This window comes from Amblyomma maculatum, chromosome 2 (genome assembly GCF_055883805.1).
Source record: "Amblyomma maculatum isolate TAMU_Amacu chromosome 2, ASM5588380v1, whole genome shotgun sequence".
NCBI classification, from domain to species: Eukaryota; Metazoa; Arthropoda; class Arachnida; order Ixodida; family Ixodidae; genus Amblyomma; species Amblyomma maculatum.
This window is the reverse complement of record NC_139345.1, coordinates 168,813,193-168,955,985: the sequence shown is the minus strand read 5'-3', so window position 1 is coordinate 168,955,985 and position 142,793 is coordinate 168,813,193. Positions and strand designations below refer to the sequence as shown.

Genomic DNA, 142,793 nt, shown 5'->3' with positions numbered 1-142,793 from the left:
ACTCTAGGTTTCGAGCCTTAAGCGTGGCGCGGCCGCACCCACGTGATGTTGTGACGTCACACCCCACGTGACACAAGGGTGAGAGCTGGGCTACCAACTCAAGCGGTCGGCGTAGCGCGGCCGCACCCACGTGACGCTGTGACGTCACACCCCGCGTGACGCTAGGGTGAGAGCTAGGCGACCAACTCAAGCGGTCGGCGTAGCGTAGTCGCCGCCACGGCGCAGTGCGTGACGTCACAACTCACGTGACACAAAAACACGTGGGACGGTTATGTCAGAATCAGCCTGCTAGGACCCCGGCATTCACGTTACCCCTATAGGCCACTAAGGCACGTTCATAGGGCTTGGTTAAAGCGGGACTTTATATGTGGACTGAGGAAGGAGAAAAGGAGAACGCTCGGTACCCCGCAGCTAATGCCCTCGCTCAATATTTGGTTCAGCAGCGTTGAACCCTTGTAATTTTATCGACGTAAGTGGGAAACAAACCTCGACGAAAATATTTATATTAGCAGCGATCACTTAACAAGCAACGTTAATCGGCTTTAGAAAAAGTGTGCTTCGCCCCTCAGAAAATATAATAATAATAAAGCGCGCCGCAAATGGCGTCGACCGATTTTCATGATGTCGTTTTTAATACGATTCAGCCGTGGTGAATCGTGCTGGTACCTGCTACGGATGTGACCTCTCGGTAAAGTTCAGTGCACACTAAGAATTCACTGAGCATCCCGTGCTCGTACGCCGCCGTATTCTAATTACACGCGCGCCTAGCCTTGAGTGACAGGCGTGAAGCTTGCCTCCTCCGATCAGCCCTGTCGCGGTGACTGTCACCCGCGCATGAACAAAAGGCGAGACTCGGCAAGCGGAGGACTGTCCCAAAGTGCAAGGCTGCACCTCGAAACGCAGCAGCCGCGCAGCTGGATCCATTGATTGCCACCACCGCCCACGCGCCGGTGGCTGCACGCGTCGCAGGGCGAGTCTCTGCCGAGGCGGTGTGTGCGGTTGATTGTAGCAGCAGGCGCCGCACAGGCGCATGCTCGCACACGCGCGCGCGTCGTTACCAGTGCGTGCTTGCCCCGCCTGTGCAGACGCAAGACACGGCAGGCGGGAGAGTGGAGGGGCTTCCGCCGGGAAATAGAAGAGAAAAAAAAAAGGCGGGTCCGCATCCGAAAACTGCTTTTCCAACGCCTCACTCTACTCCCACGTGACAAGGATTTCGTGAACTGCTTGTTGTATATATACGATACAGCTATGGACGACTCCAAAAAGGAGCGCGCGCTGCAGACAGGCAAATGCTCCGTGACCCTGGCCTATGTGCTACCGTCCTCGGCGCAAAGACGGGGCTTCACAGACAGACAGACTAGTGCAAAAGGCGTGCAAAAAGGCAATGGTCTTCGCATTTATGCGGAATTCAGTTCTGGATGAGCTCGCGCATACGCACTTCAAAAGTCCACAAGATACGTTAAGACCAGGGAGTGGTCACCCGGACGAAGGCGGTGGCGCGGTTGTGAAAAACGAAAAAGCGCAGGAAGGAGAGAAAAGAAGGAGAGTGTCGCCACAGTGGAAAGCCCCGTAGTACGGGGCTTTCCACTGTGGCGACACTCTTCCGACCACCACAGAGTCGGTGGTCGAAAGTTTCGACCACCGACTCTGAGGTATACGTTCTTATTCACGAACGCTGACATCGCACTGCACGCACCCGCGCATAAGTTGCATCTCGATCACATCCATCGAAATGTGACATGACATCTACCATCGCAATTCTATCCCACGATCCATGCTAAGCTTCACTGTACAAGCGGCAGCTAGATAAGGCCGATCTGGGCGAATCAGGATGATGGCGCGCCCTCCGTGCTGGCCATTGGTGCAAAAAACGTGGCAGGAAGGACCATACTAATACAACGCTCGTCATACTCATTTGGCCCAGATCGACCTTATAACCTTCTCAGCGCTGCAAACAACCTCTGAAACAGAAGATATGCAGTACTCATGATAACGAAACAACACCGTGGTTTTTGTCGCCCCGCGGCAGCGCTTCAGATTGGACGTGGTCTCGAACTACGCGCATTTGTTATGGAGTGAAAAGACCTCTGTCCTATGTGGCGAATGATAGTGTCATCCAGATGATCGCACAGTACAGCAGAATAATTATATACTTTACAAACAAAACCAAGCAAGAAATAAGTCTTTACGGCTGACAGCTACCTAAGAAAACTACCGCTATCGTCCTCTGAAAAGCTCGAAGTCAACTGTGGATCACTCTATCTGTAGACTGCAAACCGCACACGGGTATCACAGCCTGATTTACGAGCCGAGAGTCAAACATAGCGGTCCAGTCGAAACCAGAACCAATGTTGCCGACAGTTGCGACATTCGTGTATTGTTCGCCTTTGATGTATACGTTCATGTCATATGTGGTGAAAGTGCAGGTTGTTGTTGAGTTCGCTTCGGAAAGTGCAGTGGGGCAGAAGGAGACCTTTGTACGTATCCGTTCGACTTCCTGGTCGATCTGAACGAAGGGTTGTCTAGCATGATTCAAACATAAAAGTAGAGTAGCAAGGAATTAAAATGGAAAAGAATCTGTTGTGTTCGATAAGCCTTGCATAACCCTCCGCTGCATAAGTAGCTAGGAAAGGTACAAATTTATATTTCAGTAGGATTTCTGGTGACCTCGACTTGAAGAAATAAAACGTGTAGTCATTCCTCGTTTGCACCGAGATTGGATTGCGATCCGAGGTCAAGCAGAAGTAACATTCCTTGATGTACCTACGACGAGTTTCTCCACTGGCTGTAACCTTTGTCCTGCCCTTTCATCCCACTGTAGCTGCATTCCTCGGACGCTTCAATTGTTACGTCTCCACTGTAGACACAAGTTTACGTTCATCACATGCTAAAAATTAAAGTATAATGAATGCGATTCATGATGCAGCACTGTACCTTTTCGCGAGTAGGTATAGAAACTTCTAACACTCGTAGGACGAATATGAGGAGAAATATATATTTATAAAAATATTTTTTTTTCCTATGTTTCGTTAATCTCAACTCAAGGCCACTATTCAAAGGCGCGGGAAGAATGCCGTCTCTCATTCTTAACACTAGGGAAACAGCTTAGTGACGGATTTTTACTTTAACAATGCTCCGGGCTATATCAAAACGTTGTGTAATCGCACGTATGTACAGCACTGCTTCCTCAAAACAATGCGGATAACGTAATCCGTTCTATTCCAGGAAAAGCAAAGTGAGAGAGATAACAAGCGACGCAATTTCCGCGGGCACAGAGAGTGAAGACGAACCGTACGGGGTCCAGGAGGGCGGAAACAAAAGAGAGGAGGACCCAAACAGGAGCGAGACTGAGGCAAAGAAATGAAGGTGCGAGTGGTCGAGCGAGGCACATGCATAAAGAAAAAAAAAAACGTGGTTATGAAATGAAAAGCAGATGAGGCAGAACGGAGAGGGCATCCCTCTCGGCTTTTTTTCACCTGTTTTTCATTTCATAATCATGTCTTTTGAAGCTTCCAGCGGAGGCGCGATGCTGGAGCGTCGCGGAAGCCCCTTCAAAGGCGGAAAAAAAGCTGTGCAAAAAAAAAGTAATAATAGAAACTCAAGCGAGCGGCGCTCGGTTCGATATAGAGGCTCAAGTCTCAAGAGGGCTGCTGCGAAGCATGAGAAAAAAAAGGGCTGCCATCGTAAGAGAAGGCGTCTGGCAAGCGCGCCGTCGGCGAAAAAAAAAGGAGACGTCGCCGCGCGAGTTGGCGCGATCTCGATAGAGGCAGCGTTCGCAGCAGAGGAAGCAAGACAAGTACACGAGGGGAGAAGCGGCGACGAAGAGCTATTGCAGAGAAGGGCGCTTCACGCTGGCTCGGAGGCGTAGGCACGCTGCAACAGCAGCAACAACGCCAGCAGCGCGCGCTCGGTATTGCTAATCGATTCCAGCGCGTTTTCTGCGCGCGTAGATTTGCGCGTACGCTCGCTCGCTCGCCCGACGCCCTTGTTCTCGCCCCGGCTGTCCGCGGCGTCGAACGACCCCGCCGCAGTTTGTGATTAGCCCAGAGGCCGCTGCCGTTTGGCGTCCTTCTTTTGTTCTTTATTTCCTTGCAAAACTCTTCGTCGTGAGCAACCGCTGTCGTAGAATTTCTCCTCCTTTCCACGGACGGCCCCCTCTGTCTTCATATCTGGGAGTCTTTTTCGAATCCAATAAAGGCCGTCCTGCGGGACTCGCAGGGGCGCGCCGGGGAGCCGGGCCGGTCTGCGCCGCCGCTGCTGAGCCTCTCGCCGAGTCGGCCGGCCCGAGAGCACGCGCGCGCGTGCAATTTGTCGCGCTAATCTGAGCCGGCGGCAGCTGCAGGCATGCGGGGCGGCGCGCTGCCTAATTTCCCTCGAGCGAAGCGCGCGCTCGTGGGGCGGTGCGGGAAAGCGGAGGGAGCGAAAGAAGGGGGAGGCGAGAAAGAAAAGTTTCGAGCGGGCCGCGTCGTGGAACCGGCGAAAAGCGCGCAACTGCGCTGGGCCGCCGCTTCGGCGACCGAGGGCTCGCCGCGCTCTGAATAGCGCGCGAAGAAAGGCGTGCGCGGAAGCTCCGGGCGCTGTGCGCGTCTAGCGTGTTCTTTGTCACTGTGGACCGGCGGCGCTTAACAGCGCTGCCGTTTTGAAGCAGTTGGGAGAGAAATGAGCGGCGATGCAGAGATAAAGCGCGCATTCGAGCGCCGGAGGCTTGGTTGAACTACAGTGTTTAGTTAAACTGACTGGAGCGAGAGGGTGGAGCAGGGAGAATGCGATTCCATTGACCGCGGATTGTTTAGTTCGAAAAGTTTGCCACCAGCAAACGTTATCCGTTAGTGCCTAGGTGCTGGAGACGCCGGATAAACGTTACGAAATTCGAGCATTTCGCCGTCACTTGCCCGCACAGAGAAGAAAAAAAAAAAAAACTTACGCATTAAAAATCAGTAATGCTAAATTGGGCCGATCATATCATGACAAGTTCTGAACATTTAACAATGGTCACGCTAATTTTAGTTCATTTAAACGGCATATAATGAAACAATGCCAAATAATGATATAATTCTACCTAATGCTTGTACACCAGTAACGGTAGGAGACTTTTTTGAGCCGAGCAATTTGTTTCACCATGGCCCTTAATCTCTGACAGCTGATACACCCCTTTTGTAGAATAAATGCGCAAGGAAGGAAATCCTCTGCACTGCAGTAAGCTTCTGGTGACGCTTCTTGCTTTATTTTACATGCTAGATATGCAAAAAAAATATGGCGCGTGCAAGTCTACAGACTAGCTTCAGAAAAATACGAGAGTGAAGCCGAACTTCACAGAGCATATAAGGGTCTTATCTTGTTAATATTGACACAATGCTTCCAGAACAATTGTTCACAATGCGAGTCGTTCGTAATTGCGTATCGCGAAAAAACTTGCAAAAAGAAAACTCAGTTTGATCACGCTTTATACTTTGTTTCACAGTGCTGGGCAGTGAAGTTTAAATCAGAAGTCACTTGGGGCCAACAACACTGTTATCTCAAGTCACCTTATGCTCAAAATAATGTGAAGAAAATGACAAGTAGAATCGACTGGGGCAGCTCCTCACTGTTAGGCCTAGGAACACAAGAGTGGTCATCCCACAGTCATTCGCACTTTTTAATTGCTGCACTCTGACGTGAAAAATTGAATAGTTGGTTAAGGCAGTAGAGATTTGGTGCTCCATATTAAAGCTACAGAGCACACGGGTACCAGTATGCTCTGTCCATTTTCCCTTTGCCTGGCAACAAGTTTCTATATTAACGCGGGGTAAATACATTGAAAGCGTTTGGTCCGCAGAAAAAGTCTCCATAATTCGAGCCATCAAAGTATATTAACAGGGGTTATTGACGAGTCATGACTACAAATAAGACTAATTGAGCAGCTTTCTGCAAACACAGAACAGGAAGATAACTGGAGTAGAAAGGTACAGAAAAACTGTAATGTCTGAAAAAGATAAAAAATATTACGCTTAGAAAGCCGCTCCACGTAATAACTATTCCTCCTTGCTTTTGTGCAAAAAAAAAAAAAAAAAAACGACTTCACTATTTGAACTGTATAATTATGCGCACGAAAGACGTCACACGGTACCGTTGCCCCTCTTAGCCGATCAGTAAAATAATGCTACGAAATTTCCTATACGTTGTGCGAAGGCTGCAAGGGTCGCACAGGGCACCGCCACCCACGAGAAACGGACTCGGAGAGACAGCGGCAGCAGTAAAGCACCTCGCCCGATAAAACTCGCCGCTCGTACAGAGACGACCCGGCACAGCAACCGCAGCGGCTGCTGCAACCGGCCCGGCATTTCCGCTGACCTGTCGCAACACAAAAGGCGGCACGAAGCCGGCCAAGAGGAGCCGCTGCAGGAAAAGCAAGAAAACGGCATTGGAGCGGCCGACGCTGCGGGGCCCAGAGTGACGGCGGCAGCATGGGAGGGATATAAGGGTTCCGCGGGGAGCCCAGAAGAGACGACGCCGCCGCTGCCGGGCGTAAAAGGGCGGCAGCAAGAAGAGCAGCAGCAAGAAGCCCAGTCTCCTCGACCGGCCGTTGGGTCGGTCGCTCGGTCTTGGTTGGATCGCTCGGGATCTCCTCGATGAGGCAAAGGGAGGACGGGTGAGGGCCTGCAAATACTCGGCGGATGGGCACCGCTGGAGGCATCGGCCAAGAGGAAGGAGTGGAGCCATCGAAGGAAGCAAAAAGAATGATAAAAGGAGAAATGCCCTTTTCTGGGAAAGCCATGCCGCCGAGTCGCGGGCAGCAGTAACAGCAGCAGTCGAGCCGATGGCGGCAGCATCGACCGGCTCGCCTTTTCTTGCCTCTCGGACGGCGCGCGGCCGGAATTAAAAAGAGGGCCCCAGCGGGGCCGCGAGCCGCCTCTTCTTGCGTGCACGCGTCAGCCTCCCTCCGTACTTTTCTGCGTGCTACCACCTCCCCTACCCGCCACTCATCCGACCGCCACCGATTCCACGTCTCGCCGCTCCACTGTTGGCACGATGAGGCGGTCGACGTCGGAGACCCACTACATTGCACTAGCGACGAAGCAGTGTGGTTCGCGCAGGCGACGCTGGTCATGCGCGCACGGAGCCTTGTTTGAATGGGCTTTCCTTTAATTAGCTCAAGATTGACATTTAGGCTCCTTCCAGCACTGATTATGCGCAGCTTAAGAAAAAAAAAAGCGGTTCTCTGAAGCGGAGGATAAAAGAAGCAGCCAAAGAAAAATAAAAAAGAATGGACACTACATTGCCCATTTTCATAAAACTGTTGTGGGACACCCATGGGGCAGCCCTCGTGTAGGCTGGTAAAAGAAAGGAAGAGTGTTTGGTTTCAAGAGAGAAATGAAATCCCTCAGGAGAAGGTAAGTGGGTGGCCGGGAAGCGTGGAACGAAAGGAGGTGGAAGAAAAATAACGAGCTGAAGTGGAGGAAACTTGAGGGAAGGAAGGCATGCACAAAAAAGACGACAATATAAATTTATGGCACTATTTTACAAATAAGTAAATACGCAAATAAAAACCTGAGATGCGTGTTGAGTCCCTCGTATCGGGTGCTCAGGCATGCTCTCGTGACAGTGACTACTTTGGCCAGTATAAATTAAACCCCGGGCTTAAAAGTGTTATGCAATTTATTTCGCTCGTTCTAGCAGAATGCAGTGCTCTGCGGAAAAACTACAATACATAAGATTGCACTCTAGCAGGTACAAACCATTGGACATCGACATAATCATGAACTGACACTCGATTCCTCAGACGGACAAAATGAGAGTACTAGGGCTGTGGTTACAAGAAGGAGGCAAGCGTGATCACACGATAAAATCTCTTACCACTGTGACCAACCAAATCTCTAGAATGATAAGCAGGGTATCAAACAAAAGAAGGGGGTCAAGGAACAAGACACAATACGGATAGTGACAGCCCTCGTCATCCCACGCCTCACCTACAGTCTCCCATATCTTAAAACAACCAAGACGGAAAGGTAAACGTGCTAATCAGGAAAGCATACAAACTGACTCTGGGATTACCGCATGCGCCTCTAACAGCAAGTTTGACGATCTGGGCATGCACTGTGCCTTCGAAGAACATAGCGAAGCTATGCTCGTCTCCCAACTACTGCTCTTTTCTAACCCATTACCCTTAACCCCAATTTCCCCAATAAAGTTTATCAATCAATCAACAGCACAGGCGCACACGCCACCGCACGCGCTCAGTGGGCCTGCTTTCTGTGGATATACTTTTCTGTCGGACATGCTAAATGAGAACAGGTAATGCAGGAGCGTCACTGGTGAGATTGCTCAGTACTTTTTTCTCGTGTTGAGAATAATTCAGAACATGGGCTGATGAATGCAGAATATGTGCTGCCAAAATGTGTGTGTGTGTGTGTGTGTGTGTGTGTGTGTGTGTGTGTGTGTGTGTGTGTGTGTGTGTGTGTGTGTGTGTGTGTGTGTGTGTGTGTGTGTGTGTGTGTGTGTGTGTGTGTGTGTGTGTGTGTGTGTGTGTGTGTGTGTGTGTGTGTGTGTGTGTGTGTGTGTGTGTGTGTGTGTGTGTGTGTGTGTGTGTGTGTGTGTGTGTGTGTGTGTGTGTGTGTGTGTGTGTGTGTGTGTGTGTGTGTGTGTGTGTGTGTGTGTGTGTGTGTGTGTGTGTGTGTGTGTGTGTGTGTGTGCAGCAACAACGTCTTTCGGCAAATCCGGACAGGCCTGCCAGCTCAGTGATCGCCGGCACGCCGCGAACCAACGTTCGTGTCGCTTTGCTTTGCACAACCTGTTACGGGGCGTGACATATAGAGTATCTGAAGAGTGCTGAAGAGTGAAGATGTGTGCGATTGCAGATTCAACGCAGTAATCCGCTGCCTGGGCGAACATTCGCCTGTTGCCTTGCTGGTGAGTCAGACGACCTGTATTATTAGCTAGCTTTATTGCCAGCTGGTGTTGTTGTTACTGCAGCATTAAATGCCTGTTTACTGTGTCAGCACGTGTTGTTGTTCTGTTCCCAAGAGCACGGCCCGCAGTGGTCGGCGTGCGCTCGGTAGCGCACGCGATCACTGGGTGGGGTCGGCGGTTTTGATTGTCAACCGCGATTAAGCGGGGAAAACGCATTTAACCCCTAATTAAAACCGCACAACACAAAGAACGAAGCACGAATACGACCCATGCCCCAACAGCATCTTAGCAGCATTCGTGCAGTGCGGGCTGCCGCGCGTCCCGTGCCCGATTTGCCTTTTCCGTCGAGAGAAGCGTGCGTATCGCGAACATAGTTACTACTCTCGATAATAAACTTGTTTATTCCTCCTCCTCTTCTACGACGCCTAATATTGCGGCGGCCAGCTAGCTGGAGATGTTTGAAAAATTATGATTTTCTTTTCTCTCCTTATAGCTGTCTCAACTGCCCATTCGGGCCGGTAGTTCGAAGGCCACTTACTCCTTGCTACAAATGTGCATTTGAAAAGCCCAGGCATTTCAGATGTGGGACAGTATAAACGGAACAGCGGAAGCTATGCCTGGACTGCAGTACAACTGCGCTAACTGTGACGTCACTGAAGGTACTTAAATCTGTACTTAAATAAATAGGCTTACAAGTGCCAACACAAGCCTGTAATTATTGACACCTCTGCGTAAATATTCGGTCCCTGTTTTCCTCTCAGCTTACGTAACTCGAGGGCGGACGCTGATCACTTAAAGCGATTGTAAGGGATCGGCCGATATGCGAGGCGCCATTAGGACCGTCCGCTATTTTTGGGTCACCCTCGGGCAGGAGTCGGGAAGAAGCGCACAGAGAGGCAGCTACAGCAGGGTCCGGCCTAACGGATCGTAGGGAGAGAGGGAAAGCAGTCCACTCGACGCGGGGACAGGCAGTTTGTTCTCGCCGCTGCTTCGCGTAGGGGATTTTTGTTTTGTTTTTTATTTTTTTAAAAGAGCGTTATGTGTTGTGTACAAACACCGACAGCCCCATAGTACGCCGACTGCACCCATCGCCTGGAGGCAGAGCAGCTTTGAAACGAGCGCCTCGTTTGGAAGGGCGGCATATCGTTCAAAGAACTATACTCGGGGACACTTTTTCTTGGCAATGAAGCCAAAGCTACAGCCAAAACGCACCATCTTCTACGCAGCTGAAAGTTTCTGCAAAAACCAATTAAAATCATAGCGCTAGTTATTTACGCTATATATTTTTATAACAGAATCGATTTTCCGAAATGAAGCTGCTACGCCTAAAACACTTGTCTTGGTTTCACCACGTTTTCTTCTGTGATGTCTGTCGCGGGTTTTAGACAAGATGGCAACTGCCGCCTGTTCGGGTCGTTCCGGTTCTGGTTCGTTCATTCCGAAACGACTTGAAGCGTTTTCACCAGACAAGGTTAGAGTCAAGTTCAAGAGACGCTGGCTGTCGAAGCGAACGAAAGAAATGATCTGCAACGTTTATGCAGGCCGAAAGCCGCGCCGTCGGACTACATGACGGAGCGAAACGTTTAAAGGCCCCGCCTCCCTACCTTTGCGCCCATTGCCAAGAAAAAGTGTCCCCCTGATGGATCTGGTCCAGGTGGGTCACCGCCGCTTGCGGCAGGAGGCTAGCCTGGCACCGAATTTTTATCTGTTGTAGGCCGTCATTGCACACGCCACCGCTGGTGGTGGACGACGGCTGTTGTTGCGGCGCGCGTCTTTCTCTCCCTCTTCCTTTTCTTTCTTCTCTATATTCTCTTCTGTCTGTGCAAGGCAGCGGAAGTGGCTCAGCTACAGAGCCAGTAGCAGGCTTGTGCATTTTCGTTTCCTTCTTCCTACAGCCACAACAACAAAAAGTGTCCCCGAGTATAACGCTGCCAGGCTGAAGGGTGTATAAGGCCCTCGTCCTTGATGGGGAGCACAAAAAGTGACAAGTAGTCGGCGCAGGCGCGCTGAGTGGGGCTCGGTGACGATTCCAAACCTGGATGCCAACAATGGTAGGAGACGGCGGAGCTGAACGGATGTCTGGGCACGTGTAACAGTGACGGATAGGATGCGGAAGAGGAGGCAGAGAAAAACACTTTATTTAAGAGTGCACATTAAGCACTCACACGGACGCGGTTCGGCTCTTCATGGTGTGGTCCGTAATGGTGGCGTCTCGGACTCCGATTATTGTCATGTAAAAGGAGCCGCCAAGGGAGCAAGCTTTGGTCGACTGTTGCGCACGTGGGGCTCCGTTTTGAGTGTTTTACTGTGCCTTCGTTTTCTTTACCATGGGAGAGAGTTTGTGTGACGCCGTGAAAGCATGGGCCACAGCACGTAACCTAGTGGGCCGATCGTTTCGAGGTCCATATTCTAAAGTCCGGTTGTTGTGAAACGAATTTGTGGCCCTTTTTGCACTGTTTATTTTAGAAAGAGGGAGATGAACCCTATCGAAATGGGAAGACGTGACGCAATGTTTGTGAACCAAGCATGCGTGATATCCTTGTGATTGGGTGATGAAAAATGTGGACCGGGCTCTGAAGTTGGTAAAAGCAGGCCCCATTGCCTGCAGAACTCATTTTGGGCTAGATCTCAATTACGGTGACGTCAAAGATGTGACGTCACGCAACCTGAAGTCGAGTAGAAAAAGGGCATAGGAAAGGATTGGCGCGCAATTTGAAAGTACCAAAGGGTAAAGTATTTAAGGCAGTCAATTAGGGTGACGTCAAGGAGGTGACGTCACGCAACCAGAATTAAAGCCGAAAAGGGCATAGGAAGGGATTGGCGCGCAATTTAAAAATACCGAAGGCTAAAGTGCGGTAAACAAGAAAATAATTAATGTGATGTTGAAGGATTTGATGTCACGCAACTGGAAGTAGAGCCAAAAAAGGGCATAGGAGGGGATTGGTGCGCAATTTGGAAGTACCAAAGATGAAAATGAATAAACAAGAAGTGCATTAATCTGACGTAGAGGATGTGACTTCACGCTACCGGAAGTAGAGCCGAAAAAGGGCATATGAAGGGATTGGCGCGCAAGTTGAAAGTACCAAAGACTAAAATGGGTAAATAAAAAGTTAATTAAGCAACTAGAAGCAACCAGAAGCAACGAACAGCAGCATCCGTGCTTTCGCGTTGCTCCAATGCAGATTCTGCAGTGCTCTTTAATTTTTAGGCAGGATCGAAGAGCATCTTCCAGTGAGAAGTCGTTATATGGCCCAGTGTCTGCATTTTCAACTGCTACATTTAGTGCCCTTGTGTTGGGGACACCAGGAGTTATACCTGCCTGCTGTGCACGTGGTGATATCTGCTGGTTTCGATGGCTGTTCTAAGAAGGCGGAGATCGCTGGTGGGAGCTCACGTCCACTTTTCTTACTCAGCCGCGGTTGTTCCCACATTCACCCACACTGGTTAATATATATTTCGGTGTTCAACCAAAAACGTCCTTTTTACCCTCCCGACTTAATGTATTTCGCATTGCTGAAACTCGTGATCATGCAATACTCCCCACGATTTAAAATTATGTAAAATTACAAAACGAAACCCGAGCTATTTCGTGTCCGACGCAAGCCCCACCTCTCACGATCGGAAACAAGCATGTTTTGCGTTTCTTTTCATCTTCGCTCCAGCCCCACTCGAGTCAATCGTGGCGCGGGAACCGAGGGTCGTTGGGCCGAGTCAGTTTGCCTAGCGCTATATATTCTCGTTGCATGTCGGCTTCTTTCTCAATATTTCCTAGTCCTCACCGCTATGGCCCCACTCCCCGTCCTTCCGCGGCTGGCCGTCTCTGCTTGCTCTGGAGCCGGGGTCTGGTTGCCGCTGCTGCTGCGGCCGGCAGAGCGGGGCGGGCTCTCTCGAGCGGGGCGAACGAAAATATTGACAGTGCTCGCGGCGGCCTGGCTGCCCGGCTGCCACGCGGGACCGCGGCTGGCGACGGATGGCAGAGCAGGCTGGCGGGCACGCGGAGGCTTTATTGCTGTCGACACTGGCTGCGCGGCGGCAGCCCAGCTATCTCCCTTGCTGCTCCAGGTTGCACGGCGCGTGAAGTGGACGGCATACGCGATGCGATAATGGCGTCGGCCTCGTCGGCGAGCGGACGGTGTCCGCGCGAAGTTCTAGCTTGTTGCACTGGCGTTTCTTTCTAATTGTTTTGCAAAGGGATTTGCATCAAGTAACGTTTAAGTGGGTCTCACAACCAGTAAGGCAAGAGCAACATGAAGCCGCGGCCCCCGGACGCCTGACGCCACTTCACATCGAGAGTAGGAGAGCACCAGCCAGCGAGGCGCATGCAGAATTACAGATGCGTATCTTTTCGACGCCTGGCGCGGGGAAACAGTGACTCTAGGGGAAAAGAGTAAAACGAGCCTCTGCCGACCGAAACTCCCTGCGGCATTTGAGGCCTTCACCTTTTGTATAGGTCAAGATTATTACTTACACTCCGCAGAGGCCACTTGCAAAATGTTCATGCTGCACACTGGGGAGCGCTACTTGAACATACACGCTGGTTGCGAAACAAATGGAGCAGAGCAGAGATGTCGGCATAGCGCCATAGTAGCTAAGAGGCACCATGACCAGCCATAGCACTGGTGGCGATGGAAGAAAAATCAGTATGAGAAACTTCACGCCCTCCAAGACGCGATCATAACTCATACGGCTAGATTAACTTACAGAACGAAACTTGATATGGAGCACGTATATGTACTCGGTTTCATACTTGTATACTGCACATCATAATTATTTCCGTTTTTCGTGCGGGGGCTGCCACAGTGACCCTAGCTGCTATTTCACAAGGCTGTGACCTTCCTCTGCCACTACCGCTCAACATCTTCTTCCAGCTTTATATAGATAACATGGATATCCAATCAAGCTTACAATACTCGCGTTTGCAATGCAGACTTGGGAATACAAGGCTGCTGGCCTCTCAGCTAGGTTATAATATCATCAAGACAAGGTCGGCTGTTTTAGAAGCTCATGATGTCTTCGAGGGTACATCTTATCGATCTGTTACACTTTCCTGCTCTTCTTCCGAGTGCGCGAGGGAAATATGGATAAACATATATCCCACCATAGAAGGCATATTGCGCGGTTCTTAGGCGCATGGATGCTGTTGATGTTGTTGCCCGTCTTTGACCGGCAATGAGAGAAAGGCATGGGCAAGCTAGGCACAAGCCGGACGGACACCCACCGGAAGAGAGGATGCACTGAATGGTAGGAGGTAACACGAGGTATTCCATGAATTTAGACTTAGAACTTTTGAAGCACGCTCCGTTGCCCTTATAGTCTGATCTATGCGCTCGTGTCACGGTACTTTGTGCTCACATCGAAAATGCCTTCGTTGATGTGGTCATGCAGCATTAGACGACTGATGTGAGCTCATTGTGGGGTGGAATGAAGAGACGTCAAACAGCGACCAGTTGCGTAGTCACCGATAGTTAGCAAAGGCGCGATAAGACGAAGCATACGTGGCGACACGCAGTTTCTAAGCGGCTTTGTTTTCGCAGCTAGGGCAAGAACAATGTCGTCCCCGGCGTTATAATGTGTCGCGTTCTAATAGATGTCATGCTATTTCAGAGCAGGTAGTGACACGAAGGACACTGCAAGCGCATCGCTCTATATAGGGATCGTGACGCACGCGCTTGTCCTTATTCAGTTTCTTGAAAGAACAATAACCAATACTCACGCTGTTGTAGTTGGCTCGGAGCTGTTTTATTTTAACGTCGCGAACGGGCAGTGGATAGAGGTGCTCGCTGACATTCACCTGACAAGGTTCAGTGCGCCTCTGCTCAGCTGCTCAAGCGTTGGCGTTTTGCCAAATATTACGCCGCCAAATCGGGCGGCTCACTCCGCCTTGATTATGATGGGGCCCCTCTCAGTTAAGTACCTCTAGTCGATTTTCCCCCGTATTATCAGTGGCTTCGGGCGTCCCTGTTCGCCGCACCGCGCGGGGCGGGCCACGGCCGGCGACCTTCCGCTGACGGCCGAAAGAGCGCTGCGGGCGTGTGGAGGATGCCGGCGTCCGCCCTCGATTGCCTCGCCGCGACGGGTACAAGGGGCGTGCGAGCGAGCCGGCCGCCGTTGCACGGTCGAGCGCACGCGAGCTCGCGTTGTCGTCGTCGTCGATGCGTGCCACCGTGCGTGGCGTGCCTTGGTCGCTGCGCCCGGTACTCTCGCCCGCCACCATCGTCTCACTCTCCCTCACATCCTCCTCTTCATCAATGCGCAAAGAGCGCTCGCTGAATGTTTGCCGGGCGCCTATGTGCGCCTCGCCTCGCCACTGCTCGCGTTTACGATGGTTGCGGGCAGGAATTTCAACCGGTGTTTGGGGGAAAAGACATCGCCGTCATGTCGGCGTCCACAGTAGCTACTATATAGAAGATCGGAGGCCATGAAATTAAAGAATGAACAGCAGTTTGTAACAATTGTTTTCGCTATTGATTGTTCGCGTTCATTTCTGTCGGCGAAACAGTCAGCGACGTGGATTCCTTGTTACCATTCCTTGTTTGGCTAGGCCCCTAGTAACAAAATATATATCCAAGGCTTGTTCACCCAGATATGAGACAATCACAGATTATAACTTGCGCATGCGTAGCGAACCCAGCAATTGCAATGCAGAGAGGTACAGCCGTCCTTAAGGAATTTGGCCTATGTGAAAACTGAGATTAATTGTGCGACGGTTGCTGTGAGAGAGCTGAGGCGTAGTATGTACCGTGCGACGGTGAATCTTAAAAAAAAAAAAAAAACAGCCAGTGGCGAGACGCGTCGCGCGTATAAGCAAAAAACCAAAGAAACTTTAGCATTCACGTTACTAATTGAAAGGACGGTCGGACAGAGAGAGACACGATCGCGTCAGATTTTTTTTCCTGGCTCGAAGCCAATTGGTCCGCAAATAACAGGCGATGTCTGGCTGTTTGGACGGGCGAGGTCAATCCCCTTTATCTAGACGTGCAGGCAACTACAGAGCCAGCTAGCACAGACGTGAATCCCGAAGCACCGTCTGCTCCCCATCGGCTCCCCAAGCCACGCACGCACGCACGCACGCACACACACACACACACACACACACACACACACACACACACACACACACACACACACACACACACACACACACACACACACACACACACACACACACACACACACACGCACGCACACACACACACACACACGCACACACACACACACACACACACACACACACACACACACACACACACACACACACACACAGACAGACACACACACACACACACACACGCGCGCGCGCGCGGAGCGCACAGGCGACGAAAACACAGCACGCAGAGTAAGCCGGATCGAAAACCCACAACGAAGCAGTCTCCCGCACCAAAGGGAAAGGAAGCCCAACACCACATGCATTTTTTTTTTTTTTGCATCCTCAAAACAATTTTTTTAAAGCACGCAAACATGCCGTGACAATCGCGACAGCGGAGCGCCGCTGGCAGGTATCCCAATAGGCAATCCGGAGCAAGGTTTCTTGTTCCGCAGAAGCGAAGATTCTCAGTTAACTTCGATGTTATGGTTCCTGACTCCCAAATATCCGACTCTTTCGAGAATTTGGTGAAATACTACGGATCGCCGATTGTTATGTGCCATTAGCCCCAGGTGCTCGATTTGCCTCGCCCATTTCACCGATCGTAATTCCGACCAGCTCACGAAAAATTGTCTTTGTAGGGAGAAGCAAAAGTTGACCTTAACTGGCAAGGCGCAGCATTTTTATGACACAAAGACAACTGTAATCGAAAACGGAGCTTCTGCAAGTTAGAAATTACCAAAAATAGAGCTATTGCCTTCAGGGCGATTACACATGTAAAATGTCTGCGTTCATACGGATTCGTGAGGGCGGATCCCTGGGTGTGTGCCATGCCCCGCCAATCACTTTTGAAATTGTGTGAAATCGTCCTTTTCGGGTTTGATCAATTCTAACAGACTGCGAGAAGGATTTTTGGAACCAAGTTCCCCACCGATAAACGCCCTTTCTTTTTTGTTTCCGCCGGAAAAATGTCACACAGACAGTGTCAGCAAGTCAGTTTTCGCTATTTGCGGACCTGTTTACCTTCCGAGCACGAAGCTCAGGCCGACTACACAAAGCAGCCAGCGGAGGCGGCCCGGCGACGCGACTGCTGCGACCAGGGCACGTAAAAACGGGGCCGGGTCTCCTTATCTATGCGCTGGTCGAGAAGCGCTCTCGAAGGACGGGCAGCTACGGCACCATTAGGCGACGCCAGCGAGGAGCGCCTGCGAGCATGCGGTGTCGCGCCTCGGTTGCGGCGGCCCCCCTTCGTGCAGTGGCTTCGCTTGCGGCGCGAATATGCGGAGGCACGCGCTTCCGGTTCGCTCTGGGGCCGCGCGCGCACGCACGTCTCGCGTTGCGACAAAGGCGCGCGGACAGCGGCGACGTACCTCTCAGCAACAGCAGCAGTCGCAGCCTGTTGCGTCCAAGCGACCGAAATGTGCGTGTGTGTGTGTGCGGGGGGGGGGGGGGGGAAGGTAACGGAGCCAAGTCATTGCTGCAAGCGCTCTCACACGGGGTGGGGCGCAGCCGCGGTAAATCTAACGCGTAGTCGCAAGCGAAGTCGGGCTGCGCTGTTCGGTAGACGGCACACAACTTGCCGAGATTTGGCTCCACTGATGCGTGACGAACGCGAATTAGAGGCATCCAAGCTGAAATTAATGCCACGGATTGGAGTGGGCAGCACGTAATGATGGGAACAGATATACCTGGTGGTATCGTATACCGAATGGATTTCAAGCGCATGGAAACCAGAAAGGAACGTTTACGGATTCCCGTGCTGCATGGACGTTTCAAATGCAGTGCAGTCTAATGTCAGTCGACACAAATGTTGTTGTTTGGGGTTTTTGAAAGACACTCGGGTTAAACAGCAGTCGAGTGGCTGGATCGCGGTGGTACAACTATTGTACACAACGATGTTAGAAAATCTTGATCGTGTCTCTGTAGTGTACGTGCGAAAAGCAGAGATGCCACGCTGGATGTTGCAGTGGTCTGTTGAAATTTTGCAGTGTTAAGAAACACATCGAGCACGCTTCGATGGCTTTTTATACGAACATAGTAGTGTGTACTTGTAGATGTGCAAAATTCGAACACTGATGATTTTATATGAATTAATGAGTGGCTATGAAAGTGTTCTCCTGTGGTATCACCGTTGGCGACCAGGGAAGGGATGATGGAAGGAGGGGAAAGAGAGAGAGGCAAACATTTATTCGGAGCATGACGTGAAATATTCAGCCCTCGATAGGCAGCCTGCTCAGTTTTGGAAACTGTGGACCCGAGCCATCTCCCGAGTCCGGTTGACCAGACTACGCTGAATTTCGTCATTTTGATTTTGAAGACGCGCGGTATGTTCTAAATAGAAAGCATTTGACATTTAGATCTCCGACCAGCTTATTTCGTACTATAGCAAGCACTCTACAAGCCTGCATAGGTATCCAGCTGTAGTATTACCCAAACCAGCACACAGCTATTTCATTCCAACGTCGCTGCTGTACACTCGAAAAGCGTTCTGTGTATCTGTAATTGAAAGCTACGCACGAAAGGGGAGGTGGTGTACATATTGTTACGAAGCGGCAAGCCGATGAAGACAGGAGACAGACCATGACCGATGACGATGGTAGATGACGTTTAATGAATGTTCGCGGGCCTAGCGCGAGCGCTCCTGCCCGCGCCACTGCCCGCTTCTTCTTCCTTGTCGTCCGTAACAATATTGTCTCCATGCCATGGGCAAGGAGGACGTCGGAAAAAACGGTGCGTGGTCGTCTCTGTACAAGCCAATCTCCTTCCCTTCCCTTCGCAGCCTTTGCTGCAGTGCCGCGAAAGCTGTCCGTGAGCATAGTCACGCTGATAGTGCGCGGGGACGTTTTTCTCCTACATGTAGTAGTAGCATATGATCATTTATTACAGAATTCAAAAGGAAGAAAATTTCTGCAGCTGTACAGAAGGGTACGCGCACACAAAGACACCATTCCAATGTATTATTTTAAGCTGAAAGACTTTCTAGGCTATGTAGGCGGGATTCTGTGTACGGAACGTGTCCGCAGCCATTGTGTCGTTCCCAGCAGAGTTAGGATAAACCTATGGTTGTGATAATGTGAGGACGCTACAGAAAAAAAATTATATAACTAGGATGATCAACTAATTAATTATAGCCAAGAATGTAAAATTAAAATCAGACAGGCTGGCGAGTCATGAGCCATTAAATGCGTTGACTTTAATAAAAGATGCGAGCGACAAAGCGGAAGGTCATAAGTAGGACCCTACATGGTGCCTGCATGTAATATTCTCCTTGCAAAGAACGAGTTCGAGAGCGCGTTTCTCCTCTCCATGGCTGTATCGTAACGGAAACGAAAATAGAAACGCCCATGTGATCGTAACAATGCGCACCAGGCTGAATATAAATTAAGCCGTGTGCGTGACAATGTCTGGCACTTGGCTACCGGGACCAGAGAGCCGATCCTGTCCTGGTACGTAAAAGCAAACATGTTATTCGCTATTTCATTCGTAAAATAAAACGAAACTCTGTTATCATCTACGTCCCTCAGCCATCTGCGACGAAAGCTCTGACCTTTGGACGAGACTTTTAACAGGAACCCAGCAATGCGCGCTCAAGACTACACCTCGGGAAGAAACTGCAAATCGTTGCGCATGCAGGAAGCAGTCAAGCGCGCTAGCTGTTCCCAGACGTCGCTCCATGTGGACTTTGATTTCGGGTTTCCATGGTTAGATTTAGCTTCCTGGACACCTACTGGCGTACATGTATATATCGGTGTACGGGGACGCCTCCTATGGACCCGTAGTAGCCGCACCAAGCTTACCCCGCCCTTCTACTGCACGTGCACAAGAGCCGGCAGGCAAACTGCTATACGTCAACGTTAGTATGTCTCCGGTGTGTTAAATCTCTATAATATATCCTCTAACCAGCTAGCGTGAGCGCTTTCCCACCCCACACGCTGTATGCGCTTTCGTATTCGACGGGTAATTAATTAAAGCTACCATCTGCAACGACGCATGCTAACTAATGGTGAAATGTTCTCGAGTTATAATTTTTCTAATTTCTACACTCATCACGCTACCACGCTAGTAATTGTGCCAAGCAAGGCGCTTTCCCTGCCTGGTTGCGAATCAAACTCCGTCCCGGCTGCCATACGCAGGACCCTCACAGACGCGGCATTTTTTCTACGAAATATCAAGCAAGCGCGTTCTTCACGTAGCAAGCAGGGCGCATGCAATTCGACACCCACAGCGAGCTGCAATCGCCTTCACCCTGCGACCACACTGAACAAAACACGTGCTCCCGGACGCTGCATACTGCGCCGTCGCAGCCGTCGCGCGTGGCTTGCGGAGCAGCAGCAGAACTCGGGAGGCATCGCCCAGCGCACGGACGGCTGCAGGAGCCGGAGAGGGGTAGATGGAGGCGGCGGGGCGGGGAGCGTTTCGGTGGTCGCTCGTTTCACTCCCCAATGCTGTAGCGGCGGTGCTGAGAACTACCTACTGAGAACAGGCGCGCGCGGCCGCTATCTCGCGGGACGCAGCCGTCGCGCCGTGCGGCCCCGCTGCTGGACGAACTGGCAGGAGAGAGGGAAGCAGCCAAAAAAAGAGGAAAAGCGAGGCTGCGCGGTAAGAAAGCATGCACTTCCGTCCGCCGCGCCCCGGCACCCCGGCGGAACACGAGCGGGCAGGGAGGGGTCGGGGAGAAGGAGACGTGAAGAGGTGAATGCGTCCGCCGCAGGCCTGGACTCCGTTATCGAAGCCGCGGGGGTCGGTCGACCTGTGAAGCACAACCGTCGACTGTGCACGTTTTGCGCCTAGTCGGCTCGGCGCAGCCGTTCACGCCGACGGCTGCGGCAGGCTTGGCGTCCAGCCGTGTTTGTGATTACGCGGGCTCAATTGCACACACCACAGGGATAGATAGATATTAAAGAAAGAGGGAAAGGAGGATGAGGACCCAGGGGAGAAATTTTTACAAAATGAAAACCACGGTGGGCATCATTATAAGGAGGAATCTAAATACATCAACGAGATTCCTCCACATTCAAGAGTGACCCATAAATCTAGCGTTGGCACACACTCTTTTCTGAAACGCCCGAGTCATGTTTTTGTGGGCGAGAAACGGTTCATAATTAAAGGGGTTTCGCTGAAATAGAAGATTCCGCTAGAGAGTAATCGCAAGGTCGATAGCTGCGTAATTACTATGTAGAAAACGTCTCGTGACGCCATGCCCTTCAAGCATATCACAAATCTTGCCTTATGCACCAGAAGCAGTCGTCTGAAGAGAGTGCCCTTTGCCCTAGAAATAGTACGGTATACGTTTGATATTTCATTATAGCAAGGACAGAACTATGACAGACGCCGTAATCAAGGGCTCCGGATTGAGTTCGACCACCAGTAGTTCTTCAAAAACGCCCGGACATAGCACCAAAACAAGTTTGTATTTTCACCTCCGTCCACTGAGGCACCGCCCCAGTGCCACGTATTGCTCTTTCTGGGAGCAAGAGTTGTGCGCGGCCGCAGCGCACCAAGTGCCAACAGCGAGGGGAGAAGAGGGAGACCATAATTGCCTTTTTCTGGCTTGAGGAACTGTCCGCAGCATTTTCTCTTAGTTCATATATTGAATGCAGATGGGAATGCAGATATACGCATAACCGCCTTTATTCCCAGTACATCCTCACAGAGTTTGCCCCGCAGTGGTGACTAAGTGGTTAGGGCACCCAACTGCTGATCTCAACGACGCGGTTTGTCGGACGCAGTGATGTCGGCCGTGAGATGTTCCCACAGAGTAATGACTTGCCATAAAGGCGGGCACAGTACACGCAGCGTTAAGGGGAAACCTCAATACCGAGGCTATGGCTTTTGCAAAAGTTTTGGTACCTGTACAAAAGCAGAAAACGATGACATATATACTAAACTTCCGCTTCCACGAACTGGAAATGCGTGCTCAGAGCAGCAAATGATTGAACAATAAAGATTGTTATTCTTTCATTCACATTGAGTGGAAAATCAGGCATGTTGGCGGAGCGAAGCAACAGTAATTCAGGGAAAATTGGGAGCGATTTGAAAGGAAGCGAAGTTAATGTCTTTCAAATTGGACTCAATAAATTGTGCAGAGTTAATTATAGACAAGCCAATCAAATATTGCACATTCCAAGGTACATGGAACAAGCGTCCAGTAAAGGTGCCAAATCGCTCCTTTAAAGCAATGCCGCCACCTCGACCTCACGCGAATCCGCATTTCGATGCCGTTCGTCAAATGTCCATGCAAGCGCAGGTAGTACCACTACTTTTACTACAACGAAAATAAAGAAAAACGCAGACACTCGGACAGGATGGTTCCCGGCCACGACAACTTATACTGACCTAATCTACTACCTTAAGCGCCTTGTCTGCAGTCAGAGGAAATCAAACGAATAGGGGAGGAGACAGAGAGAAACGAAATAGCTCATGCACAAAAGCAGGAAAAAAAAAGGTGGAAGGAGAAGGAGAAAACATAATAACGTAATTATTTGCAGCTCACACGCGTTCGATAATTGTCGCATGGTCTGCACGAAATTTGGAGTGCGCGCGAGTAAAAAGCGAGAAAATGCGGTACTGAGAACGCTGAGCCAGGCCCCCGCACAGCGAGCGGGCTTATCGCGATTCAGCGCTCGCGCGAGCGCGGGCGGCACGCAGGCCTGCGCGGCCGCCGCGCGCGCGTTCCGGCGAGCCTTGCTTGCCATCGCGGCGCGGATCGCTCGGCGGCAACGGCGGTCGTCCGTGCGTGCCTGGCTGCGCGCGGTGAGGCGTTTTCGGGGAAGTCTGCAGCTCGGCGCTTCTTCCTATTTCTTTCTTTTCATTTTGTTTCGCTTGCACCGCTGCTCTCCGGTCGTCGCTGCATTGCCGCTGTGTCGTTTGCGCCCGCTCCGGCCGCGATGGCGTGCGGGTTTGCGAGACGGGCGCTCGCCCGCTCCTCCCCCCCCCCCCCCCCCCCCCCCACCCCCCTTTTGAACTCGCGGCTCGATCAGCGGGGGTCCCGCATCGCCGTAGCTGCTTGTTGTAGTGGGCTCCCCCGCTACTCGCCCCCCTCCTTCCGTGCACACCCCTCGATTATCCGGCGTCGTTTCCGGAACGTTCTTTCGGCGCAGCGGGCGACGCCATACCGTCGTCACGACTTGGCCGGGACCCCATCACCGTACTACTACGTCGGCGATTCTTCTGGACCGAGGCCCCAGGACAAGCACTGTTCCGTCTCGGGCACGCCTCCTCCGCGCCCCGGAGGTAGCTCAGTGAGGTGGTCGCTGGCGTTGTGAACGGACCGAGCATTATGCGTGGCCTGTGGAGAGCTGTCGGGCTCACTCGTTCAATACTCTGCAGTGGAATACGTTCGTCATATTATGGCATCAGCAGCACATTACACGTGACACACGCATTTCGTGTTTTGTCATTGTGTGTTAACGGAGCCAGTAAATGGATCGAACAGCTTTGGGGGTGGCTCCATAATGTTCGAGGCGCTGTCTTCCTGAGAATCTATAATGAAGATGTTTTGACTACTACTGCTTTCGGTGTTTTGAAGTTATCCTGCATTACGGGCTGATGCCACATTTCATAAGACTTGTAAAGCTCCCCTCTCTGTCGGCAGCTTAGCACACCCATAAGATGGGGAGGCACCAGCTATAGTAGCGCTCAGCTCTAGTACCGTGTAGCGCTAGATGTCTATGCGAAGGGTACCAGAAAATATGTAGCACTGTTCTTACCCGCGGCTAACACGAGAGGCTGAGCCTTGCGCGCCTTCTCTGCGACCGTTGGCAAGTAAAGGCATTGCCGCGCGAAGTCACGGGATTGGTTTCGAAGGAAAAAGGATGTCCAGGAGGAACGTAGACTAGTGTCGTGAAACCGGCATTTTTAGGGAAGAGGCGCTAGCAACAGTTACGGCCCCCTAATGACTGCAACCCATCGGGGAACCGCCGGTTCGTCAACAAGTGCCCTGTGACTCGAGTGATCGTCACCGCCGAACTCGTGCGTGGCACGGTGCAAAATTGTAAAATCGCTTCGCCGACTGGCAATATCAAGCCGCCTACCAGCAATGCTAGGGTCCAGATCGCGGTGCGTGGCAGAGATGTGGATGCTGCTCGACCAGCGAAGCCTACCGGATTGCTGCAGTGCGACCTCAACCTTCGGGAGACGCTGGATCTGAAATTTGTCCTGTGCTGAAGGTGGAATTCGTGATAGGGTTTGGTTGCATTTCAAGGTGGTTTCCAGATACAGATTTAACTTAAATGTATTTGCTTATATATTCCTATCTCGCGTCAAGGCGAATTTCCGGCTCTAGGAAAGCTTTAAACTTATGGCACAAGGCACATCGCAATAGCACGGATGTCGTTAAATATAAGCACGGAGTGGGAAAACGGGTGCGCTGGAATGATCCGACCACCACTATATCTGAGTCATATTCATCATTTCCAGCGTCTTCATTTTCTTTGGTCACCTGCAAGCTTGAAACACTGTAGGGCGAGATAAAAATTTAATCTCGATCAATACCCTCCAGATCGCAATCCAGCTAGCGCTGCTTAATTCGGGTTGCAAACTCGTAAACACCCTGTGTTTGTACCTCACTCGTCCGCTCTCCCACCTCTTCAGAGACGGCCGCAAAAGCTCCGGAAAGCTCCGCGGTCAGCCCGTCGGAGCGGGCTGCGGTGGCGGCGGCACCGGCAGAAGCGGCCCGTGCAGAGGACGACCGAGGCCAGCGCTTGTCTTCCCTTTTTGTTTGTTATCTCCGCGGGGCGCATTTGCATGCCGGTTGCCTGCGCGCGATCTCCAGATAAAAGGGGTTAATTACTCGCGGTCAGCAGCTGCACGTGCGTAGCGGTGGGGCGGAGGCAGCACCCGCTGATCGACGCTACTCAGTTGACGGCGCGTCAGGCGAGCTGCGCTGAACTCAAGCCGCGCGTTTCGATCGATTTGGAGGCCGCGGGAAAATGACAGAACAAAAATTTCAGCGCTGAAGGAAGCTGACATCCACGACGAAATTTTGGACAGAGGCAGCCGAGCCTGGACTTCGCCCAGGAAATTATTGCAACAGCCCGACTTTTCTTTCTTTTCTTTTCGCGGCACCCCGAGGCGTTTCTACTGAAAATAAAGTTCAGTCGAAGCTTTCAAACGGGAATTACAGCATAGTGTGTGGGGTGGCAGGTCACTTTACAGGTTTACAAGTAACGGGTAGCACGGTGGTTTGTAGCCTGTGTGGTTGGGATTGAGATGTTGTTTCAAAATGCTTTGCGGCTAACACCCGCGCGGATTACCAAGCCGTTGGGGGAACCTCAGAAGTTAGTTAAACTTTAAGCCCTGCGTTGTGGTTATGACGAACCTGCGACCAATGGTCCTCTCTAATTGCATGCATACTCATTGTCTTACAGTCCTAGGATACCACTTTATGTGGAAGGCCGCATTATCATATATATCAACCGCCAAGTGTTCCCATAGCGTTCCTTGCGCGGCCTAGAGTCTTTATAGCATGTCCACATCTGGCTGACAATACAAGGCTCTTTGGTTGTAATTTCAGCAGAAAACAATGACTTAGAAAAAAAAAAAAACCAAGGCGCAATAATTGTTGATGAAGCTAGATAATTTTAGGCATTCAGCGACTTTTAATCTACAGTACATGTCATGTTTTCATCATTTACATTGCACTTGTGACGTCACGTTTCACGTGAGCGACATGCATCAGCGCGAGGTCACGTGGCACAACGATTCTGTCCACCAATCATGATTTTCGCGCACGCAAGCGTCTAACGTTGAAAGTCAGTGGAAACGTATGCAGTGCAACTGTGTTCCCCGAATCGCGCGGCGTATTCCTACGCGCAGTTGGTGGTGGAAAGCATTCATTACAAAAGGAGAGGTTGCTTGGACAGCGCGGTTGAGCCCGCAACGCTGAAGCCGCGCTAATCCCTTTGTCTCGGCTCCTCTCTCTTACTAAGCCTGTCAGACGAGGAGCGCAGGTTCGGTCGCCCACAAGCCAGCTAGCAAGAGATAACATGCTAGCACTGGAAAACGACCGCGCGCAGCGTGTCCCGCAGACTGCCGGCCTTCGGCTATCTCCCGCCGCCGCCTCGCTTATCCGCCGCTGCGCGCTTTTCGTGTCGCCCTGTTTGCCGTTCTTCTCCGTCGCGGCGGCAGCGGTAGTTTTGTTGTAGATCGCAGTATCGTGATGCGATGACGCGTGCGAGAGACGGGCACATGTTTCGCAACTGTGGGCCGCGAACTCCGCGGCGAAGAAGAAGCCGCGCGAAAGATGCTAATATTTTATGAGGAAGGAAAAAGCCGCACCAGTTCTCCTGCCCCAGTGGATCGCGCGGAATGGAATGGAGAAAGAAGAGAATGTAAAGGAACTGCAGTGAGATCGCGCCGAATGGAATGAAGAAGAAGGGAATCTAAAGGAACTAGAGGGAGATCGCGCCGAATGCGATGGAGAAAGAAAGGGACTGTATAGGAACTAGAGTGAAAATACTAATATTTTATGAGGAAAGAAAAAGTCGCAGCAGTTCTCGCGTCCACAACGGACATATCGCGCCGAATGGAATGGATAATCGAAGGGCTGTAAAAGAACTATAGGTACATAGTCTCTTGGAACAGAGGGTTCAAAAAAAGGCTAACGTTTCAGAGATAGAGAGCGAGAAAAAAAAAGCATATTTTAGTGCGAGAACAATATACAAACATAGAAGGTATACGCGGGAGACATTACGTCCTGCTAGACAGTGAAAGTCGAGAATAGAAAGTTGGCGCTAACCACGATAACTAGATGACCGCCCGGCAAAGGCAACTCAGCAAGCACTTTGTGGGTTTGCTTCTCAAATTGGTGTCGTTAGATGGTGTGTGGCAACTTACCCACATGCTGCGGGTTAGGACCAAGCAAGCAAGCCGAGGGCACAGCCAGCATGCGCTGCGCACCTGCGCTTCCTCTCCGAAGGAAGCAAGAGCACAAGTTATGAGCAGAAGAGTTTATACACGGAAAGCCGCATTACAAACACTGCGCTGACCTCCAGACCTCGTTAGAACCTGTAGCCCAGCCGCAGTACCCGAAAACGGGGCCGCGCGCACAAGGCAAAAGCTGAGTCACGCTCATGCGGCGGAGCTATAAGAGCGCTCGCAGGCCGCACGTCTAACCAATTGGTCAAAGTGCGCGCTGTACATGACGAGGGAGTATGAGGGATGCGCGGAGCACATCTCCACTTCGCCGTCGTCTGTCGATGGCTCAACGCGCGCCGCCACCGACACTGGCCGGCGATGACTTGCAACTTTGCAAAACGTGACAAAAACAGACTTATTTGCAACACCACAACGATCAATATTAATGATCCGAAGTTCAGTCGAATATGAATGCCGTTATAAATGTCATATTGTAAAACCAACTTCTTGTTCTATTGCACCGAGAACATAAATTAGATGGCAGTGTGAGTCCATCCCTCTTGACCTCGCTTAGTGTTAATTACCAGAGTTTCTGGTGTTTCTATAGCCGTCCTACCCAATCTCTGTCGCCGAGAAGCTAGACTTTGTACTTGGCTAAAGCAGCTTACGCGCGCAGCAGGCTGTTATTTTGTGCCGCGTGCGTCGCGCTGTAGAATTTTCAAATATTTTGTTCTACTTCAGCCGTTAGTTCAAGTATTAAAGGAGTGTTTTAAGTCAAGCCTGGATCATATATGTGACCTGGCCTGAGCCCGCGTACTCGCTGCACGAACGAAGGCACCGGCGATGACAACTGCTCTCCAATCGTTCAACGATGCACGCTGTAATGGTTTTCAAAGAAAAAGCAAATCTAAACTGAAAGCAAGCAGTCATAAAACTTTGAAAGTGCAATGTGGAATTTTGTTTTTTTTCCTCTAAAAAACAAAAAAGAACGTTTTTCCCCAAATTTCAGTTTTTTTTTTTTTTTCAGGCCTTCACATCGCGCCACACATTCGGGCGCCGGACTCCTAAACGCTCTTATATTCACGTGTATACGCTACACCCATCCAATGCACCATTCCCTTTATACTTTGCGGACATTATACGGCAATAGTTGTTCGCAAAACTGTGTAGTATATTCGAATTAAAAATCCTTAACCCAGCTAGCTAGCTATGTGAGCCAGGCTCATTCCTGGACATTGCTATTTTATAAAATGGTGTTCAGCTTGATTCTCTCACGTAAAATTTCTAACCTGTGATAGGGGTCCTGTGTGCTCTCCATCCATACATCCATGACATCTCCAAGTGAATCGAAAATTACGACTCCGCATTTTCTTTCAGCCGAAGCCAGGCAAAGCATGCAGTTTGCTGTACATTCTCAAAATTGGATAATTTTTCGTACGCCTCACGGCGCGCGTCCACATTTAAATCCTGCACGACTGGGAGCGGAGCTCGTGAGCTGGCACTTCTGTTTTATGACGCACGACTGTCCCGCTCTCAAAAAAAAAAAAAAAAAAAAATTACAAGGGTTCAACGCTGCTGAACCAAATATTGAGCGAAAGCATTAGCTGCAGGTGACCGAGCGTTCTTCTTCTTCTTCTTCCTCAGCCCAACCAACCCATATGAACGTGCCTTAGTGGCTTATAGGGGTAACGTGAATGCTAGAGTCCTAGCAGGTTGATTCTAACATAACCGTCCCATGTGAAACGAGAGACCCAAGTTGGCAGCTCCTGCCAGCCCTGTGTCACGTGGGGTGTGCCGTCACAGCGTCACGTGGGTACGACGTAACTGCGGCCCGGTCACGCGAAGGCTTGAAAGTGCGAGTAGTATTGCTTTCGCAATAAAAGCCAGTGTTGGTTCCGACCCTCTCAAATGACTTATTGCTTACTACGTTGAGACAGGTTTCTGTAATTTCGCGCTGGCTCACGTAATAGACTGATTCCTTTTACGGGATTAGTTTGCTCGCTTTCTCTGACGCTGCTACGTACGCTCGCGGCATGCGTCAAGGGAGAATCGCCTGGTCATCACATGCCAGCTGCTTTTTTTTCCAAGCCAGCAGTCGGCGCTTGCCGGCTGCAGCGGCAGAAGCAGCAGCAACAGCAAAGGGTTGGCGGTGTTGCCTTGGGGCCCTCGGGGGCACCCAAGAGCCTGCATAAAAAGACCCATCCCTCCCTTACCCCGCTCTTTCTTTTGCGTCCCCAAGGCGCGCTTTCTTCCTCTTAGCGGTGGGAGGCAGAGGGGGGTGAAGCAGCTCGGCAGGAATGACAAATTGGGCTGCGCATTACGAAGAGGGCAGCCAGCCGAGCAGAGCCGCCGGCGGCGAAGACAATCGGATTGCGAACTGGCGGCCGCCGCTACCCAAGTAGAAGCAAGTGAAGCAAGAGGCACCTCCCTCCCTGCCGTTCCCTCCTTCTTCCATCTAGAAAACGCCGCTTCTTTCCCTGACTCCGGGCTGTTCATTTTCTCCCACCTTTGCCGTCTTTTCTGTTGCCGAGGCCGCGCATGCTCGCGCTCCTTTGTCCTCGGACAAGGATGCACTAAGCCCCGCCACCCCTCCGTTTATTTCTCTTCTTTCTTTTCGACACTTTCCGCGACCACGCTGGTTTTCGCGTCAACCGCCTTGCCGCTAGAGGAGGAGGATGCCGGAGGTTGGGGCGGCCGAGCGGTGGCACTCGGTAGCACAGCTGCTACACTCGAAGCCGTGGAAAGTCGCACGTGGAACGACTCCAGAAACCCCCTCTTTCAAACGCATCTCTCCCCTCCCTTTTTCTTTTTACCATCTTCGGCCTACCAGGGAGCTCACATTTCGTTCGCTTTTCGAAGTGTTGCGGTTTGGGTCTGCCCAAGCGGCCACACTTCGGAATGCTTCAGAGGCGCCGCCTTAACAAGATGCAAGTAAAAAAAAAAAAAAGTGAACGCGAAGGGAAGCTCGTAAATTGCTTGTAGGTTGTAACTAGGCGGTATCCCTCACAGTTTACACCTTCAGCTGAATCCTCTGTTGAGGTCACTGGTCGGGTACAATCGCAACAGCGACAGGCTGCCGTCACAAAGTTGTGCGTTTGGGGCAAGAGAAAGTGTGATCGCGCACTCTGCGAACGGGGCTCAGCTCGCTGAGACAGAAATTCGTAAATTCTTTTTAGTGTTTCTTCCCCCGTCTTCGTTTTTCGCGCTGTAGATAATGTTGAACGTTCACCAACTCCGCCAGCTTTCGGTTCTCCTGAAGAAATTAAGGTGAGACCACGTGTAGTGGGTGGCACTACGCATCTCTTCAAATGGAACGTTCCGCTACAATGTTTCAATTCCGAAGTTGAAGGAAGCGGATTAGGAAAATACGCTTATCGTAGATTGTTGGCCTCTAGATCAGAGGTAAGGAATGCTCCGAAGGCAGTTTCGAGGGGCGCGGGCGAAGGGGGGGGGGGGGGGGTGTTTGTGTGTGTGTGGGTAGGTGGGGGGGAGGGGGGGGGGGGCATCTGCCTTTTCGTCCGCTAAGTCGTGAGCGTCGGATTAGCGCACAATACACCGCCACTTGGCGCATCGGTTGAAGCGAGCAACCCTCGTGTTCAAATCGGTGGTGGCCCAGAGTGCGTGATCTATTCCCATGAGCGAGAACCGCGGCTGGAGGATAACCAACCGCACTGCCTCCATCGCATGCATTTCCATTCCAGTCAATGCGGAGCAGCCGCGGAGGCGAAACCTGTCGTGCAGCCCTATCTCATGCCCTGCGAGAATGAAAGCCTTTCGCGAGATCACGCGCGGATGGTGATAACGACGGCCTGGGAATAAACAACAACAAAAAGAAAGCAAGGCATGAAACAAGATAAATAATGGCGATGGGTTGTGGGGTTAGAAAGAAAAGGCCGCCTCTACGCGAGCCGACTATGAATGCTGAGATAGCAATGGGTGGAAGGATGGGAAGGGGGGACTATTATCTGCATTTTTTGCGCCGGCGACTCCGAGACAATGGGAGGAATCCCTTTTCACGAGCGCTTGAGCTCCGCCAACGTCGAATGGAGCAGGCCGCACGCCGCTGGTAGCGATAGGCATCGCCACTAGCAAGAGATCGGCCGAGGCTGTCGAATACGAGGCGCAAAGGACGCCCTGAAGACAGAAATATGACTCTCGACAGGGAAATACGCTAGCGCTAGTGCCTGTACAGCGTAGACTCTTCATAAACCACTGCCGCAGGCTGCAGAAAAGAAAAAAAAAAAAAGAAAGGAGGGGGGGGGGGGGGGAGGGGGCTAGGAAGAAGAAAATGAAAGCGCCGATCAGTAAACAGCTCGTGTGGAGACAGGGGCAGTCTCGCGCGGCCGGCTAGTGCCGGGCGGAATTCGATGCCTGCCCACTCGACGGCTCGGTGGCATTATTTGCTCTTGGCGATAGGACAGGGGACAACAGTTGGCCGCCGTCGCATGGTCTTTCAACAGTGTTCCGAGAATTGCCTTGGAGAGCACCTCACGCGGAAGCAAATAAGGATAGCAGCGCGTCGCCTCTCTTCCATTGCGGCCATCAAAGTATTTGTGGAAGTTATTTACGAAGACCGCAGTCTTTCTGTTGCGTCAAGCGGGGACAGTCAGGCGTTACGTGGTGAGACATAGAACCATAGAATCAAAGACCAAAGGGTTCTGCTCGAAAATATGATGTCATTGCTTCGCCCTTCAGCTAATGAAAGAAAATGCCCAGGGCATTTGTTGGGCTCACCAAACAAGCCCGACACAGAGAGGCGTGCATGGCATGAGTCTACCTATTTGCAGGTGTTAGTGGACGCGACATTGAGAAGCGAACGGACGCATCGGTGTGCCGCGCCGCGTTTCCGAGTGTTGTGCGGTAGACTAGCCGTGTTTCAAGTGTTTTGCTGTTGACTATATCTTGAAAACTCTTGCAACACTCAATCAATCAGTTTTACCCCATCAGTGAGTGTCCGCTAAAACAGACATATCGAGTGAATTCCGAAAGCGTGTCCTCGCGGAAATTTTGTGGCTCTACGGTGAAGGCTATAGGCAGGAAAGAGCAGATAGGCTTTTCAACCTTGTCCTGTGGGGCAGAGCCGTATAGACCTTTGCATCGGGCGAGGAGGTTGTCGAAACACCTCCTCTCTGGACTGTTGCAAACCTTTTCTGCTTCCGCCTTCACCGTGTTGACGTCAGGCGTACACAACAGCCCAACGAGCAATATGGTGGCGGCTAGGAAGCCTTCGTTGTAAAGGTCTATATCCCCTTTGGGAGAGTTCGGTGGTTCCTTGATCTCGCCGCCAGTCTGGAAACCACTGCCGTGGTGTCTGGCAAAATAGCACCGATGCATTTTGTGCCGAGACTCCTCTATGGTGGCTAGCTCCTGCCAGTGCTGTGCGTGTATATGTACTTCGCCTCACAAGATATGTGCAGAACTGCGAAAGGCAGAGGCACCCCGGTCCAAGCAGGATCCCGCGCACTACAATAGGCAATTATGCTCCTACGCGCCTCTCGCCCCCCAAATTGGCGGGGGTGACAGTAGGAGCACAATTCTCTATTACAGTGCGCAGGGGCGAGAGGCACTTAGGAGCACAATTGAAATGGCTTCTCTGCCTTTCGCAGTGCTGCAGATATCTTGTGAGAAGAAGTATAGAGTTGCATTCGGCAGTTGTGCTCTTCTTGGGACCGCGGACTTTTTGCAGCTTTGCTGCTATTCGTGCACGTTGGATATTGTTTTCCGACGTTAAATCTAAGTTGGATAATATTGTTAAGGCTTTTTTAGAAGAGCAAATAAAAAGTTGACAGATACAAATGACAACCAACACTGCTAACTGATTGCAGTATTGCCTGCACTGTTCATATTAAAGGGGTCAGACATATGAGCCTTTCAATTATTGTACACAGTTTCTAACTCGAAACTGTGTGTGCTATTTTGTTACTTCATTTTTTTTTTTTTTGAGGCAGCGATGAAACAGCCTCGTTTTTATATCTTGCAATTAGCCTACTGCATTCGGCCGTCTATGGAAAGTCGCTTTAGGTTTACTACATAAATGAATAAGCAAATAAACATGTCTATCTCATTTACGAATAAGCCATGAATGCGACAAAAATAGCCAGGTGATAGGCCGCAAAATGTAGCACGATACCTTTTACAAACTTAGTAATCATATTTCTAATCAGTACGCCAACAGTTATATAAATGTCCAACATAACAAAGCGACGTAGGTGCACGTATCTCGGCGCCGGAGAGGCGATTTTATTTGATTTATATGGTGTGGGATTCGGGCTTGCTGCGGCTGCCCTTTGCGCGGCCGCCGCCCGCTTCCCAGTTGTTCTCCTCGTTCCCTTTCTCCCGCCTGAGGCGGCGGAGAGAGGCTCGGACGACTTGTCACTGTCGTTCGGGTCACAGCTCCGCCCTGGCGTCCCAGTGGCTGTTCCCATTGGCGCCTTTTGGCGGGAATACGGCACCGCTTTGATGGCCGCGCTCGCGCGACCCTCGGAGCGGGGCCCAGGGAGAGACCCCTCCGAGACATCACAAGGTGCGTACGCAACTGTTCTTGTTTGCCGGCCTTTGTCCGCGCAGACCAGTGTGTACTCGAGTTCGTCTGCTCCGGGTCTTACCTGGGAGAGCGAAGCTCGAGCCTGTCGATCGGGATCCAACGATCCGCGACAGGCGTACCTTGCGGTGGTTGCCCACTCTCTCTCAAAGGAACCCTTTGGTCACTGCGAGAGAGAGATCACAGCACGCCCTTGCGTGCTTGTGGCGCGCACTCCGTGTCACTTCGTGCGCGCAGGGGAGCCTTGCTCCTCGCGCGCTCACTTGACACGGTGACTGAGTATGTGTGTGTATGTGCGTTTGTATATATGTGTATGTGCGCGCGCGCGCGTGCGTGCGTGTGTGTGTGTGTGTGTGTGTGTGTGTGTGTGTGTGTGTGTGTGTGTGTGTGTGTGTGTGTGTGTGTGTGTGTGTGTGTGTGTGTGTGTGTGTGTGTGTGTGTGTGTGTGTGTGTGTGTGTGTGTGTGCCGCTGGAGGATGGCGTTTCAATAAACGTCTCCTTTGTGAACTTGGAGGTTTGCGTCCTTGCAGCGCAGTGCTCTCCTCCCGGTGGAGAATGAGTGCGCGCTGCAGTGTTTCAGTGCGCGCGCGGTGACGGCTGATCGGGGCTTCGGCTCGCGCGACGCTCGAACCCGCGGTGGTTGGTGGCCTATGTCCACGTAGAAACCACAATGCCTAATGTGCAAATGTGGTATCACAGCAAAGTGCAGTGCACAGCGGCAGTTCTATTGCGAACCGCCGCGCACAGTGCATATCCACTCGCAAATGCAGACATGCCTTTGACGCAAGTAAGATTCTGTTTCTCAAAACGTGCCTTTCTGTGAACACTTTCAAATACCCACTTTATTTGCGGTTATTAGGGAGATTTAGAATAGGGGGACCCTACTGATCAGGGGTATAGAGTAATAGCGGGGCGACAATGCGCATGTGCGGAGTACTGCTATAAACAGACGAAGGGTGCGGCAATCACCCTGGACATGTGCAATAGTGTCCCGCTATTATCCTATTCCCCTAACCGGTAGGGTCCCCCTATCCTTGTTCTTCGCATTGTCTTGGATAAAAGCTAGCCAGAGACCCAGCGCTAGGTTGGTCGTCAAGGCGAGCTTCGGGCGCCTTGGCACAAAATGGAGGACAGCGCCGCCGCTAAATTTGGGTGATTGTTGGCTCCGCCCATCCGCCAAACTCTGTGGGGTATGGCGTTGACCTAGAAAGATTCCAGACGGCGCATGGGTACGGGCCACTTCTAAGGCTCCTCTATTTAGCCACTTCAGCTGTCCCAAGGCCGTGCCCGCCGACTCCCCTTGCACCCCACCTCAACTCTCCTCATAATAAGACAGAGTTTTGTCCTTGTACCGTGGGGAAGCAGCCAGCTCAGTCCAGCTGGCTTTCACCTTCCTCCTGCCCGCACTACAGCACAGTCACGAAGGCCCGTCTCCTTCCATGCCCTGGCTATCCTTTACTGACATGCCCCAGAAAGCTTTCCCCTTAGAGATACCCTCACTCTTGCTCCCGTGGCACTGCACGATAGCCACATTATTATAACGTGGGTCAACACAGGACCCATACACCTGCAACAACTGCCCAACATCGGGTGAATCGTGGCACCGTCACAAAAAGTGTAAAAGCTGTGAAAAGTTTAGCAATAACCGCTAGGCAACGTACACGACATGGTATAGTACACTGTGCGAAAAAGGGAAGGCGACCGAAATTCGGCTACCGTCAGCTCAGCGAACTACGCCTGACTACTTCGCTTATCGCATAACTGCATGACTTTCCTGTCGTTCAGCCCTTAAGCCACAGAAAAACGCAGGTAGTCCTGTCTTTGTTTGGTTGTTTGTGGGTGATTGCAAGAAGGGAGAGAAACAGGACACGTTTAAGCGGCGTAGAGTGCGTCGCGCAGGCCAGCAGCCTCCGGAGCCGCCGCGCAGCTCCGCGGAAGACAAGCGGTGGCTCCGGCCTTACTTCATTTCCCTCCCCTTTGCGCGTAGCGTTCATTTCGTCCCGGCCCCTCTCCGCTTCTCTTCTTTCTCTCTTTTTTTGTTTTTCCTTCTTCGCGGCGAGCGCGACCACGATTTACTGCTGGAAGACCGCAGATGCGCGCTCGCCGGCGCCGCGGCGGCCGATAGCGCGCCGCTATTTTATGCGCCGAGCAGCGGGCCAGTTGCGCAAGGCGCGCGTGCACGCATGCATGCGGCGGCGCGTACTGCGTGACACGGTGACGGCGGCGGTTCGTTCGCGCGCGCTCGCCCCATGAATCAACGTGTCCGCCGCGGAAAACACGGCTGCCTCAGCAAGTGCGGGCCCCAACCGAGTCGGCTTTCAGGGCAGCCTGCACTCGGTCGCCGCGCAAGACAGGCTGCCGCTGAACCGTTTCATTTAGACCCACATTTTCGTTTTGAATTCTATGTAGAGAAAGAGAAAGTAAAAAATCTATTCAGAGACCCCAAGTACGAGGTCTTTTAGTACTTTCAAATCTGTGTCCGCTTACGCGCCGATGTGTATAAATGTAAAGGCTCAGCGCGCGACAATAAAAAAGAAGTCAACGTCCTAACGCGACAACGTTCAGAAGTCCGTTGAACCGAAATTCCGACATAGTCGGCGGTGGTGTCCGTCGTAAACTATGCCGCAAGTGCTCGCTGGTAAGAGCGTAGTAAAGGGGGAGGGGAGGGAGCAAGTGATTCCGGTGTGGTGTGTGTATAGCAGAATGCGTCTGAGTAGTTCAGTAGCATAGTATGTCGCGTACTTTAATTCGTGTGGGTAGGGTGCGGTATTTTATCCGTCAGTGTCCATATTTGCGTGTGCTGTGGTGAAGCGAAGCGGCATTTTGTTCTGCGGCGGGTCAACGCCCTGTATTGTCATGATGCTCGCGAATTCTTTGAACAACTGATCCAACTATACTGTCCATAGAGGCCATTCGTGCATTTTTCTGAGCAGTTCATACGACAATTATGCTAGTTTTGTCAATAAAGTGATTTTCCTTCCATACGTGTTTTGGTTCGTATTTTCGCATTTACGAGACTCCGCGAAGGGCTTGATGGTCGAGCAGTTAATCAGTGCCTGTATTATCAACGCTACTCGCGCTTTGGAACAGAATGATTGGTTGCCTACTTTTGCTATCGCACGCAGCTCTCCGCCGCAGCGGCTTCGGAACGGTGGCATGCGCGATCTAGTCACGAACCTTTGTTCTCTCCTCGAGATAACCGCATTGATTGTTCGGCCTGTGATTTACTGGCACATGCTGTGGCTTTCACCGCAGTGGACGGGAACATACAAGAGCGTAAGCACGTCAGGTCGGGATAGAGTAACGATTCAGTGGTCAATTAAATATCTACTGTTAATCGCAACGCAGCTATGCCACGTTATTGTTGAGATTCGCTGGATACGCAGCTAAAGATACCGATGAAATGGAAGCGATCGAACAAGAATTGCCGCGTAGCAGTAGTCGTAGTGATGTGCCATAAAAGGCATCGTGTGATGAGGCATATATATCCTTCACGCAGATGCATGGAAACACGCCGTAACCTTGCTGCGTCATGATATCTCTGTTTTATCTGTTCTGTTCTGCTTTCCGTTCCAGTTCCATCATATTTTCAGTCAAGTGGTACGTAGTAAATTGTTTTACATAGTTTGAAAAACAAAAGCAAAGCATACAAGTTAGCATTAGCATAAGGGGTCAAAGAGCATTGACTAGACACGACTTGAGTTGTCAAGTGCATATCGCTGAGGGCGCGTTTCGATGCCGCAGTTTTGTTCCAGAACCTACAGCCCAAAATGCAATTTTATTATGCACAGTTATATAACGGAGCCTGCTTTTCTTTCTTGTTTGAACCTGTGCCTATCCCCGCTCAAACGCGCCGCAGGCAGGAAAACCGTGCTCCGCGTCCGGACAGGAAAAGGGGCGACGCGACTGCACGCCCGTTGCCTCTTCAAGTCCCCGCGGCATGAATCCGAAATGGCGCGACGACTCTGGAGCCGCAGCAAGTGCGCATATTCGAGCACCCTCAGAAACACCTACCCTCACGCCATCTTAGTGATTTAATTTAGCTTCAATGCAGGAAGGCAGGTGGCACAGTATACCCTACTGATCGTGTTATAACTCAAAAGGTTTAAAAGAACTTTTAGACGGGCTAGATGGTTTTCAGCTTCAGACGGCATCCTTAGCGCAAAAGAACAAACAAAACACGCCACGAGAGAAAAGGCGGGACACGGGACAAGCGCTTGTCCCGTGTCCCGCCTTTTCTCTCGTGTGCGTGTGTTGTTTTTTTTTTTTTTTTTTGCGCTAAGGATGCCGTCTGAAACTCAAGAGGGGGGGGGGGACTTTTCAGAACACACAAAGTATTTTACGGGCATATTTTACGAAGCGTGATGTCGACGGGAAGGACTCAGCGCCGCGGTTCCGATAAACCGAAGGTTCGTGTGAACCGGCTTCGAACTCTCGGTCTTATTGTTGGCGTATCACTCAGCGGTCACAGACGCTCTAGTTTGTCAATGAAGAAAGATTTCAAAACGTCGACAGCGGCAACCGTGCTGAAGAAGATGAGCTTCTACCAGAGACCCCAGAAGGACACGCCAGAATAGGCGCCGCCGCCACGCTGGCCCAGTGTTACAAGTCCGGCATATGCGGAGAAATTGAAGGCTTCGCCTGCCGCCGGCAATGACGCCCTTATTTCCCCGTTCTTATTCGTACTTTTAATCCTGCTTCTTTTCGTGGGCTGCGATTTATACCAGCTGCACGCAACTCGAAAGTCGAGCGAGAGAGACGGAGGGGCAAGCAGGAAACGCAACCGCGCGGCACCGCCGCTGCTGCCTGTGGCGTGGACAGGACGTGAGGAGGCCACTGACGCGGCGACCGAACAGCTATGTCGCCATCGCTGCGCTTGCGTGAGCCTGCGTGTGCTCGCGCTCCTTGTGAGGTCTTGGGACGGTAAACGCGCGGGCCTCTAAAGTCTTCGAACGTTCTCCTGAAACGATATGACGCAGTGAGTACTGAATGCGAACCACGTTCTAATAACTATGTGCGGACTGCTATGCTAAAGCGAGTCGTTTTAAATATATTTCAAGGCCTTAGGTCAGAGAAACCTTCTAATACACGGGAGGGACTGGGTCAGAAACTGCCCCGACAGACCCAGCGGTTTTCGTATGCAAGCGACTGGGCGAACTCAGCGGCGAGCGGCCGCGACGGAGAGAATTTCCGACGTGTTCGTCGCTCTGGCCGCTCAAGCTACTGCGACAGCTCAAAAGAGGTAACGGGTTTTATGATTAAAAACAAATATATATTTAATGCAACACCTTTTTGGTCCGTAATGTTTCCGAGGTACTCATTGCTCTTGAGGGTGATTTTAATAAAAATCGAAGATGGTGCTTTTCGAAATTTCCAAATTTGACGTGTTGTGAAGAAAACATCTAACGATCTAGAGCATCAAAGAATGCCTGAAATGAACAAGACCTCTATAATAGACACAAAAAGGTTTAGTGATCGACAACAACTTAACTGCTCGTGTCAGAACGTATAGATCTACAATTGACTTTTTTAGTGCGTTGAATTCCTGGATCAAAATTTACAATTTGTTGTAAAACAACTGCTGAAAAACGTCTTTAATAATTCTTCTAAAAGTAAAAGTTGCATATATTTAGCGAGTGAAAGGAATGAACGACCAAATTTAGTGCGCAAGCAGCAGGGCTGCAAACGTGCAACATATTGAAATGGTGGAAACGGCGTTTTCCACCTCCAGTAATATACGATCTTTTTTTTCGAGAAAACTACTGCGTATCCTGCAAAATTAAGATACATTCCTTCGTATCGAGACATTTGCCCATCACATATAAAATTTCACCATAGAACCTCGATTACAGCTCTTACCTTTACACACCCCTATATATATAGGGGCTTCCACTTAAGGCCGGCGAGGCATTGTCCATCATCCGCTTGAACGTGACGGACGCAGGCTGAAATGTAGAACGTTAAGTTTATCAAGGACAAAGGCTGTCTTCTCACGATCCCTAGCTTTCATTTAGCTCGATCTGCCAGTAGCCTCTTGTTAGGTTGATGGATGAAATATGCAAAGTTCCTCAAACGCGGTCATCCACACGCGGCAATGGATAAATGTTCTTTATGGGTAGTGTGTTTAGCTTTCTGTAATCGACGCGAGAACGTATCGTGACGTCTTTCTCTTTAAGGACGACGATTGGCAAAGTCCATGAGCAATTCGAAGAATGGATATCGCCATATATTCGAACAACGGCTGAATTTCCGACAAATGACTTTGCGTGGGCCGTAGAACTTCATGATTTCATGCTTGGCGAATGGTAGTATAACGCACTCTAGACGAGGAGGCAAAATATCTTCGGAGTAACAAAGCACACACAATTTCGCCCTAGTTGGCTGACAAAATTTCCGACAGCAATGCCAACGCTGCGCCTATTTTACTCTGAATTCGGGACACAAATAAAATTTGGTTGGGCTCAATATGTAATCGCCATATTAGAAATAAACGTTTTGCACGCACTCACTCACTCGGTGGTAGCCTAACCGGTCGCAACGCGGAACTCTGCCGATTTGCACTTGGCGTTCGTCGCACGTATCTTAAATTTTGGCCAGCTGTTTTCTTTCCTTTCGTTTTTTTGCTAGGCGAAACGATGACCAGCCACCCAAGGATGGCTCGCTGCAAGACGACGGGGCGTCGTCTGGAGCGCTGACTCAAGGCGGGCAGCAGCCACCGCCCCCGCGCGAGGAGGCCGGGGAGCTCCGTGGGGCAGCGGGGGCGATGGCGACGACTCGGCAGCGAGAGTGCGCCTCCTCTCCTATTTCTGCGGCAGAGGTGGGAGCAAGAGCTGTCGGTCGGTGTCACCGCTGCCGCAAGATGTCCGACAGCCGTCCGAGTTTGAGTACTCGTGCCTGGCAGTGCAACGCTCCCTCGCTTCGCCCGCGGCCGAACCTTCTCCGCTTCTCAACACTCCACGAGGGGTCTCGAAAGCAGCGGGAGCGGGTTTTGACCGCTTCTTGTTCTCTCTCTCTCTCTCTCTCTCTCTCTCTCTCACACACACGCACACACACACACACACACACACACACACACACACACACACACACACACACACACACACACACACACACACACTGTCGTGACGCTGGGGCTATGGCGACCCGGCCTTCACTTGGTAGCGTGCAGAGACTCCGGGTTGAAGAAGGACTGAATCTTCGAAGTTGGTAAAATATGTACAAGCAGGTTTACTGGCACTTTGAGAAAACGTATTTACAAGAATATTTACATGAAGAAGAAGGGTACATCAGCAAAATGACAAGCGTTAAGACTTCATAGCGAGAAGCGACTGGATGAGCCGTTTACCCAGGGCCCAGAGCGACATTTCGTGCTCTGCAGCGTCCTTAAAACCCCCCCTATGTCCAGCCCCTCTCTGAAGATGTTGACCAACCAAATCCAGGGCACGCCCCTCAGGTATCGGCATCCAATCGAACACATCACTGCACTGATGGTCTGAAGCACTGACTGGTCCGGCATTCATTCGTTGGGCGTGATCACTTGTTGGCGGGAAAAGCTTGGGAACGGCGAGGAGAGGAGGTACATTTCTATTCTTCAGCAAAGAAACCACAGGCTGGTTCTGACAAGGGGTTTTACTTCTCAGAAACCCGAGTGCACGTGGCGCCGCATAGGGCTCCCAACATTGTCCCTTTTCGACAATTGCAAATCTTTCCTGCATTCCCGGGAAATCACTTAATGGCCGTATGAGTCATGCTCCTTTCTTGTCCTGCACGTCAGCGGACATGTCACTCTGTCGTCTCCTTTGGATAGGAGGCATTCATCACTGGAGGATAGCACTTCTCGACTGGAAGGGTGAACAAAAGAAAGAAAGCACTTCCTGCTATTTCCCGCAGGGGGACGTTTCTTTGTGTTTTTCCAGACGTTCTCTTGACAGGGTCAGTTTGGCATTTGCAGGTTGTCCACAAAGCAAAACAGGCTTACAAAACAGGATTCCTGGAAACAAGCTCACTTAGAGCCATTGGACCATCACCACATATTCACAAAACTTATCCATGCCCACAGGCGAACAATAGAGCGCGCAAATGCGGATGCTTGGTCGTAACAGCCTCCTCCCCCGCCAGAAGAGACTCGGAGGGCAGCAGTCGCAGCTGCTGCATGAAGAGACGACTTAATGGCCTGCACGTGAACGCTTGAAGCTCGCTGTTGCTTGTCGCGTTGTCTTGATTGTTGTAGGCCAAATTGCTCGAGCTGTCTGAAACTCAACCACATGTCGAAGCAAGCACTCGGCTCCCGTCTGAAGAGACCAGGTTAAAAGAAAACTGCCATTGTTGTTCGAGAAAAGCCCACTCTCAAGACGTTCAGGACCCACGTATTCCTAGAAAACCAAACGTGCTGCTTTACATAGCCACACATATACAAGCGCACGAAAAAAAAAAAAAACCTGATTATCAATTTGGATACATGGTGAGGAACATCTCGGACCGCTTAGAAAGAGCGGCTAAGCGCGTCCGCATTCCCATTTAACTTCCCCTTTTTGTATCTTATTTCAAAATTGTACTGCTGTAAAATCAAGCTCCACCTAAGAAGGCGACTGTTCTTCGATGTCGCAGTTTGCAGCCAAGCCAGGGGACAATGGTCCGTCTCTACGGTGAATTTGGCCCCTCCAAGATAGCACTGCAATTTTTGAATGGCCCATACAATGCAAACGCATTCTTTCTCTGACGCGCAATAAGCCCTCTCTCTAGAACTCAGTTTTCTGCTCAAGTAGAGCACGGGGTGCTCATTACCGTCGTCATCTCTCTGGCAGAGAACAGCACCTAACCCTCGATCACTGGCATCACACTGGACCGTGAATTCTCGGCCATAGTCTGGAGCTCGCAATACCGGACGGCTAATCAGCACAGCCTTCAGGTTTACGAAGGAGGCTTCCTTTTGTTCGTCCCAGACTACATTTGTCGGTTCTGTCTTGCGGAGAGCGTCGGTCAGAGGGCTAGCCAAAGATGAATAGTTAGGGATGTAGTGATTGTAGTATCCCGTCAGACCTAGGAATGCTCGAATTTCCGTCTTCGTGCTCGGCCGCGGGTAGTCTGCTACCGCAGAAATCTTAATCTCGCTGGGTTTCCTGAAACCTTGACCTACATTGTGACCCAAGTAGTCCACGGTCGCCCTTGCCAGGCAACATTTCTCGGCCTTTACGGTTAGTCCAGCTTGACGCAAAAGGCTCAGTACAGCTCTTAGATGTACCATATGGTCCGCCCATGAGTCGGAAAAAACCGCAATGTCGTCTAAATAAGGCACCGCGAATGTTTCACACCCCTTTAAAACCCTATCCATGAGTCGTGAAAAACAAAATGGAGCATTTTTGAGCCCGAAACTCATCATTGTTGGCTGGTAGCTGCCCGTCGGAGTGACGAAAGCCGCGTATCTGCTGGCGCGTTCAGTGAGCGGTACTTGCCAGTATCCTCGAGTAAGGTCCAGCGTAGTCACATATGCCGCTCTACTGACCTGTTCTACTCTCTCCTCAATATTCGGAATAGGATACACTTGATCCCTGGTGAGAGAATTTAGCTTTCGGTAGTCTACCACAGGCCTAGGGTCTTTACCTGGAGCTTCTACTAAGATCATAGGCGAAGCATAATCGCTTTCCGAGGGTTTTATTACTCCCAATTCCAGCATGCGAGTTACTTCCCTATCCAGAATTTCTCTTTGCCTTGGAGAAAATCGGTAGCACCTTGATCGCACTGGCACGTCTGAAGTCAGCTCAATATCGTGCTCAGTCAAATCAGTTCTGCCTGGCCTGTCCACGAAGCAGGCCTCAAACTCTGTTATTATCTCGCCCAGATCGGACAGCTGGGATTTCTTTAGTTCTCCTCTCTGCTCCGTCTTTTTGAGAAGCTCCTGAGCGTTGCTTCCTTTTCCGCTGAGGCAAATCAAGTTGTCCCCCATCTCCTCGGGAAGGTTTAACGTTAGATTTACCACGGCTTCCCTCTGCACATAAGGCTTCATAAGATTGCAATGATAAATGCGCACTTCTTTACGCCTACCGGGAATTTTCACTGCGTAGTTAGTGTTAGAAAGCTTTGCAACGACTTCAGCCGGTCCTTCCCACTGTACTTCGAGCTTATTCTGCCTTGAACTTCTCAGCAACATCACCTGGTCCCCGATACAAAACGTCCTTTGACGGGCTGTCTTATCATAGTACACCTTGGAACGAGCCTGGGCTGACTTCATGCTGGCCTCAACGAGTTCCTTAGTGTTATGTAAGCGATTCAAGAGGTTCAGAATGAATTCTACTACTGTTGGGTCTTCTCCGCGCCCCTCCCAGGCTTCGCGCACCATTCGCAAAGGTGAGCGCAGTGACCTTCCGTACACCAACTCGGCAGGGCTAAATCCAGTGGATTCGTGCGGCACTGACCGCAAAGCGAAAAGCGCTGCAGGCAGGCAGGTATCCCATTCGCGCTTGTTTTCATAGCACAGTCCCCTCAGGACTCGTTTGAGAACAGAGTGCCATCTTTCTACGCTGTTGCTCTGCGGATGATGGATCGAGCTATGCACTACCTTAATGCCGCATCGCTCGAGAAATGAGGTGGTGAGGACACTCGTGAAAACGCTACCCTGATCACTTTGGACCTCGGAAGGGAATCCAACTCGTGCAAACACTGACAGCAGCGAATCCACTACACTCTCGGACGTCACCTCGCGCAGCGGAACAGCCTCTGGAAACTTTGTGGCTGGGCATAACATAGTGAGGATATAACGGTACCCTGACTCTGTCACAGGAAGTGGCCCAACTACATCTATTACTAACCGGTGAAACGGCTCGGTAATGATTGGTACTAACACCATCGGAGCTTTCCACTTATCTTGCGCCTTTCCAACCCGCTGGCACGTGTCGCATGACCGTACAAAATTTTCCGTGTCCTTAAAACATCCAGGCCAATAGTATTCTTGCAACAGCCTCTGCTTTGTTTTCTTTATTCCAAGGTGACATGACCACGAGCTGCCATGGGAAAGTCGCAGTAAGTCTCCGCGGTACTTTTGGGGAACGACTAATTGGTCCCGCTCTACTCCGCGCTTATCCTTGAATAAGCGATACAGCACTCCCTTTCTCATCTCGAAAGAAATATTGTTTGCTGTCTTAGTGGCGCGGTGGCGCTCCCTTATCTCCTGTATATTGGGATCATTGGCTTGCTCTATAGCTAAGTCCTCTCGGGTTCCACTTAAAAGTCTCGTGAGATTACTAGACACTGGCGGCAAGAGGTTACTCTCAAGAACGTCCTCATTCCGCGTCTCATCAAGCTCACTTTCAAGTTGACATATCTGAGATGCCTCGCTCTCAAAGTTTTCTGACCTGCTATCTTCCGCATTTACCACTGTTTTAACTGCCGTTTCCTCCGCTGTGGATTTTTCTGGAATGAGCAGTGTAGCTAGTTCTCGCGCCTTTGAACGTGTTAAGGCTTGCACAACTCTGTCTCCGAAAAGGATGCCCCTCTTTCGCAGCAGCATGTCCGATTTGTTGGAGAACAAATACGGATAGCACTTAGGAAGCTTTCCTGAAACGGCAGCCTCGGTTGTTAATTCGCCGAAAGGGCCCTCGATGACCACGTTCGCGATCGGCAAGCACACACTCTGTTCCTCAACTACCTGTCGGATCCATGCACACTGTCCTGTATAGTCGGAAGGCGATACATACGCCGGATGGACAACATCCATCGTTGCGGCCGAATCGCGCAGTACCTTGCAAGGCTTCCCGTTGACTACTAGGTCATGCAGGTAGGGTTCTAAAAGCTGCATATTTTCATCGCAGTCCCTGACATACGAGAAAGCAATCTTTTCTTTCCGGCAGTTGACGGCAATGTGACCCTGCTCATTACACCTAAAACATGTGAGCGGCTTCCTAGCCTCAAGCTTATTCTTTGTGTTCTGCACGTTGGTCACTTCCCCACTTTTCTCACTGCCGTCCTTTCTAGGGAATTTGCCTGAAGAAACCTTCATTTCTTCGTTTCCAACTCTAGCAAAGTGCCTTTCCTGACGGTTTTTCACACTGAACTTGGGATTGCGGGGCCTATCCACTGCTGGGTTGCTGAATTGTCGGCGCGAAGCATACTCCTCAATAAGTTCGGCAGCTTCAGTTGCCGACTTAATTTCGCCTCGGTCCTGTAACCAATTTCTTTCTTTTTCTGGGAGGCAGTTATAAAACTGCTCCAAAAGAATTCGCTCGACTACAGCGTCCCTATCACTGTAGGAATCTGTGCTCTTTAGCCACTCGCCCAAATTAACTCTTAAATTGTACAGGAATTCAGGGTAACTCTCGTCCCTGGACTTAGTAGCGTTCCGAAAACGTTGTCTGAACGCCTCGGCGCTAAGCCTATACTTTCTCAGAAGGCAAGCTTTGACCTTCTCGTAGTTGTCCGCGTCCTCCTTGCTTAGCCGCGCGACAACCTCCGCTGCCTCGCAGGGCAGAACCGTCAATAATCTCTGAGACCAAGTGTCTCGCTGGAAGGACAGTTTTTCGCAGGTTCGCTCAAAGTTAGCCAGATACAGACCGATATCCCCTGATATCACATATGGCTGCATGTACTTTGACATCTTGAAATCTGCCTCCTTGTTGAGAAGAGGTACCGCTAGCTGGGGACAATTGCCCGACCTCTTGCTCAACTCTAGTTCTAATTTCCGGAGCTCAATTTCTTGGTCCAGCTTTTTTGCTTCTCTTTCACGCTTCTTTTCCTCTTTTTCCCACTCACGTTCGCGCTCACGCCTCTTTTCCTCTTTTTCCCGCTCTTTCTGCTGTCTGAGCTGCTCCTTTTTTTGACCGATGAGGTTCCATGCTTCACTGAGCTCCTCATCATCGGTTCCCAGATCAGTGATTGCCTTTATAATCAAGGGTTTTCGTGCCAAACCACTTGTATCAATTCCCAATTCCTCACACAATTGCAACAGTTCCGGTTTCTGCAGCTTTTGTAGGTCCATGATCGCTCCGAGTGTCGGCTACTTCCAAAACAACAGTGCAAACTACCAAACCTAAAGGCGTTTCTACACTTTTTTTACCAGTTCTAAAATCTAACCCTGTTCTAGAACCTGGTCCACATCAGAAGAAAAGCCAAGCACTCACCCACACATGCGATCGATGTTCCGAGCTGCCCTCTTGTTGGCCGATTGTTGCGCCTGCTTGTTGCTTGAGAGGCCACCTCCGATCACCAGATGTTGTGGCTTGCAGATTCTGATCCACCTCGAATCACCAGATGTTGTGGCTTGTAGATTCAGGTCCCACCGCTGCCACCAGTTGTCGTGACGCTGGGGCTATGGCGACCCGGCCTTCACTTGGTAGCGTGCAGAGACTCCGGGTTGAAGAAGGACTGAATCTTCGAAGTTGGTAAAATATGTACAAGCAGGTTTACTGGCACTTTGAGAAAACGTATTTACAAGAATATTTACATGAAGAAGAAGGGTACATCAGCAAAATGACAAGCGTTAAGAGTTCATAGCGAGAAGCGACTGGATGAGCCGTTTACCCAGGGCCCAGAGCGACATTTCGTGCTCTGCAGCGTCCTTAAAACCCCCCCTATGTCCAGCCCCTCTCTGAAGATGTTGACCAACCAAATCCAGGGCACGCCCCTCAGGTATCGGCATCCAATCGAACACATCACTGCACTGATGGTCTGAAGCACTGACTGGTCCGGCATTCATTCGTTGGGCGTGATCACTTGTTGGCGGGAAAAGCTTGGGAACGGCGAGGAGAGGAGGTACATTTCTATTCTTCAGCAAAGAAACCACAGGCTGGTTCTGACAAGGGGTTTTACTTCTCAGAAACCCGAGTGCACGTGGCGCCGCATAGGGCTCCCAACATTGTCCCTTTTCGACAATTGCAAATCTTTCCTGCATTCCCGGGAAATCACTTAATGGCCGTATGAGTCATGCTCCTTTCTTGTCCTGCACGTCAGCGGACATGTCACTCTGTCGTCTCCTTTGGATAGGAGGCATTCATCACTGGAGGATAGCACTTCTCGACTGGAAGGGTGAACAAAAGAAAGAAAGCACTTCCTGCTATTTCCCGCAGGGGGACGTTTCTTTGTGTTTTTCCAGACGTTCTCTTGACAGGGTCAGTTTGGCATTTGCAGGTTGTCCACAAAGCAAAACAGGCTTACAAAACAGGATTCCTGGAAACAAGCTCACTTAGAGCCATTGGACCATCACCACATATTCACAAAACTTATCCATGCCCACAGGCGAACAATAGAGCGCGCAAATGCGGATGCTTGGTCGTAACAACACACACACACAAAAGGAGGGGATAAAAGTCGCTTCGGCGACAGCTGCCGTTTGCATTTCCTTTTCCAGTCCCATGACGAGACTGGTGAGGTGGCGGCGGCTCGGAACAGAACCGTCATTTCGCTTACAAGTGCGGAATACGTCAGGCAATGCAACCGAAAATGTATTCTCTATGACATTTTTCATATAAGGGGAAACTTCTTGTAGGGATGAAAAGTTGTGGATCGAGCAATAACCGGTTCATTATTCACAGCGTGTTCATTTTCAGTTTTGTAATTGCTTTCGGCGCAGGTTGATAAGAATGTGCAAAAAGTCAAGAGTCCTCCACTGCGCCGTGCCTTATAGGCTGGGTGCCGATCCTTTGGTGAGAAATTAATGATTTCCTTCGCAATAAAGACGCACAACAGGAATCTGTCTCTATCATAAAATAGCCTACACTTCCTCTCACAAGATGTTTGTAGCACTAGGAAAGGCAGAGGCACCCTGGTCCAATCGGGATCACGCGCACTACGATAGGCAATTGTGCTCCTACGCACCTCTCTTCCCACAAATTGACGGGGGTAACAGTATAGGAGCACAATTCTCCATTGCAGCGCGGAGGGGAGAGAGGCACTTAAAGGGCAACTCCGGGGGTTTTTTGACATTCGAATATTGTAATAAAAATTTTACTGTAGATTCTCCTCTCCGTCCTGACGCATTCTGCAAAATTTGGGCGCCGTACGATAATCCGTTCGCGCGCAACACGACTTTAAAATATGCTGTTTTCATGGCTTAAGTTGAGACTATTTCTGCCGGCAACACTGAGTTTCTGACGTCACAAACAGTATACCGGCGTTACTGTCCACTTCCCGCATGATTATGAAATTGTGAGGCTTATATTGAACTACCTCAGACATTTTATGCAATGCTTCATGATTTCCACACTTTATTTTCACCATCCAACGCACGTATGAGTGTTTCTCTAATACTGAGTGTGACGTCACCATTTCGTCACCTGGGACATCGTTTCTGGCCGTGAAAGCAGTTTCGGTTTCGATTTGCTGTTTTTTCTTTTTAAAAATACTTCTAATTGGAATTTCGAAAAACGGATTTTTGTGTTCTAGTCGGGACGTGCCGAGGAATGTAATTCAACCAAAAACACAGAATGATGGAAAAGCCTCCGGAGTTGACCTTTAAGAGCACCGATTCAATCCAATGGCCCTTGCGGATGATGATATCGATGAAATGCGTGTATGCCGTGCTTGCTTAACTTCTGCCTTTGCAGGCAGTGCAGTTTTAAGATTTTCCCATTTCTAGTACTGCCCCCTCCCCCCCCCCCCCCCCTTACGGTGAACAGAGGCGCGGGATTCCCTTCACGGTTACCCGTTGTCCCTGTATGAGGTTTGAGGACACAGTTAAAAGAGGCCGGTCAACCCGTGAAGCACGTGTGTCGTTGTTGATTGAGGAATAAGTCCAAGAAATTCATTTCTTTTTATAAACAATAGGATATTTATAGCTAGTAGTCCAAATTACACTGCATAATAGAACAAAAAAAGAGAAAACGTTACGACACGATAATGATAAAAGATGACTCGGTAACTGGCAAGAGGGAAAACTGATAATGAACAAACACTGCGATAAAAGAAAGCTATAAGGATAACAAAGCAAGTATTCCAGTATAGTAGGCATAAAAGTTACACAGAACACACAGCGTAAATACTAAGCGAGAGCAAGGTTTAAACAAATGCGAAAACAATATTTCACGTAACCGACAGTCTGTGGCAAAAAGGAATTCTCAGGGCTTTCTTGTTCCATGAGGCGTGTTAGTCGCGGAGTCGATCGGCGTCCGTACAAGATGGGGAGAACGACGAGTTGATCGCGGGCTCGGTGAAAGATAAGATGCTTTCCCAGAGCGGCCGCAAGAGATGCCCGGAAGACAGAATCTTTCCAGAGCGTACTGCCACGGGCGTGCTGCGGTATGTGTTTTTATATTCTCGGCTCAGCCGGGCAGATTCCGCAGCTTCTGACAAATACGGCCGGGCGCGCTGCCCGGTCGCTGCCCCGGAGAGTCATGTCGAATCATGCGCGGAGGAGCGTGCAGATAGCTTCTGACAAATACATTTTGCTTTTTTAAAAAAAAAGCTCCTCGTTTCTTTGTCGATAGATAGATAGATGGATTTATTGAAAGGAAAAGGCAGAGAAGTTGGCCGGAATAATTCAAATCTTGCCTGCTACTCTGCGCTGGGGAAGGGGAAGGAGAGAAGACAAGGTCATGATGGGTGACGATGTGGGAGAAGGCATATGAAATACATATACAGACACAGTAGCTTGTTTTACAAGCGCGAATCAAGTCCGCTTTGTCGAAGAAAGCATCTAGGCTTTCGTGAAACTAATTTATTTAAAAAGGTTTCATATTTACATTGCCTAGAGCGCAATAAACTGATCAAAAGAGAACGAAGGACCACATCAGAGCTGTTAGTGACCAAGCGGAAGAAACATTGCTCCTTTCCGTTCACGTTAAATTTGAGATTTTACGTGAAAATTGTGTACTAGCGCAGGATGAAAAATCATGGTTGTTCCGCCTTGCCTACTATTAGCGCCTAATGAAATGCGAACAGCGGAGGGCGTGGAAAACAGTCCAGAACTCTCCCCGGACGCAACACAGGAGCTATCCATCTGCGCGCTGCTAAAGCACGGCGCTCCGACAGCGTTATTGTGAAGAAGAGACGAATTAACAAGATGACGCTGGAGCAACACAACCTCGGCGGGTGCCTGCAAGTGCGTGTCTCTTTTTCTCGCGCAAGGACAGAAGCTGTAGGCTTCTGAGCAAATAAACATCGTGCAGCTAAACAGCCGTACGCGCTGATGGCTCTTCGCGACAGTTGTGGCAGTTGTAAAGAGCCCACAATAATTCTAAAGGTCGTGCTCGTGACTGCTCTACGAGGGGCTTTACCGCATTGCACGCGCCTGACATGGTCGCGGAGACCATGCGCCATGAAATTAGCGTGTACTCCGTACCAGTTTTCAAAGCCCGTAGACGTTTGCTGACGTCTCCGCCCTCCGCAACGTTGATGCTGCGTCGTTTGTGGGCGCCAATGGTGCGAAAGGATAGGGCGAAACTACGACGTTCATAAGAGTGGCGTTATCCTTTTGGCAGCAGCACGGAGAGCTGCGATTTGCACTCATCACGTAACGCCGGAGATGTATCGGCAGATTCCCAGGTCCCTTGTGCTTGTCGTCACTCGTCACACATCTTGACGAAACAGAAGGAGCGGCACGACCCGCGGTGTGCCCCATGGAACCGGTCGTATATTTATGCTGAAAACAACAATTAGCGCTTATTTCTAATTATGCTCGTATACTCATTCGCAACACAAATTTTGCAGGATTTCGCAGTTCCTGATTTTCGCAAACTGTGCACCGTCCACTTGAAGGCTTAATAAACTATTTTGCTAGTATCTCAGCCTCTTGATGTCAGATTCAAGACAAAAGAAAGAACTCTTACATTTAGCGTGATTTAGTCTATCACAAAGAGAGAGTGGCAGTTGAACCTCATCCTCCACCACGCCAAATACATGAATTTCATAGTCACGCCAGTATTCTGTCAAAAGTAATCAATGAATGCTTACTCTAGTAATCACTGCCTCCCTTCCCTCAAGAAATAAATATTCCATCGGTCCTTCGCGTGCTCCCAGGAGATGTAAATGGCTCTCACTGCGAGCTTTTCTTACTTCCCCCTTTGTGAAGTGTCCGGTGGTGCTAGTTAGTTTGCAGCGGGGACTGCCAGTGGCCACCAACCAGAGTGCAGACAAATGGGCATCTTTTTCCTCGCTGTCAGCGCCGTTCCGGCTTGGCCGCATCGCCATGACAAAGGGCAGAAATCCACAAGTTCAAAAAAGTAATAAAAAAGAAAACACCGACGAAAAGGGGAACAGTGAAAGAGAAGCGGGGGGGGGGGGGGGGGGGGAGCGGTTGGAGCGCGCCGCCGGAAAGAGTAGAGGGACCTCGAAACAAAGGGATCCAACGCGTCAAGTTCAGTCTAGGAGTCGCGACGACGCTGTGAGCCTTCCAGCAGCAAGGGAGTCTGGGCGGTTCCGTCGCCACCTGCCCGCCGCAGGCTGTGCCCACGTCGTCCCGGAGACTCGTTGCTCAGCCAACATAATGGTCCGCCGCAGAGGGCGACACGGGCGTGCGCACAGGTCGGCACGGCGCGAAGCTGCAAAGCCAGGAAGGGGGCAGCGCTCGCGACGTGCAGGCCTTCTTTTTTGAAGGGGAAGGGAGGGGAGTTGCAAGAAGCCAGGCGAGCGTTGGTGCGTGCAACCAGCGTGCGACGGGCGCAGTCGGCGGCCGAGCAACCTGCTTGCGCCTACCGCGGCGGGTGGTGCTACTTTTCTGGGCAGGCTTCGGCACCGCGGAAAGAAGCGCGTAGCGCCCGTTTCACTGCTATTCTTGTTTTCTTTTGGGGCGCCCTGGCCGCACAAAATCGCTTCTTTCTGCTAAGCTGAGTGACCCGCGGCGAGGCGGGGGATAGGGGAGAAAACCTGGGCCAGGGGGCGCTGCGCCGCTCTGTGCCTCAGCGCCCTCCATGGAGGTCCCGTCAAAACCTACGCGCAGTGCGGCCGCGTCGTCTGCTCCCCGCCGCATAGAAAAGCATGCTGTCGTCTGCTCCGCGCTGCTCTCCAGCACGTGATTGCGCGCGCGCGCTCGGTTGTTTCTCTCCTCCTCCGGCCGCATTCTGGCCGCCGTCGCGCTCCAACAAAGGGGGCAAGAAAAAAAAAAAAAACTGGAATGAAAAAGTGACGGCGCGCTTTTTCGCAAAACTCGTGAAAGTGTTTTTCTCTCTTCTCTCTTTCGTGTTGAAACGATGGTTGTCGGTTTCTTTTTAGGTATCTCGTACCGCTCGTATCTCGCACCTCTGTTTGTAACTGGCGGTGCCGCAGCAGCCATCGCAGAACCAAGTCGGCCTCAAGAAACAGATATATGTCATTAATGCCATCACTCGGCGCTTATAAAGGGAAAACACATACGTTAATCGTCCTATCCTCATACGCGATCCTGCTTCGGGAGCTCAAAACTGCGCATTCACTAGAGAAAACTGAACTAGGGATTGCACAGCGTAGCTGTGGAATTAAGAAGACAAAGGTTTACTTGGAGAGATGTCCCCGCCTGCATGAAAAGTCGTCAGGCATTTCCTCGCTCTTCGTCTCACGGAGAGAGGAAACTGCCGAAAGAATGGCATGCCTCGGCTTCTCGTTGGTGATCCAGGTCGTTAAGAAACCTCTCATCGTTAAGGGTAGACAAGTCGTTGATTTCGGATGGCAGCGCCATGGCAGCGCCACAGCAGCGAACTACCCCTGACCGCTGTCAGCGGGAACCAAAGGGTAAGGCGGCATGTTTTGTGCCTTTGTAGGGAACGCGTCCTAAACGCGCCGAAAGCAGGCACCACGGCGCCGGCAGCATCGCCTGAAACGTCGGTCCCCAAAGAGTTGCATAGGCCCCTTTCAACTGAGCAGTCACAAATGGAAAGGAAGCTCCCCAACCAGCGCCCGGAGCACTCGTCGCTGTGTACACGCGTATCAATTCTCAACAAGAAGGCTGGACCCTTCATTCTCTGAACAACATAGAAGAGACATCAAGAGGTGCCGCCTCAAGTCCTTCAAAAGACCTGTCGCTTGCCTCTGCCTTCGAGTACCGAATTCGCGTTCATGGTTTTTTTTTTTTTGTCTGAGCCTGCCAACAAGCGCTCTTTGAAAACTATGTCCGCGGCGATCAATTAATCATAATTTCTCACTTTCGAAAGCAGCGATAAAAAGCGTGCCTCCAGCCAGCCTCTATGTCAGCCGGGGCACAGAAAAAAGCAAAAATAAGAAACACCACTGGCAAAGAGCGCCGGCTTTGCGCGCACAGACACACGACCATCCCCCCTCGTCCTCACTCTCCTTCTCCCGCTCCGCTTGCACGTGCGGCTGCCTGTAGCACGCGCTCCCGAGCGAGCAGGCTGCGCAGACTCCGCAGACAGCCGCGCGCAGCGCGGGCGCGGATGCGCGTAGGTTTTGTAGTTCCTCTCCGCTCCGCTGGAAACCGAGCGCTGGCGTCGCGGAGCAAACTCCAGCTTTGGTTCCCTATAGGGCCGGAAGTCGCAGATGGTCACGTCCCCGTCATCGGCTGAGCGAGAACCTCTTCCAGTAGGCACCCCTCGGCTGCAGAGACGAAATGAGTGAAGCGAGGAAAGAGGACGCATCTTTTCTGCCTGCACGCGGAAAACGAGCGAAGAACGTGCTCCGAAGCCTCTCCTCCTCCTCCGAATCGAGCTCCGAAGGCGGTGTACGTGGTGGCGCACGTGTCGGTTTGAATTGGTGCGCTGAACTCTGGGAGTGACTGCCGCGCGCGGTGACTTTGCAGCCTGAGATGCTGGGAAGGGCAAAAGTCCACTGAAACGAAGACATTCCAGCACGAGCAGGGTGCCTCGAAATGGGTGAAAAAACTAAGCGGTGATTGCGGCCTGCGAAACAAGCTTCCGCAGTGCCAGTCCACCGCTGTGGTCATGCGCCCACAGTATTGTTCACACCACCCTGCCTCCTCATGCCCCGCGTCGCTGTCGAGTTCAGTCTCCGCGCGTGCTTTCTTGCACACGTGCAACGGGGCCGGAGGCAGAAAAATGTCACCTGGGAAGCGGGGCTGCCATTATTGACTGTGCGCTCTTTACTGGTTTGTGTAGAACAAGGAGGATATATATCCTCCTTGGTGTAGAATAGTCGGTTAGGGGCGGGAGTCGTTCGACGAAGCCAGTAACCCGAGCCGCTTGAGCAGCCTTGCCGCGCGTCAACGCATGGCTCTGAGATTTCTTCCTCTTTGTTCAGATACAGCGAAATAGGCTGTCACGTTTCCTCGTAGGAGCAAGATGTGCTGGATCGGTGATGGGACGCGCCTTGCGCACGCTAACGTAAAAAGTGAAAAGGGTTCAACGCTGCTGAAGCGAATGTCGAGCGAAAGCATTAGCTACGGGTGACCGAGCGTTCTTCTTTCTATTCTTCTTCGTCATCGTCTTCTTGGTCTTCTTCGCGGCTGTTCAAGGTCATTTGTGGCCACGGCACACGCGACGAGCTGAACCCTGGCGTAATGTTGCTTTCGCAACAAAACATGAACAGGGCGCAATATCACGCGACGCGCGGGAGACCGATACAGGTACCTACTATATGAGCCAAAACAAGAAAGGAATCGAATGGCTAGACTTGCAGCATACCTTGTATTATACGACCTGGGTTGCGAAACACGAGCGTTGCGAAATGTGTTTACCTCGATTTGAGCGCGCGCCTAGCGTAATAACGTAGGGGAGCGTTATGAGATATTTTTTACTTGTTTTGTTATTTGGCCCCGCCGTATAGCAGTTCTGACGCCGACCCGACGTGTAAGTGTCGCCGCCGCAAGCGGCCTCATAAGAGCGCGCGGACCTGCGGCCGCGCACGCTCCGCGAGGCCGGAGCTATAAACACTTCACGCAAATCAGTGAGCGCTTCTGGTCGCTTGACGCTCGCACGCGCCAGGGCGGCGCCGGGGCGGTGGCTGAGCACGAACCGACGGTACTTCATTTGTGCCGCGTTGCCTTGCGGTTTCATTCACACAGGCCTTCGGAACAACCGACGCCTGCTCTAGCGGAGCTGTGGTTTGTGGTTACGTGATGCACTCGCGGGTTCAGCTGTTCTGCAGTCGAAAGGAAACTCTCTGAACAGCGTCACTTCTTTTATATATTGCTTTCTGGAAGAGCTAAAAAAAAAAGAAAAAAAAAAAACATGCGGTTTAATCCACTTCCAAGCCTTTGCGAAACTACAGTGCGGTCCCACTGCGGAAAATAAAGTTTATTCTCTCTCTCTCCCACAGCGGACGACGGGCGTTCCTCTGTTCTTATCACCACAGTGCAGCCTGCATGTAGACAAGGCAAGTGGCATTCAGTTACAAGGAAACTGATAACTTTGTGCAAACCACCCTGGCCTCCCACCTCGAGTAATTGCCGATTCACTGATGACACTGTCCTGCTAAGTAACTTACAGAGGACGAATTGTACAAAACCTACTGACCTTAGGCATACAAAGACTAACGGTGAATGTAAATATTAATATGAATAAAACTGATGTTCTTAATTATTGCAAGAGAACAACCGCTAACGATAGGTGACGAAACAGTGGAAGTGGTTACGGAACGCGTATATAGTAACGTCAGACAGTGACCCCGGTTCAGTTGAAAGCAAGAGAAATAAGATGAAAGAATAGTATGAAGTACGCGCGTTTGACATGCGCTGTCGTAACATGAAGATAGCCGTCTCCCTAGAGAGGGCTGATGTTTGAGCGGAAGGGCCAGTCCCCCTCTTCCTACAAGAAAAAAAAAAAAAACATAGAGAGAAAAAAACAACAACATCGGACTATCCGAAAGTGGCTTTTAAATACGCCCTAGTTTTGATCTGCCTCTAAAGGGAGAAGCGTACGGCCATTCTAAGCACCTACTCACCTGTCGTGCGGACACTTGGAGCCCAACGAGGAGGCATGAAATTAAAGACAGCGCAAGGGACTAAAAAGGAGAGTGATAGGTGCAAAGTTAAAAATCAGGAAAGTGGCAAAGCGTGCAGGCCAGATAACCAACTAGAGTTAATGACATGCTCTTCGCAATCATAAGCAGTACACATAACGCGAAGGGGGTAAGTCAGTCTTGTATCTATATTTACTCGATTCTAAGAAGTAAGCATCCCATTTTTTTAGGATCACAATACAGAAAAAGAGAAGGGGTAGCCTGCATGCTTAGATTAGAAAAATCTCAAAAACCTCCCCCTGCCCTCCCCCTTAAAAAAAGAAAAGTTTTCGCGGAGATGTCTTCACAAGACGGGCGCGACAAAAAAAAAAAGAAAAAAAACAATATTCTATTAGACAAAGTTGGCAAACATCTTCGACAAAGGCAATTGCAGTTTGCCTAAACTTGAAGCATGTGTCAGCCTACTTCAAATCCTTTCCGACTCCCGTTAAGGCTGAGAAACAGCTTGCAGCAATGAAAATAAAAATATATAAAAGCACCGCGGGCCCGCGATGCCTGCGAAACCTGCCGATCCAGATCCACGCGACAATATACGCTGCAAGAGTTATCGGGGTCGCTTTCGTCCAGCCTTTCTTCTGTGCTACAATCTGTAAGGTATGCGGTTGGGATTAGGGAGTTTGCATTGATTGGAAATCGGAGATCAGGCATTTTTTTCCCCTCAGCGGATGTACTTAAGGTTACTGGTGTTGATGATGATCGTCAACTGACAATTCCTCAAGGAATGGAACAAGAGCATGCATTTTAACAGATGAAAAGGTGAAGATGGAGGAAAAAATAACCATAACTAAAGGAGCTTACACCGTTAATGATATTTTGGGAAGTTGAAAAACAATACAAGGAAATAACTGTGCGTGATGCGCAATCTTTCCCGGAAGGAAATGGGGAAACCCCCTTGGGAGCGTCTATTAATTATAGGGGAGAAAGTCGGGCAAGTTTACAGATTCATAGTGGACTAAGCTCACTAGAACACGAACAAAAAGGGAGGCGTTGTCCCATTCTGTTACGATCCTTTTATTTTTTTTTTGTCCTTTTTCCGCTGCGCTGTTATCCACCGCGAATGCATCCTTGAATTTAAGGATAAAAAAAAAAAAAGTGGCACGCTTCCAGGCATGCAGGAGGGACTGCACGTCACCGTGTAGCATCAGGAACGTACGCCATATCTCGACGTCATCTAAGTGAACGTCGTTCATTACACCGGTGGGAAATCCTCATCTAGGCAGCTACGTATAAACCTTACCGAAAATGGGTATCAGTGGTTTAGTCTGTGGGATCTATGCAATTGCATGCAGGGACTTGTACAGTTGTCGTAAGAACATTATAGTTTTCACATTTGGGGAACGCTATATCTACACGTATATATATTGACGCATATAGAAGACGACGCAAAAGATGACATCTGAGACGACAAGCGCGAGCCTGGAAGTGAAAGAAGCTTGAACGCAAGACTTGTTCTGGTCTACCATTCAAACCATCTATCGCTAGGTCCTCCTTGGTGTTCTACCGAGACGTGACACTGGTGGAGCGCGCTGGGGTATGCATAGGACTCCTTCCGGCAGTCCACAGCGGATCCCAAACGTCGACACGCCTGTCCATCGTGCTAGCCGCCGCCTTCTAGGCCTAGCGCCGGAGTACAGTCACCTACCGAACGACTCCTCAAACGCCCAAGTTCCTCAGACCTCCCAAGCCATGGCACATACCAACCCTACGCCGGTGACACTACAGAACACCAAGGTACCAGAGTGCTTTCGCGGGGAAGCGTTTGAAGATGTGGAGGACTGGCTCGACCAGTTTGAGCGAGTGGCCAAGATAAACCAGTGGAGCGCAGACCAGAAGCTTTGTAATGTTTATTTTGCCCTTCAGGATAATGCTAGAACGTGGTTTGAAAACCACGAGGCCAGCTTATCCACATGGGATGACTTCCGCTGCCAGCTGGTCGACACTTTCGCGAGAACTGACCGACGGGACAATGCGCTGCGCCTGCTTGAAGTGCGCATCCAGAAGCCAAATGAGAGCGTGGCTATGTTTGCGGAAGACATGGCTCGCCTTTTTCGCCGTGCCGACCCTGATATGAGTGAGCCAAGGAAGCTACGGCATCTCATGCATGGTGTAAAAGAACAGGTGTTTGCCGGCTTGGTACGCAACCCACCTAAAACGGTGAGAGAGTTCGTTAAGGACGCTACTGCTATAGAGCGAGCCCTACAAGACCGGTGCCGCCAGTACAACCGACCCGTTAACTGTGCTTCGACGACTGCGGCGGCGCTGAATGCAACCGATAGGACCGCTCTTCGAGACCTCATTAGAGAAATTGTCCTTGAGGAGCTCCAGCGAATTACGGCTACGAAGGCTCAGTCATCACAGGCCCTCGTGGAAACCGTCAGGAATGAAATTCGGTATGCCTTATCACCGTCTGCACCATGTAACCAGTCTCACCCCGTCGACAACGCGGCAGCTATTTCGGAGCCATACCACGCTCCACAACCGGTCAGCTTCACGGCCGACGTTCCTGCACCTTACCAGGAGCAGCAACATGAGAGCTATGCCGCAGTCCTTCGTCGCCCGCCTCCAGACTACGCCCCATCGAGCTCATCGAGCCGTCAGGAGACGCGACTCTTCCATGGACCTCAGTGGGCGCCTTCCAGGCGCTTCCAACCACGCCGAACTGACAGGTGGCGCAGTTATGATAACCGGCCACTCTGTTTCTACTGCGGACAACCTGGCCACGTGTATCGGTACTGCCGCTACCGCGAAGAGGGGCAAGCCTTTCCGCCTGCTTCTGCTCGCCAACACTTCAATGCCGACACTGCCCAAATCGAGGACGACCCTCCGGTCAGCAGGGAAAACAAGTCCCGGGGCTTCCGCCGCCGCTCCTCCCCATCACCACAGCGTTATCCTTCGCCAATGCGCCGTAGCATTGCTGACGCTAGCGGACAGCGGTCCCCGAGCCCTCACCGGGGAAACTAACAGCCGCAACCTCGCGAGGGGAGGTTGCAACCAGTCGAAAAATGCCAAACCCCTCACCACCGCCGCAACCGCCGACAACCTGTGCTTCTGACGCCGCTGTTAACATTAACATTGACATCGCCGCACTACCGCCGAAAATGCCGCCTACATTACCGCCGAAAATGCCGCACCAGATGAGCAGCCCCGACGACGAAGCTGACAGCGCCGACATTGCTGCACTTCCGCCGCAAATGCCGAAAAAGACGAACAACCTGGATGAAATTGTTAGTGCTGACCTCGCCGTTTCTATTGACGGGCTGGAGGTACATGCTCTAGTGGATACCGGAGCGGATTTTTCAATTATTAGCCAGAAACTGGCTGATACGCTGCGTAAAGTAAGAACTGAATGGACTGGGCCAGTAATTAGAAGTGCTGGGGGTCAGCTACTGGCACCGACAGGGAAGTGCACTGCCCGGATAGCAATAGGAAACGCGGTGTTTGTCGGCAGTTTCGTTATTCTCCCTGACTGTTGCAAAGACCTCATCTTGGGCATGGACTTTCTGCGCCTTCATGGGGCTGTAATCAGCATTCGAGATAGCGTCGTTGCCTTCACCAAGAATCATGGAGACCTTGGTTATGCGGAAGTACCACTGATGCCCTTACGCGTCGCCAAGGAGACGGTGACATTACCTCCGCGATCATGCTCTCTTGTTCAAGTGAAGTGCGACGTGGCGCACACCGGCGATGGAATCGCCGAAAGGGCAGTCACCCTGATACTAAGCCGAGGTGTTTCTATAGCTCGGGGGCTAGTCAACTTGACCGATGGACAGACCGAAGTGCTGCTGACAAACTTCAGCGACGAGCGTCAGCAAATTCCGAAAGGCACAACTGTGGCCTTTTTCGACAGCATCCTAAATGCGCAGCACTGCTTCTCACTGCAACAGGAAGAGCCAATGTGCAAGACACCCGTAACCATCGTCGATGTGAGTCCAAATTTGTCTTCTTCAGAACGGGACCGCCTTTTGGATCTCATAGATCAATTTCGAGACTGCTTTGCTTCCGAATCACGGGTCGGCCAAACGCCCTTGACAAAACATCGAATCATTACGGATGACTCGATTCGCCCAATTCGACAAAATCCTTACCGTGTGGCTCCGAAAGAACGCGAAGCCATTCAGCGCCAGGTGGCCGAAATGCTTAGAGACGACGTTATCCAGCCGTCACAGAGCCCCTGGGCTTCCCCCGTGGTGCTTGTTAAAAAGAAGGACGGCAGCTTACGATTTTGCATAGACTACCGCAAGCTCAACCAAGTGACTAAAAAAGACGTGTACCCTCTTCCTCGCATCGACGATTCCCTTGATCGCCTACGAAATGCACGTTACTTCTCATCAATGGACTTGAAAAGTGGATATTGGCAGATAGAAGTAGATGAGAGGGATCGGGAGAAGACAGCATTCGTCACTCCCGACGGATTGTATGAGTTCAAGGTGCTTCCGTTCGGTTTGTGCTCTGCACCAGCAACATTTCAGAGGCTGATGGACACTGTGCTCTCGGGACTTAAGTGGCAAACATGCCTGGTGTATCTTGACGACGTGATTGTGTTTTCGGCCACATTTGAAGAGCATCTACGCCGTTTGCTAGCTGTGTTTCAGGCCATACGATCTGCAGGCCTCACCCTAAAGCCCGAGAAGTGCCACTTCGGTTACGAGGAGCTGCAGTTCTTAGGCCACGTCGTTAGCCAAGAAGGTGTGCGGCCTGATCCTGAAAAGCTATCCGCAGTCGCCAAGTTCCCAACACCTACGGACAAAAAGACATTACGGCGCTTCCTGGGTCTTTGCGCCTATTATCGTCGGTTTATTGCTGGCTTCTCACGAATTGCCTGGCCATTAACTTCGTTGACGCGTGACAACGCTGTCTTTAGCTGGGGTGAAGAACAGCAACAAGCTTTTAATGAGCTGCGGAGGCGTTTACAGACACCACCTGTTCTGGCACACTTTGATGACGACGCCCCTACACTGCTTCATACGGATGCCAGCAACGTGGGCTTGGGTGCTGTGCTGGTGCAGCGCCAGGATGGTGTGGAAAAAGTAATTGCTTACGCCAGCAGGACCCTATCTAAAGCGGAAGCGAACTACTCGACAACCGAAAAAGAATGCCTTGCAGTGGTATGGGCAGTTATGAAGTTCCGCCCTTATTTGTACGCTCGCCCCTTTGAAGTCGTTAGCGACCATCACTCTCTCTGTTGGCTGACGAACCTAAAGGACCCTTCAGGGAGACTCGCGCGTTGGAGCCTTCGATTACAAGAATTTGACATGGCCATTATTTACAAATCTGGAAGGAAGCACACGGATGCTGATTGCCTTTCACGAGCGCCGGTCGAGCCTTCCACTATGACCGATGAAGGCAGTGCGTTTTTAGGTGTCATAGATGACGCAACGCTTTCCCAACAGCAGCGGGAGGACCAGCAATTGCTCCCTCTTATTGATTTCTTGGAAAAGCGAACTACGGTTGTGCCTAAGACTTTCGCCCGAGTAATGCCTTCGTTCTTTATTCGCAACAACGTACTTTACAAGAAGAACTTCCGCCCAGGGGGAAACAGTCATTTACTCGTCGTCCCATCAGCTCTCCGCAGTGAAGTTTTGCAAGCGTGTCACGACGAGCCAACCGCCGGTCACCTAGGCTACACCCGCACTTTGGCTAGAGTACAGCATGGATACTACTGGCCAAAACTGCCGGCGACAGTGAAACACTATGTACGTACGTGCATAGACTGCCAGCGCCGTAAATCACCTCCTGTAAAACCAGCTGGCCTACTCCACCCTCTTCAAGTGCCAACGACACCTTTTAAACAAATCGGCATGGACCTCCTGGGACCATTTCCGACGTCCACAGCCGGGAATAAATGGATAATTGTCGCCACCGATTATCTAACCCGCTACGCGGAGACCAAGGCTCTGCCAAGGGGTACCGCCGCTGAAGCAGCTCGGTTCTTTGTTGAGAACATTGTCCTGAGGCATGGCGCCCCGGCACTCATTATAACAGACCGAGGAACTGCATTTACGGCCGAACTTTTGGAGACCGTTCTCCGCCTCAGTGGCACCAGTCATCGTAAAACTACAGCCTATCACCCCCAAACCAATGGGTTGACGGAACGTCTCAATAAGACCATCGCAGACATGCTTTGCATGTACGTCGACGTGAACCACAAAAATTGGGACGAAATTCTTCCCTACGTCACGTTCGCCTACAATACGGCACGCCAAGACACCACTCGTATGACACCATTCAGCCTCCTTCACGGGCGACCAGTAACAACTATGCTGGATGCAATGTTGCTCCCAAATGCTGACACCGATGATCTCGATCAGGACGCCGAGGAATTCGCTCAACGTGCAGAGGAAGCTCGACAACTAGCGCGTGTGCGAATCAAAAATCAGCAAGAGCATGATGCACGACGCTACAATCAGAGACACCGACATGTCATGTACGAACCTGGCGACAAAGTGTGGGTCTGGACTCCTATTCGCCGCCGTGGACTCTCCGAAAAATTATTGCGGCGATACTTCGGGCCCTATGTTGTCCAGCGACGTTTAACCGACGTCACTTATGAGGTGGTGCCAGACAAGGTGTCGACATCAAAGCGACGCCAGCAACAAGCAGACGTCGTCCACGTTGTGCGTATGAAGCCGTACAACTCGGACTGACCTCATCGAGACGATGCTTCCTGAGGAGGGGGGCAAATGACGCATATAGAAGACGACGCAAAAGATGACATCTGAGACGACAAGCGCGAGCCTGGAAGTGAAAGAAGCTTGAACGCAAGACTTGTTCTGGTCTACCATTCAAACCATCTATCGCTAGGTCCTCCTTGGTGTTCTACCGAGACGTGACAATATATATATGTGAAAGGGAAATATCATGGAGAATAAGATTGGGATGGAGCGCATTTCGCAAGCACTCCCAGATTATGACTAGCCGCTTACCGGTATCGCTTAAGAGGAAAGTATACAACAGTTGCATCTTGCCTGTACTTACCTATGGGGCTGAAACGTGGAGGCTAACAAATAGGCTTCTATACTTAGGCTGAGGACAACGCAGAGGGCAATGGAAAGAAAAATGGTACGGATAACGTTAAGAGATAGGAAACGTGCAGGGTGGGTCAGGGAAATAATTCAAGTCACTGACATTCTAATGGAAATAAAGAAGAAGAAATGGGCATCGGCAGGACATATATGTAGCGCGAAGAGAGGATAACCGATGGTCGCTTAGGGTAACAAACTGGATTCCAAGGCAAGGAAAGCGTAGCAGGGGGCGGCAGAAAGTTAGGTGGGCGGATGAGATTCAGAAGTTCGCAGGTCTCAAGTGGATGCTGCTAGCACAGGACCGGGTTAATTGGAGGAAGATGGGAGAGGCCTTCACCCTGCAGTGGGATATAGTCAGGCTGATGATATATATATATATATATATATATATATATATATATATATATATATATATGCGCCTTCTAGCGATGACCCCAGTGATAATTTAAAGAACTCTCATCGAAAAATCTCCACCAGCACATCTGTTCAGTCCGCCTGCTGGAGAAGTAAGCAAAAAAAAATATACAAGAGACCAGGCAAAGGAGACTGACGGAACGCCGCGGCGATGAAAAATAAGAAACCGACTGAACAAGCTGCCGGACGGCGAACTAAAGAACTTGCACACAAAGCGTCGCGACGACCCCTGAGACTCGACGCTTAAGCGCTAACGGTGCGGCGCATGCAAAAGTGGAGACGGCGTCGAGAACAATCGGGGCGAACAGCGAGCGCCTGACAAAAGGCGCCGTCGAGCGAACAGAAAGAAGAAAATTGCGCGAGAAAAGGAGGAGACCACCCGTCGGGACACATGCAATGGCCGCTGTCTGGACGGAGCCACGCAGCGCCGAGGCTGCAACCCTTGCCGCGTCGAGCACGCACACGATAGGGGCGTCTCCTGCGTGGGCCTGTGTGTCAACCAGGCAGAGTATCCCAGCAGATGCAGCAGAGGCGGCCTGCCCGCATCCGAACCAAACAGAGCAGCGATGTTTTCGAAAGCAGCTGCGAGCGAGGGGGGTCTCTGCCTGAGCCGTATGCATCAGTCACACCTCGCAACAAGGGTTAGGGGCTAGCGCGCTCTCTAGGACATAAACATAGGGAGAAAGAAAGGGATAAAGCGGGATGTACGTGGCCCTTCAGCGCCATGGCTATATTTTTTTTTTCCTTTTTGGTCAGGTCGAATAGGATAAAAGATCCCATTTTCCCAAGAATTTCACCCCGTATGGCTATTCGAGCACCAGGCCAAGTCATATCTACGGCGTTCACCGGAAAGCTGGTTAATATTGGGCAGTTACCCAGCATGTGCTGCCCGCACGCGACGTGGCTTAGGCCACCGCGGGACTTCCAGATGGGGAGAATAGCATTTGAGGCAGGCTGGGCCGTTTCCTGTAATCGTTAAAATAGTTTAAATTATTTAATCACAAGCCGGAGGTAAAAGAGGTGGCTCTACCGCAGAAGCCAAATATCGCCAATCAGAAACGTAGACGCACTTCGCGCTATAAATCCTCCCCGGGGCAGAAATCATTCTGAGAAAGAGGGCAATGGGTCAGCGTAATTAGCTCGTTCAGCTCTAATCGTTATTGACATAAGGGCTCGAAAGGTATTTACTTCAAGAGGCTATTGGTGGCCAAATAAATGTCCTGCACACACACACACACACACACACACACACACACACACACACACACACACACACACACACACACACATGTATGTGTATGTGTGTTTATATATATGAGTTTATATATATATATATATATATATATATATATATATATATATATATATATATATATATATATATATATATATATATATATATATATATACACATATATATATATATATATATATATATATATATATATATATATATATATATATATATATATATATATATATATAAACTCGGTAAATTGAAACCTGCTGATACTATTCTAGTCGTTTTAAAATATGACTACGATTGTAGTTTATATATATGAGTTTATATATATATATATATATATATATATATATATATATATATATATATAAACTCGGTAAATTGAAATCTGCTGATACTATTCTAGTCGTTTTAAAATATGACTACGATTGCAGTTTGGCCTATTAATTCCTCAGGCACTGAAATAATTCATGTCTGCTGGTTCAATTCGACATTCTTCGCTAACTCTTTTGTGCAACCATTTCCAACGCAACAAACTGAATTACGGTCTCTTGTAAACGTGCAGCCAAGAACGAGTGGAATGACTTTCCCTGCGTGATATCTGACCTCACTGACGCCTTCTGATCGGAAAAGGCGAACAGCTTTCGGATGTCACGGACTCCCTAGGGGAACAAAGGTTAGCACATAATCCACATGATTGATAGCACAACCTTGAATGTGGGAACAAACACGCAACGACCTCCTCCTCCCCTCCCCTCTCCGTCACATATCGCCACATAAACATGGAATAGACAGGGAAAAGCGAACCGACAACTGAAAAAAGATCGACCGACCGAGAAGGCACGTTAGTTGGCTCACATAGCTACGTCAGTAAGTATTCTTTTTTTTATCATTATTTCACGACATTCAATTAGCGTTTGCAAACACGACATAACTCCATTTCTGATTCTGTTGTCAGGAGTTTGGAGGCAGGCCTTCTCGTCGATTTACGGCAGCGGAGAGACATACGACGCGCCTGTCGCGGCCTTTTCAGGCCCAACCTTTGCAATGATGGTTCCTGCTAGTCGCCAAGTTCTCTTCCCATTTTCCAACCGCCAGCCTGTTGTAAGCAAAGCAAAATGGGTCTCTGCAATTGTTTTGCCTCCCGCGGCCGCTTCTCGCTGATTTTCCTTTCTTTTTCTTTCATTTTTTCCTCTCGCACGCGGCATTTTCCCGCTATGCCGAGCTGTCAGGCGCACATGTTGGGACTGCGGCCTCCTTTGTTTGCAAGGGCTTGTCATTGTCTACCGCCACTGCTTCATCATCGTTCTTCAGTGCTTCACACATCTGAATGATATCGCTGTCCGCAACGTTTTTAAGACGCCGACGCTGCGGGTTTTCAGAAGCTTGGCATGAAGGCTCGACAGTTATCTTGGCGTCCGCCAAACAACTGGCATAAAGGGTCCATAAATGCGCGTGCACCATGCAGTGCGCGAATGCGTTGCTGCCCTTGATTATTAATGGCTCATGTTATCGTGGACGAAATGTGTCCCGCTTTTGCGGCGGCTCTGACGGGATGACGTCATAGAGGTGTCGACCAATCACAGAGCACCACCACAGTATGCGCGAATGCGTGCCTTATATAGCCATATGCCAATCAATGGTCAATCATTAATAATAAATATTTAATTATTAAGTAATTACTGATTAGGTAATCTAATAAGTAACTAATAGTGGCTCATTAATAAAAAATAATTACCCACCTAATGACTAATTTATAATTAAAATATATCTAATCAGTGCCAGTTGCACAGCAGAGTGCAGCACTCAGGCTTTCGCCTTTCACTACTTCAGTCGCTAAATTCCCTCTTAACTTCTTTCTTGGGCCCAATATTGAGTATGTTGGCAATGCACTGGACGTTCCAAGTACCAATACTGCGCCAATTATTGGTTTGTGCTGTATGGGTAAGCAGAGATCAATCAGTGTGGGGCGAAATGTAAATATATGTAGGGCCCTCCTTATTCGTGCATTATAGGCTATAATGACCGGGAGTGGTGCATTTCTCACTTCTGGAGATCTCCTACAGCGGCGCTCACCTTATCAAGACTAAATTCGAAGCTGAATCGGTTGCCTGCTCTGTTGTTTCTTCGTTGATAAGTTGTGGAATCAAACAGCAGTTTTATTTTGTTGTTTTCCTCTGTGTTGGGAACGTATCACTTCTGTGAAGCTAACAATGTCTTTGCCTCTGAACTTCTTTAATTTAGGGCGAAGCAGCTAAATACACATCACTGCCGCTTAACAGCGTTGTTGGCGAATACTACAGCCTATTTCACGTCAAAAGTCGGTGCGCGCTAAAGGAATGGATGGAATCTTTGCTAATGAGGCTTCTCTACGTACGTTGTCGGTTCAATATTAACAACTGATCGGGACATCTAGCCGACCTCGCTGGTTGCTTGGTAGCAAGTACAGAGTTAAGATATTAATTAGGCACTTGATTATGTCCCGTACGTAATATTCTTGGCTCCGTCCATCTATCTCATCTTAATGAAGCGGAGTGGCTCGAAGGCCCAAGAGGAAGGCGCCAACGCACAGACGCATTCGGCTAGTTTGCATACGATAGTTCGGGCATGCTTTCCACCCTTTACCATTAATCCTTTTCATTATCATCTGCTCGCACGTGGCAGTGATAATCGCCCTTCGAACGCCAGTCGACATGCCCGCGAACTTCCTTCTTGCTGCGGCCAGCCACTTCTAATCATTATCCGACCGCAGAGGTCTGTTTCGCAAATCACAAAAGCAAAAAAAAAAAAAAAAAAAGTACAGTAAGAAAGCGAAGAAGAGGCGCTTACGTCACACGTCGCGAAGTGGTCTCTGGTGATGCGCGATCGTTGTCGGCAGCTACGGAGAGTCGTCGACTTTATATGGCGCATTGTGTAATGCCGGCCCTCTGCTTTGCCGTCTTGAGTACCGTACGAAATGTGAAGAATCTAGTAATACCTTCTGGTACGACAGAATTAAGACGGCAAACGCACAGCGTCTCGGCCACTACGTAGCGACGGATTCAGCCAAACAACCAAAGAAGACATATATTATGTTCAGGCATGAAAAGGAAAGAAAAATAAAGAGCCTCTGCCCGTGACACATAGTATAACGGGCTTCAAAACAGTCGGAGCACACTGCCAAACCTCCGCATGTGCACGGGCAGGCGTTTCTCGCATAACAGAGCGTAATTATTCCGAAGCCCGCCATCGCAGCAGCGCAGTTTGCCAGCATAAAGATGTGCTTCTTCTTGTATGTACGTTTGGTGCCCCGGCTAGTGGTCATTTCCAAAAGTGCAGAGAGGGTGCATCCACCTCACTGCGAGCTGATGTATGCGGGCACCGAGCGCCAGTAGGTTCTCTGAAATCGCGCTTGGAAAACACCCTTCTCTCGTAAAATAGCTGGAGGGGAAGTTACAACTGCTTTTGTGCAATGAGCGGAAGTGCTTCGGCAGCCCCCATGCTCATCGTGCGGGCTGCCGCCGCGACTTGTCATATGGTGGCGATAAGCCGAAGGTTCTTCGGCTTGTGTTAGATGCACCGAACAGATGCATTGAACATTTTCCCGGTAACGGAAACGGTGGAATCGCTAGAGTCCGCAAGCGGACGAGCACCACGTGACCCGAAGTCATTGGCTCCGCCTCGTCCGCTGACGGCGCTGCCTTCGCAAGCCAAAAACTGACGCGCGTGTTTCCACTGTCATAATAGGGGGGGGGGGGGGGCTGTATGCTATTTTTCTAGCAGAACTACATCTTCTAAGTGGGGCAACAATGATATTTTCCCTACTTATTTAAGGCAGTGGGAGCGCTTTTGTAATGTCAAGAATAGGGTGCCTGGAAACTATCGCCTACCCGGCTATTGAGGCACCCTAGTCAGCAAAGCGGAGTAGTTAGCTTGGAATGTCGTCGCCTGTCATTTTCCTCTGCGGTGGTGGGGCCGCAAGGAGTGGTGCTGCTCCGGCATCCGGCGGTTTCGGTCCGCGACGTGGTCCGGTGCCTCGTCCGCCGCCCGTGGATGAGGCGCAGCACGCCGGCCAGTGACATCGCATGACGTGCACGCGGTGCTTCATCCGCGGACGGGTTCGTTCGTCCGTCTTGTGAATCGGCCTAGGGATCGTGAGACGCACGCGGGGGCGTTGACTGCTCCGATCACCGAAGGCCTGCAAGAAGTGGCTGAACTCCACTATTTCAGCCGGAACCGGGAATGCATTCAAAAGGTATACATAAGCAAAGCTGGACCAGCGGTGCAGCTATTATCCAGCAGCAGCAACTAGTCCTCTGTGTGATAGCGGTAATTGTTCTAACCGCGGTGGGGATAGGCAAATGCTAACATGGATGGTAGGTCGACGTTTGAACAATTAAGTTCGGGCATTGTCAGACGTACCTGCTTGCAGGGTCCGTGGCTTGTCATTTCGACAACAGTAACGCGATCGCGATGGTGAAGGTCATTGAAATGTATGTTTCCGGAGAAACGGCGAGCCAAGACGACGTCCACTTATCGAGGTGTATGGCGCGAAGTAGCAAGGGAGGAATGAACCTAAACTACAAAGCCAAATTACCAACAGCAACCTTGGCCTTGGCTACAAAACTGACCATGTACTGAATGTGGACGCGTAGGCGACACAACGAAAGGTTGCACTCTCGCCTTTGTTGGTTTCTCCCCACTCTGCAAGTGACATTTCCGGGTACAGGGGGCAGGTGCGGCAGGGACAACAGTTTGGTTCTTTTACTTTTTAATACATACTTTCTTTCCTGGTACACATGCCTCGGGAGAGAGGTAGCACTGCGAAAGGCAGAGGAGCCTTTGCAATTGTGCTCCTAAGTGCCTCTCGCCCCTGGACACTATAATAGAGAATTGTGCTCCTACTAGGCCTCCGCCAATTTGGGAGGGGAGAGGCGTGCAGGAGCACAATTTCATATTGTAGTACTCGCGATCGTGATTGGAATGGGGGACCTCTGCCTTTCACAGAGCTGCAAAAATCTTGTGAGACGAAGCATCGGCAGCAAGCCACTAATTTTGCTGATGCTCGCTGCGATTGGCTATAATTCGGGCGTGGGCTGGGCGTCGAGGGATAGAGCCCTAAGGCCCAGCCAGTGTTCTAGGCTACGAGGTCTGAAATGCAATGCATCATCGACTATGCATAAGAAGGAGTCTCCCCTGCTGATCCAAGTTTTTCTTTCTTTAAATTTTGCAGTAAATACCTTCGAAAGTGGTTAACTTGTATTTATGTAAACAGTTTGTGCTTATAAAAATTCGAGTGTAATGCCTACTGGCTGTCATCCTCGAAATCGTTTCGAAGCTGTCTCTGACAGGCCACCTCTGGTACAGTAAGCAAGCCTTCCTGTCTTCACCACCGTCATCAACTCCGGTAGCCACCAGGACTCTAGGAAATTTACTGCCTGCTTTTCGAGGAAGACGCTTGCCCGATCATAAAGGCCGATTCACACGACGAACCGTCGGTCCGCGGACCGCGTATTACGGGTTCACACGTCAGTACTATGTGAGGCACGCTGTCGGCCCGGTCCTGTCCCATTTAGGATAATGTACACGATAACTGCGCTGTTGCATGCCGGTTGCCCTGCGCACTACATTAAATAATTGTGCTCCTACTGCCCCTCTACTTGTTCGGGGTGCTAGAGGCGCGTATTATAGCACAATTGGCTATTATAGTGTGCATCATCCTGAATGGGCCGCGGCGCTCAGAAAATGTGCGAGGGAGCCTTTCTGCCTCCGTCAGCCTCGAACCCATCTCATACACGTAAATCTCAGGGGCGCCGAACCGTACTTTAGAAGCCCTCACAGGCAGACCGGTGGACATGTATGTAGAAGCAATTTAGGTGCTATTGGTGGAAGCTGTACTCAGCCTGTTTTCTGCAACTGTTTTCTGCAATACTCTGCACCTCCGACGACCAGGTACTCGACTTCACTGCTTGGCAAAAAAGAAAAAGTTGGTAACATATCTTCAAAGCTTAAATGCTTTTAAAAACTTCTGTGAATGTGTCTCCTTTCAGGAAAATGCCTGCGAATCCCTAGACGTAGCGTAGTTTCGTGAACAATGCGATTATTTTTTGTGAGAACAGCAAGCCGCCGAAATCAAGAGAATGATCGAAGTATTGAGCTGAGATGTTTTTTTTTTTCTTGCTTCAATGCTTGGGCACGGGAACTTCTCCATAGCGTCGGATGCCACGCCTCCGGTCTGCCGCAAGCAGTGAGTCAAGGACCAGCGTCTGCTCGTTCGCCGGGCTGAAGCAGCTGCGAGGGCTATTGGGGCCCTGGACTGATGGTCCCCCCTTTCCTCCACCCGCCTCCCGTACCACAACATGTAATCCCCATATCAGAAAATAAACGTCTTTTCACCCACTCACACGTGCAGCCAAGTTTTGGTAATAGAAGTGCATATATGATTTTTTGTACCTAGTCCCGCTATTCCAGAACACTGTTAAGTTCAAAAGCTACGTTCGAGAGAGGTCAGAACGGCTCCTTTCAAGGTGTATGGTGAACCCTCACGTTTTGGCGACATCGTAAAGTGACCAGGTCACTGACTGAGACCGAAATCGCAACCATCCGCGCAAGAACGTCGAGGAACGCAGGGTACCAAAACCCCTAAAACCACAAGGAACGAGCCAATGAAAAAAAAAAACGAAAAACAAAAGCGCAAGCGGTGCATCTCACGCCAACGATGGTAGCGAAAATACAGCACGCGCGCGGCACGGCAGCGGCCAATGCTCGACTGCTATCTGCCCCCGCAAAGAGAACGGACGCAGAGGCAGGAGAACTCGACGATAAAGGAAAAAAAAAGCGAACAGAAAAAGAAAAGGACGTCGACGCGTTTCATTTCGCGCGCGCGAGAAAAAGAGACGCGCCCACTCCCGAACGATGCCTCCGCGCGCTAGCGAGCGAGTAAGCACACACGCACGCGGAGCCTAGCGCGGAGAGGTGGGGAGAGTGGGGGACGGGGCAAACAGGCGAGCGGCGTCGCCGGCAGCAGCCAGCCGAGCCGAGCGCGGCGTGTGCGTGCGTGCGAGCCATCCGCCCGAAGCCCGCCGCCGCGCTCATTACCATCGCGGCGCCGCCGAAACGGGCGAGCCCCGGCGAGCGAGCGCCGTCGAAAGCGCGCGCGGTCCGCTGAGCAGAAAAAAAAAAAAAGCGAGAACGGGAAAAGGCCAGGAAAAAAAAGAGAATCGGGCGAAGAGCCGACGAGCGTCGCGCACGCAGCACCCGGCGGCGCGCCGCACGGCTCCCGAGGAGAGCCGGCCTGCCACCCCGACTAAAAACAAGGAAAAGCAACCAAACGAGCGAAGAGGCGCTGAGCGGAGCGAGAGCGGCGGCCGCACCGGGTGCCCGCGAAGCCCGACAACCCCGAGGAGCGCGCGTCGTCCGCCGGCGCGCGCGCGCGCCTCAACCTACGAACAGTCTAGGCTGCGTGCGACCCCCTCCGCTGAGACCCCCACCCCACCCTGCCTCCCGACCAACCGCCGAAGGAGCGAGCGGCTCTGAGGCGACCAAAGATAAAAACGCTTCACCCCCACCACCCCCTTCTTGCGATTCCCCGCCACTCGCTCCTGCTCAATCCGCGAACGCAAAGAAAAAAAGAGCAGAGCCGAGGGAGCGCAAAAACAAGTACTACGCGGTGCGGAGCGACGCGCGAGCAGAGAAGCGCGGAGGCCGGCAAGCGAATAGGGGGGGTCGCATCGTGGGGGAGCGAAAAAGAGCGGCGCGCGGCTGGGCGCAGAAGAAAAACAACGGAAAAGTAAAAAAACGAAAATGCACTCCCCCTTCAGGCGAGCAAGCGGGCGCGCACGGCGGCTCGTCGTCGGCGGCTGAAAGAGCGGCGGCAGCGGGGCGCGCGGCGCGCGCGCGGACACTCCTCGCAAGCAGCCCTGAGCCGCGCTCGGTGCTTCCCTCTGCCTCCGGTGTTGCCCTCCCCCTCCGGGCGCGTATCACTTTTACCGCCGCCCGTTCCCAGCTCGCCCCGCGCCGCCGCCTCGGCGCACACAAACCACCAGCGCTGCTCCTCCGGTCATTCGACAGGGTAGACCCCAGCGAGTGCGGACGTCGCGTCGAGCTGCTCCGACGCTGCGCTGCTTCTGCCGCGCGCGCGCGCGCATCTCCGTCGGCGCTTCTGGGTTTGCCGCGTTGTCTACGCGCGCTGTGTGATTTGTTTTGTGCCGCGTCGACTGGCTGTGATTTTGTTCCAGCGACCCTTGTCTTCGGTGTGTGTATTTTTTTTTCTCCATTTTGTTTCGCTCCCTTGGTTTTTGAAACAACGCCCCATACTTGGATTAATGAGAACGACCAGACCGGACGAAGCGGACCATCCGATTGGCGCGTCGTCTGCAGTTTCCAGTTCCTCTATGACAGGAGCCCAGGACAACTGAAACCCTGTGAGTGTCTACTGGTTTCATTTTTAATCATTTTTCTTTTCAGGTTGCGGCTGCTCCAGGATGTCCTAATCTCTTAGAAGTTTGTAGCGCACGTTGTTCGAGAGACGTGTTCGTAGTTCTTCTCAATAGCTATATGATTACAGGACGTTACGAATGGCCTGGGAAAAAACTAAGTTCGAACAAACTTTCCGCAGTTTCGGAAACTGCGTGCGTCTGAAACTTTCTGGCACTTTTAAACAGTGTAAACTTCGCCTAGTGACGACGTAATGAGTACTTCTGATAGAATCTGCGGATGTACGTTTATTAGTTAAGCTTTTCCATCTAAAAGCGGTAATGGTGTGTCGTCATTATCAGAAAAGAGTGAGTCTAGCGTCATTCCGCTGTGGGTACTTTGGAGCAGCACTCGCTTGACGGTAAAATCGCGATTAACAAATGGAAATCAGAACCACAAGTGACTTTTACAGGTACTGTCGTAGTTGAGGAGGTAGTAGTGCGTTTTTTTTTTCTTTACGGCGCATGTTGCGATCCATTCAACCACCATGGATGAAACACCAGTTTTACTTACTCTTGGACGCATTTCGCGCAGTCCATCTGCTCCATCTGGACGTCGGATTATTTAAAATGATAAAGGATAAAGGTCGTATCTTCATGATCTAGTTGTGTTTCAGAGGATTTTCTCAAAGAACGAAAGCCTCTTTGAAGATACCTGAAGCGCGCTTGTGGAGTTATTCATTTGGAAGACGCTCCAAATTTATTGGTTACGTTCCCTTGCGCATAAATTCTTACTGAGGTCTAGCACTCAAAACGTGCTTCAGTTCGTTTACATTTATCATTATTACAACCTTTTTTTTTTCCAGTTCGCGCATATCGAACAGGTAATGAGGTGTGAAAAAGTACCAAGTGCGCGGCAGAACGTTGTCCCACGAATCACTTTCCTTTCCGAACATGCTGGCCTCGGGCGCAGGTTACGCCTCATGAGCCACACTTACGAGAAAGGAGCTTGAACATAGCGGAAAAACTCGAAGGAATACAAGCGCCGCGCGAATTCCCGAGCGCGAAGCCGCGCCCATGGAGCCAGCGCGCACCGCGAGTACCGTGCGTACGAGAGTCGACCCGGTTGCGTAAATCGAGTCGCTCTAGATTTGTCGAGCAGTTTTCGCCGACAACAAATCGCAAATAATGTTGAAGAGACTTAGAGTGGGATTTTCGTGAAGGTCGAGCCCTTAAATGCGATGCACTTTGGAGTTTTTTAGCGTTTTACGAAACTTCGCCCCTCCTGGGAAGGTAGCTTTTCCGCGGCACACGTTGCGTATCGTCGCCGCTTGTTCGCGTTTACGTCAGGTTTTCGATCAACAGTGACGACGAATAGGACACATTTCAAATGTTGTCTTTAGTTGGCATATAAGGCATGAGTCGTCCTGAAAAATGTCGGAATGATGGTTTCAAGAGCTTTGTGCGCTAGTCGCCTCCCAAACTTGTCTGTCTACGGAACGTTACAGTCGGGTCCACCGGATACACCGTCCTTCTTTAAAAACAGTGTTTTGAACTGTGACGAGAGGTTCCAAGTTAACATTCTGCTCCGCGTGCGGCATGGATTCTAGCTGCACTGCTTACGGGTACGCTGTGTAAAAACTACCTTCTCAGTACTATGGGAGGCTACCTTTCAGTCGATCCCCTAGCTGCACACCTCGTGGCTACTCCGCATTTGGCATTGCTTTTGTGCTCTTCTCAGGCTCACGGCAATGAATTTTTTTCTGCGCTCTTCTGTGAAACTGCTGGTTTCAGCGTTTAGAAAAAACAGCACTGTTACACGAGACTTGCGCACTGCGGATGCGGCACAGGATGCTTTACAGCTTTCACTTCGGCAGCCTCTGATAACTGAGCGCAGTAATCGTATACCGAGTTAAATTGAAGCGGTTTCGGATGACTTCGCCGTTCTGTCGCAGTCTGCTGAATGCGCGCACCATTCCACTCCATAGGTGTATCATGGTATCCGCATCGTCAAAGCTGCTGTAATCTGTGGATCAGAAAAGAAACCGAATTCGCGCACAATGCAGCCCGCTGTAATGGAAGAATAAGTTCGCGGTGTGGCTTCCCGCATATCCAGGTTCCATTAGCCTTGCCCTGAAGCTGCTCCAGTGCCGCAATCAAAAGTGTCTGCTAACTGGCAGTCCTTAACAAGATAGAGGTCAGTAGTACACCGCCCTTATATAGAGTCCCGGTTTGCTCCGTAACTCCGCTTACCATGTTTGGGATTATGGTTTCTAGCTCGCCCGCGGCCTGGTTAAAATCGCCACAGTCTGTTCCATAGGCTAACGCGTTTGAAGAAGTTATGATGAGCGGCGAACTAATTAATTATACTGCCCGATAAACCTCAGTCTCTGAAGCACTGGTAGAAAAACATCTGGTGTAGCGCTTGACAGTAGCCGAAACTACACTGAATGGAGGTAACATTAACGCCATCGCACGAAGCAGAACATCGCGCTCTTAAAACAACGGTCTTGGTATAATTTGTGCTGCGAGTTTCATTTCTTCCAAATACGCGCAGATTCTACGCAGCGCGAATCAGCCGCGTGAGAGCCGCAAGCGGCGCCTTAGGGACGCGTTGGCGAAAGTGTACGGAGGTTGTGCGTATTTGCCATCCGGAATGGTTATAGAATAAGGCAAAACCTTGTGCGATCCTCTGTGAAAGGCCGCAAGTGCGGCGGCTAGACTGGCTGCGCTGACGGCGGAAGGGCGACAAAATGCTCAAAGCAGCAGTCGACCAAAAAAAGGGACCGCCGGCTGAAGAGGAGCCCCCATCGCGCCATCTTCTCCGTCGGAGATAACCACTGCCGGCAGCCTGCGGGATGGTCCGCCGATAAGGAGGCCCCTTCGTTTTCCGGAGTGTGACCCGCATCACTCGCGGCGACCGCCGCACAGATTCCGCTTATCGCGCGGGGGTCCGCCGGCGTCTTCCTTGCGTTGCCTGAGAATCTCGCGAGGCACCCGCGGTTTTGCCTTCCGCTGTTGCTTGCTTTCAAAATTCCTGCGGCAGACCGCCGTCGTCGACGGCTTCACGCTGTTTATCTCTGCTCCGAAGTTAAGGAGGCGCTTTCCGTGGTTTTGTTTCCCGAGGACGCGATGAGGCTGCTGAGCAGCCATAGCGGAAAGGGGTTCTGAGCAGTGTGTGGTACTGCCTTCTCATGCAGCTAATGCAACGGAAGATCTCGCGCGTTGCTCGAACGGCGAGTTTCAATCGCTGCCGCGTGGAGAGTTGCTCCTCCTGGGAGCGCACGAAACGGGCGACGATTGAAGGAAGCGAAAGATGAGATTGGGAAACTTCTCAGTCTGGGCAGGGCTGACCACGTACAGTGGGCGACACCTTGGCCATGTCGTATATTACCGGTTGGTTGAGATTACAATTAGCCGTGGGAGTGTGCAAACTATAAAGTTGAGCGTTTTTGCGACCGCACGAATGCGAAACTGACTAACCTGTTGGGGTTTAAAGGCTCGCGCATTGACTTTAGTGCGTAATAAAACAAAGCAGCTATTACATTACAGACGCGCTGCCAGAATAAGGAAATCATGGTATCTACCGCAGTTAGTGAAGCGGCGTACGCGCAATTGCAGGCCGCATTCTTCAGAAAATTGGCGTGGAAGATACGCAGAGAGGAGCGAATTGCGCGCTTACACAGTCGGATGCTTCGCATGGGAAGTATGTGCTCGTCGCCGAAGTCTAAAATTGCTATGAATTTAAGAGCAGGAATTTTTTGTTGTTTTGCGTAATTGCAATGGGATCATGCAAGGCGGTCTCAGTATGCAACCGGCGTTCGATGCGAACATCGCAACTGGGAGCGGTGAATTTCGGAAATACACTATATTTCAGTCAAATAAACTGCAAGAGGTATCGAACGTTTCACGCGCACGGCGAAGTGTCACGTTGTTCAAGGCGAAGTTTAACAGTGCGCGGGGCAATCATTTAACCTATAGCTACGCGCTTTACGGCACCCCACTCATAACCGTGACGTAAAACAAGCGTGTGTGCTTTAGATACGTACGAGGGACGCCACATAGGCGCGTTTTTCTTGCATATATTACGCATGCGCGATCGTTCGTAGCATATCGGCGAGTAGTGGAGCGTATTATTCCGATCTTGTTCCTTACTTCGTGCCTGTAGATTTGTCATCTTGCGCGTGCTTTTGCAATTAGTGCCTTCGAATTTCTTCTAATGCCGCAAAAAACGCAACCTGCGGTCTAGTCAGGCAGATGCGATGTTCTGTGCTTTTTTTTTTAGGTGGGCCGACAAAGTTTAGCATGTCAAGATTCGTGGGAAATATTGGTCGTGTGCTGTTTTTTAATTCATAATGCAAATACGAAGAGCGTATTCTTATATGGCGACTGGAAAGCGTCTGAAGTTTCGTGGTTTGTCCATTTTACTGCTTGGTCTCGTTACGACGATGAGACTCGCGTATGCGATCGTTGCATTATGTCTTATTGCTTGACATAAGAGCCGTGCTACATCAAGATTCGTTAACACCGGCCTTTGCGCGCTGTTTTCTGTGTGACCAAACAAGACTATAAGTACTACTTTTATAGTTGGATTTCGCAACTATGTAAGAGCTAGTACCTAAGCCACGCAGTAATAATACAAAGCGTGAACGCAGATTAAAAAAAAAAAAGAAAAATAGGCCGCACCGAAACGCGGCGTGTCTGCGTGTGCGCAGCTTTCGCGGCGTACGGCTCCGACACAGGGTTGTCAGCTTGCTCACGGCGAGAAATGGCTTGTCACCGGCTTCCTGCCCTGAGAGTATCGCCGGCTACATTTTTTCATACCAAGCTTTGACACCGCTGGCAACTCGGGAGGTCAGCTCTTGCGGAGAGCCACGCCCAGAAACGCAACAGTGAGACGTATGTGTTTGCGCCCTACGCTTTCCTCCGCCCACTTCTCTTCATTGTTTGTCAGGGGACGTGGAAGCTGTGGGCATTTTGGGCCAGACGGTTCACCTGCTGCGCTTCTTGTGCGGTGTGAAGTAAGGTTCTTTATTTGGTTGATTTTTACCTGTAGAAGAGGGCTGACGTCGGAAGGCCATGAACCGGCCGACACGTGTGGTCTCGGACCGACGGTCGCTGGTTTCGACACACGCAAAAAGAAAAACGCGGGTGCCGCGCGTTCGCTGGCGTGGCTGTCGGACGGCGCCGCGGAGATAACGAGGCCTCTGCGATAGCGGCGAGGTCCGCGGCGGCTGTGCGTGCGTGGTCGCGTCTCTTATCGCACCAGGGGTCTTGCGAGGAGGGCTGCGTCTGTTTACCGGGCTTCCGGCCTCGACGCGGCACACAGCGCGACCCGCGTCCCTGTTGTCTCGCGTCGATGGAAGCGGGCTGGCCAAAGGTCGCAGCCGTTGGCGGCGCGGAAATTGCGCCTCCTTTCTCACCACGATCGCTTCGCCGCACCCCCCTCCCCGTTTTTTCCCTCCTTCCCCCACCACACGCGCGCCCCGTCGCTGCTAGCATAGAATGCGCATTGCGTGCCGGCTTTCTCCCTGTTCATCCGCATTTCGGTATCTGTCTGTTTCTGCTTTTTCCCGCCGGATGAGCGTTCTGTTCTCTCCTGTTCCCTCCGGGCGACCGGCCGCGGCTTGATTGTGTCCTTCTCGCCTGTGGTGACGCCGCGGCGTCCGCACGTCATACTCGGGGGCGCAGTCGGTAATTACTGTGCCGCCGATTCGCCCCTGGCCTGATATATCCTCCCCACCCGCTCGCTCTTGCGCAGGGTGTGATCTATACCGACCGGGGTACGCGCACCGACTGCACCGGCGAGCCGTGCTGGATCGAAAGAGAGAGGGAGCAGCAGCAGAACGAGAGCGCGTACGCGTTACGCTGTGTTGCGTGTCTCGCGGGGCTACCAGTTGCTGAACTCTGATATTCTTTTTTTCTTTGTCACTACGCGCACCAAGTTGAATTACGCCGAGTCCGTGTCGTTCGCGTATCGCATTGCGTGGGCGGATAAAAAACGATTGCCAGTTCCGTTGCTGCAAAAGCATTTGTTGCTCGTGTGCTTACTACGTGTGCTCACTGTGATTGCTCTGGCCGATGCGCTTTTCCTTTGCATCCGCATAGCGCCTCATTCGGGAGCCGCATGGGAACACGCTTTTGACTCTTTTCTTCGCTTTCAAACACTGCTGGTAAGTGCGAACAATTCTGACAACGTCTCGGAAAACCGAACAGGGGCCCATGCCGTACGAATTCTCTGCAAGGCATTGGTCGAGTAGGTAGATCCAGCGCTGTTGCGAGGTTAGCTGATCCGATCTGCGCAGAATGAAGCCTGCTCTGCTCTTCTCGTTTTCACATCTTTTTTTTAAATGTATTTCCTTTCGTGCAATATGTGAGCAGTTCGCTATGTGCTACGTCTGCTTTTTAAGAATTACTCCGTATGCATTTCGCGCACGCTGTGTGTTCGCAACGTGCGCATAAAGCGGCGCTACTTGTCTGGGTAAACTGTGCGGGACAAGCTTCCTTTGCCTCTCCGGCATGCGTTGCTTTTACTCCTTTGCGGCTTGGCCTGGCAGTTCGCGTACCGCACTGGGTTCCCTGGCCTGTCCTGCCGGAACAATGTGTCGTTTCCTCCGGTATCTTCGCGAGAGAACAGAGCTGCGCAGCCGTGCCATTTCCTGGAGCTGATCGTTCTTTAACGGCGCACGTCACTGCAGCTTAGGCAGTTACAACTTCGGGAAACCGTCTCGCGGATATGAGCACGGCCGCGAGAAAGAGCTGCTCAGCCACGGGTGCGTTCCCTCTGCAGTGAATTCATCGAGACTTCCACTTTACTTTTCGGTCCAAGGCCAGTGTCCGATCTCCGGTGCGGGCCCCGCTGAAACAGTCTATTTTCTCCGCAGGCAGAGGAGAACCAGCCGCGAAAACCTAAATCAATCGCCAATTGGAATCGCTGCTCTAGTGGATAAGTCTAGGGGCGCCCGTTCGCGTTGCGCAAATCGGCCAGCGGTGCAATTGTTCATTGTGCGTCGCTGACCGCGCACGCCCTGCGTTGAGGGCAGGACTCCGATTGTTGGAAGCGGTCGCGTCGTCTAGCGCCTAATCTGCCGACGGTGCCCGCCCTATCTGTGGTCCCTTGCGCAGCTGCACTCGGCGGCCCCCAGCCGCGAAGCCCCGACGCGTTTTAGCGCCCGCGGCGGTTTGCTCGGCGTGCCCCAGACGAAGGCCACCGCCAGCGGCGAGCGGAGGAGAAAGCGACGCGTCACGGAGCAAGGCAGCGGCGCGTGTTAGGCGCGGCCTGCGCGGGAAAAGCCTCCTGCGGGCCTCCGCGTCTACACTGGGCGCGTGGCGCGTCTCGCTTTGCATTCTTTTTTGCATGCGAGCGACGGGGTGCGTTGGCGCGAGCAGCGTGCGAGCGCAACCCGCATGTGGGAATCGCTGGAGCGGTGCCAGTGACCTTTCCTGCGCCGCGTGCGAGCTTGGAACGCGGCAGCGTCAGCGGCACAGTGGTGAGCGAAAAAGGAGCGGGCGCGCACAGCGGTCTCGGGTGTTTGCTGAGCCGCTCATCACCCGTCCGCTCGGCGGTTCTCGGTCTTCGGAGAATGGGCTTTGTTTTTCGGGCCGGACGAGTCCGCCGGTACCTGGGAGCGCGCTCGCACCGCTGCGGCGACGACGACGACGGGGCCCGTCCCCATTGTTTTATTGTTCGGCTCGAGCGAGCCGACGCTGCCGACCGGGGACGCGCCGCCGCCGTTGTGCACCGACGCACGACGCCGTTGGAAAGCGCGCAGGCGCCTTTCTTCTCCGGCCTCGCTCTTCCCCCGCGGGGGCCTTTGTGCTAGCTTCGAGTCCTGCCGCCGCTATCTGCGGCTCCGTAACGATTACGCGTGCACCTTCCTGGCTTCAGGCGGCTCATTGTGCGCCGCAGCGCTTTTCTCGATTTCCAGCCGCCGCCTTGGTCAGCGCCGACTGGGGCTCCGGACTGCGAGCCCCCACCTGTTTACAAGAGCTGTAAATAGGGATGTTTTCTCCTCCTCGCTGTCGAGCCCGCGACCTCAAATGCCACCTTGTGCTCGAAAGCGAGAAAAAGGACTCCCGCGGAGGATGTTGAGCTAGCCGCAGCACCTGGAACCAACTGCTTCCGGCCTTTTGTCCCCGATCTTCGCTGAAAATTTTGCCCAGTTCCGTTGGGGAAGCCTCAGAGGCGAGAGTGAATCGCTGTGCTCGTTTTCGGTTGCCCCTGTCGCGATGGTTTCGACGCGTGTTGCGGTAGTTTCGCATTGGATAATCGGAGAAGGCTGCGCGACCTTCCTAATTTGAACGGCAGTGAACCAGCGCCTCTGGCGAGCAGCAGCCGTCAGGATAGAGTCCCGCACCTGTTACCGTAGACGCTGCTTTCAGCAGAGCTTTACTCGCCGCTACACGTAAGACTAACCCATAACTCAGTCCGCCTGTTCGCTTCCATTCGCGCCTCTTCTCGTGATGACTCGAAGCCCGAGGTCCAAAAATCTAGTGACTGGTGTACAAAACTGCGCTCACTCCCTCATCTTTTTCTTCTTTCCGTGCCTTAGCACATGCGCGGCGCGTCGCCGTCATTGAGTACAGCAAAACGGCGAGCGTGCTCGGTCCGTGGGTTCCCGCGCGCGACCGGTCGGTCCTGCCCTAAGCGCTCTTTGCTTCCGGCCATTTTTCTTCGTTGCAACGGCGAGGGGGGGGGGGGGGGGGGGGAGACGTCGCGGTGGCGGGGAACGAACATTTTTCTTCGCGTCTCGCCACTCGCCCTACCCGACGTGGCACGACTCGCCTTGGCCGCTGCCTGCGCGAGTCCGCCGTGGGTCTCCGCGAAGCGCGAGGGAAAGACCAAAAGAGCTACGGCGGGGGCCTGTTCGAGGAAAACCGCGCCAAGCCCGCTGAAAAGGGCCGCCGGCGGTGACATCGGCGTCGGCGACGCTGCCGGCGGCGGGGAAAGAGGCAATAGCGGAGTTGCGCGGTCGGTGCAAGCTTCCGCCTCTCCGGCGCGGCGTGCGTGAACGGGAATGAAGAAACTGACGCCCGCCTTGGAGTTCTTTTTCGTCTTTGAGTTTTTTTGTTGTTTTTTTCGAGAAGACGGAATGGAGAAAATAAGAAACGGAAAAAACAAAGCACTAAATCGGCAACCTGGCTGCTGCCCGGGCGCGCCAACGTCTACGCCGCCGCGCGGCCTTGAAGGGTTGCGGAAAGAAGCAGCGTGGAAAAGCAAGAAGACGCAGCAGTCTGGGGTAAAAGGAAGGCGCGGCCAGAACGACGGTGTCTCCAGTTCCCTTTCTTTCCCGGCTCCGTACGAATAGCGAAACGGAGGTGGCGCACGCGCGCACATGATGTGTGAAGTCCTGCGATGCTTTTCGCGGGTCCTCCTCTTGGTAACTTCTTACTACGTTGCATTCTTTCCGGAGTTCGCGTTGCTGGTCATGCGTGTAATTTGCGTGGGCATCCCCGCGGGAGTTGGAGAGCAAGCGACGTGGCCCAGGGCGTTTTTAGGGGACTAATTGAACGCCGACGTCGTGTTTACACTCTTGCTGGACCTCATTCGCCGTGGTTGCGTGTCATCCGGCTCAAATACGCCGCACGTTATGCTAACGAAGGCTGGTTCTTCGCCTTCTGTGAATTTCTTACAAAGGACGAAAAAAACAAAAAACAGAATCGAGGCTTTTGAAGCACGTCATGCTCCTTATCCTCCGCCGTCTTTCGCCGAGGCACAGAATGCCCCCAGTGAAGGCGTTATGAACTACCTGGCTGCATTGCAAGAGTGCCTCTCGCAAACTTTCGAACGTGCTGGTGCTTGTGCGCTTCCATGGCGCCTTGCCTTACGCGAGCGCGTATTGAATCGGTGAGGAATGAATGAACCGAGCGATTGCATTCGAAGAAGCCGCATGGAAAGGAAAAACAAGGTGGGGTTTGGAAAAAAAGTTTGACGGAACTCTCATTCAACGTGAACCGGGCGCCCGGTGGCAGTCAGCTTTCGTTCTTCCTCGGAACGTTTCGCTGTGGCGTGCCTCGCACCTTGGATAGCGCACTGAAAGCCTCTGAATGGATCTGTCGAGTTTTGTTGCTATCGGAGCGAGTTGTCAGCCCTACTCCCTTTCTCTCTCTCTCTCGCTCTCTCTCTTGCGCCCGCTTTGCCGCCTCTCGACTGGCTTCCGTCCGGCCCATGCGCGCGACGAGGCCGTGTCTGAATGCGTTATTGCCTGTCGCAATCGGCGCCGAGAGGCCCAGGCGCGCGTGGTGGCGCGCAACGAACGCTCAGCGCGTGTAGAAACGTCGTCGTTTCGCCAGGTTAGGCGATAGTTGTTTGCGCTTGAAGCATTCGAGTTTCTAGCGTTTAGAACCGGCTCGCACGTTTCTTGAAACGTTTCACCGACACACGAGTGGTCAGGCTGCGGGCGTGTTTGCAATTTGCGAGTGGTCAGGCTGCGGGCGTGTTTGCAATTTGCTTGTCTCCAAAAAGCGGCCATAAGAACCGAGTCTGCTGGCACACTCTTTGGGGTGAACACGCGCTTGTTGCGTTTGAGCACTTGCTGCCAGTGCCGCCGTTAAGTTTTATGCTGTATTGCTTGCGGCCGAAGGTTAGTACAAAAAACACTTCTTCACTGCGCTTTGCTGTGTGCTGCTGTCCGTGTTGATATCCAACCAGGCGGCATTTTTTCCGCGTAGATCTGTTGACTGTACGGCCGTGATCGAAAGAGTCCCCGGCAAGCCTGAGACGATGTACTTACAAACTGCCTGCGAACGCCACCTGATGATGCAGCCCCGATGTCGGTGCCGTACGCCACCTGACGAAGCGTTCGCGCCGATCTCGGTACCACATACACCCCGAAAACGTTTCATCGGGTGGCGCCCGCGCGCAGTTGATCGCAGTTCTGCGTGGATCGCGATGCGCTCGCAGAAGCCTCTTCATTGCGGTTTGTATGCGCCTTCTACTTTGAAATGTTTCAAAGCAACAAGGACATCAAGCATAATTTATCGGCATATTTTCCATCGGTCTGTCACCATAGCCATCGTCAGAAATAAAGGTGAATTGAGCTGCGAAATTCAGTACCGGGGGCTGAGACTGGATCGTTCATTCACATTCAGCATTCAAACTAAATTTTACTGACGTGCCCGACAAAAGTTATTTTTTCGCAGTGATGGAAAGGCGGCTTGCTATGCAATTGTTAACGACAGGGACATTAGTCAAGCTTAAAACTCGGGCTTTTCACAAACGAGTGACTGAATGGCTGCGAATCAGGATCACTGTAACATGAAACGAGGGTAATACTGGGGCCAATGTTGGGTTCGCTTTATACGAACAGCCTAAATTTGTCTATGGCATGATCACATGCTACTTTTGGGATAACTTACACAGTTCTACACCGGGAACGAAGTTCTGTTTGGGAAGCCCGCTTAGATAATCAGTTTTGATTCGAAGTATTTATAAAGTGTGGTACATTTAATTATACCCCGCAAACCAAGCCGCGTCGTTGTTGAGGGTACCTGATGATTTTTGAGTTAGCAACTGTAGGTTTTTTGCTCATCCAGCTTCCCCCACGAGCAGAATGCCGCGTCGCCGCTCCCGAAAAGCCGCTTAGGTGCCTCGGGCGACCGGTAGAACCCCGTGGTCCGGAACGCCAGACGGTGTTAGTGCCGCACACTGTGACCGAGAGGAACGGAGTGCAAAACCGCCGCGGAACGCCTCGCCGGAAGCCCACGGTGCCGCCGTTGTCCCCGACCTTTCATTCAACTCCGCCGCTGTTTGCTGCGGAGCCTTTCGCTGCCGGCTAGAAAAGCGGATGAGGTCGGGTCCCTTTGGGGGCTGCGACAGCTCCCACCGCGGCGTGGGTGCAGGGAGGCCAAGATTAGCAGCAGCTCACGCGTAGGGGAGGGCGGCCGCTCACTGGGCTCTTGCGCCGTTATTTGCGCTGGCGACGGCGCGTGAAGCGGTAAGCGCCGAAGCGGAGTTTGCCGCCGACTCCAGAAACCGCCCATTGCACCGCTGTGTTGTTTTCGTACGTACGTCTTCGCTTCCGGCGGCAGCTGTTCGTCGCGCACTGCGTCTGCTGTCGTGGCTTCACCTTCCACCCGTCTTCGCGTCGCTGTTGGCCGCGGGTAGCATATACAGTAACTCTAGGCCGCGGTAAACAGCGTGGCTCACCGTAGTACATATCATTTCGGTGCGAGTTGCCCGCTGCCGTCGTCTTTTGCGCACCGCCGGGTCTTTATAGTCGAACTGTTTGCTTCGTTTACAGGCCAGCTCCTCGTCCCGACCTGTAACACTCGCTCGCGCCAGAGCCTCGTATTAGACGTGGAGCGGAAGCTGCCGCGACGTAGCGCAATGACCGCGTTCGTGACGTCAGCCCGCTCAAGCTACTGAAGCAGCACCGCGCTAACGAGCTGTAGCCGAATGGCCGGCAGCCGCTTGCTCCGGAACGTCCGCTTGCGAGGCCCCTTTCTTTGCCCGGGCGTCCGGTAGCTAGAAAGCGGCGCGCTCCTTCGACTGCGGTATCTGCAGCCTCCCGTTTCCGCCCTTTGGGAGCAGTCGAGGAGGACCCTCGCCACCATCCGCGGTGTGGGCGCGCTTCGTTAGGGCGGCGTCTGACGGCCTCCGCTCCCACATCTTTTGCTCGCTGTTTTTCTTGTCGTCCCCTCGTCTTCGGGCCTGTTGCGGTCTTTTTTCTCGTTATCTTGTTTTTGCGCCTCGCATTTCTCGACTCCTGTGCGCGCCAACGCGTAACTCGAGTAGCTCCTGCCGCTTTCCGCTTCGCGAAGATTGCGTAGTGCAAGGGTCTTAGTGGATGCCCGTTGAGGTCGTGCCTTTGATGGCGGTGCATATGCTTGGCACCCTGAGAAACGGCAGTGCCCGGAATTTTAGTAATGGAGGCAATAGTTGGATCGGAACTAGGCTTACTGAGGGTTGCAATACTGAAGTACTTTTCGCTATGCTGCTAGGCCAGGTATGATAGGTAACCAGCCACTCGGTAACCACGTGCTTTGACAGTCGTGTCCGGTTGGTCAACGCGTATTTTCACTTTTTTTTAAGACTCCATCGCTTTCTTCTGCCGGGATTGCTCTTAATGCGACAATTTACTTGTTAATTACTGCTGCATTAGGTGTTCGTCCTTTAACAAAGTAATGACAGTGCAAGCTCTATATGTCACTATTTTCTTCAAGCGGGCAATATCTACCGCTGACGAAAACCGAATATGCGTGTGTGGAAAATAATATTCTCTGAAGAAAAATTCGTTCTGAAATTTACACCAAGAAAGTTCTACTGAATTTTCAGGAAACAAAATCCGATAACTCCTAACTCATATGTATCAAACTCGTACATTTGTAGTTTAGCTTCGGGTGAAAGGAGCCAGTCGACGCAATCCATCGCATAAAAAAAGAAACCTGCGCTTAGGAGACGTGCAAATGAAGATTTATTTCCATAAAACATAAAGTTTTACGATGGAATTAAGGAAAAAAGGTACGCGTTAGCTTGACTAGCAGTACACTATGCGGAGACCTTGGCATCGGAAGAGACTACATCGTGAAGCATGCAACGAAGGGGAATACCTGTCCGCCCCTCATTTTTCTTCTTACATCTGCCCGTACGCAGTGTGGTGGCCGACTGACGAAGCACTTCTTTTTCTGCTTTATTTTTTTTTTCTGCAGGACATTTTCTCCTTTATTTCGGGCAACTCCGTGAAACCCACGCGCATAACTTTTCATGCCGCCCTTTCTCCTCCTCGAGTCTGTTGTCGAACCTTGGAGCACGCGCCGCGACATATCGTCTATTCTCTTTCCTTACCATCTTTCATTCTTCGCCATGTCGGGGCTCGACAACGCTTCGAGGCGAGCACGCCCTCACGTCCGCCTATTGATCCGAAGATTACTATGCCAGCGGCGGCGCCCCGCATGACGATTGTGCCGCTGAAAAAAACAGCTGTGCGCTGAGCGAAAGACGCGCAAACGAAGCCCCGCTCGCAAAGGGCGGAGGGGGCTTTCAGAGAAGCGAGACGCCGGAGTTCGCTGCGCTGTCCGCGACGCGGCACCCACCACGGTCGATTGGCTTTCGCGCTCCTTGCGTGTACCGTGTTTGCGCGCGCCTAATCGAAAGCTCGCCCGCGATGAAGCTCGGGGAAACGCCCTCTCCCTAGCATTTCCTTTCTCTCACTTTTTATTTTTTCGCTGTTTCGTTACTGGCATTGTGCACGTAGGAAATAGGTATCGAGGTAGCGGTGGACGTCAGGTGCGTGAATCGGAGTCTGACGTTGTAACTTGTAAGGAGACAGTGTGCCCTGTAAAAAAACAACGGCAAAAAGCAGAACGATACTATAGGGCTGTGACATGGCGCATCGACCTGTAAGTTAACCCTGTACGCGCAAGCGTGATTGATCTCGTAAAACATGAATAACGTGAATTGTGTAGCAGATACCTGGACAGCAAAAATATTTTCCTTCCTTTATTATTTTTATTTTATTCTATAATAAAGAACCACTTACTACTCGGTGGCCAAAATTTACAGCGGGTCTTGTCGAGTTGTCGCTCTGTTTGGGTTCATTTCAGTCGTGAGATTCTGGCGCATCGCTTCCGTCGCAGTTGTTTTCCTCGTTGCATTCGCAGAAATCAGCGTTGTTGTTGTTCCAAGCGCGGTGACAAACTGCCTCATGCCCGGTAGCTGCAATCAGCGACGCTCGCACAATGGGCGCTGTGCGGCTTTATCGGCGTCCCGCAGCTCGGGCTCCTCTTTTAGCGCCGAGTATTTCTCTTGCGCGCTTAGCGGTGTGGGGTACTCGGTTGACGCACGACGACGTCACTCTTGGAGGGGGGGGGGGGGGGGGGGAGGCCTCCTGTCTCGCTGAAGCTACCGTGATCGCCACCACGACGCCAGCCTGCTTCGCAGAGATGTGGCCCGAGACGCACACTTCGGTAGTGCGGGTACATTAGGGAGCCAACTGCCCCCCCCCCCACACACACTACACACACTCTTTTTTTCGAACGACAATTTGGTTGTCAAAAGAAACATGCTTAGAGGTTCACAGTTATTACCCATAAACTCTCTTTGAGCGGCCGTGCCTAATGTTTCTCCATGCGCGGTTCTTCGGCAGCGAGAACTTTAGCGGCATATAAATGTTATTCAGTGCTGAAGATTTTATTTCTGCGTTATCTGCCATTTGTAAAGACCCGATGCCGAGCGTTAGTGCAAATTAATGTACTTGGAAATTGTAATGCATATCAAAATATAACCGAGTGAAAGAAGAAGCGAAGAAAGTGTGAGAAATATTAGCAAAAAATTTAATTTTCATCTTAAGATGATAAGAGTACGAGGATGAAAGAGCAAGTGCTAAAGAACCGAGGACGCAAAGGATAAGAACACAGAAATATTGCCGCTATAATGCGAACGCTGGCGGCTACATTACTTTGCAGCGCGAACATCCGTCCGCGCGTGCCACCGGAGAAAGCTGCGGCCGAGCCACTGACGCCTACACCAGCTATATTCCGAGGGCTTGTTAAAGAAAACAAAAACTGAAAAAAAGAGAGAGGAGATGGGGAACAAGGTTGCAGAGGCACTAAACAAAATGTGAGAAAGGCGCCGGTCTATCGCAGGCGTTATTAACCGCCTACCCGCTAGCCACGCTGCCTTCTCCCGCCCTCGCTGGGGCTCGCGCTTACCGCTCCAGCATGCCCGTTAATTGCGTTTGCTGCTGCCGCCACCAGCGCGGCTATTCCGTTGCTGCCGCGTGTCTTCTGGCTTTCTTCTTGTGCCCCCACCGCCACCCCTTCCATGACGGCTAAATTGTCGGCCGGGGACGACGAGCCCGTTGCTGCCTGGGAAAGGGCCGCCCGCTACCGCGTGCCGGCTCTAAAACCAATCAGCGCTCTCGCGCATGCGGCGGCGTTTGCGGCAGTCGTGGCCCCGTTTATGTTCCGCAATTACGGCCCTAAACGGCGGCGCGCTGCTACCCGGTGTTTCTTTCTTTTTTTGCTTCTTCTTAGTTCACTAGTTGGGCGCAGCTTTGGTGAGACCGTTAGCAAGTACAAGTTCGCGCCGGTCGGCTCTGCGCAATTTGCATGCGGCGGTGGCTAAGCGCGCGTGAAAGTGCGCCGCATCCTTTTTTTTTTTTTTTTTTTTGCGAACATCCTCGCTTATATTTAGAGTCGGATTGCTCATGCCCCGCGCCAGCCGAAGCGCCATGACGGGTTGGCGAACCATTTGGCGCCAGCGGAGTCCGTGAAAGCTGCTATTGCGAACGCTGCCTGTCAGAAATGTACGGCGCTTCTTCCGGCACTTTCCTTTGCACTTCAGGCTCGCAGCCTTACTCACTGCTGCACGGAAGTAGCGCGGCGCATTCTAGATCTGCCGTCTCGGGAGGCGTGCGCGTAACCCGCGCGCTCCCGTTTGCGTCGAGATGCTTGCACACGTCACTCGCTTCCGGTACTCACTCTGTCAGCTTCAGAGCTTCCCTTTATCATGCTTCTTCCCCGTTTTTTTTTTTTTTTTGGCGGCCGGCTTGTCAATTTTGTTTTTTGGGTCATTCGTGTAATACGGACTCAAATAGAAAGAGAGGAACATTAATAAGTACTAGTGATGTTTAGAATGGAAGTGGTTCTGACCACGGGGTATCGTTAAATTGTGATATCGTTATCTGCCGTCGTTCAGCAATCCTCCAAAAGCTGAGGGGTGAGAAAAAGTAAGAAAATGCCCTGGGTGGCTTTCTGAACGAGTAAGTTGAAGGTCTATTTCGTTGTGGTCTATTCAAGCGGCAATTCCAAGATAACGGCTTGAGGGGCTAGTTGGTGCTGCATCGTATTCAGATATGTGGCACAACAAACACAAACACAAGAGAAGATACACAACACACGCGTTGTGTATCCTGTGTTTGTGTTTGTTGCGCCACATATCTGAATACGAAGCGGCAATTCGTTCCGGTGCTATAGAAAGAGATGAGGACATGAGCTAGGATAATAAATCGATTATATTCGAATTTCATTTCTGCCCTTTCCGCTGTTCCTACATCGCTGAAACAACGTCAGAGCTCTTCGTCGTGCCGCTACAGTCGCCGCGACGGAACAATTGACCAGAAAGGAGCATCGTATTTGCACACGCGGCGATTAATGCATAACGTTGAAATCAAGCGCACATCACCTCTATCGTCATGACATAATCGTTTATCGCAAACTTCTCTTTCTATCTCAAACAAAACCCTAGAGAGGTCGGGGAGAAAAAAAAAAAAAAAAAAAAAAAAACGAAAGATATGTCACGACCCGTCTTAACGGACTTGAGCAACACGAATCGAGATATGCCCGCGCAATATTCTTAGGTGTCAAAGCATTCCCCTTCGCTACCAAACACTTCCCCATCTCGCTTCCTCGTCGCCCTCTCCACACGCCTGCCGAGCAGGACTCGCGATCACAATAGCGCTGAGTGATCCCAGCGGTGACGTCTCCGCTCGTTGTCCTTCCCATCAGGGTATGCGCCTGAATAGGCGCCGGTGCATATCGCAACCCGCCGGGACGGTGAGGGCGCTTATGCGCCAAACGTGGACGAGTGCCCGCGATGGTCGTTCGAGTACGGTGCATTGCGCGAAACACCCGGCGTCGTTGGCGCTTTTGCGCAACCGGTTACGGAACAGCGCCGAGGAAATGAGAGGCAATCGGGAAAATCGTTGCAATATTGGGAGGCCTACACGACGACGTTCGCCAACGTTAGAAGCTATATAGCGCCAAGCGCGTTTGGGAGCACTGAGCGCGGCGTCGCGTTCCCGCAGTAGCACTCGTTCATCGAGGTGTCGTGGCATTTCCAGCACCGTGTTTTCCTCCGCATGGGTCCCTTCGGGCCCCGAAGAAGAGGGCGCGTGGTGCAATCGTCGTGTCGCAACTTGGTGCGCCCTTTCGAGCGTCGAGTCTGCGCCCCGAGCCCCCATCGTCCTCTCGGCACGCCGCTACTGTGACGTTCGGGGAGAGGAGCTTCGGGCACCGCGCTCCTTTTCGCCCCGTCTGGCAGGCCAGACGACCGCCATCCTATTTACGCGACAGTCAGCCAGTTTGGAGCTGGCTGCTACGAGTGGCGCTGCCGGTCCGTTTCGCATCGTTCTCCTTGCGTCTGGCACGAGATTGTAGTGCAGTATCACATGAGCTCAGCTTGCTAAAAACATTAGGTTGTAGCCTCTTATGGGCCGTTGCGGTCCCTCACAAAACAGCTGCTCAGGCCCGGTACTTCAGCTCCATTTACTGCGACGAGCCTGCCTGTCCTGACCCGCCGTGGCAGGGTTTCGCCGAGCTGTCGTGGATGGAGAGAAAAAAAGACAGACATATACAAAATTTGATCGACGGTTCTCAAGAACGTTGGTATTATGATGATCGGGGCTCACAGTGGCTGACGTTGGATCGCTCACATACTTGTCTCTAGCTTTAAACTTTAACGCACTCTGCCGCTGACGCGTGTTGGTGGCGGCCGTCGGCTCCTCGGTCATCGTCCCGTTTAGCACTCGAAGCGCGCAGAGCGAATGTGGCGTCCGACTTTTCCCGTGCAGTTGTTGCGAGAGAGGTTCCCATCTGTCTCATCAGCCTCCGCTAACCGCACCAACGTACGCGTCTCGGCAGAAATTATTTGTGACACCCTCGGTGAGTTATACTGTGTGTTTTTTTTTTTTCTTCGCTGTCCACTGAAGGCGAAATAAGGCAGACAAAAATAAATTCTGCCGCCTAGTGTTCACGCAATGGACGAACACCATAATTGCTGTGTGTCGACAATTAAAACCATAGCTACGAGGAAGGAGTTCTGCTTATCTCTGCTCTCGGAGCTGCTTTCGTCCAGGGCCTTTCGTCTTAAACTCGGTACCTCAGTGCCAGAGAGAGAGAATCAGCAATGGAGATGTAATTTAGTGTTTCCTTTGACGCGTTCACGATAACGTGGGCCAGTACGTTAGCGATGGCAGCTAGCTGGCACCTTTCAGGTAAACAAACGAAACGGCATATAATGTTGGATCAGCGGTTCTCACTTATAACTGCAAAGGGCCGCGAATAGCGCAGATAGCCGGATTGGAGACCTCGGAACATTTGAGTTGCATTACTGGACTAATGCTATTTTCGCTCTTAACCCTTGCTCGATATTCCCGCAACAGTGGTAGAGCCCCCCACGTGAAACTCGGTGCACGGTATGCAAAGAAGCTGCAGCAGTCACGGCACGTTTCGCCCAGCCTTTTCACACAAAGCGGAGTTGGTTCACATTTCGCGACGCCAACTTGCGGGAGAGAGTAGTGCGTGACGAAATTGCGGCGCGCGCAGTACATCCCTCCACCTCGGTCTTTCTTTGCTCTCTCCGGGAAGTGATAGCGGCGGCGTGAAAGGCAAGAAAAAACGGCCAGGACGATATCGCGTATGCAAATGCGGCAAGCTCGTTTTCGGTTCGCAGCAGTCAAGCCCGTCCTTGTGATGATGCCGCGGCAGCTTTGAAGGAAATAGCCGGGGAGGCCGCGACTAGAGAGGTGCTACCTCGCGGCGCGTCTCGAGAGTCGCGGTTCTTCGCGCGAGTTCCTTTGTGCTCACAACTCGCCGCATCCACTGCGACAGTGACCTTCTCTAGCGAGTTCGGCGCATCGCTGTAGGCAGGCGTACAATGTGTGTAGATAGATAAGCCCTATTTTCATTTTTTTTTTCTAATATAAAACTGCGTAGCCGTGCGATCAGGCTTTTGGAGCTCCGATTGCGTCGCAGTTTCCCAATTTCGTCCACTGCCTGCCATTCGTGATTGCCTCGCCGTGACCAAGTCACGTCCCCTTAACTAAACCTATGCGACTCTCAAATATTTGGTGGTGTCCCAGATGAGGGAGGAGCGAATAAGGATCCAAGGCGGTTTTCGCGGAACATAGCAGGTGCGGCGGCGCACTGTGCGCTCTTTCCTTGCGCCACGGATCCTGTAGGTCTTGGAAGAGCGAGTGCATAATACCCCAGAGCAGCGGGTTGGCGTCAAACGCGACTGCTCGGAAGAGGCATCGCAGCCACTACAGCGCAATGATTCATTGCTGATTGTTCAAAAGCGCTCACGTATATGGCATCGAGTTGTGCTGGCATGCCCTTAGAGGACGCGCGTATGTGCGCGAAGTTTCAGGGTTCGGCGTTTTCGCGTTCCTTTTGTGTTTTGCGGTCGTCTGTCGTCGTAGTATTTTGAGAACCGAGGGTGGCAGCGGATGATTTATTGGCGTGACTGAAGGCGAAGTCCCCGCGCTTAAATTTACGAGGACGAAATGTTCCCTGGGTAGGGGTTCCTTACTCATCGTGGGCGTATATATCGCGCATCTTTACGCCCTTGCACTTGCTTTCTTGCGTTCCGTAGTGCTTGCGTACACTTCAAAGTGATTTGCTGGCGATCGGCAGCGGAAACTGATGCAAAAAGCTCCATGAAGGTTTTTCTTTTTTTTCAAGTCTTAAGGTCTGCTTTGCAAAGATTATAGTATGCGTGAAAGAAAACTTGCAAGTGAGTTAAACGTACTCTGTGTTACGAATGCTTTTAGTGAGGGACGAAGTTTGGCCTCGTGCAACTGTCTACGCGACGTGCAACTGTCGCGTAGAAGTAAATTCTGAGGCAGTCACTTCCCGGGCCTTACCGCCAGTTTCCTGTGGTGCGCAGGACGTCGTCGGCGATGTACTACGCGAGCTTCTTCCCACCGGCGGTGCGGCCGTTTGACGGCCGCGGCCCGCTGGACGGCGTGACGGCCGCGGCCGCTGCGGCCGCTCTTGCCGGCTCGGCGGGCGTGAGGGGGGAGCGAGGCGAGATCCCGCTGGACCTGTCGCTCAAGCACGTGCGGCCCGACGGGCCCGAGGCCGCGGCAGCCGAGGAGCTTCTGCTGCTCGAGCACCGCAAGCTGGCTGCTGCCTACGGCCGACACCTGCTCGACCCGGCAGCGTTCCTGAGGCTGCAGCACTACCAGCAGCGGGTCGCCGCCGACGCATTCCTCCAGCAGGTGAGTAAGGGCGACCTTCTTCAGTTCATTAGCTGCCTTAACTTTCTTCTTGGACAGGGATTGATGAAGGGGTGCCACCGCAATGTCATGCGGCAGCCTGCTTAGCGTTAGCGAGATTCTTTAAATCGCATCTTCTCTCTGATATTGCTTCATGGCGCGGCGTTTGCGGATGAAGCGTAATTAGCAGCCACAGATAGCTGTTTTGTAAACATCTCCTTTAGAGCGTTATAAAATTGCGGGAAGTTTGCATTTAGCACTAAGTACTGAATCTTCAAGCGTTAGTCTGCATGAACTGAGATCGCCTTATTCCCTATTTTGGCATTATTTGTGGCGGACTGCAGCCAGCTTGGTTATTTCAGTGCCTTCTGACAGCTTATAGCTCGCCAGTAACTCAGAGTGGAGTTTGTCATCGAGACGAGTAACCATTGCTCGCATAAGAAATCAACACCGCCCTCCCGTCTCACGCAGGCATTCGGGAGTGCCGCAGCGGCGCAGCACCACGCCATGGCCGCCGCTCGGCTGGGCTGCCTGGACCAGCAGGTGGCCTTTCATTCAGCCGCAGCCGCCACGGCGCGGGCCGCGCCCTCGGCCGCAGCCGCCGCCTTCCTGGAACCCGCAACAGCGCTGGCGCTGAGCATGCGCGGTGCGGGCGCTCCCGCGCTGGCGCCGGGAGACCTGGCGCGATCCCTGTACCCTCCGACAGCGGCCACCGCGTTGCCCGCCGGATATTCCTCCATGTTCGCCGACATGTTGCCCAAGCCGGACCACTGCCGGCTGGCCGACGATGCCAAGGCCGGCTCGTACCCGCGTGCCAACGGTGTCTCCGACAAGGCCTCCTCCTCCTCCTCCTACATCGCGGACCCCGTGCGCTACGCTGCCGAGCACATGCAGAGGCTCCAGGAGAGCCAGACGTCGGCTAAGTTCACCACGTCGGGTACCGCGCAGACTACCAACACATCCTCTTCGTCCACGTCCATCTCTTCGTCGTCGTCCAGGGACCACAAGAAGTCGTCCTCATCTTCGAACCGCCACTCCACGGAGACGTCCTCGTCCACCACGTCGTCGTCCGCGTCGACAGCCGCCGCAGCGGCTGCGGCGCTGAATCTGCTCGGACCGAGGCCCTCCCTGGGCGGCGGCCTGAGTTCCGCTTTCGGCGAGACGGTGAAGCGCGAGGACTATCTGAGCGCCGCCGCGCACCTGCCCTTCTATCCCGGTTGGGGCCTGCCTCCAATCATACCGCCACCCACTACCACGCCCCTGTTGACGCCGAGTCCCCAGAAGAAGAAGGACTCGAGGTCCTCGGATCGCTCGTCGGAATCTTCGCGGAATAATAGCCGGAGCAGTCATCACGGCAAGTCTTCTTCTAGCAAGCGCTCTTCGTCGTCCAACAACATCGACCACCACCACCACCATCACGTCAACGACGTTGTCGTCATAGACGAAGAGCAGCGGTCCCGGCTCGCGGCTTCGCTCCGGCTCGGCTCTTCGAGCGGCGGCCGCCCTCCGCCGCCACCCGAGCCAGAACGTGCGAAGATGCCTCGGCTGGAGGCGATGCAGCCACCGGACGAGGCCAAGACGTCGCATTCCGGCAACGATACCAAGAGGCCGGCCGCCAAGAGCCCGCTGAGCCCTCCGCCGCTAATCGCAGCCGTACCACCAGCAACCAGCCCCAAGACGGCCGAGCCGTCCTCCGCTCCCGGGGCGCTGCTTGCGGGCAAGCCGCTGCCTGCGTCCACGACGGCTGCCACGACGACGGCGGCGGCGAGTGGCCTGCACGCGAAGCAGCACCACCATCACCAGCACAGCAAGGTGATCACGCCGCACGACGAGAAACCGACGCTGAACTTCTTCTTCAGGGACCACAAGCCGCTGACGACGACGGCGCCTTCAACCGCAGCTTCGGTGCCACGAACGGCGACCACCGACGTCATTGCGCACGCGCACCAGGCGCATTTGCAATACCTGCAGCAGCTTCACAGCAACAGCGGCGGTCACGTGCTACCCCCTTCGACAGCGCTGCCTGCCATGGAGGCTTCTTCATTCGGCGTTACCTCGCCCGTCAAAGACGAGAGCCTGCGGCACTCGGCACACCTCCCCGCGTCGTCGGTGGTAACGACAACACCGGTGACGACAACGCCAGGCAAGGACGTGCCGGCGCCCGTCAAGTCCTTGGCGCAGCCGCAGGAGCGGGTCAAGGAGCCAAGAACTGTCGAGGTCAGTTGGCCACAGCCTTATTCTAGTTTCTCTTCTTAATTTTGGCTCTATCGGTGTCTCCCACACCGGGAGGCCCGGTCCTTTGCGGGCTGTGGGGAGGCTGGATCATATTCGATTCGGCCGCTATTAATCGTGCCGGCCGTTTCGAAAGCGAACGTGCGTCGTCGCGGACATGGCGCGCGCGTGAGTGCGCTCGCGTTTGACCTTGGTCGGTGCCGTAAGGTCGCTTGCTAAACGGCCGCATTAGCGGTTCCGGGGAACGCGCGCGGAAGCGCCGCGGTGTTTCTTTTTGTATGGCGGTCCTCGTTTTTTTTTCTTTTTTTTCCTTTTCTCTAGCGCTTAAGAAAGAGCCGTCGCCGCCGTGTACGAGGGCTCGCGTAGCACTTCTCCCCGAATAAAGATACTTGGTAGTAGGTACTATATTCCGGTCCGCTCAGCTGAAGTCTCGCTGTTGAGAATTGGGGTTTTATTTTGCAGAAATTCCCCCTTTGTCGCTCGCAAGGTCTTGCGGTACTGCCATTTCTTGGCGTAGATGGACGAGCAGAATTAGCGTGCCTAACAGGATTATGTTAGCAGCCGGCCATTCCATCTAATGATTGCTCGCGCGTTGAATTTGGTTGCGGGATATGCAACCGCTGTGACGTTGGGGAACTTCCACTCTGCGGTTAGCAATGGTTCTGCGCGATTTTCATGGCGAGGTAAACGTCTCATCCCAACCTGACCTGAAATTCACACGTATGTCCTTTTATCGCACCTTACTGTAAATGCAAAGTTGGAGGACCTCGTCATCCGCAAAAATCGCGAAAGATACTTTGGCGGAGGCCGTTCGTTATATTGCGTATCACCGCTGCTGCACATGGCGCACCAGAAAATGCACTCTTTGAGCACTGACGTGCTCGGGTTCGGACCCCGCCGAAATTAGCTTAGCCCACGCCCCCCGGATGTCTCGAAAGAGCGATAAGGCTGCCGCCATTCACGCTGTCTTGCCTCCTCCACCCGGCGACCGGATGTATCCTCCCGTCGTCCCAGATGTGGAAGGGTAGCCGTCGCGGCGTCTTCTAAGCCGAAGTGGATCCCCGCCGAAAGAGAAAGAGGGGTGGGGGCTTCAACACCCTGGAGCTCTTCTCAGAATCGCGCCCTCAAAACGGTCACCGCTTAGTTCACCGCGGACTCGGCTGTTACTGCGGAAGCTCCTGCTTGTTCTCCGCAAAGGGAGGAAGATGAGAGGGGGGGCATCCCGTTGTCGAAGCACTGTAATGACCGAGAGAGCTACGCGGATCCATCTGGTCACGGCATTCTTCGCCAACGGATCTGGGTTTAATTATGTATACATGTGCTTGGCCAGGCATTTTAAACTGGGCTTCCTTTTTCGTTGCCTGGCTTACCACGCGAACTGCAGGCTGCGGTTCAATTTGTGAGATTGTGGGGCTGAAAAAAAAAAAGAAAAAACAATTTACGTTATGAGGGTAGTTATTACGCGTGGCTGTCAGAAAATGTGGAGCCCACCAAGACGTTCCCCGCTCTAGCGTGAGCCGTGAAAGGCGTTAAAAAAGGCGGGCATACTTCTCTACTAACACCATATATCTGTGACAGCAACTCTCGGGCTTGCTGGGGAATGAGTTTGGCGGTGCTCCTCACCGCTACGCGCTCGTGTATGCGTGTCTCGTTTGCCACTCGGAAAGAAACGGGCTCTTTTCGTTTTCGCTCGTTTCACGCTAGGCGCCTGCGCTTCGGGCCGGTCTTCTAGGAAGAAGGCGGTGATGGGAGGGAGGCATCGAGGCACGCGCGTCGCCGTCGTCCGTGCGTCTCGCGCCGGAGGCCTCGCTCATTTACTTCCCCGGTCGTTTGCTTGTTTTTCTTTAGCCGCGACGCGGAGCGAAAACGAGCTCCGCTCCCGCTTTGCGCCGCTACAGCGAGCGAGCAGAGCCGCGCTCCGTTCCCATCTCGAGCGAAAAGAGAGCGCACCCGGCGACGCGCAGGCGGCGCGCTCCGATTTTTACGGCACTCGCGCGCGCCGCCTTTGTTTCGTCGTCTCCGTTCAGGACGTGTCCCCAGGCTCGCTCGCCCCCGTCGGCCCGTTTATTCCGCGTGCTCCTCTCTCGCCTCTCTTTTTCTTTTCTGTTCGCTTCGCCTCCGTCAGCGTCACTCCACGTCTGCGACAGCTCACGTAGTGGAGCAAGGGGGTGTGGGGGAGAGTGGATGTGCCGCGCAGTTGGCGGTAGTTCGCGGCGGCTGTGACGCGTCGCCGCGCGCGCGCTTTGCGCTGCCGCGTACAAGTGGTTGGGCACCGCGACCGCTCTTTGTCTCTTCCTTTTCTGTTTTTATGGCGGCGCGCTTTTTTTTTTTTGCGCTTCGCTTCCCGCTTTTCCTGTGTGCTTGTACGCACGCGCGCGCTCGGACGGAACGGCCCCGGCGGTCGAAAGCGCGGCAGCTGCCTGCGCTGCGGCGTCTGATTAGACTCGGCTCGCTGGCCGCCCCGGGGTGTGATAAAGGGACGGGACATGGCGGGGGCACCCGGAAGCGGATTCGCCACCGCCGCGTTGGCGACGACGTTCCCTGAGCCGCTGCCGCCTGACGGTCCGACCGGGATACCATTTTTATTTTTTTTGTCTCGCCGTGCGCTTGACACGGCTCGCAAGCGCGGGTCTCCGGCGCCGCGAGGTTTGGCAATTTCGCGTTCCTACCTTCGTGTTCTTTTTCTTGTGCTTCCGCGTTCTGAGTTTGCAATTACGCTTGCAAGTAGCATTTAAGAATGCCGTAAAAAGCGCGCATTTGATTGGCCAGTTGCGTCTCGCCGGACCGGATATTGTTTTAACCCATCGAGTCGTGACACGCTGCATATTATTTTAGCTGGAAAAATTTTAAAACTTGTCTAGCTGTCCTTTTTTTCACACGCAGTAGGCGTAGCAAGCGACGGTATGTGCACTGGTGACACCTTGCCCGCAGGTTTTAAAGAGGAAGCGATAGAAACAGGATTCAGGTCGTGCTTGACTTTGTTGTCGGCGGTACTCAAGATGCCGTCGTCGGTAACATTCGGTTCTGAGAGCCAGATATTCCATTACCTTAGCAGGGGTCTATGTGAAGCGGTACCTGGAAAGGACACGAACGATTCGGTGCTTCTGATATATAGCCGTGCCTCGGTGCGCTGCGATGCTTTCTAAAGCTTCCGCGTTTGCATTCTCGCGTCTTCTCACGGAGCCAGCACTACCTTTATCATACAGCACAGACGCGCGACCGGAGAACGGCACACACGCCCGGGGCCGCGCGTGCAGTGTCGGCATTCCCAGCCGGCACGGCAGGGCGGGGGTCGGGAGAATAGTCGGGGCCGCCGTTGTGCGTGCCCGCCTGACCGTGTCCAGCTTGCGTGCGGCTGCGCATTCACTTCCTCTCTTCTCCGCGAGTCGCTACCTTTTTCTTTTTTTCTCATCTCTCTCTCCCGCCCCCTTACCGGGTTCTTTTCGAGCGGCAGGTGGCTGGGGCAGACCCCCTGCGCGGTCGGCGGGGCGAGCTGCGTTTAGCGAGGCGTGCTTGCGTGTTGTTCTTACCCTCGGGTGCCGCACGAGAGGTGACCAGCAGCTTCCCCCTCGGAGACGGCTGTGCACTGTTCGCAGTACTCGGCCCTTTTAAAGTAGGGACAAGGGCCGAGAATGCCTTGGACCGTGGTGCTCTGGGGCGCGCTTTTCGGTGCCGCTTCTTGGTTTACCGCTGGCGGGAAGGCAACTGCTTCTTTTTACTAATTGACGTCGCTCACCCCTCCACATGTGCCCCAACCTGCGGTGACGGGTTTCGTTCGAAGGAACAAAGGGGCTTTCTTGGGCGAAGGTTATTGCGTGCTATGAGCAGGGTTCCACTGCAGGTGTGTCGGTAGAAGAGATTGCTCTCCCATGGGCGCTGTGCTCTGAACACCAGACCCTGTCATCAGTGTGCATAGGGGTGGTCAGAAGAGGGGTGCAAGCGCGGCTAGAGTTCCTGGACCTGAATTCCTCAAGGACGGCCCATCCAGAAGATCCAGCAGAGAGCACATGTTTGCTTGCAGAGATTCCCGGGAGCACTTTTGTCCCCGCCAGACGCGTTTATCATGCGAACATTGGGGCGTGACATGTTTGGCAGTTAGCAAAACAGTGATCGTTCTCAATCTTCCAAGCATCGCTAGAAAATCGCTGTCTTGACAGTGCATGCTTTGGCTCATCTTTTTTTGCTCCTCTGCCTAGTTTCTCCAGTAGCTTGATTGCACGGGGAAAGAACCCGAGCTCGCAGAAACACGCTTCCATTTTTGGTCGCCGTGCCCCACGGGATGCTTCTCGCAGTCGGAACCGTTCGATGCGAGGCGCGCGCGCTCAGGCATAAATAAGGGCGGCCGACAAGGGCGGGATACGAATGCGAGACAGGCACGAACCAAGAAACAGCGTCGCGTCGGTGAGCCCTGCTGCGCATGTTGTCCGGGCTCTGGGGATTCGGGGCCTGCGTTCTCCGGCAGTCTGGTTACACTTTTGGACGTTCGTAGGCGCCGTTCCGAACCTCACTCGGGAGAGCATTGATCCCGCACAATCGGTCATGCCGGTCCCGCATCCGAAGGCTTCGCTATCGAGGGCGCCCGCGTCGCCGCCGCGGACGATCATACTCCCTTCCCACTCTCCCCCAAAGTTCTCTTTTTCACCTCTGTGTCTCTCTCCTTTGCCTGCATTCGACAAAGAAATATTGCGGGGTTCCGAGCTGGGGGGGGGGGGGGGGGGGAGGGGGGGTGCTACTCGTTTTTGTACCTACCTGCGGTTTACTACGTTCTTTCTGCCGAGATTGAGCGGGTGGCTCAGTGGCCGGTAAGCTGCATCTGGCCGAAGGATTGTGCGGTGTACTTTTAGCCGTATATATATATACCTATATATCATTGAGCAATTAACGTGTGACGGAAGGCGGGCACTGAGTGTCCACAAGACCGTTGTAGTGGTGGCTTCGTTGAACAAGATGTAAGTGGGTGTTGCATCGCACTGACTGAGGCGGCCTAAACACGGAGGACGCAGTGTGTGACGCTTAAAATTACGTTGCCGGTAGGCTCTCTGCAGCGGTGTTTCCGTATTATGCGTGAGGTGTGTTTTGACTCCGCACTTGAGGACAAGAAGTATTCCTGACCAACGCAGCAGGCGTGTAAAGCTGTACTGGTTTCATAAATGTGTAGTGTTAATAACGTTGTGGAGATGTAAGCTGGTATATTCCCTACAACGCCGGTTAAAGATCACCGAAAGCTGTCACGCCGTGTATTGTCTCCACCGTCGGACTGTACTGAAGTTTACCTCCATCTCGGCATGTAGTGTTTCGCCGGGACCTCAGTCCAAGACAGCAGAGTGACAAAGTCGCATCAGACTCCGAACGCTGACTTCGTTGTCGCCACGTTATGCGTGCTCCGAAACACGCGCAGTCGACAAGCATGTGGTGGTTGCCGAATCTTGGCCAGCGAGCCGCATGAGATATAACGCCATCCGCACGCCGTCCGTTCTGCCTGTTGTTATTGTTGCTGTAGGAAGAAGGAAAATAGAATGCACGGGGCTGCTACTCGTGTGGACAGAAGAAAAAGAAGAGGGAGAGAAAGACGCGCGCCGCAACAACAGCAGTCGTCCACCACCTGAGCAGTGGCGGGTGCAATGACGGCCTACAACAGATAAAATTCGGTAGCTGGCTAGCCACCGCCCCAAGCGGCGTTCACCTACCGTCCCAGCCCCGTAGGGCCAGGAACTGCGCCCTTCACCCCCTCTCCCGTTCTGCCTACTGTTAACCGGCCGCGGCGCTCACGGCGGTGTTTAATCGCCCCGTAACGTAGCATTGAGAAGAGCCAAAACGGAGGAGAGTTGGAGCGAGAGAGAGAGTGTGAGGAGAGCGCAAGAGTAAAGTGCGAACAGGAAACGCGTCGGAACAGGAGCCGGCAGTGCTGCGGAAGTGAAGATCGTGAAAAAGAAGCGCCGGCGGAGGAGGATGAGCAGGAGGCGAGAACAGCGAGAAAGAACGAGAGGGAGTGGAAGAGCGACCGCAATCGAAACCGAAAGAAAAATAAAGTTTGAGTTCGCGCTCGCGACTTACTGCGGGGTCTTTTCGAGCGGAGCGCCGGGTAAGGAAGGGGAGGGCATTCGTGCCGCGCGCGTTCCCGCTGGCCGACCGACTAGCGAGCGGCGGCGTCGAAAAGCGGGGGGCGTGGTTGCTTGTCGGCCGCGTTCTTTTGATGGCGGTGGTGGCGGCTGGCGCGTTTGGCGTGGAGGCTGCATTGTTGAAGCGGCCGCTGCGGAGCCTGTTCTGTCGCAGAGTGTTGCGTAATTATCTCCTTGGCATTGCTTTAGTCTCCGCTGATGACATTTTTTTTTTGTAATTTTTACAGCGATGTGCGACTAATTCAGCAATTCGTTCAAGTCACGGCGCGTGTAACTCTAAATGCTGGATACCGAAGTCCGCGCTTATTCGGCAGTTAATAGTCAGCCATGAATCGCGGTATTCTGCAGCTGGTGTCGTAGTTCCAGGTGTCATGCCATTACGCGCAGTCAGTAACCAAATTTGCTCACCATTGATTTTTGTTTCCGCGCTTTTCACGGCCACTCGTCGAACTCGAAGCGTCCGTTGACCTTACAAGGTTATCTGTATACATCACTTTTGCAAGATTTTCTAAGGTTATCTGTGGTTTGGTTTACGGGGTTTAACGTCCAAAAGCAACTCAGGCTATGAGAGACGCCGTAGCGGAGGGCTCCGGAAATTTAGACCACCTGGGGATTTCTAACGTGCACTGACATTGCACAGCACACGGGTGCCCTGCTTTTCGTCTCCATCGAAAAGCGGTCGCCGAGGCCGGGATTCAATCCCGCATCCTTGAACTAGCGCCGTAACCACTGCGCCACCCCGGCGGGGCGGGGCACATCACTTTTCAATCAGAGTCATTAAGACCAGCGTCACCCAGAGAGTAAGGATGTAGCGGTACAACTCTTTTCAGAGCTCAGTCAGCCGCCTTTGCCCGCATCTGGCGGCAGGACCACGACGCGACCTCCGGACTCCGCGTCGCTGCGCTATTTTCTTGCCTTTTCCTCTGCTCAGCGGCCCAAGCATGCATCGCGTATCTTCCGGCGTCGGCGCGTTTTCCCGAGTGTTCCAGGAAACGCGGCCGCCGATCCTGATTTATCAGCCGCTCTTCGCGCCCCGCCGTGCAGTCAGTGCTCCCACTACGACGCAACCGTAGCCGGCTTCGCCCTGCCAGGTTCCCTGCGCGCTTCGCCGTGTGTTCCGAGGCCGCGGCGAGACCCGACTGCAGCGCTCGCTCGCGCATCGCTGTGCTGACGCTGTGGGAGGAAATCGGTACTCATGTTAACTTGTGCAGTGTGACTGCTGTCTTTGCCCTTTCGCGAGTTAGGAAAAGAGTACCCATAGTTATCCGATACGACTGTCCCACGTACCGGCAGTGCCTCATATCTAATTGGTTCATGATGCCGTACCTGTGGTCGACATCACGGTCTGTCGGCTCCGCACAGTATTTGGTTCCAAGTTCAAAGCACGTGGAATGCTACCATACTTTGCTTGGATGAGGAGAGTGTGTTTTGGAGGCTCCGTTGACTCTCGCGGCATCGCGATGTTCCGCGGCCGTCTATCGTCAGCGGTGGAAAAATTTGGCAATATTCGGAAATAATCATTTTCGGTACAATTTGATATCATGTATTGAGCAGGCGCTCCATAGGAGCCTCTCATTATCATTATTATTATTCCCTGACTACCGGTCCTCGCCGGGGCTTATTCTCCAGCTCAGCGATCGCGCTCACGGAAACTGCGACGGGGCCGCTGCTCTGCATTCTTTTGAACAGAAAGGCCTTCGACCGCAGTCGGGTCCGATGCGCGTCTACACTGCGGGAGAGAGTTGTAAAGAGAGAGAGAGAAATGTGAGTTTGCGCTGAGGCACGTGCGCCGTCCCGCTGTTCTGTCGGTGCGCGTTCGCAGTTCAAGGGGCGGAGGGAGGGAGGGAGGGGGTAGTCGAAGACGAGAAGAAGGGATGGGCTCCCGCTTCGCAGGCAGGAGGAGGAAGGGAGCATCGCCGGCGACGGGACAAGATACGCGCGCGTGATGGATGGTCCGTTTCACGCCCGGTCGCCGCGGCCGCTGGCGGCGGGAGCGCAACACGCAATTTGGCCGGCCACGACCGCCCGCAGCTTTTTGGGACCGCCGCGGATGGCCTGCGGCCCCCACCTGTTTCCTTCTCTCTCTCTTTTCCTATCCTGCGCCGGACTGCTTGGTTTGGCTGCCGCGGCGCAGCGAGGTGCCCCGGTGCCCGCGCTTTCGACTTGCTAGATGTCCTGCCCTTGCAGTCTACTTGCGATTTGTGTTTTGTCTTGCGCTTGAAGGTCCGTGTTTGTCTGTTTCATTGAATTCGCTTTCCAGCGATTGTTGTGGTGGCGCTAGTGACAGGCCGTCCGGTACCGTAAAATGGAGGCGGCTGCAGAGCCTTTTGCTTAATATTTGTATTTGAGGAAGCTTTTTTCTTAGTGTGAGAATCGCGCGGATGTATGTATACTCTTCCGCAGGTACAGACGTGTCGTCGCGTATCCGATTTAATCTTGCGTCAGCGTTTTAACGTTAGCGCTTTATTTAGGGCGTTGCAGTCTCAAGCGTCGCTTACTGGTCAGCACTCCTAGCTTTCCACGCATGCGGTTATGAAGGCTCCAGAGGGACCTAAAATTCTGTCCTGAGTATGGGTACCGTCCGGTGTCTACTGTCCACTGCGTTATTCACTCGAAAAGGGCGGAACATCTGCGACATATGTGCTGCATGGCTACTGTTTGTGAGGGGTAATTGTGTGCCTAAAAGGTATGCCATAACAGATGGGCTTCCGCCCAAATGTAGATCCTCTTTGTGACGAGAGTACTTTGCTGTCGCGAATTGCAGTCTTCTCTAAACCCGTGCGTCTAGAGGCGTGAATATCAGACGCGCGGCATTCCTAGCGTCCCTAGGATGTGATGGCCTACGCGTGGTGCGCAGCCGTTGGTCCTTTCCGCGGTGGCGTGAATTGGACGTCGCAGCGAAAAGCGCGGCACTGGAAAGAAGCCGGCAGCGTCCTTTGTTGTTTCATTTTAACCCGCTCTTCACTGCTACCGCCGTACCAGCTGGTCGGAATCGCGGCGAGCCACACACCGAGCTCTGCGGGAGGGCGGCACTGTATGCAAAGAGCGCTTTCGTTTGGCGCCCGCACCGGCTGCTAGTTGCACCTACGCCCCTTGCGCGCCTGCAGGCCGCGCGTGGCGGATAGCGGCAGCCTCGCGTTAATTAAGCGTGGCGTGCGAGGACTAATGAGCTTCGCAGAGGAGGCATCCGGCGGCCGCTCTCCGAAGGGTTCGCGAGCCGTTCTGTGTCGCGCCACGGACGCGTCTTTTGCATCCCTCTCTCTTTCCATCTTTCCCCTTTAACCAGTGGCATTAGTCGCGAACCGTGTCTGCGCTGGATTGGGTGGGGAAGCCTGCCTGCATCTCCGCGCCGCTGCCAGTGCCCAGCCCGCGCGGTCGGCGAGAGAACAGTGGTTGCTAGCAGCTCCCGTAGGAGCCGTGGTGCTGTTTGTTGCCCGGAACAATTTATGCCGACCGCTGTTGAAGAGTGCGTGTCACGCTGAACATTGGAGTCAACACAGCGGCTTAGACATGCCAGTGCTTCCGGGAAGCTTGGAGCGAACAAGTTTTTTCAGTCCTAACTTTTCTGTCTTTGACGTTGTTTTCTTTGCTCTGTTGATGTCCGCGTGTCGTAGTGGGGTACCGTGAATGAAACTCGAGAAGCTTGTGGTACACTTTTCCGGTGTGATACTAACGGACAAAGTGTGCATGCTGAGGAATTGGCGCGACACCAGATATTACGGCTCCTTGCGAAGAAGCGCACTAGAACGGAGCAAAACGGAAAATAGGCAGGGATGACGAAATTTAGAAGCGGTTTCCTTTGCGACTCTCTCGTTGCCGATGTATGTTAAACCGCTGTTTAAAAATCATTATCGTGCCTCCCACAGTAGCCCGTATTATTCGGGCCGGAAACCGCACATGACTATCGCGGTGGACTAACTAAAGTCAGGTCTGAATTGAAATTGATAAAGAAGACACCCAGTGCACCAGCTGGTGTGGACTGCGTCTAGGCGCTCTTTAGACGTCACAGGGCGAGCCTTCCCTGTAGGCCCACGTGCCTTTTCTTTACCCCGTCATTCAAGCGTGAACTCATTGTGCTTCATTTTTTCTCTCTGCCCCGCAGGCAACGACGGTGCGGATCCAGAAGGAAAACGGCGGTGAGTTTCCCTTCTTTCTTCCTCTCTTCTGGGAGCACTGTCTCTCCACTTATTGCATGTTGCGGATCCTTGAACGGGGGCCGCACTTCGGACGAATTCGAATGTAACAGAGCGAATAGGCAGTAAGGTCAAAAGAATTGCAGAAGACAATAATCTTAGGACTATTGGTGTCCAGTCGCGCTGCTCTTGCTTCAGGACGACGTTATTGTAAGGCCCTTGCCTCTAAGGAGGGGGTGATTTGTGTGTGTTATCTTCTCAATTTCCACCAACGCTCAGCTGGGCGGCGCTATAGATTTATCCTGTGTTCAAGAAAAGCTTTAGCAAAGTAATGAGGCGAGAACATGCGATGTTTTCGTGTCGCTACGGTAAGGCAAACAGTAAACGTAAACGATGAACCTAGGACGGCGCCGTGGGAACAAAGATTAAAGAGGCAAAGGCGACACTAGCGCCTAACTGGCCCCGCGGGATCCGTGCTGGCCGCGCGGATGCCCCGTCCTTCGGCGCGGCTTCACTCCGGCCGCCCGAGAACGAAGACGGAGAGAGGGGGGCGGAGAGGTGGCCAGGGCACCGGCAATTAAGGATGCCGGCGGCGAGCGTCGTAGCCGTCGTCGTCGCCGTAGCTGGTATTCCCAGGCTGCCGAACGCTCGCTCGTGCGCGGGCGCGCGCGCCTCACATTTGGCTCCCAGCCCTCGCCGGTTCCCGGGCCGCTGCGGCCTGAGTCACCGCGCTGCCTTCCGCCGCCGCGTCCCGCGGGTGATGAACGGCCCCGGCGGCCCCGCGACGAAATATAATTAGGGGACGGCGGCTGCGTGCCCCGGCAGGAGCGAGCTTGGCCCGAGCGAGGCGGATCGCGCTGGGAGGACTCCCTCGTATCTCCCCTTCCCCGTCTCTCCGGAGAAGGCCGCGCGCGGGGCCTCATTAAATGCGGCGGCCGCCGCTGCTGCGGAGTGGAGTTAGGCGCGGAGTACCGCGAGGCTTGCTTTGGCGTCGCCCGGGCTCTGTCGCTGGGATGGGGGCTGCGTGCCCCGGCGGCGAACGAAGGCCTAGGCGGCGCGTTTTTACGGCCGCCGGGCCGCTTTTCTTTCTTTATTCTTTTTTTTTTCCTGCGCGAGATGGGCATTAAGGGAATTGAAGGCCCGTGCTATGCGTCGTGCCTGCCCCCCCATCCGCCTGCCCCAGGGAGTCTCGCGCAGCTGCGAGAGCCGATATCCAGTGCACGCAGGCGCGGCCAGGGTCTGCCGCCGCGACGTTGGAAATCTTTGGAGCTTACAGCTGAAGAAGCTCCGCTCGGGCAAACAGCAGCCGGCGCCGCCGCACGGTATGCGGAGGGAAGCCGGACGAAAGAATACCTAGCGCGGCTGACGGCCTCTGTGCGCGCACTCTCTCGGGCCTGTTTACGATGGCCTTATATCTCCGCTGACAGTCGTCGACCGGTCTGGAGGGCGCTTCGGCTGGACATCCAACTTGTTTTGTTCCTTTCGAGAAGTCCCCTCTGCGGTGGCTGCAGCTCAGTTATGCTGGGCACCTTTATCCCATTACTCCGCCTTATCGGGGCTTGGGTTTCTTGTGTAGCACGACGAGACAGCGTTTAAAATCAGGGGCATTAGACCCGCTCTTTCGGGGCGTTGTGGCCGTCACAGATGGACCCATCCTGTGATCGCCTCTTCGAAAAGCCCGGCGATGCTGAACTCGTTCACTCATGCGGAGAACTAAATGTTCACAGTCTTCTGCCGTCGTTACATTTCTCCCCCAGCAGCGCTTGCTTGCTAACTACCGCGAATGGCGTCGCTGAACCCTAGCCAGCAAGCATTCCGTCGAAGACAAATTCGTAGTTGCCGCTTTTGCGAGGTGGAACGGAGTGGCACCCATCTTGCTCCGTAGCGCACTGATGAGACCACTGGCAAGTCTTTACGCGCAGGTTTTCTAAAAGCCCTCGGAAGCGCCAGTAGGCCCAGTGCTTCGCATCGTAAACCTCCGTGCCGTCTTGGGCACCCGTAGCGGCTGCAGCGCCCCGGGGGACCGAAGAAACGAACAGGCCGCTTTTTTCGTTTTCTTTTTTGTTCTCGCTCGAAATGCGTTCGCGCGTGGTGGCATCTCCTCTCGGCGGCGGCACAGAGCCAGGAAACGATCGCGCTCTCGGCGCGGCTTCAAAGAGCGCGGCCGGGCTGCGGATGCGACGCTTCGTTGGTTCTGGCTTGGCGCGCAAGCAGCAGCGGAGACGACGACGCGTTGCGGAGGCTGGTAGCGCGGGCGACGGGGCTGCTAGTGACTGTTCGGGAGGTTTCAAAGGACGGAGAGGGCGAGTGAGGCAAGCTTTTTGTCGAGGTTGCGTTCGTGGTGCGCGGCCCCTTTTTCCCCGAAGAACATAGCGTTCGCTCGCACGACGCTTTCGAGTAGCGCTGGCAAGATTCACGGGAAGCTTTAGCCGGCGGCCGCGCACAGTGGCTGACCGGTCGTTCAAAGGAAGAGCAGAGAAAGGAGCGTCGTCGGAGTGAGGAAGGAGAAAAAGTTTTTTTCCGGACTTTATCTGTACGTACAGCTATCTAGTACGTCGTGTCGTTTATGGCCGCGCAGCCTGAAGGCCCCTTGAATATGGTCCGCCGGCTGTACTCTGTGCTTTCGTTGTGGGTCGTCGCTGTAATAACGAGTCACCCGCGCGTCGTCGAAGAGATCACCGTGCGGACCGAGCAAGGCGCCATTAAAGTTGGGGGCTAAGGCAGTTGAGACGGTTGCCGTCGTGGAGCGCCGTTGTGACGACTTGCGTGGCGTATTTTTTTTTTTTTTAGTCTCATTCTGTTGGTTAATCGTTTGCTGCGTACTTAGCAATTCTAAGGAGCAGCAAATGTGCGATCGTTGTTTGTGTCTTCTTGAAGTAGAGCGCGAGCTATCCTTCTTTTGGGTGAGCTGTTTTCTTTCTGTCCTTCCGACCGAGAAGATCAGCAAGCTTAAAGAAAAAGAAAGAATGAAATAAAATGCGCGCTTCCTTTTAGGTGTTGTGTCACACTAGAAGCGAGCGATATTTATCTGAAATTCCAACCGCGCGGTTGTTGCAAAACGTTTTTGTGCTCGCCACCGCTACCACTTATTACCTGAACGTCACTTCACTGCAGAGCAAGTACAGTCTTTGTCAAAAGTGTAGAGCACGGCGGGTCTGCTTCTGAGCCACTTCCTGCGGCTTGTAATGCATTTCCTGCGTTCCTCAATCTCTTGGTGGTAAGAAGATTTTTTGCCCTACCCTCTCTAATGGGGAAGGACCTCCACTTTGCTAAATTAGCGCCACTACACGGCTCAGAAGCGGACCCCCTGGGCTATACATTTTTGACAACGGCTGATACCGCGTCCGAGCCATCTTCGGCTGTCCCAGCTATTATAAGGACTATTTTAATCATACCACTTCACTCTGTCTAACAGAGTATACATAAGCGTTTCTTACTTTGGCATCCGCCCTGTTCGCCGGATAGACTTGCAGATTATCTGCTGCACGCATTGCACCAAACACAGAATTATACGAAGGAGTTCACTTCTTGTCTTCTTCTACTACCTGAATCCTGACCCCCCTTTGCGCCTTTCGTTCTGCAGGCGTCCGGTACTCGATTCATCCCAAGAAGCGCAAGCTTGATTCGGAAGAACAGTCTCCATCGCCACCCACTCCGCCGTCGGTGGCACCGGCTTCAGAAGAAAACGAGGACCTGCGCCCACCAGCGCGCCACGCTTCGCGTAGTCCCGAGAGGGCCGATCCATCCCGCAGACGACCAAAGAGCCGCTCGGCCGACGGCCTCTCGTCGCTGCGGCCTGAGCTTCGCCAGCGCAGGATGCAGTACCACGCAGTTCGCAGGCGGAAGCTTCGCTCGGGACTCGACATGATCCGTCGCCGAAAGAGGACCACGCCCTCTGCCACCGCCAAACTGGCCGGAAGGAGCGACCGCAAGGTGCGTGTTGGCAACCAACGTTTCACTGAAGCTTGATAGTAATAAAACCCTTTCATTGGTACTCAGCGCTGGTAGATGCTTGTCGTGCATGAGTGTCAGATAGCGGCGTTGCTTGAATTCTCTTTACTTTGGATGCAGCCCTTCGGCGAGCTCAACTATGGCGGCGCACCCCCTGACCTGAGCAAGATCCCACTGAACAAGGCCACGGGCGAGACTGTCCTCCACCGTGCCGCGCGCCTGGGGCACGTGGTGAGTGGGCGCTACGGCATTCCATTTCTCTTTGAATGTGTCGCTTTCGTTTCCTCTTGGTTCTTAAATATCCATTTCAACTTTTCTGAAAAAGCGCTCGGTAATGTTTGCTTCGCCACATGTCTGGGTGCTGTCAGGAGAAGACTCCTTCATGGAGGAACAAAAATTGGCTTCGCAGCTGTGTCGTCTCTTACCTGGCTTTCCTTCATTTTGTGCGTGAACGAGATTATTCAACGCTGATCGGAGGATGATCGTAGCAGTCTAGCGGTGGTAGCGGGTTGTTGCAGCGCTAGTTTTAAAGAAGTACCTTTGGTCGGAGAATGTGTTTCGCAACAAGGTGGAACTGCTGTTCTCAATGATTGGCACTACCTCATGTGAAGGTGCTCGCCTTTGAATGACCACCAAGCGCCCCAACATCGAAGTCAAGCTGCCAGACTTTCTAAGGTATTCACAGTAGTACCCGCTTTACAGTCGTAGCGCGAGTCATGGACACCCATTCGCCGTTCGGCATGGCATAGTCAACGGAAATAAGACCTTCAGTGGGTTGAAAGAAACCGAGCAACCCGTCAGCGCCCGACTCGGAGTCGTTATGCGTGGCTTCTCTTGAACTTGTTTATTAGCGCTGTGTTAATCTGTCGAAAAACTACATGGATATCTACAAAGCTGGAACTTTTGCAAGGAAAGGGCGCGCGCGCGCCATGCACAGAGATGCGTACCGCGGTTACGTTCTTCAGCGCCGCCGCCTCTCTTGAGGAAACGGCTTTGAAAAAAAAAAAAAAAAAAAATGAGCTAGCGGCCAAGACGGCAGCGTCGTCCAAAGCCACACACCTAGCTCGTCTCAGGTCGCGCTTTGACGCACAGTCGCCTTAGCCAGCCGAAAATAACCGCGCGCCTTCGGCCTCCCCTGCCGCTCTCCCCGTGGGGGCCAGAGATCGAAGTGCGCCGCCGAAGATGCCTCTGCTGGCAGCTGTGGATTCGGCCTCGTTTCGTGCGCGGACCGACCCGACACCCGCGGCCATTCTTCGCCCCGACCGCTCCCGGCCGCGTCGTGCGGAGGCGCCCAGTGCGTCGCAACCGCAGCGAGACTTCCGTGTCGTCGCCTCCCACGCGCGGCGGTCGCTTGCGTGACGCAGACGGCGCCGCCCCGCGATGCCCTGGATTATCGCTTCTCCCCCGCCGGCGAACACGTGCGCAGGGGCTTAGCGCGAGTGGGGCCCCGGTTCGGTGGCGCCCCGCTACGCTTTCTGCGTCGTTCGTCCCGCTGTTGGTGTCCGCAGTGTGACCGCGTCATAAGAATCCCAGCGTAGGGCACGCGTTTGCAGCTGTGAAGAGAAAGATGCAATAAAGCCGCCTCTGCGAATTCAGACGGCGCCGGATTATACTTATGGCTCGACGCAGCTGACTCTACAGCGTTCAAAAGAGGATATTCTGAATATAAAACACCGATTGGCTGTATCGTGTGATAAGGCCGCTGGGGGTAAAAATGCCTTGCTGAGCGGTGGCTGACGCGTGTGCCTTCAAAGTAGCGAAGCGTGGATTAGTTATGCCCGAGAGCGCGGTCCCGAGAGTTTAAGAACACAAGGTTTTACCCAAGCAGCTGCAGTCTCTAGGTACCGATCTTGCTAGCTACGCTAAGCCTTGCTTCGCCGAGTGTCCGCATCTCTTCTCAGAGCCGGAACTGTGTTCTCTCCAGCGTCCTCTGCGCGTTCTTGGAATCGCGAGCGGTACCACCTAATCTCGGACGGCTCCGCGCTCGGCCCGCAGGCGAAGCGCGGCCTTTTGTTGGAGCGGTGGCTATTTTCTCGCCTCTCGTAGATACTGCTCGCGTGCACACGCCGCGCGTGTTGTTCGCGTCCCGCCCTGCAACAGCAGCAGCAGCAGCTGGCTCGCTCGATTGCGCGAGGCACCGGCAAGGGCACGGCCTCGATCGGCAGCCGCGGCCCGCGAGGAAAACACGGGAGTCCGCCGCCGCCTCCAACAAGCACGCGAAGGCCGACACCGCTCTGGTAGCGCCTCACGGAAAACAAAAGGCTGTCCGACAAAAGAAAAGAAAAATCCTTGTCAGTGTACGGCGAGCATTTGCCCGCAGCGCCAGAGGAGGGCTGGGAGGCCGGAATTTTCTCTGGTGTCCAGCCCTCGTCGATAGTTCGTCGCGGCAGCTCCTCGCGCGCGCGCGCCACTGCCCGTAATAGCGGTCGCGATCGTTCAGATACGGCTGCGAACACGGTCGTGTATCGGGAGTTCTCTGGGGGCGGACGGGCGTCGTGCGCGGCCTCGCCGTAGATAGGGCGCGTCGCTGGTGGAAATCACGTTCCAGCGCTCGTTAACGCAGACCAGAGATGCCAAGTTGGAACCCTCAGGTGACAAGGACAGTGCCGTTCGGCCATCGCTGTAGCGGAAGTGTGTAAATGCTACGCTGTCAGCAGGCTATCAAAAAAGAAAAAAAAATTGCGAAAGGTACAGCGTCCCTTCTGTGGTACAGGCCAACATTTGAGCAACGAAGCGTCAGTTCTTGTTGTTTTGGTTATTAGCGGCACCGAGGCGAACAACTTCCTTTCGTTTTGCAGCTGCGCTCTCTCGAATGAACCAGTGTAGCTGCGTAGCGTACAAGTGTTTCGTTCGAATGCCTGCTGCGCTCGTGAACAGAAAGGTCAGCGAACGGGAGAACACCCTGAAAGAGGCATGAAAAATTAGTAAAGAATTTTCGAGAATGATGGTCACGTTCAGGTCGTTTGGTTGTTATCTCACCGACGTCCCGGCATGGGCTGTGTACCTTCGCATGCTCGCAAACCTGTGCCCTCACCGCCCTTGCCCCGCTGCCAAGGCCAGCACTCAACGTGCTCACCAAGACGCAGGTCTAATGAATGACGCGTAGTGGGCGGAGGCGCGCGGGCAGGCTGTGGGCGTCTTCGCCCGCATGGAAGTAGCTCTCTACCCCGCGCGTTCAGCCGGGTCAGCGCGGGCAGCCAGGCGCTCCGGTTCACCGCCGCGCGCCGTAAACTGAAACCGGTCGGGGGTCCCCTGCCTGCGTCGCTAATTGGAGGAAATTGCCGTCGCCCGTGCTGCTCGCGCGTTCCTGCTCTTTCTCTTGGTTCTCGGAGGGGAAAAGCAGCGGAGATGAGCTGCTCCTCCTCTTCCCGTCTATCCACCAGTCTGGTGATCAGAGGCTTCGCGGATGATGAGGGCTGAGTTGCAGAGCCAGCAGAACCGTGGTCCCTAATAGGCCCAGCGGTGTCTCGGGTGTCGCTTTGAAACCGGACACGGCTGCGCGCACCAGGGAATAAATTGCGGCCGGGGTCACGGTGTACGTAGTTGGCGTAGCGCAACTTGTATCGGCTGGCCTGCTCTGAGCAGAGGCGGGGAAGGGGGCGATTGGTGGTTTTGCGCGTTGTGTAGCGGCTGCTTCCCGCGTCTTCGCCGCGGCCGGCCAAAAGCTCGTCTTGCGGCCCTTCTGGCTTGAGGTTTCGCAGCTGTATCGGTGCATAAAACACGTGGTAGAAAAAGGCTGCCGTCGAAAAATCTTATTGCTCGTTTGGGCTGCCGGCGTATCTCCTCTTCCGTCCTCGTTTTGTCGAGTCCTTGGTTGTGCGGCTTTTTTCGACTGATCCAGATATTCTATTCGAAAGGTGTGTGTGGGTGGGGAGGAGGGGGGGGGGGGAGGGGTGTTACAACGTCATCCTTTTTTTTGTCTTCCTCATTTAACCATCTTTTTCATTATGGTGAAAGCCGCGGATCCGCGCATATATACGAGCAGCTCTCCGTCCATGCACGGGAGGCGCAAACGAGCGGGCCAATGCGAGACGATGCTGTCGCGTCGATGCCCGTACTTCGCGCACACACCCGCCGTTGACTCACGGTCAACTTGCCCCAACTCAGCGACGCCGCTTCCCGGCACGTAGCCCCGCACGCGCGTCGTCGTATTCCCGCTGGCGCCTCGGGTTTCGCCCGTCCGGTACAACCGACCCATCTCTGGGCGGCGACGATTCGCGCTGTTCCCCCAGTGACGTGGCCGTATAATGCCATCGCAGGGGAAGCCCCCCCCCCCCCCCCCCCCCCCCTTCCCTTCTTGCTATTTCTCCTTATCTTTCACCCCCTGGGAACGCGCGTACAGCATAATAGCCCTCACAATGGCGGCTGTGCGCCGCGGTTTAACGTCACGAAGGGAGAGGTCGCGTACGCAGGTCTGGCCATCTGGCGGGGTCCCGCCTGCTCTGTTTCTTTCTAAAGGTGGGACGCGCAAGCCAAAACCCCTGGTTCACCCACATCATTCATGTTCGTGGTCTTCTGGCGCGCCCGCTCTCCGTTTGTGGCGTCATGTCGCCGTCACATCGCTGGCGCCACTGAGCGGCATTGCTGAAAGCGTTTTCCTTTAGTTTTACTAGTAAATGCCGCATCGCGGTTTCTGAGAAGGTGGAGTGAGAAAGCAAAACTTACGGTTAGCACATTTGCATCGTGGGCTTAAAGAAAAAAAAAATTCGCAGGAGAGTTCAGTTCGATCATCTTAAGTTCGGGGCGTTTATCTGACGCGCTTCTCGGAAAAGTGACCTACCCGCAGAGACATATGGCGCTGACAGGTAGCGAAAAATAAGAGTGAAGGAAACGAAAACATAGGACACCAATTAGCGGGGCGCGTTTAAACGTGCTTCATTGGCGAGGGATTTCTTCGGGGCTCTTTCGAGACAGGCATTCAGTTGTAAGGGGGCCGCTTTTGTCCCCTGCAGCGGATTTCTTTTTCCTGTTGAGCGCCTTACATCGAGGCCGCCGCCATCTCTACCAACTCGCGGCGTCAGGCGGCGCGGCCTCCTGTCGGAAGTGATGCCCGGCGCGGGCGCGTCCGCCGCCGCACGTGCTATGCTAATAGAAGCCGTGACGAACGAGCGCCAGCCGCCGAAAAGGCCGAAACCGCAGGACGTCGGCTCAGAGAGAGATGCGAGGTGGCGGCTATGCGGTAGTACGGACAACACTTAGTTACGAAAAAAAGAAAAAGAACGCTTGAAGCAGTCCTCTTCTTGTCTCGGCGGCGCCGCGCGGCTCGCGTATATATTCAGCCAGCGGGCGTGCGTCCAATCGACAGGTGCGCACGGCGTGATTTTCGTTTTTTTTTGTTCTTTCTCCCCCTGCATGGCTTGGCGGACGACGAGCGCGGTGCGGCCGCTGTATTATTCAGCTGTCCGCCTCCGATCGGAGAGCGAGGCAGTCACCGGTGCCGTGCTGCTGCTGCGCGCAGCCTTCAACAGCGTGTGCGCGCCACGAGGGAGCGAGCCAGCCAGCACGCCGAGGCTATTTTCTCCCGCCGCTCTCGGCAGCGAACGGCGGACGGTGCGTAGCGGCGAGCGAGCTAGACGGTCGCTCGTAGAGTCTGAGATGCATGTACTACGTGAGTGCGGAGCAGATCGAACCGCGCCACGCATTTCCTTTTTTTATATATGCTGGCCCCCCGTGCGCGTGATGAATTCCATCGCTGGCTCTGCCCCGGCCGCCTGCGCCTAAAAAGGGCCGCACTGTCCCCAGTTTCATTCGTACAGTGGTTTTGTTGGCAGTGATTATTTTATCCGTGAAATGCCCACGGGGAGTGACAAACCCTGCGCTGGCAAATGAAGGTGTGCCACGTAGTTGTGAGAGTAAAATAGACTTTCTTCTTAGGGCACTGGTAGGCAACACGTGAAAGTGCTGACACGTACCCGGCTTGACGCAACTACACTCGTTGAATAGAGGTCACTCGTCTAGTTAGCGCTAGCGCATTAAGTCCTCCGTTCACACCGTACGATTTGAATCTTTTCGAGCCGGCAGCCACGAAACCTACCCAGCTTGTTAGCCTCGCTGGCTCCTATGTTTGCCACTCGGGAGACGACGCACGCGAGCCGCGTACAGAGAGAGCCGCACTGCCGAGCACGCCAACGCAATCGATGCTCGAACGTGCGGGGGCAGCCAGCCAGGCGGGGGAAAAGAAGAACGCACGGGGGCCGCCAGTGCGAGTCCCGTCGGCCCTGCAGTAGACGCAGCAGCAGCTGCGCGTGCGTCTTCCAGGAAGCTTATCCGCTCTCGAGCCGAGGCCGAGAGGAGGGCACCCTCAATCTCTCGACGGTGGCGGCGGCCCCCCTACGTGCCCGGCAAGAAAGAAAAAGACCGAGACGCGCCCGAAATAAAGCCGACGCCACCCCGGCCGCCGCCGCTCACGCGTTCGCGCAACGCCTTGCGAAAGACCCTCCTCTTGGGACGGCAGCGGCAGCCAGTTCCGATGGCGGCCCTGTGAACGCGACGGCTGCGACGGACCGAGGGAGGGAAGAAAAAATATAAACAAAAAGCGAGAATGCGTCTCCCTGCGCACCGTGCGGCCGGGTCTACCGGAACGCGCGCGCGCATCAGGCGACGACTTCGACCTCGGTGGCCGCCTCCGCACGTACGGGCTTCGTCTACCAAATCTACTCGGACGCTGCCGTGGGCTGACGGCGGTGACGTCGGTCGGCGGCGCTGGACAAGCAGCCTGTGCAGGAGGCTTGCGTGCGGCGCCGCGTGTGTTTACCACCGTCCCGAACGGAGGCCGCTGCGAAGGAGACGACGACGCGATCCTTGACACGGAAACGCCGAGCGCGCGACGCCATTCTAGCAGCGGTAGACGGCTTCTGCGTCCCGCGTGCTTGTTTTGGAGGCCTTCCCCGAAAGGAAAAACCTCGGGCCTCGTCTTCGGGCGGAAGGTGAAAAGAGCTGCGCCTGCATCAGTCGCAGGAACCCGCATTCTGTCCGGCGAGCGGCTGTGGGACGCGCGAACACGCGAATGTTGCGCGTCACGCGCCAGAAAATTTTAATGCGCCGCCGCACACGATCCCTACGCGAAGGCTTTCCTTTTACTAGTATTTTTTTTTTTCGCTTAGACGCTCACCGCTGCTGCTTTATTGTCCCACCGGATGCCAGGCTTTCACGGTATTCAGTGTTTCGGAGCGCTGGCAGCGCGCTTCGCAGTTTTCTTCCTTGCCGCAGCGGCGTTGGCGCCAGCCTTCCGTTGTCGCGAAGCGCGCACTCTGGCCTTTAGCACTGAGTTTGGTGTTCCTGGGTCTTGTCGTTACGACACAAAAGACACTTCAACAACGCGGTTTAGCCACAGGGCTTGCTTGATGCTGGTGAAGCTGTTTTATGGGCTGACGCCAGCCGCGCGTTGGCTTTGTTCTTGGAAGGCAATCGTTGACGGGCCGCTCCAGCGCTGTGGGTTTTCTCAGCTAGCGACGTATCCCGCATCCAACGGTGTTGCGGGGGTCTGGCGCATAATCAGAGGCGCGCGCACGACCGTTCCACGGTGCTGTCCTCCCGCATTCCGCTGGCACTGGACCGCAGCGGCGGCGACGCCAAGGGCATCAGGAACCCTTATTTGCCGCCCTCCCAGAGAAAGAAAGATAGGGGAACAGCTATGCCGGGACCGGCCTGCGCTCATCTGCCGGCACCGCTGCTCGCCGGGAGCGATCAAAGTGAGCGAGCCGTCGTTGCCTCCCCTCCGCGATCGGCAAAAGCGCGCGCCGCTCCCAGGGAAATGAGGTCGTTTGGAGCAGCGCACGCTTCGCGCAGTTTGTCCGACCGGGTCCGCCTCTGTTTTCTTTTTTTGTTCGTTCTCCGCCGCGGCTCTCTGCAGGATGCCTCTTGCCGCTGATTGCGGCCCGGCCACTGGCTGATTGCTGGCGGCAATGTCTGTCGGTGCCGAAATCGCGCCGCCGCTGCCCTTGTCGGGGCGGGGCGAGGTTGCCCGTGTATGCGCATGGCTTCGCTCGTTGCCTGCGCGGCCCGTGCGGTTGCAACCACCGCTTCTGGCGCTTTCCCGTTTTCAGATGTTCACGTGGGCCTTTCAGAGTTGCACGGACAGTGCTTATTCTCGCTGTGCGTGTGAAGACTCAGCCCTGAGGATGAAGGTTGTTCCGGCGGCTGACGCACTCAAACATGACTGCAAAACCCTGCCTTTTAGCCGCGCCTCTTTGCGAGCGGCAGTTACATGGGTGTCAGAGCAGGAAATCGCAGAGGCGGGAGCAAAATTCCGGGCACAGGGGACGTCGACCCATCTGTCGTGAGCGTAGCGCTGGAGGAAGGCTTTTATTACGCTTGTAGGGTCGCGGACACGTGTAGCTAGTCGTTTCGTGCGAACGCACTTGCGAACTTGTTCGTTTTATTCGTCGAATTGAGCTGCTACGCGTGCGAAGATCAAGCCTGAGAATGGAGTATTCCCTTTGCATTGTTTCGTACTGGGGGAATTAGCAAGGAAGGCAAAAAGGCCATGCGTGCTCGTGCGACTTGTCGTCAATCTTCACATGCGATAAGTGTTGTCTGTAACGCGGTGCCGTTTGTGTGAAGAAACAGCAGGACTCAGAAAGCGGAGGAACACGCAGTGCGATTTCCCCGCACGAGAGAACAACACTAATTTCTTGCAAAAATGCTTTGTTTCAGCGCTTTTCTTGAGGACCTAATATGTCAAACGCCCACAAAAGCTTTGCGGAACATAAAAGCTTTTTTTTTTCTTCTTACGGAATTTAAGTATACTGCCATGAACTGAAGTATGTATATAGCACTTTGCTGTGCCTCCATCCAGACAGGGAGAAATTCATTTTTACAGTGTTCGTGTTCTTATAACATATCATATGGGTGAAAGCAGAGGGGGCGCGCTGGAGCGGCAGACTGGGCATTTGTTCAGTGACAATTTTCGTTGTTTTGTTGGTTCTGCAGGACCTGGCCTGGTGCTGTCTCGAGTCCCACGATGGCGGCTCTGTCGAGTCGTGCGACCTGAGCGGCCAGACTCCGCTGCACGAGGCCGCGTCGCGAGGACACCTGCGGGTCGGACGCGCCTTGCTGCAGTGTGGCGCCGACCCTAACGCCTGCGCTCACAACGGAAGGAGGTGAGTGCAATGCATCGTAGCTGTGTACCTAACGAGAGGTGGCGCGCGCCTTATTGCGCCTTATCACAAAGAGCTCTGTTTAAGTGCTGCAAGAAATTGTTTGAAACGAAAAGAAAAAAATGACCAAAGCAACCACAGAGGGTTTCTTCAGCGGGCCCGCTAAGAAGTCACCATATTTGTTTGTGAAGGCACCTGGGCCATGGTGCAGGCTTCAGAACGCCCACATCGGGGAAAAAAAGGAACAGTTTCGACGGGCGGGTCAAAAGAGGCGCTTGTCCGCCGACGCTGTCGGTTTCGCGGTACTCCAGCCGCCGCCCGTCGGCGCTTGTTTGCGCTGCTCGGCAGAGAAAGAAAAGAATAAAACGCGGCCGCTGTAGCCGACGCCTGCTGCTAGCCCAGAGAAAGGACCGACCGTCGGCGCGCGCGCGGCCTGCTTTCGCGCTTCTTTTCCTCTTTTTGCAGCTTTGCGCGATCGCGCCGACGCAGTTTTTTTTTTCCCTTGCTTTTCGACCCGCTCCGTGCGGCGCTCCTTTCCCGTCGGAACCCGAGCCTTGCCACCTCCGCCACGTGCGTGTTGTGCGCGCTCTCCCCGCTTCGTGGGGCGGCAGCGCAGTTGCGTGCCGGGGAAAAGCAGCGAGCAAGCGCGGCGGCAGGAAGTTTGCCGACGCCGCTGCAGTCGGCGCGTAAACACTGGCCTTCGCCGCTGTTGGCCTCCCACCCCTACCCACTCCAAGCTCCAAGCGCTATCGCCGTCGCTGTTGCTGCTTCGTCCGGTCCGGTCCCGGCGCGTCGCTTGCTCGCCGTAATCCGGCACCAGCGTGCGTGCGCTGAAAGGAAGAAGCCCGTGCGTGGCGCCGGGGCTTCTTGCCTGGCTGGGTCTTGGCGGAAAACACGGAACGGAGGATCTCAAAGATGAGGCTTAGAGACGACAGACGAATAGTGGTTGCACCGTGTGTGAGCCTCCAGTTTTTTTCTCTCTGGCTGCTGTTTTCGCGGGGGTCTCTCTTCATTACTGATATTTGTGCCTTTTCATATAAACCTGTAACAGGAGTTGAAAGTACTCTCGTGTCGCGTTGCCGATTCCTGGCGTGCCCTCGCGTTGATGCTTTCGTGTATTCCATCGTAAGCTTTAGCAGTGCGATAAAGTATGCATTTTGTGTTTATCAGCAGCGACAGCGAAATTGCGGAGGACAACGAAGCTTTCGTTGGTCGTCTCTTCACCGTGGAACTCGGAAAGGAAGCTGGTTGCGCCCCCCCCCCCCCCCCCCCCCCCCAATATTGCGCATAGGGCCATTTTTGGTGAGGGCGGTTCACTTGTCGACGTCGACAGTTTTTTGCAGAATTAACTGAGTATTGTGAAAAAAAAATATGGAATAGCCTACACGTTCCACACTCTTGCCACGCCGGCCCTGCCTCGCTGCGAAGCAACTGCCCCCAGTCGCTCTTGGCGCCTGTGCGGCGGTGGGCTGTGCGCCATAATCCGCCTTCCAGATGGCTGGCAGAGGCTCGAACGACCCCGTCCAGACGTAGCCGTGCGCGGGGCCGGAGGCGGCAGATGCCCCGCAGATAGGGGAGCCCTCTCCGTGCGTAGCCCTGCTGGACGTGACTTTTATCGTGGCCGGCAGATAGCCGCCGCCGTACTTCCCTCGGGAACGACTGAAATACGAGTTTGTCAAGCCGGGCCATGGCCCGCGTGCAAACACCGCCGAGGCGGCCGGAGAGCAAACTTGCTATTCAGAGCCTGCGCGCCCGGCCGTGTTTGCTGGTGGCGGGCGGATCGTACGCGTCGTCAGGCAGCCGGTTAGCCTTCGCTGGCCTCTGGAGCGTCCGTCCCTTAATCAGCTCGGATCCGTGAACAAACACGACGCGAGGACCTACGCTTAGAGCGTTCTGATTTGCGCTACGTCTCGCCGACGAAATTGCGAACGCGGGCCCGTCGCAGCAGCGGGCTGCGCTGAACACATGCGTACGCGGGAATAGAGGTCCTCGCGTGGCCGAGGAGGGTCAGTATTATACGAATCAAAGGTTGCGCAGGTCTGGAAAGCCAGAGGGGGGTGGAAAGAGGGGGGGGGGGGCGCTCACGTCTCACCGATAATTACGGCGCCCTTCGCACGGAGCAAACAACGCGGAAAGCTTCGCCGTCGCGCTAATCTCCTCCCGTGCTGTCGTGAGAGAAACGCTGCGCAGCAAAATTCTGCTGGCAACCGCGTCGACCAATGGCGCAACGGTTGCGACAGGTAGCGCCGTCTGTTATTGATTTCGCGGACCAATTTCCTGCGAGCGGGCCTGGCTGCGCTTGCGCAGTCTCTCTGCTCCCCTGGGTCTTCTCTTTCTGGTCTTTCCCTCTGTTTCTTTTTTGCATTCGCTTAGTTTCTGCGTCGGTTCGCGCACACGCGAGGCAGCTTTCGTTCCAGCGCTTCTGCCCCTCGGCGCCCTGCCTCGGCTCGGCAGCGCCTGTACTTAGCAGCCCCCACCCGGCCTTCCTGCCTGTTCTCGGGTCTCCGGATAGCGAGGGCAGGAATGGGGGAGAACGACGGGGGAGAGGTGAAGGCGTGCACCCACTTTTATCTTGGCGCGGCACGGCGGGTGCGCAGCCTCGGCCTTCGCTCCCCGGTTGTCCGCGATGGATCTTCTCTATCTCGTTGTTTTTTTAATATTCTTTGTGCGCCTGTTGGTCCTCTCCACCGATGGCAAATTCTCCCTCTCCCACTCAGGGATGCTTTTTCTTCGTGGGAATTCGCCGCTTCGTTCGTTCCGCGGGTGCCCGCGCCGCCGCCTCCGTTCCATCTTCGCTGGCCGCCGCCGCTGTGGGTTTCTTTTTTTTCTTCGCTGCGCCCGTTCGAGCGGTTCCCTCCGGTCGTAAAAACCGAACTCGCCTCGCACCGCGGTGGGAGCTGCGTGATCGCTGGGAGCCACCGCGGAGGCTTTTGCCGACGTTCGGCGGTCGAGCGCACGCGCCAGTTCTGCGGCTGGCCCCTCGGCGCGCATGATTCATCGGCTCGAGCCTCGTTTGTCGCTCTCTGGTTGCCGGTTGCCGGCGACGCGCTCTTCACCGCTTCGCGGCCGCTCAGGTCGTGCCAGGCGGTTCTGGCCTTCGCTAGTTCTTGGCTTGCTGTCACGCAGTCTCGAAATTTACATCTATTTAGTTTTGGGCGAGTTTAGGAATGATCGAATAGTTGATGCGCAGCCGCTCGCAGGCTTTATTACACCAGCCATTTGTGGCTTTTGCTTAACCGTAATGCCAAATGGCAAATAAAAACGATGCTATTTATCGAAAACTTCATTCGTGGCTAGTACTAGGGCTCTCGAACGTTCTTAGTTTCGAGATTTGCACTGTGCAATGTAGTTTTCGCTTTCTTTTCAACACTTTTAAGACCTCTTGTGCGTGAACGACGGAAACAATGCACTCCGCACTGTTCGCTGAGATCATTAAAGGCGGAATAAAGAGGAGACAGTACTGGCGAAGACGCGCAAGATCCGCAGCCGCTCTGCAACAACGACCGGCGTTTTCTTTTTCGGCTTTCTCTTCTCGTGCACGATGAATACATGTCCCGAGAGACATAAATAGCTGCTTGTTTACGTCCAAACCAGGCGTGGAAACAATGCCGCTTGTGCAGAGTCCGCGAGACAAGGATTTTTAACCTTCTGGCCTCCTGGCCGTCATGTCGCGACGCCGTCTCGCTCATCGCACAGTTTTTGCTGCTGCTTGTTTCTGTGTGCAGTCTAGGGCTTTCGTTAGTCTTTTTGCTCTTGTACTGTCCTGTGCCGTCGATTAGGATAATTGACAAAAATCGGTAAAAATCCAGGCTTGGGCTCACTTCAGTGCGAGGAGGCAGTTCGAGGGTTGTGCTGGGCTACAAATTGACCAACAGAATAACTGCATCGCCTAAAACCAGCTTAGTGCTCCGCGTTTCGCTCAGCGGTCGCGGCCGAATGCGCGGCGGCACATTTCGACTTTCCTAACGAGCCAACAGCAGCTGAGTTCAGCACTCCTCGCCGGCTTGCTTTGGTTACCGCGAATAATTGGACTAGCATCTGTAGACATGTTTAGATTCTTTGTGAAGATTTGCCGACGCTTAACCTCATGGCAACTCAGGCCAGGTACGATGACCTTATCTAAGATGGTTAGGTCGGGTCTTGCGGCACGGTCTCGTTTGGGGAGCGTTAAACCGACACTAGTTTTGCGTCACCTGCCGGGCGCATTTAAAGTGAATTCATGATGCCGGTGATGGTTATTTTTCTTTTTTCCTACCCACGCTATTTAGCTATGGTCGCAAGCGGAAAAGCGAAAATATCGACGAATGTGGCGACCTTACATATTTTTATTGCTTGACTCGACGTCCGCGGCTGTCTCGGCTCTGTTGTCTTCGGTCGCGACAGTTTGTCTCCGCCGTCTTTCCCTTTCTTTCGTCGCACTTGCGTCGTCGGCGAAAAACCTATTCTTCTTTTTCCTTCCCCTTACGCTCTCCCGGCCCCACTCGCTCGATCGCGCCATTTGATGGCTGCGCGTTGTACTGCTCGTCGGCGGCATTTTCTCGCCACCCGAGGCGCGAAGGAGGCAGCAGCGCGGCACAAAAGAACGCTGCGCGGAGGCGGCAGCGAAAGAATGAGCGCACGCCACGGCCACTGCTGTCTCCCCGCCGTCCGCGCGCGGCCTTTGTTTATTGTGCACGCGTGGCGTGACCGGGCCCGCCGAGCGGCCATCCTGCTGCTGTTGCCGCTGTGTGCGTCGCGGACGCTCGATGATGATGAGCCCGTAGCGGCCTTTTCTTCTCTCGCTGCCGGTGGGCGTAAGCGCTTCTCCACCGTGGAGGAGGCGTGGGAGGTTGCAGGCCGACCGATCGGGCCATTCTTTGCTGCGCGCGCTGGGCTTCTTTCCGCTTGCGGCCATCTTGCTTTTTTTTTTTTTTTTTTTTTTTTGGTTACGTGCATCGCTCTCTGCAGTTGCTGCATACGGTCGAGAAAGGGCCCGTGGCTAGTCTGTGGTGATTACCACTTTTGGTTGGACATGTTTTTTGTATGACCTCAAAGAATACAAGCCAGTGGTAGTGGTAATAAGTGAAAGCTAATGTAACGTTCAGATATACTTTTAAACTACGCATCAATACACCCATTTTTTATATATATACTTATTGAGTGGAATTGAGATGGGAGGGTATGCACTTTGCCGCGCTGAGACTCACTCGTATGAATGAATGTGCTTTGGCATAGGTATTATGCAGAATTCGGGGGTTTATAGGCTGTGTATAAGGGCCCTCATTGAAACTGATCTTGGCGAGTGAAATGACGCGGTTTCTCATTTCCCATCTTCTGTTCTGTGTGTGCTCAGGCCACTGCATGACGCCGTGGAGAAGGGCCATGTGGAGATGGTGCGCCTGCTGCTGTCTTACGGCGCCGACGCCACCCTCACCACCGGCTCCGGGCTGTCACCGCTCGAACTGGCCAGGTCGCCCATCATGGTGGAGTTGCTTAGAGGTGAGCGTCTCCGCTTTCATCCATAGGGTTCGTTTTATTTACTATCTATAGGATTTGCCATCTACCTGGTGTTGATGCCCTTCTCTTTCGTGATGAAACAGTGCTTTCTAGCCGTTAACTTTGTTTTCAAACTTTTTGCTATATATAAAGGGGAGTTTAAATGAATGAGCCGTGAAAGAGGGCTAACGTTGCAAACTCTTTTCGCCCGCGCAGGCTTCCTCTCTGACATGGCTGGCGAAAGCATCGATGGGAGCCCGGTGCTGCCATGGCACTTTGCGGGCACCGCCTCGTTCATGGGTGAGTACAGGCTTCTGCTCATCGCGCTGCTCTCCCACATGAACTGGCGTTTTGGGAGAACGATCCTGCCAGCAGTCGCGGAAAGTATATCGGCGCTAGATTATATCAGGCTGGATCATGCACTCGTCAAAGGAAAACGTGCTCTAAAATTATGTATACAATTGTTATTAATATCGCTCATCTAACGTGACATCGCCTAGGAACCATGTTGTACACATCGACGGAAAAGTTGTTGAAAGCGTTCGTTTGCATGCACATATTCCATCCATCTAACAACTCCTACATATCGATCCTGTTCACATAGCAGGATTATGAAGCAAACCGCGAATTCCTCCGAATCGCGAAAGAACGTACCTCGTAGCTGACGAAAGGACTTAGCAGCGAGCTGCGTCATAAGCCCGGTCCACGTGGCGTGTGTGCTTACGATGGTCGTTTCTCTTCTTTCGCGCAGACCCCAAGGATACCGGCTTCGACATCTTGGCCGGAGCCCCCGCCGAGGACTCTGGCGACGACATGCTCTTTCAACAACTAAGCGAGTCGGCTCAAATCGCCACCTACCGGCTGAGCCCGCACCTGGCCGGCGCCACCGACTTTAGGTGTGTACGCGGCTCTGCACTGATTTATCAACCTTTTCCAATGAAACATGTCAGTGTCTTGTGGCAGCTTCTCTGTTATTTTCACGTGTCTTGTGCTTGCGGTGTGCGCGTCTCTCCGTCCATGCAGTGTAGTTACGAGTTCCTTTATTGCTTCCTTCGCAAGCCTGGCCTGTAAAATCATCCGCAGTCAGATTGAAAGCACTTTTGTGATTGTTAGTCGCCACGTTGGTATGGCCAAATGTATGCTACTGTCGATAATGTTTTATTGATTTCAGTTTAAAGCTTTTGCGCTAGTAAGGCAGACGTTTGTTCTAGCTGGTGAAGGTGATCACGTGGAAAAGCTGCGCTTGGTGTGTTGTCTCAGTATGCGCCGTTTTTTCAACCTAAATGTTTGCCATTGTGTGAAAAACTAAGTGTTGGAAAAGGGTCGTGCTGCAGATTTCGCACCCAGTCCTCGATGGCAGCATAGCGAACGTGGCTCCGAACGTCTTCTGAATCTGCTGGCATCCGCGCGTGCCCGTGGCGTGTCGGGAGCTAATCTGCCGCACGCTTCCTGGGGTGCTCTTGTCGGACTCTCTCGCGCAGCCTAATCGACGTCTTCCGCGGCGCTCGTGTTTCCCTCTCTACAGCTGTCCGTGCTAATGCCTATCGCGCGCGCAACATCGGGGTCGCCGCCATGCGGCCGAGAAAAACGTTTACCTCCTCCCCTTCCTCCTCTCCTTTCTCCTGGGCCGCGCGCCGAAGATTGCCTTTCACGGCGCACTCTTCGCCGCCACCACAGTGTGCTGAGGCTTCTGCCGCTGGTGGCCCGATTGCAATGCAGGCGGGTCGCTCTCCGGAGGCTCTAGCGGAGAGGGAGGGTAGTGGAAAGAGAAGGGGACTAGGGGCCCTTGGACGACCCTAATGACAGAATAATGACAGCCTTCGCGCCCGCCGCGCCGTCGGCGTTGTTGGTGTGAAGGAAGAAGCTCGCCCGCGCTGCTCCGGAAGCTCTCTCTGTTCGCGAGGGGATTTCGCCGCAGCTGTAGTGGCTGCTTCCCCCTCTCTCCTCAAGACTAGGCACGTCGAAGCAGCGTGGCGACTGTAGAGCGCTGCTGAGCACGCTTGGCGCTGGAGTGCGAAATAGGGGACGAAGATGACGCGTAGAGGCCGTATTGCTAGGAAAATGTGTTCTCGCCTGTGTTTGCTGGCCTGCGCGTGTTGGGCAAGAAGTTTAATGCAAAAAGTTTAATGGCGTGTCGATGCGAAGACAATATGTGCGAAATGAGCACTCCATTCGTGACAGCAAATGGGCGCTCGGAACGAGCTGTCTGTGTGATGGCCGCTTTCTCGCCTTCTGGAGAAGTTTCCGTGTCCAGTTGCTGCTCTACATGTGCTTTTGGTTAAACGTAGTGTGTAAGCGAAAGCTTCACTGCATGGTTGCACTTGCTAAAGCTCTTTATCACATGATTTTGATATTGCTTTAAAGACGGTTCTGTGGTCCGTAAAATAGTTTGCCTTGGTATCAGGTTTGGCCACGCGAGGCTTGAACTTGTGGTGCATGTTGTAGAACCAAGTCTACACCCTCATGGTCTCCCATGGCTGACTGATATGAAGCGTCTCTGCTCGGTTCTGTATACACCGATCGTTTGACGTCAGATCGGCAGTTTCCATCACGTGATATCAAGTGGCCAGACTAACACCGCCTTAAGGGGCTGTAAGGTCGAAGGTCAAGTGGTGCGACACTGGTGAACCTATATGTGGCTAGCCACATTTTACTACTGGCGCACTTGAAGAGTGCATTCCTGGCCACGGCGACCGTAGCGTATAATGAATGAAGCTTTAGCCTTGATATTTGCTGGTTATAAATGTGCACTTGTTGGGGGAGGCGGGGACTAGTCACGTTATGCTAACTTCTCACTCCTTCCTTTTCTTACCCCGTGCAGTGGCGGCTGCGAGTGCGTACGGCTCGACGACGTTCTTCAGCGCTTGCGCATCACGGCCGACGAGTTCCGGCACCGGTTCCCAGCCGTCGAGGTGCTCGTGCTTCCGGCGCACGAGCTACGCGCCAAGACCACCACCCCGTGGCTGGACGAGGCTACGGGCCCCGCAGCGAGTAGTCCCCGCGAGGCAGCCCCTTCCCCGCCGTCCACGGCGGAGGCGAGTAGTGCCGCTTCTTCGCCCAAAGCAGCTCCTGCCGTTCAAGCGCTGCGCTTCGACGCCACCGTGCGCAGCATTCTCGGTCTCCACAACCACCCCATCCCTCGATGAGTGACCATGACGGCTGTTGCTGTTTTTCCGGAACCCGTGACATCTTGTAGCCGCCACAGTCACCTCTGTGTCACCAACCTCACCTCGCCCACAAACCACCGTCACCCATCTGACGCCGCAGAGCCGAATCTGGCACCCTGTATGTGTACGTGTGGCTTGACCAGGCATTCATCGACGGCATCGCAGACCTCTTGTGCAACCGCTGGCGCTGGCGCCAGGGACACTCCAGAATCTACGCACTCGGGGCGCGCGGCTCGCAAACGTTGTGCAGAAACTGAACGAACCGTGATCGCGTTGCCGCTCGCCCTCTTTGCCCGAGCCGCATGACGCGTGTGTTTCGTCCTGGGATGAGGCTGCTGTCGACATCACGATTGCGATGAAGCCGGACAGTATGTGGGACGAGTGCGCTGAACGTTCTCGTAGTGAGCGCCAAACGGACTTTCCCTGTGACTCCAAGCCGCTTCTTGCAGCGCGTCGTGCGATCGATGCGGCCAGATGAACGATTCTGTTCTGGTGCCTTCTGCAAACGGTGGACTTCTGTGTCATTAGGTCATGGCAGTCCGTGCCCTGCTCGTCTGCGGCGTCTCAACCCGCAATGTCGTGTTCCATTGAGTCATCTCCAACTTATGCCACGTCTCTTTCCACATTTCTTATGCATCGCTTTTCCCACTGATACCCTCGTCAATGGTGCGTTAGAATCCTTTGTGGACACGACCGTGAAAAACAAAAAGGGCATTTTATGGAGTGCGGTGCTCTTGGCGCTCCCTCTGGCCGTTATATTTACAAGTTTTGGCGTGCCTCCTGCTATACAGTAGTAGTGCGTTGAACCCGAAGAGCGCGCACCGCGTTTTTCTTGTATTCACATCCTGGCATCTATTTCTCCGCAAATGCTCTTATTGATGTTCCCGCGCAATGTATGTAAATTTTGTGCCGTGTATGTTGTTGCGTGCACTAATGAGGCGTCCAAATCACTGCGTTACACACCTACAAGTGCCACTCATGTATGCTCTTGTGGGGAAAAAAAAGTGTTGCCGACTTGCCTCAAAGAAAAAGAAATGCCATGTTTTCATTTGTTGTGTGCTTCGTCACCCGACATTTGCAGTTCTTGAGTCTAGCCGCAACACTTTGGTCTCGATGTCATCTAGTTGGCTGCCTACTTGCGGTGTTAGGTCAGCAATGTGAATATGTTTGTGTCCAATGTGTCGATTCTTTTTGTCTAGGGGCTTTTTAAGCCTTCAGCTCCTTGACGTGTATTTCTGCCTTCTGTTGTATCATAGCTTTCTGGGGAAATGTGTGAGGCACAGAAACACACATGTGCATCCTTATTATAGCGAGATCGAGCAAGTGTGCCCGCTTTGATCGTCGTATTAGTCGCCCGATGCCATTGCTCGCAGTCTCTTATGGAAGCTCAGTCTCCACAGGAGCAGCAGCGACACTTCTAAGTCCCGGTTCAACGCACAGTGTGCAAATGCCTCTAAGAAGCAGTACAGCACACTAGTGGATTCAGAGCAAGAGTATATCCTGGAGAGGACCTTTGCTTTTTTGTTGCTCATTCTTACTTTGTTTCTCTCTCCTATCCTTTTCACCCAAGTAGTGGAGTCAGCTCCAATGCAGTGTTAGAGCTCTTTCCTCATGTAGGAGCCATAATATTGAATTTCGTATTCAGAGGTCGATGACAGCTGTGTAGTCTCCGCGTTACGAATCCATTTCCATTGGGCCTTATCCGTAAGGTTAAAGCACAGTTTCCCTTAATTGCCTTTCCTCTTGCTCATGTTGTCTCACGGATGGAACTGCATGCTGTTGCTTACGTTTCTTCACCTGTACCTTAAAATGCACCCTGGAAATTAAAACTTTTCACCCGTTATCCGAATTAGGGCAAACGACAACCTCTTGGTTTCAGAGTTCGGTCTGCTGTGTGTATTGGATTTAGCATAGCGTGATTATAAGAATCACTTGTAACGCAACCTATTTCGACGATGGAGGCATCCAGTGCCATCCTTAAAATATACTCTCTACTGTCGTAGTAATGCATGCAGTCCTTGTGAAAAAAGGTTCTTTTTTTTTTATTTTAGGGCGGGTGGTCCTGATTTGTTTTCTTCTCATGAGCTTAGGCTTACTAGACACCTTGCATTTCACTTTTGCTTTCCTTTCCCTGTAAACAGTGCGCTTGTGCCTCTTGTTCACTTTAGGCCCGACAGAAGTGAAAGAACAAAATAAACACCCTCGCGCATCTGCCAGACCTTGCAGTTTTATCGCCTTTTCTCGCAGCTGTTCTTGCTGTGTTCGGTCAATGTGTACTCTACGCAGGGCTCGCTGTCCACAGACGCTTTGTGCGATCTTTCATTGTGCACGCATGCACTACCAGTCGCACATGTTTGCTTTTCCTGCCTTTGCCGTCTGTGCACACTACTTTGTACGACCTCTCTGAGTGGGGAAATGGGGGCGCAGGGGAAAGGGGGTTAGTCGGGAGAACACGTATGTCGTTGTCAACTTTCGCAGAGTGTCTTAAAAGATAAAATGTGCTGCTGCACCTACCTGCAGTGTCGTTGTTTCGGACCCTTATCCACGTGCCTAGAAGAAAGTTTTGACTTTTTGAAAGCTTGTTCTTTCTAATAGCGGTGTTTCAGTGTGTGTCTCTCTGTGTCTGTGAACACCGACACCATTAACAGCAACAAAAAGAGTGTTGGCCGTATTGAATCGTGTAGACAACTTGCCTGATGTTGTTGACTGGAGACCTCTCTGTCTCTACCTCTAGGTGTGTAGCAGTTGCAGCACGTGTTTGCGTAACCCTTTAGGTGTTCATAGCCAAAGCTCTCTCTTCCATATTCGTGCAATGTTTGGCGTGCAGTGATGCCTAAAAATAGAGATTGTAAGAATGGAAAAATTTAATTCCTTAAAGAACAAAAAAAAAATGATTAGAACACCAAATTTTTCATTTTCTCCCAAAACGCTTTTTATATTTTCGCGATTTTTATGCTGCTGTAATGCTGTCGCACCTGGACTCCTGGCAAACGTCCGAGATGCCATCTAGGGGCTTCTATTGGCGGGTGACATGGAGTTAAGAACAAGGCACTGAGCAAAACCTATGATTTATGGAAACGCCAACAGCCGTCCTTCACTGCCCGGGTCACTGTGCTTTTAGTAACTACCTACAGCCTTCGCTTAATCATCCCAGGATTTGAACCTGATGATAGAGCTGTTTAAATACTTGCGATTTCCTTTGCTTGAGCAGTGTGGAATTGCTTTGTTTTAAATCGTGCACAAAAAAGAAATTTCCAGGCTTCACTGTTAATGTCAACCCCTTTTCTACGGTTTTCGAGTGCTCGCCGTCGCCAGCGAACGTGCACAAGCCCCTCCGGCACTGTTTGGTCAACTTCAGTATCTCTTTTTACTCTCCATATTGGCTGTAACCTGTTCTGAATGTTTATGGACATGATTTGCCTGTTGTGTCGATTTTCCTGCGAATCAAGTGTTGGCGCAACATCTTTTTTTTTTTCGTAGCCGATTTATGAACAAAAATAAGAACCCGGGGCTTTCCTTGGAAATCCTAATCATCTCTCACACTTTCACCGAATTCAAATATCAGATAAGGAAAAGCTGCGTGCACATTACACGTGCCTGCTTTCACCTGACCTTAACGTGGAAAGCCGAATGGTTGTCGATGGACATTCGCAGGTGACGCGCGTTGCATCATGGTACATGTGCGTGCCTGTGTCTGCGTGTACGGTGTGCGTAGTTCCTTCTGTACACATTTCTTTGCTTCGGCGTGGTTTTCAAGCTTCTCTTTCGGGTTTCTTTTTTGCTATGGTGGGCGACCCCCGCCCCTTCATCGCCTCTCCAGCGAATGTCCTACTTGTGTGTATTTCTTTTTTTGCTCTCCTAGTTTCCGGAGTTGCTTTTTGATCGCTGTATTTTTGGATGTACCATATATATATATATATGTATTTTGTAAATAATGCCGTGTAAATAGGAAACATCAGAAAGGATTATAATATACTGTATTCACCTGGAAAAATGATAAAAATGAAAAAGAAGGTGTCCAATGAAACACTGTGTCCGAGTGTCAATGTGCCCCTCTCCTTACGGACTGACCGCACTAGGCGCCGCCTTGCGGCGACTGCGCAGTTCAAGGAGTGAAAGGGCTGAGTCCACTCTGTGGTAGCCTAAGCGGCGGCCTTCTGTTCCGTGACTGCTGTCTGGCCAGTGGATGCTGCTCGAGGTAAGCGTGTGTTGCAAAGGATCGGCACAACTGAGTGATCCAGTCAGAACATACTAAATGCTGTTTTACAATACTTGGACGAAAGCGCTTTTAAGGCACAGTTAAAAGATGCGGCGACAGCCATCACCGTTCGCAAATCTGGCGCGGCTGTAGGGAACTCGGGCGTTGTATAGTTTGACTACATGCAGCACGGCCTTCCTAGCGCGTTCAAGAGGGCACGTCAAGGTCCGCCTCTTTTGGCAAAAAAGCCACGATTTGCGGACTTCTTTAGGGTTCGGACTCGAGCAGACATACGGGGCGCGCACGCGTTCACAACCAGCGGTCCCCGGCCTTGGGGAGGAAAACGTACGACCTGCTCCTGCCCAACCCGATGGACGTCTCCCCGTCTTGAACGCACGTGCAAGCCGAAGCATCCGGAACGGAGCTACCTTGGAGGTGGTCTTGCATTCTGGGAGGTCAAGGGCATCGAGTGCCAGCCGAAGCAGATCAGTGCCGGCCGAGGACACATGCTTGGACAAGGCCACCGACTTAGCATTTCGCGGAAAGCAGCATGGCTCTCGCTGTGGTTCGACGCATGGCGTCAACTTGCCGTGGGCACAGCCAGCCCAAGAAACTCTGAGCAGCTGGCTGACCTCTGATGCATGCAATTACCCCAGGGTCACGTTGAGAGGACGAGTGAGACCTTAATCCATTTCACCCAGAGCATTCCCACCACGGGAAACAAAGAAAATCTTTGTATGCTCTTTAGATTACTTTGACTTGAAAAGACAAAAAAAAAATCAGTCTTCTTACTTCCTACAAGCGCCTTCACTCAGCAGCACTCCGGTCACGCGTAGAACGGACGTCGTCGGCCCGACATCTGGCCTCGCGTCGAAACAAGAGCCCAATACGTCACCAGGAGGTGGATGCGAGGATGATACGGGACATGCACAGGAAGAACGGAGCGGACGTTGAGTGGCAGCAGTTTTCGGAAACGCCTCCTTCGGAAAGGGACAGCAGCATAACAACCGAACCCTCCCTCACAGGGAGTCTCTAACGAGCAAAGCAAGCGGCAGCGGCCGCGTGTTCCGTGTCTCTTCAAGAACCCAATCCCCACACACCTCTATGGCGCCTGCCCAGTTATATTCACCGTGCCTTCAAGGAGGTCCAGGGCGTGCTCTTGGGCGCGTTCCAACTCTTAGACGTCATCGTAGACGTCTACACGTTCGCGTAATGGAACGCGTCTACCTGTCTATGCCTGGCATCACCTCGCAGCATAGAGGTAGAACTAAAACGTTTGAATAACTATTATAACGTTGCTTTCTTTAAAACTTTACAACAATACAGCTGAAACTCAAGTTTTGACGGTTCGTTGATTTTTTACGGCAATAATATTGCTTGTTTAATGTTTAACATGCAGCAGACCGTACCGATATGCTGCTCACGGCTTGACGGAAGTGAATATTAGTCCGTTTTTACTATGAAGTGTACATGCTTCTCGGATATCTCATGCACACAGCTGTAAGCATGAAAACATGCTAAAGGCTGCAAACTTGAAAGGATTACGGACGGAAGGTGATAACCGGCTACAGCAAAAGAAATACTATGCCGCTACACCTGTCGTTTGCATGCAGTAACTAGGCGGGGAAAGAAAATGCACGGAAGAGTTTGCCATGACTACAGCAGCAAAAAAGAAACACATGCGTGCCGTACAGCAGCCGTCCTGACTCCCGGCGAGGTGCCCAGAAAGCGACGAGTTCGTCGATAACATCAAGACTAAAAAACCTCGTCGTCAAGTTAAAAAAAATAAATACAAGAGTTCAACGCTGCTGAACCAAATATTGAGCGAAAGCATTAGCTGCGGGTGACCGAGCGTTCTTCTTGTTCTCTTTTTTTTCTTCCTCAGCCCACATAAAAAGCCCCGCTTTAACCAAGCCGTATGAATGTGCCTTAGTGGCCTATAGGGGTAACGTGAGTTCCAGGGTCCTAGCAGGCTGATTTTGACATAACCGTCCCATGTGAAACGAGAGACCCAAATTGGCAGCTCCTGCGCCAGCCCGCTTGGGGTGTGACGTCACAGCGTCACGTGGGTAAGACGTGGCTACCGGCCGCGCTGCGCTGAAGGCTCGAAACCTAGAGTAGAATTGCTTTCGCAAAAAAAAAAAAAAAGAAAGACGCCAACAGCATCAAAATCTTATGCAAAAATCTCGACCGCACGCTTTCCTTTTAGACAGCGATTCAAGAATCTGCTGAGCTATGAATCTCACAACCATGAAAGCAGCTAAATTAGCATCTAGCTAGCGCACTCATTGACGTAGCATTTGAAAGATCGTGCATATGCATACTCCGGCGTTCGCAAAAAGGACAACCACCGTACAGCTACTGCAACCACTTCAAGCACGACTCGCTCAGCGCGAACTGTGTCGTGACGCTGGGGCTATGGCGACCCGGCCTTCACTTGGTAGCGTGCAGAGACTCCGGGTTGAAGAAGGACTGAATCTTCGAAGTTGGTAAAATATGTACAAGCAGGTTTACTGGCACTTTGAGAAAACGTATTTACAAGAATATTTACATGAAGAAGAAGGGTACATCAGCAAAATGACAAGCGTTAAGAGTTCATAGCGAGAAGCGACTGGATGAGCCGTTTACCCAGGGCCCAGAGCGACATTTCGTGCTCTGCAGCGTCCTTAAAAACCCCCTATGTCCAGCCCCTCTCTGAAGATGCTGACCAACCAAATCCAGGGCACGCCCCTCAGGTATCGGCATCCAATCGAACACATCACTGCACTGATGGTCTGAAGCACTGACTGGTCCGGCATTCATTCGTTGGGCGTGATCACTTGTTGGCGGGAAAAGCTTGGGAACGGCGAGGAGAGGAGGTACATTTCTATTCTTCAGCAAAGAAACCACAGGCTGGTTCTGACAAGGGGTTTTACTTCTCAGAAACCCGAGTGCACGTGGCGCCGCATAGGGCTCCCAACATGGTCCCTTTTCGACAATTGCAAATCTTTCCTGTATTCCCGGGAAATCACTTAATGGCCGTATGAGTCATGCTCCTTTCTTGTCCTGCACGTCAGCGGACATGTCACTCTGTCGTCTCCTTTGGATAGGAGGCATTCATCACTGGAGGATAGCACTTCTCGACTGGAAGGGTGAACAAAAGAAAGAAAGCACTTCCTGCTATTTCCCTCAGGGGGACGTTTCTTTGTGTTTTTCCAGACGTTCTCTTGACAGGGTCAATTTGGCATTTGCAGGTTGTCCACAAAGCAAAACATGCTTACAAAACAGGATTCCTGGAAACAGGCTCCCTTAGAGCCATTGGACCATCACCACATATTCACAAAACTTATCCATGCCCACAGGCGAACAATAGAGCGCGCAATTGCGGATGCTTGGTCGTAACAGCCTCCTCCCCCGCCAGAAGAGTCTCGGAGGGCAGCAGTCCCAGCTGCTGCATGAAGAGACGACTTAATGGCCTGCACGTGAACGCTTGAAGCTCGCTGTTGCTTGTCGCGTTGTCTTGATTGTTGTAGGCCAAATTGCTCAAGCTGTCTGAAACTCAACCACATGTCGAAGCAAGCACTCGGCTCCCGTCTGAAGAGACCAGGTCAAAAGAAAACTGCCATTGTTGTTCGAGAAAAGCCCACTCTCAAGACGTTCAGGACCCACGTATGCCTCGAAAACCAAACGTGCTGCTTTACATAGTCACACATATACAAGCGCACGAAAAAAAAAAAAACCTGATTATCAATTTGGATACATGGTGAGGAATATCTCGGACCGCTTAGAAAGAGCGGCTAAGCGCGTCCGCATTCCCATTTAACTTCCCCTTTTTGTATCTTATTTCAAAATTGTACTGCTGTAAAATCAAGCTCCACCTAAGAAGGCGACTGTTCTTCGATGTCGCAGTTTGCAGCCAAGCCAGGGGACAATGGTCCGTCTCTACGGTGAATTTGGCCCCTCCAAGATAGCACTGCAATTTTTGAATGGCCCATACAATGCAAGCGCACTCTTTCTCTGACGCGCAATAAGCCCTCTCTCTAGAACTCAGTTTTCTGCTCAAGTAGAGCACGGGGTGCTCATTACCGTCGTCATCTCTCTGGCAGAGAACAGCACCTAACCCTCGATCACTGGCATCACACTGGACCGTGAATTCTCGGTCATAGTCTGGAGCTCGCAATACCGGACGGCTAATCAGCACAGCCTTCAGGTTTACGAAGGAGGCTTCCTTTTGTTCGTCCCAGACTACATTTGTCGGTTCTGTCCTGCGGAGAGCGTCGGTCAGAGGGCTAGCCAAAGCTGAATAGTTAGGGATGTAGTGATTGTAGTACCCAGTCAGACCTAGGAATGCTCGAATTTCCGTCTTCGTGCTCGGCCGCGGATAGTCTGCTACCGCAGAAATCTTAATCTCGCTGGGTTTCCTGAAACCTTGACCTACATTGTGACCCAAGTAGTCCACGGTCGCCCTTGCCAGGCAACATTTCTCGGCCTTTACGGTTAGTCCAGCTTGACGCAACAGGCTCAGTACAGCTCTTAGATGTACCATATGGTCCGCCCATGAGTCGGAAAAAACCGCAATGTCGTCTAAATAAGGCACCGCGAATGTTTCACACCCCTTTAAAACCCTATCCATGAGTCGGGAAAAACAAAATGGAGCATTTTTGAGCCCGAAACTCATCATTGTTGGCTGGTAGCTGCCCGTCGGAGTGACGAAAGCCGCGTATCTGCTGGCGCGTTCAGTGAGCGGTACTTGCCAGTATCCTCGAGTAAGGTCCAGCGTAGTCACATATGCCGCTCTACTGACCTGTTCTACTCTCTCCTCAATATTCGGAATAGGATACACTTGATCCCTGGTGAGAGAATTTAGCTTTCGGTAGTCTACCACAGGCCTAGGGTCTTTACCTGGAGCTTCTACTAAGATCATAGGCGAAGCATAATCGCTTTCCGAGGGTTTTATTACTCCCAATTCCAGCATGCGAGTTACTTCCCTATCCAGAATTTCTCTTTGCCTTGGAGAAAATCGGTAGCACCTTGATCGCACTGGCACGTCTGAAGTCAGCTCAATATCGTGCTCAGTCAAATCGGTCCTGCCTGGCCTGTCTACGAAGCAGGCCTCAAACTCTGTTATTATCTCGCCCAGATCGGACAGCTGGGATTTCTTTAGTTCTCCTCTCTGCTCCGTCTTTTTGAGAAGCTCCTGAGCGTTGCTTCCTTTTCCGCTGAGGCAAATCAAGTTGTCCCCCATCTCCTCGGGAAGGTTTAACGTTAGATTTACCACGGCTTCCCTCTGCACATAAGGCTTCATAAGATTGCAATGATAAATGCGCACTTCTTTACGCCTACCGGGAATTTTCACTGCGTAGTTAGTGTTAGAAAGCTTTGCAACGACTTCAGCCGGTCCTTCCCACTGTACTTCGAGCTTATTCTGCCTTGAACTTCTCAGCAACATCACCTGGTCCCCGATACAAAACGTCCTTTGACGGGCTGTCTTATCATAGTACACCTTGGAACGAGCCTGGGCTGACTTCATGCTGGCCTCAACGAGTTCCTTAGTGTTATGTAAGCGATTCAAGAGGTTCAGAATGAATTCTACTACTGTTGGGTCTTCTCCGCGCCCCTCCCAGGCTTCGCGCACCATTCGCAAAGGTGAGCGCAGTGACCTTCCGTACACCAACTCGGCTGGGCTAAATCCAGTGGATTCGTGCGGCACTGACCGCAAAGCGAAAAGTGCTGCAGGCAGGCAGGTATCCCATTCGCGCTTGTTTTCATAGCACAGTCCCCTCAGGACTCGTTTGAGAACAGAGTGCCATCTTTCTACGCTGTTGCTCTGCGGATGATGGATCGAGCTATGCACTACCTTAATGCCGCATCGCTCGAGAAATGAGGTGGTGAGGACACTCGTGAAAACGCTACCCTGATCACTTTGGACCTCGGAAGGGAACCCAACTCGTGCAAACACTGACAGCAGCGAATCCACTACACTCTCGGACGTCACCTCGCGCAGCGGAACAGCCTCTGGAAATTTCGTGGCTGGGCATAACATAGTGAGGATATAACGGTACCCTGACTCTGTCACAGGAAGTGGCCCAACTACATCTATTACTAACCGGTGAAACGGCTCGGTAATGATTGGTACTAACACCATCGGAGCTTTCCACTTATCTTGCGCCTTTCCAACCCGCTGGCACGTGTCGCATGACCGTACAAAATTTTCCGTGTCCTTAAAACATCCAGGCCAATAGTATTCTTGCAACAGCCTCTGCTTTGTTTTCTTTATTCCAAGGTGACATGACCACGAGCTGCCATGGGAAAGTCGCAGTAAGTCTCCGCGGTACTTTTGGGGAACGACTAATTGGTCCCGCTCTACTCCGCGCTTATCCTTGAATAAGCGATACAGCACTCCCTTTCTCATCTCGAAAGAAATATTGTTTGCTGTCTTAGTGGCGCGGTGGCGCTCCCTTATCTCCTGTATATTGGGATCATTGGCTTGCTCTATAGCTAAGTCCTCTCGGGTTCCACTTAAAAGTCTCGTGAGATTACTAGACACTGGCGGCAAGAGGTTACTCTCAAGAACGTCCTCATTCCGCGTCTCATCAAGCTCACTTTCAAGTTGACATATCTGAGATGCCTCGCTCTCAAAGTTTTCTGACCTGCTATCTTCCGCATTTACCACTGTTTTAACTGCCGTTTCCTCCGCTGTGGATTTTTCTGGAATGAGCAGTGTAGCTAGTTCTCGCGCCTTTGAACGTGTTAAGGCTTGCACAACTCTGTCTCCGAAAAGGATGCCCCTCTTTCGCAGCAGCATGTCCGATTTGTTGGAGAACAAATACGGATAGCACTTAGGAAGCTTTCCTGAAACGGCAGCCTCGGTTGTTAATTCGCCGAAAGGGCCCTCGATGACCACGTTCGCGATCGGCAAGCACACACTCTGTTCCTCAACTACCTGTCGGATCCATGCACACTGTCCTGTATAGTCGGAAGGCGATACATACGCCGGATGGACAACATCCATCGTTGCGGCCGAATCGCGCAGTACCTTGCAAGGCTTCCCGTTGACTACTAGGTCATGCAGGTAGGGTTCTAAAAGCTGCATATTTTCATCGCAGTCCCTGACATACGAGAAAGCAATCTTTTCTTTCCGGCAGTTGACGGCAATGTGACCCTGCTCATTACACCTAAAGCATGTGAGCGGCTTCCTAGCCTCAAGCTTATTCTTTGTGTTCTGCACGTTGGTCACTTCCCCACTTTTCTCACTGCCGTCCTTTCTAGGGAATTTGCCTGAAGAAACCTTCATTTCTTCGTTTCCAACTCTAGCAAAGTGCCTTTCCTGACGGTTTTTCACACTGAACTTGGGATTGCGGGGCCTATCCACTGCTGGGTTGCTGAATTGTCGGCGCGAAGCATACTCCTCAATAAGTTCGGCAGCTTCAGTTGCCGACTTAATTTCGCCTCGGTCCTGTAACCAATTTCTTTCTTTTTCTGGGAGGCAGTTATAAAACTGCTCCAAAAGAATTCGCTCGACTACAGCGTCCCTATCACTGTAGGAATCTGTGCTCTTTAGCCACTCGCCCAAATTTACTCTTAAATTGTACAGGAATTCAGGGTAACTCTCGTCCCTGGACTTAGTAGCTTTCCGAAAACGTTGTCTGAACGCCTCGGCGCTAAGCCTATACTTTCTCAGAAGGCAAGCTTTGACCTTCTCGTAGTTGTCCGCGTCCTCCTTGCTTAGCCGCGCGACAACCTCCGCTGCCTCGCAGGGCAGAACCGTCAATAATCTCTGAGACCAAGTGTCTCGCTGGAAGGACAGTTTTTCGCAGGTTCGCTCAAAGTTAGCCAGATACAGACCGATATCCCCTGATATCACATATGGCTGCATGTACTTTGACATCTTGAAATCTGCCTCCTTGTTGAGAAGAGGTACCGCTAGCTGGGGACAATTGCCCGACCTCTTGCTCAACTCTAGTTCTAATTTCCGGAGCTCAATTTCTTGGTCCAGCTTTTTTGCTTCTCTTTCACGCTTCTTTTCCTCTTTTTCCCACTCACGTTCGCTCTCACGCCTCTTTTCCTCTTTTTCCCGCTCTTTCTGCTGTCTGAGCTGCTCCTTTTTTTGACCGATGAGGTTCCATGCTTCACTGAGCTCCTCATCATCGGTTCCCAGATCAGTGATTGCCTTTATAATCAAGGGTTTTCGTGCCAAACCACTTGTATCAATTCCCAATTCCTCACACAATTGCAACAGTTCCGGTTTCTGCAGCTTTTGTAGGTCCATGATCGCTCCGAGTGTCGGCTACTTCCAAAACAACAGTGCAAACTACCAAACCTAAAGGCGTTTCAACACTTTTTTTACCAGTTCTAAAATCTAACCCTGTTCTAGAACCTGGTCCACATCAGAAGAAAAGCCAAGCACTCACCCACACATGCGATCGATGTTCCGAGCTGCTGTCTTGTTGGCCGATTGTTGCGCCTGCTTGTTGCTTGAGATGCCACCTCCGATCACAAGATGTTGTGGCTTGTAGCTTCAGATCCACCTCCAATCACCAGATGTTGTGGCTTGTAGATTCAGATCCCAACGCTGGTCACCAGTCGTTGTGCTTGCAGATTCAGATCCCACCGCTGATCACCAGTTGTCGTGACGCTGGGGCTATGGCGACCCGGCCTTCACTTGGTAGCGTGCAGAGACTCCGGGTTGAAGAAGGACTGAATCTTCGAAGTTGGTAAAATATGTACAAGCAGGTTTACTGGCACTTTGAGAAAACGTATTTACAAGAATATTTACATGAAGAAGAAGGGTACATCAGCAAAATGACAAGCGTTAAGAGTTCATAGCGAGAAGCGACTGGATGAGCCGTTTACCCAGGGCCCAGAGCGACATTTCGTGCTCTGCAGCGTCCTTAAAAACCCCCTATGTCCAGCCCCTCTCTGAAGATGCTGACCAACCAAATCCAGGGCACGCCCCTCAGGTATCGGCATCCAATCGAACACATCACTGCACTGATGGTCTGAAGCACTGACTGGTCCGGCATTCATTCGTTGGGCGTGATCACTTGTTGGCGGGAAAAGCTTGGGAACGGCGAGGAGAGGAGGTACATTTCTATTCTTCAGCAAAGAAACCACAGGCTGGTTCTGACAAGGGGTTTTACTTCTCAGAAACCCGAGTGCACGTGGCGCCGCATAGGGCTCCCAACATGGTCCCTTTTCGACAATTGCAAATCTTTCCTGTATTCCCGGGAAATCACTTAATGGCCGTATGAGTCATGCTCCTTTCTTGTCCTGCACGTCAGCGGACATGTCACTCTGTCGTCTCCTTTGGATAGGAGGCATTCATCACTGGAGGATAGCACTTCTCGACTGGAAGGGTGAACAAAAGAAAGAAAGCACTTCCTGCTATTTCCCTCAGGGGGACGTTTCTTTGTGTTTTTCCAGACGTTCTCTTGACAGGGTCAATTTGGCATTTGCAGGTTGTCCACAAAGCAAAACATGCTTACAAAACAGGATTCCTGGAAACAGGCTCCCTTAGAGCCATTGGACCATCACCACATATTCACAAAACTTATCCATGCCCACAGGCGAACAATAGAGCGCGCAATTGCGGATGCTTGGTCGTAACAACTGCGCACTGTCGGCCATGTTGTTTAGACAGCAAAGTAGACTGCATCGATGTTGACTTTGGCGAAGCAGTCTTCTTGAGACTATTGGAACGCGTCCCAAAATGGCGGCTGCCGCGGCTAGCCGTCTAAGTATACGTCTAGGTATTGGAACGCACCCCTTGTCGTTAAATTCCGTACTCTTCCGCTTCCCGTGCGTTTCACTAAATGGTTGCTAAACAGCGAATCCCGGGGTTTTCGTGACCCTAGAAGTTTACTCGTACCGATAACCTTGATCCGGAAGGGATGATCACACGTACAGCTGTGTTAATTCTGCCATCATTGCGCCTGCCGCGGTGGCTCAGTGTTTTGAGCGTTCGGCTTCTGCACCCAAGGATGCGGAATCGAATCCACTGAGTGCGAGTCGTTTTGAAACGTTAAACACTATAAAACCAAGTACAAAATCTATCTATGAGATTGGGGTGGAGCGCATTTGGAAGGTACTCAAACATAATGACTACCAGTTTACCGGTATCACTCAAGAGGAAAGGGTTTAACAGTTGCATCCTACCGGTACTGATCTATGGGGCTGAAACCTGGGGGTTAACGAAAAAGGTCTACTTAAGCTAAGGACAACGCAGGGGGCCATGGACC

General features: G+C 52.6%; 1 protein-coding gene across 2 annotated transcripts; it reads left to right on the top strand.

The window, feature by feature from the left end:
• Window positions 1–72,839: 72,839 nt before the first annotated feature.
• Window positions 72,840–132,405, top strand: LOC146200399 (uncharacterized). 2 transcript variants are annotated; one of them, XM_084595515.1, is made up of 11 exons: window positions 72,840–73,273; window positions 93,873–94,206; window positions 94,675–96,420; window positions 106,657–106,690; window positions 110,271–110,620; window positions 110,759–110,869; window positions 119,570–119,739; window positions 125,069–125,214; window positions 125,428–125,511; window positions 125,963–126,107; window positions 128,033–132,405. In XM_084595515.1, the coding sequence occupies exons 2-11, from the start codon at window positions 93,886–93,888 to the stop codon at window positions 128,355–128,357; spliced, it is 3,432 nt and encodes a 1,143-aa protein (XP_084451641.1). In that variant the 5' UTR covers window positions 72,840–73,273; window positions 93,873–93,885; the 3' UTR covers window positions 128,358–132,405. The 2 variants fall into 2 exon arrangements, with proteins under 2 accessions (XP_084451641.1, XP_084451642.1); XM_084595516.1 differs by lacking the exon at window positions 72,840–73,273 and adding an exon at window positions 79,270–79,437.
• The last annotated feature ends 10,388 nt before the right edge of the window (window positions 132,406–142,793 follow it).

What these genes read in the sequence shown, in the direction of transcription:
- LOC146200399 (XM_084595515.1), top strand. Translation starts at nt 93,886, where the DNA reads ATGTACTACGCGAGCTTCTTCCCACCGGCGGTGCGGCCGTTTGACGGC. An exon ending in AGGAGCCAAGAACTGTCGAG is followed by an intron (nt 96,421 to 106,656) that starts GTCAGTTGGCCA and finishes TCTGCCCCGCAG; the next exon opens with GCAACGACGGTGCGGATCCA. An exon ending in TGCGCTCACAACGGAAGGAG is followed by an intron (nt 119,740 to 125,068) that starts GTGAGTGCAATG and finishes GTGTGTGCTCAG; the next exon opens with GCCACTGCATGACGCCGTGG.